The 140,536-nt window shown below is 41.2% G+C and overlaps 2 protein-coding genes and 1 non-coding gene across 6 annotated transcripts; all 3 read left to right on the forward strand.

Annotated features, from left to right (window-relative positions):
• Positions 1 to 870: 870 nt before the first annotated feature.
• LOC138758915 (E3 SUMO-protein ligase PIAS4-like) lies at positions 871 to 96,641 on the forward strand. Of its 3 annotated transcripts, none has more exons than XM_069928524.1 (12): positions 871 to 1,008; positions 8,057 to 8,579; positions 41,549 to 41,918; positions 46,654 to 46,735; positions 47,419 to 47,460; positions 53,239 to 53,329; positions 60,519 to 60,653; positions 60,779 to 60,884; positions 61,068 to 61,141; positions 62,115 to 62,275; positions 70,903 to 71,042; positions 94,678 to 96,641. In XM_069928524.1, exons 2-12 carry the CDS (start codon positions 8,070 to 8,072, stop codon positions 94,755 to 94,757), a joined length of 1,791 nt encoding a protein of 596 aa, XP_069784625.1. In that variant the 5' UTR covers positions 871 to 1,008; positions 8,057 to 8,069; the 3' UTR covers positions 94,758 to 96,641. The 3 variants fall into 3 exon arrangements, with proteins under 3 accessions (XP_069784625.1, XP_069784626.1, XP_069784627.1); XM_069928525.1 differs by lacking the exon at positions 94,678 to 96,641 and adding an exon at positions 62,462 to 62,534 and having other exon boundaries at positions 70,903 to 71,016; XM_069928526.1 differs by lacking the exons at positions 871 to 1,008; positions 8,057 to 8,579 and adding an exon at positions 36,551 to 36,794.
• Positions 96,642 to 107,890: 11,249 nt separating this feature from the next.
• Positions 107,891 to 120,392, forward strand: LOC138758916 (elongation factor 2). 2 transcript variants are annotated; one of them, XM_069928527.1, is made up of 15 exons: positions 107,891 to 108,034; positions 109,114 to 109,328; positions 109,634 to 109,815; positions 110,031 to 110,242; positions 112,809 to 112,987; positions 115,693 to 115,798; positions 116,050 to 116,163; positions 116,425 to 116,563; positions 117,425 to 117,620; positions 117,948 to 118,206; positions 118,281 to 118,388; positions 118,470 to 118,823; positions 119,028 to 119,210; positions 119,535 to 119,667; positions 120,013 to 120,392. In XM_069928527.1, exons 1-15 carry the CDS (start codon positions 107,906 to 107,908, stop codon positions 120,204 to 120,206), a joined length of 2,703 nt encoding a protein of 900 aa, XP_069784628.1. In that variant the 5' UTR covers positions 107,891 to 107,905; the 3' UTR covers positions 120,207 to 120,392. The 2 variants fall into 2 exon arrangements, with proteins under 2 accessions (XP_069784628.1, XP_069784629.1); XM_069928528.1 differs by lacking the exon at positions 107,891 to 108,034 and adding an exon at positions 108,561 to 108,774.
• LOC138759735 (small nucleolar RNA SNORD37) lies at positions 115,844 to 115,914 on the forward strand. Its single transcript, XR_011355064.1, has one exon. It is a non-coding gene; the product is annotated as a small nucleolar RNA SNORD37 (small nucleolar RNA).
• Positions 120,393 to 140,536: the final 20,144 nt, after the last annotated feature.

Raw genomic sequence — 140,536 nt, forward strand, 5'->3', positions numbered from 1 at the left:
AATGGATATAGATTACATTGGGCAACGTGCATCGCCTCAATTGGAAGGTCAGTTTTTGGCCCTGGATGGAAGTGAGGGAAATGTAAGAAATTCAAGTTTTGCAGTTACAGTGGGAACCATTCAAGAGGATATTGGAAGGAAGATCAAGCAATGAACTCGGTTCTGCCCTTCCTATTTGAAACAACGAAGCCACGATGACAAAAGGTGATCCTGGGAATACCTCCTGTCTGTGGGACTGTGCTCTTTCCCCTCCACCCCACCATTTTATTCAGGTGCCAGCTCACATTTTGCTCCTTACTCAATAAAAGGCTCAAGCCTGAAATGTTGGTTATGTCTCTTTATCTTTGCTATATAAAATACACTGTTTGACCTGCTGCATTACTCCAGAATTATGTTTTTAACAAATCTATATATATTCCCTGGTCATCTCCACCGGGGAATGCATGATTCTTTCTGCTCGCTGCTCTCTCCTCTGTTCGCCCTTAGCATTGTCTTGTCACCTTTGGTGGACTGGTAAAGGAATTCAGATTCGGATTCATTGCCACAGCACATATATCACATCCAACCCTGAGATTTCTTTTTTTCCCTCTGCGGGCGTGCCAGAGTTACCACTGATTTGTAGTGCAGAAAAGAAACTGTACACAGTGTCAACAAGAGAACTGTGTACAGATAGGAACCCTGAACCATCCTGTACCCTACAGCATGTTGCCAGCTCTCCTGACAGTCAGAGCACGACCAGTCCCTTCCCCTTCCAGTGCCATTCACTCCCTATCGTGCAGCTCGGAATAGACACGCGAGTGGGTAGGGAGCACCGTTTAAGGAGCCCAAGCTGAAATCCTCCGGCCCGATGTCAACAGCAGCTGCAGTTGCGGGCCTCCGGCCGCTCGGGGGCGCTGCGGAGGCGGCCTCGGTTGCCAGGCGGCGCTGCCGAGCTCGGCCGGCCGCGGAAAGGCTCCCAATCTCTTCCCTGGGCACAGCGGTTGGCTGGTAACCTGCAGATGAGAAACCGTAAGAAAATAATTTCACATTTAAACCCGGTCTCGCTCATCAGCCCAGTGCCCGAAACCTCGAAAGGGAACCCCGCGTCCCGTAGACGTTCGGACTGGCCCCGGGGGAGGGGGAGGAGGGTTGGGGGCCGAAGCCTCTCCTGAGTGTCGGATCTCCGACAGCCCGGTGGCTTTGGCCGCTCGGTGCAAATACTGCCCCGCTTCCGGTCTACACCATTTCGAGGGCCAGCAGTCCGACCCTGGAGCACGGCCTGCCAAACCCAGATCTACTTCCGGCAGCCAGTGCCTTGGCCTCCGGGAAATAACGAAACCAAAGAGCGCCCGCCCGCCCCGCTCTCAGTGTCAATCAAACCAAAGGTCGCTCGACCGCCCTGCTCTCAGCATCAGCTCAACCAAAAGTCGCCCGCCCGCTTCCCGCTTGGTGTCGGCCAAACCAAGTCTCCTCTCTTGGCGTCATTCAGACCAGAGGATTCCCGCCCGCCCCGTTTCCGACAATAATAAAAAGTGGCTTGCTCTTTTCGGACCCCCACCCACTTTACATTATTTATTGAATATTTCCTATCTTACAATCTCCTTTTATGAGGGTCATTGGAATTTTGGTTCCATTCCACAATTCCCCCGTTAATAGATTTTGCAGAACAGACATAAGGATGAAAGTAGGCACATTTCACTCTCTTGATCCTGGAAATACAGGCGATGCATAACTGGACAAAATCAAATCAATCGAGAGGTGAAACAAGAAAGTTTGCAGTCGCTCTGATTGTAGTTTAACAGGCAAAAGTGCTGGAGAGCCCCAGTAGGTCATGCAGCGTCCAATGGGTTGCCAAGTCAAAGGGGTAGCCATCCATACCAGCATGGGCCCAAGCTCGCCTGCCTTTTTGTTGGCTATGCTACAAGACCACACAGATTAGGATCCACATCTCTTCCTCCACCACATTAACAACTACATTGGTGCTGTCTCAATCTCTTTCCTGTACTTATGATTGCTGGTAAGGCCAAAGTCTTGCCTCTTTCCCAAGGCTGGACTAGTTCATTGAAATTATCACTCTATGAATTAGCCAGGATACGTGTAATAGTGTTTCCACTCTTAAAGTAGTCTTGAACGAGAAGAGGGAGGGGTAGTTTCCATTATATATCTTGTTTTAAAAAAAAGCATATTTTCTGTCATTAAAACTGGTCACAAATATTTCTGCTGAGAACACAGTTTTAGTTTCAAAGCCTGAAATCTTAATTTTTGGATGCAACTAAAGTTAGTTAATTTTAATATCTCTATTATTAAACCACAAATAAATAAATTAGTTCTGATTAAGTTGCTGATTATAATTGTGTTCGTTTATTTAAGCAGGTAAAATTATGACATTTGGATAACAAGGGTTAGGGGTTAGGGTTAGGGTTAGGATATGGATCAAATGCAAACAAATGGGACTAGCCCAGAATGGTTGGCATGGATGAGTTGGCTGAAGGGCCTGTTCCATGTTGTATGACTCTCTGATTCCATAATTAAATGCTTAGATTAAAGTGCAGCTTTAAATATTGATTAAATTGAAACTCAAATTTGTAGGATTAAATGACATTCACAGCTAGGAATTCCAGCATAAAGCATGTAGATATATCTTTGAAAATAGGGTGTTGATCTCGTGAAACTGCAGCACAAGATGAATTGCATGGCAAACAGAAAAACTTAGCTGTTAAACAATCCAGCAACCAATTGATCTGCAGGCAATGAGAGAGGTAGGTCCTTCAAACAACTCGAAATTCAATGATGGAGAACCCAGTGGTAGACTACAAAACAAATATAATGTGTTTCAACTAAGTTCAGTAGAAGAGCTGAGTAATTTATCCTTCTTGGCCTTTATTGTTATAAACCCATTTGCTTGATTTTGTGTAACATCAGAAATAAGTAATGCACTGCACATTTCCAACATAAAGCAAGAACAGTTCTATGTGACGTGCAACAACATTGATAAGGCCCCAAATCAACTCTTGAAGTGTCACCAAAGACCAAAGTGATTATCAACATAAAAATAATCTGACAAATGATGGAAATCTAAAATAGACGCAGAATATTTTGAAGGACAGACAGCATCTGTGGACAGATAAACAGCAGTCAATGCTTCTGGATTACATGAGAACTGGGGAAAAATTAGAAATTAAACTTAGTTTTCAATGGCAGAAATAGTAATAACTACTGTAACATATTGGTGAATATTTTTCACTCAGATTCCCAATCTTCCACAAGGCATACTTAATGTGTGACAGAATTCTCTCTGGATTAATATAACTGGAAAAACACACAAGAAGATCAGGACAATGCTGTCTCCTTGTTTGACACTTCATAAATTTAGCCACCTGCATAGTTGCATTGTGCTCCACCTGAAGGTTACTTGCAGCAATTTACCAAGACAGTTTGGCACCATCTTAAAAAAGTGTTCTTCATGTTCAATGGCAAGAGAAACTTGTGTCATCTCTTCCATGTTCTCCTTCAAGTTACACACCATCACAACTTTGCCTCAACATTTCTTCAACTTTAAGACCAGTCATGAAACTCACCCCCAAACACTATTGTTGGAGCAGCAAAAAGAGAATAAACTAATAAATATCAGTCTTGGCAGCAATGATCACATTCCCAAGAATGAACTCAAATAAAGCTTACTCATGATTATTGTCTATTCAGGTGTATTGGTGATGAACCACCACATAGTCTAGGAACTCAAACCAGTTTATTGAAATTAATCTGTCTGAGGATCAATGTAATTGATGTTAATTCTATGTTAATTAACCATTTTACGGTTACAATGAACATTATATGCAAAATGTTCCAGGTCACTTTATAATACAAGAATGAGAGGAAATAGAAGTACCAAAATGTAAGAAGAGTTCAGTGCAACACAAGACTCAGAGAAAGGAAGATGTAAGGAGTTATATAAAGGATAAGAATAAAAATAACATGGTGGAAAATTTTTGAAAGAGACTTCCAGACAGCATGATGTCTGTAAAGTTTTGTGGATAGATAAACAGATCAGTGGCCTTCAAGGTCAGCACTTGAAACATCAGATGATGTAGTTGGGATGGAATATCTAGAAGACATTGCAGATCAAACCATTGAAAGGACTGAAGACAGGGACAAGGATTTTGAATTTGAATTTAATACATTGGAAAAATATCAAAGAGAATGATGTATGAGACTTGCATGTATTCTAGGAGGTAACCACATACTCTTAAATAGAATGTATGACATCATAACAACCCAAGAAAAGTGGTAACGATGAATCTGGAAATTAATATTTTAGAAATGGAAGAGCGACTATTAGATAGAGAAGGAATCAAGTGGCCTTGGTGATAGAGATAATACAGGAATTGAAACACAGCTTAGGGATACAGTAAGATATCTGAATGATGCACAGTTTTTTAAAAATCGGAATAAAACAGAAAAGGAAAACCGCTTAGATGAAGGTGGTATGATTTGTGGTAATTTTGATAACTTATGTAAGTTCACCAGGAAGATGTGACATATAATCTCTATTTAATGTCAGGAAGAGATTCAACAACATTTTCTTTCCTTCTCTTATCATACACTAGAATGAACCTCCCATCAATATGATTCTGTGCAGTGTTTAACATTACATTGTGCATTTTTCTCTTTGTGACAATATACCCTGCACATTTGTTTTATTGTAACACTATGTTTTTAATCTCACACTACAAGCCGCATTACGTGGAAGTTGACATGCCTGGCTCATATGTAAAACACAGCTTTTCACTCTGTCTCGCTACACATAACAATAAACAATTCAACCCTGTTCAATACAATGCGATCAATTCAAGGCGGTGTTCAGAATTACATAGGACATTGATAGACTACATGATTGTCGTACATGTTGTTCAGTAACTAGAAGACTCAGAAGAAAAATAATTCTCAAAATAATTAGATGAGAGTTATTTTTATATACCCTGTACTGAGATTTTGAATGCTCCGCCAGTAATAGTGATGAACTAAGAGTTAGAATTAAAATTAGTCGTTGAAAAGGAAAAACTTGTAGGTCAACAGGGAAGTGAGTCTAGTTGGATTGCTCTCTCTGGCACAAGCATAATGGGCAGAATGGTCACATTCCTAATTCTTCATGTAGTTTCAACCTTTAAAATAGAGCTTTTACAATAGTAGGATTTATATAAAGAAAGTAAAATAACTAATAAAGTGGGGAAATTTTGAGAGGCAGTTCCAGAGAGCAGGGTCAAAGGTGGTTGACAGTAAATTGTCAACTAACTTCTGATACTTGTGGTAACTAAACTTACCACAAGTATTATTCTATTATTTTCTATTTTAAAAGACAAAGTATTGACGAATATCTAGATTTTTCAAATGACATTTAACTGCTATTTTGACAATAGCAGATATTTATAATCCCTTTGGATACTTGCACTAACCTTTCTGCTATTTTCTCGTGTCTATTTTTATTATCTTTGTTCCTGGACTGCATTTAGTACTTTCCATTATCTTATTTAAACTGAACTTAAAATTTCATAGCATTTAAGAGGCCATTTTAACTCATAACAATTTTGCTGACAATCTTTATGACAGGTTAAATTCCCTACCATACTTTTAAATTGTTACTTTGAAAAAAAATCTGTCATTTTAAAAGTTTTAATAGATTCTGCATTCATCATTAGTCTGTGCTTTTAGAAATCCCTGACTAAAAATAATGATGATAAATTTATATCCTTTAAGTAGACTCTATTTATATCATAAATCTTCATAATTTTGAAAAAAACTTAATCAGTCTTCCAGCCCATTGATGTATAAAAGAAGAATTACACTTTATTTTGTATCTTCTGAAACTTACCTCAATTTTTTATTGATTGTTTCAACTTCCCTAATGTTCACTCTAAAGCAGGGAGTCCTAATTAGATGTGATATTCAAATTGTTATTTGTTGAGATTCAGCATTATATAAGATTTAGGAGGAGTTAGCCATGTGGTCAAGGCGAAAAGATCATGAAAATCCTCCAATTTTCTTGCCCAATTCCATAATCTTTGATTCTACTGTTGTTCAAAAATCTATCCCTGCTTTCAATATATTTAATGACTCTACAAAAAGTGGTCTTTTGGGCACAGGATTTGAAAGAATCAGAATCTGCTGCTTAGCTTTGTTGTAAATAGTTAAAACTTCATGCTGTAACTAAGCCATGTAGTTCTACACCCTCTCACAAGAAAAAAAGTTATATTCACAACATCCTGCCAGCCCCTGAGAATCTGACAGTTTTAATACAAGATCTCTCATTCCTCTAGTGTCTAAAGAGTTAAAGATCCATTATACATAGCCTTTCCACCAAAGACAACCCCTTCATCCCTTGAATCAATCTACTGAACCTTTATATCCTCCAAGACAAGAATATTGTTCCTTAAATAAGCAAAGCAGAACTGTACACAGTACTTTGGATGTTCTTTCACTCAAGCTCTTTTCATCACTTGCCCCTTGCAATAGAGACCAACATGCTTTTTTTAATTACTTGATTTACGTGTGTACTAACCTGGTTTCTTGCAAAGGAAGACCCAAATTGTGTGAACATCAACATTACATAATCTTTGCAACATTTTAATAAATATAATCTTGCCTTTGTAGTTGATTTACTAAATTATTAAAGATAATATTCCATCTATTTGTCTCTTACTTTACCTATTTTTAAACAATTTAACTGAATCTCAAAGCTTTTGTGTCTATCCACCTCTTTGTTGAATAACCCATTATTCTTCCAAAAACTTTTTCTGTATTCTGAAATCATTGTCCTGGTCATAATGTGTTTGCTAAATCTGTTACGCAAATTTGATATAATCTTTTTATACCAATGCCCAACTCTAAAACCTAAAGGATACTAGTTTATATCTTCATGTCAAAATGTACATTTATCATTGTTCTGCTTTCCACCCTTTAATTAACATTCTATTAATAGTGTCATATTTTGTTTTAATCCTATTGCTTAATTTTACCCCCTAAGAACTTAATGATGTCTTATAAAGCACTTTTCAAACATTACATGGAGGAAACCATAATTTTATTATTGATTCATTTAACTTAGTATGTCAGATCATTCATGCTGTGTATTCTTCCCTGCTAGCTTGTCAAAGTTCTGTTTCTTGCTTTTAAAATGATTTTCCTTTTCATTACTAATAACTTCCTGGGAGATTAATAATATTTTATGGTCCAAAATAACTAAAACATTCTGAAAAACACTAGATCCATTTACTTGCCAGATATCTCAACTTGCTCATATTAACTGTATTTACCATGCTCTGATCTTTGAATCTCCATTTCTATTTTACCCTTTTTATTACAAAGATCTGAGTGAACTTTGTATAATGGTAAAAATCTTAATGCAAAAAATGCATTTGGTTTTCACTGTAGGGAATTCCACAGTTACTTGGTGCAAAAGTTTGAAATGGAAATTGAGTGGATGGATGGATCTAACAACAATCCTCAAAATAAAATTGAATCTCTAGATGCTCTCAGGCCCTGGTCTGAAAAGTCAATATATGTAAAGTTGCACACAATTTTCAAAAGCCCAGTTCCTGAAACTAAAGAAAAATAACTTAATCTCCAGCCCTACTCTGATCTGGTTTGAATATTAAAAGAGAGCTAGCTTTTACATTTGGTTATGCTTTCCTTCAATGTAATTCTTACTTATAATTGCTTTGCTCTGGTTTGTTGTTAGGTCTACAACTGTCACTTTTTCTGATTACATTTTCAAATTACTAAATTTTTCATGGCCTAGAGAATACCATTAAACATATATTTAAAAATTGTACTTCTCTGGCTCTTTCTCGAACCCAATCTACCCGCTGAACCTCAGTAAATTTGGAACATTTACTGACACAAAGCCAACTCTGCTTCAAGGCTGCCTGCTGCTGCTGTCCACTGACTAACATCAGCGAGAAAACTTTTAGTTTGACTTTTAGTCAGCAAAAACCAATCCACTTTCGTATGAGATATGGCAAAAGTTTCCCGGTTCTTGATTTTGTTGCTCCCAGATCCTAATATCTCTTTCAATAAACAGTTATTTTTTCAGAATGGATGCATCAGTGTCTTCTGATCAAGAGATTTTGTCTGGTCTGGAAGAACACGTGGAAGTCGAAGTATCTGTTTTCCAAATAGAAAGGGAGGAACCTGAAGATGCAATCATACGAATAAGACTGGGTAATCGTTTACGGCAACGAAGGCGACGTCAGCGTCTTCGTGCTGCTAGAAGCGAAGCAGAGAGAATGGAACCATTACAAAATGAATGTGCAGTACAAGTCACTGGACATGAAAATGAGCAAACTGAAACTGATTCAGAGAATTTGCAGTTGAACCAAGAAGGACAGCTTGAAAGCCTTGCCATTGGTAATAATGCTGAGTCTTCCACTGTGGAGGATACTGCTGATCAACTGGAAGAAAATAGAGAGACTATCGATTTACAAGATTTTGAACGAATTCTGAGACGTCGAGAGAGTATACGGTTGAGCCAGCGAAGGCGGCGAGAACGTCTGCGTAACTTGAGCCGTAGCCTTGAATCTTCCGATCCGCTTGCAAGATGTCGAGTGAGTGTAAAGTTATGTGAACATTGGTACAGAAATCTTAAATCTGTAAATACTCTTTATTATCTGCATGCATTGCTATTTTAGAGAGAGAGTGTGTGTGTGTGTGTGTGTGTGTGTGTGTGTGTGTGTGTGTGTGTGTGTGTGTGAGTGAGACGAATACATATAAAAAAAAAACACTGCCGGCACATCTCGGGTGACTTTGGCTTTGGGTGATGGTTGGAAGGAATGCACAATGGACAGCTCAATGGACATGCATTGTACCCTGTTACTCAATCACATTTATTCTTTTCCATAAAGGTGATCAAAATTTTGTTTCATATTTTGTCACGATAATTTTCCCTTTTGATTTTTATTATTGGCCTGATCTATGAATGTCATACAAACAAAAAAATCTGAACTTCATCTGCCACTGGATTTCCAGTTCTTTCAGGAGTGTTCTAAATTATTTTCCCAATTTACATTATCTAAAATATTGATTAAAACAAAATATTAAGATTTACATACTGAACAACAATGATTAAAGGATCCCATGTTCAAATATTGACTGCAAATTTCTCCCCATGGATACTGCCTGGACCGCAGAGTCTCTCCAGGTTCTCTTTGAATAATGATGGGTTTCGTTTTAATCTTCTTCCAACATCTTCATTTAAACTTTTATATGGAGTTCACAGCACCTTCCAAATGGCTGGACCTTTCCTCAACTTTAAGCTGAATTTGGATTGTGTCTAAACAAATCGGGCCAGGTGATGCAAACCTAGATGCTCATCCTGGAATTGTCAACCACAGTTTGCCCTCTTCTACACTTAACTGGCCCAAAGATAACTGGCATTTTGCTTGCTAAAATGTGGTCTGGATAACAATGAAGAGATACCAGCCCCAAGAAACCTTGAATGATGATGACAAACCAGTATGTCAGAGCTCAGAGCCCTTCTAGCCCACAAACCCACGCCACCCAAATACACACATGTAAACAATGTAACCTGTATGTCTTTGGAATGTGAGAGGAAACTGGAGCACCCAGAGGAAACCCATGCAGTCATGGGAAGAACATACAAACTTCCATACAGTGGCATATTCAAAACAGGGTCACTGTCACTGTAAAAGCATTTTACTAACTACAACACTAACCATGCTGTACCTTGGAGTTCATTTGAATAGTTCTTGAGTATCTGTGATTTTTAAAGAAATTTTAAAAAGTAATAAAATTTAAAAATGTAAAAATATTTAAGAAACATATACATACCAACATTCAAGTAACCCAAATTATATCTTTAAATCCTAAATCTTTGACCTACAAACTGTTTTGGAAGTAAAGGCCTTTCATATCAGAGATGCATTATACTTGGGAATTCCAGCAAGATTAGGTTTAATTGTTGGATTCTCAGATTGAGTCTAGCAGCAGAATGGGTTTCCAAATGAAAAAAGTGAAAAGAATGAATCTTAAATACTAAAATAGTAGTTCCATAATTTTCTAAAATAATATGTTGATGTGTGTCTGTAAGAATAGAAAAAAAGTGTTGGCTCTGATTTCACTTTGTATTGTTTTTGGTTCTTTGAAAGAAGATAAAGAAAGACAGATTAAAGCTGGAGCAGTCAGACTGAGAGGAAAAAAAGAATCCATGAAAATTCTTAAAGTAATGGTATTTCAGTGTAAAACTAGATAAGTAACGAACTTGTTTCCTGACAATTGGAAAAGATCATGTTAGTGTTTTGTAATAGTTTGATAGATGTTTTCATTTCTATTACTGGTGAGGGAAAAGAGGAAAAAAGGAACTTGTTTGTTCCTCAAACAAGGGAAAAAATAGAAAAGCTGCAGCTGCTGGACTTTTCAGCAGGCAATGTCTGAAGGACTCAGCAATCGATAGAAATGGTCAGTCAATGTCTTGGGTCTGACCCTTTATCAAGACAACAGGGAAGGGTCAGACCCAAGACATTGACTGACCATTTCTAACATTTGTACTGTATATAAAGGGGGAAAGAAGCTGGAGGAGGGTCCAGAGGTGGAGGTGTGAGTGATGAAGAGGCAGATAAAGGGGAGAGACTACTCAGGGAGGAAAGAAATGTTAGAAATATTGGGGAAAAATTAAGTACAGAGAAGATAAAGAGATGAAATAGTGGAATCATCTGGTAAATAAAAAGTAATTATTGAATTTTTTTTTAATTGCTGTGGAGAAATCCATGCTGCAAGCCTACAAAGGCAAGACCCCTCACTCTTCCTCCACTTTGCTGCCATATGTACCTGTGATGAGCTCATTAACTTAATTCACTTTGCTACCGTCTTCCGCCCGACCTCAAATTCTCTTGGTCCATCTTCGGCAACACTCTCACTTTTCTTGATCACTCTGTCTCCATCTTGAGAGACATACTTTCCACTGACATATTTTACAAACCCACTAACTCCTACAATGACCTCAACTACACTTCTTCACACTCAACCTCCTGCAAGGATTCTTTTCCTTTCTCCCAATTTCTCCATTGTATGTGTTTCCAAGATGAGACCTGCCAGTCCAGAGCATCCGAAATGTCCTCCTTCTTCCAAAAACGTGCTTCCCCTTACCTGCGTCTCCTCCATTTGTCGCTCATCTGCCCTGGCCCCCTCTGCCCCCAGACATAAACACAGATTCCCCCTTGTCCTCACGTATCACCCTACCAGACACAGCATCAAACACATTAACCTCCATAATTTCCGCCACCTACAACGATCCACCAGACACATCTTCCCCTCTATTCCCCTCTCTGCCTTCCATAAGGACCACTCCTTTCATGACTTCCACTTCCACTCATTCTTCCCAATTATTACCCCTTTGGCACATTCTCCTGCAACCACAGAAAGTACTACACTTGCATGCACACCTTCTCCCTCACCACTATTTGGAGTCCAAAACAATGCTTTCAGTTGAAATAGCACCTCACTTGTGTATCCATGGGAGTCATCTACTACATCTGGTGCTCCTGTTGTGGCTTCTCTACATTGGAGAGACTGGACCGAAATTGCTTTGCTGAGCAGTTTTGCTCTGTCCGCATCAGTGATAGGGACCTCCCAACAGCCAGCCATTTCACTTCTGCACTCCACTCCCATCTTGACATGTTTGTCCATGGCTTCATACTGTCCAACCAAGACCACCCATAAATTGGAGGAGCAACACTTAATTTTCCGTCTGGGCACTCTCCAACCAGATGGCATTAAGATCAGCTTCTCCAGTTTCTGCTAGCCTATTCTCTGTCTCCCTCACTTTTCATTCCCTTAGTCTTCTTTCCTCCAGCTCTCCAATTCCTTCCCTCTCCGTTCACAGAACCATACATGCCTCCTTCCCCTGCTTGCTGGTGTGCCCTCCCTCCCTTATCCACCTTTTGCCTCCTGCCTTTGGGGTTGTGCTCCTCCCCTTGTCCCTCCCCTTCTACAATTTTGTTTCGGCGCCTGCTTACATTGTCATATACCTTGACGAAGGGCTCAATCCTGAAAAGTTGGTTATATATCTTTATCTTTGCTCTATAAAGTACACAGCTTGACCTGCTGAGGTTCTCTAATTTTGTGTTTTTACTTCAGCCACAGTGTCTGCAGACTTTCATGTCTTAGTATTGAATTTGACAACTTAACTAAGCCTGTCCTGGTCCAATCACATCCTAACCTCTGACCACATTTATCTAAATATTGCACATGACTTTAACACTGGTCTCCAATTCCAGGGGAGATTATGAAATAATTAATTAAAAATTTTGCCAATTGTTTTTGTTCTCAATATTTTCCATTGAAAAATACTTCTGAAATGACACCCTACAGATACCACTACAAATGTGTCAGTGTAATAGAATGAGAAAATTACTTGGTTGGTACATTTTGAACTTTGGAATTTGCCATGAAAAATAGTCAAAATATGTGATTTTAAATTTGTATGATTTGATCCGATTAGTTCCTGAGCTCAAATTTTTTTCTACTGACTAGGGTTGACTATCTTGAAAAGAATGAGAGATCTCCATATGTTAAAATCCGCATTCATTTCACTCCAATTTAGCCCATGCTAACTTTATATTGCCTGTTCACTTCCGGAATAGTAGTGTCCAGTTGGCGCTGACCATGTTCAAGGTTATTGTCACATGTATCAATAATACAGTGATAGAGGTTGTTTTGCTAACAGATTAATAGATGTCATATATAGTACCACAAGCAAGACACAACATAAGAGTGCAAAGTTACAGCAAAAGATTAATTTGATACTGAACTTGACCTATCAGTTTGGAGTCAATTTAGTGAAAGCTAAAATTCTGTGGAAGTTACTCTGCATTCATTGAAGAAGGAGAGGCATATTATGGCTGGAGTAGATTCTGGCTGCCATTCAACAAAATGACCTTGGCATCAATGAATGCCACATGACAGAAGAAAGCCCAAGATCTTCAATTGCAGCAGAAGATGTCAGTATGGAATGAGGAGGTCTTCCAGGTACGATCTGAGAAAGAATTAAAAGATCTGGAAGATAACACTTGACATTAATTCTTGGACAAGCCTCAAGGACCAAGATGCATTACCACAAGAAGTTCAATTACATCTCACTTGTCAAGGTCTGTGATTTTCAAATGTAATATCTTTACCACTTGGTCATAGACAATAATTATTTGCCAAGAGATTTGTTCAATTAAGATTCATTCATAATATTTATTTGCTGTACTAATACCTTGCATTGCTGTTGCATGTTTCACCCTGGTACCTCACGGCCAACACACACTGTCAATTATCATCTCTAATACCCACATTAGTTCAACAAATAAATAGCACAACACTGAATTATCTGCTTCTCCCTCTCTCTTGCAGGACAAGATGGTGCATAATGAGATGCAAAAGAAACTAACAGAAGCAGGCAAGTATGCCTGTATATTGTGGTCACCATGAAGGAAACAGCACTGGTCATTATTAGGATGTCGATTACAAAGGCCATGACTCAAAGATGATGGTTATTTTCATTCTTAATTCTTCTTGCATTAAACCCAGAAAATTAATTTATGCAAAATTCTTTTGTGATTTACAAAGGTAATATAAGAAAACTTTCCCTCTCCTTGCAGGTCCTTACTATTGTCACTTTTTCATTTCAGATACACAAGAACTGGAATCAGGCCAAATAGGAGGATGTACTGCCTCTGAGCCTCCAGCTTGGATAATGACAAACCACATAATTTTGAGCATAGTGTAGAGGCAGAATCAGCACACACTGATACATCAAGAACTTGTATGCTGCTGCCAGGCAATAGGAAGGATATGCAAAATAATAAAGACTTCCATTCAAATGTTGACAAGCATGAAGGTGAACAGACCAAAGCTTTGTACAAAGCTTAAAACCCATCCTTTCCATCATGAAATGACTGGCCAACTCTGGTCACACATCTGTGTCCTAAACTATGGTGCTACGTAGGAAGGCCATTTTTGTAGCATGAACAACCTTTGCCAAGTTGAGTGAAAGTTTAGACTGTTTACCAGGTCAGTTTTCATCCATGCACAGTCTGACTACTGTCAATCTGGCTGAAAATTATTGTGCAAGGGATAACCTTGTGGTCCAGCAATTAATCAGATTACAAGGATTTCCAAGATGCTGCTCTGGGTAGAGGTGGAGGCTCCATGTAGCACGTTTCTCTCATCCTCTCTCTCTGCCAGTATCCTTGCTGTTCATCAACCAGCCAACCTTGACAACTGCTACATGCGGCGTATCTGCATTTTGGGCTTTCTTGATCAGGAGCTATTTCATGCTATTTTCCAATGTCATCTACAATTCTTGCAGTAAAAGGCATCTATCATTTACCTGCCATGCTAGCTACTGGAGTGATGCTGGATTAGAGCATTAGGACATGCAAAAGCATTCCTAAGATGTTCCTTATTTTGTTTTGCCTTTTACTTTCGTGATCAAGAATACAAGGATTGTGGGTTGTGACCATGCTAATGAACTGAGCAGAAGTGTTTTGAAAGAGCTCTACACAGAAAATGTATTAAAAAGATGGTTTAAAACCTCAAAAATCTGAATTTTATTGTCAAAAATGGATAAAACTAGTGCTAAACAACCAAGGCAACCAAAAACAAAAACTGAAGAAGTAACAGCTCAGCCAGGAACATCGAGTGGAAACCTGATGAGGAGTAACTCAGGAGAGGCCTTGGGACTGGCTGAAGCCAGCAGAGCTGGGGAGTCAGCCCAAGATATAGCCTCCATCCTGAACATGATAGAAACTTTGTGCAGTAGTTTTACGTGTGGAATCAGCAATTAGAGACATATCAGAGAAGGTAATGGAGATTAAAGAAGTTGTGGAAGACTTAAATGAACGAATGACTCAGAGGCTGAGCTGGACAGGCTGAAGGCACTGGAAGAAAAAGCAAAAATATGGCATACAGAAAAGAAAGGAGTGATGGACAAGATTGACCATATGGAAAATTTCAGCTGACGTAAAAATGTAAGAATAATTGGACTGAGAGAAGGAATAGAGGGAAAAGACGCGGTGAGCTTCTTTGAAACATGAATCCCATAAATGCTGGGACAAGATAAGTTAAATGCAAAGCTGCAAATTGAAAGGGTTCATTGGACCCTCGGACCCAGAAGATCTGGCAAACAGTGATCACGACCAGTCCCGGTAAGACTTTTAATTTACCATGAGAGAGATGCGATCTTGGAAGCAGCATATGAATATTCAAAAAATAATAATGGCCCTTTAGTGATGGACAATGCAAAAGTAATGTTTTTCCAAGACTTCAGCCCTTGGTCAAACAAAGAAAGGAATTTGATGAGGTAAAGAGACAACTACAAACTAAAAACTTTAAATATTCAATGATTTATCCAGCAACGCTGAAGGTGGATGTCTCAGAAGGTAATCGATGAATTTTCAAGAATAAAGAAGTGGAAGAATTTTTAAGAAAGTCATGAAAAGATTAAAGTCACCAGCTGAAAACACTGAAAAGATCATTTCAAAATGGGACTAACTGAAAGATGTATCTTTTTATTTATACTAATACTACTGAGCTGTCTTGTTTTCACTGTCTAAAGAAAAAAAAATTGGTTTATTTGGAAAGTTTTGAAAAGATAGAAAGGTGGTAAGGAAAGCAGAAAGGTGGGAATTCCAACTTGGGGAGGAAGATGGTGCTGGGAAAGGAGCAATTATAAAAGATGGCGCCAAATGGGCTTTTTTGCGGCCTTCCGGGTACTATTGTCAAAGTCACCGTCAGAGCTAGGGATGTGTGTGTATTTCTTAAAGGGGAAATGTATGTGTTGGAAATGTATTTTAATAGGGAAATGTTATGACAGTATTTAGAGAATTTGGAACATATTATTGTTATACAATATTTGTGTGAAAAACAGCATGGATAAAACACTAAAGTTTATTAGTCAATATTAACGGGATAAATGAAATGGTGAAGAGGAAAATGATCTTGGCATACTTAAAGAAATTAAAAATAGATACAATCTTTTTGCAGGAAACACATCTTACCAAATTGGAACATGATAAATTAAAAAGAGCATAGGTGGGACAAATAATATAATCTTTCTCTGATTCTAAGGCAAGAGGGGTGGCTATTCTAATTAATGAAAATACATCAATGTTAATAGAAGGTACCTCGATTGATCAAGCTGGAAGGTATGTAATGGCATACTAAAATTTTTGGAGAAGCATGGACATTTATGAATATTTATGACCCAAATTATGACAATGAAGGACATCTTTTTTAAAAACAGCAGAAGGAAGACAAAATATATTAGTTAGAGGAAACTTTAATTTCTACTTGGAATCGGAAAGAACAACAATAAGGGCAAAAGCAAGTAAAACCACAATTTCAAATATGAAAGATCTAAATCTTATCAATGTATGGAGGCAATTAAAACTACTCTTTTTAGTCAGGGTGCACGACTCACATACAAGGATTGACCTATTTTTAATGTTGGCCCAGTAAAAACAGATAAAAACAGAATATCTAACGAGGCTTCTATCAGATCATTCTCCATTAATATTAACTATAGCGATAATGGAAAAACAAGAGACGATACAAATGGCATCTCAATACTACATTGCTTAAAAGAACAGATTTCTGCAAATTTATAAAGAAACAGATAGAAATATTTTGTGAAACAAATCTGCCATCTACTCATAATAGTTTTCTGATATGGGATATGCTTAAAGGGGACAAATATTTTATGTGAAGAATCTTAAGAGAGAACCTATGGCAGAAATAAACAGTTTGAAGAGGGATATTAAAGAATTTTTTTTAATTAAAGAACAGGAAGACAAGAAGAATAAAAACCTAAGATATAATACAATACAAACATATAGGACAGAAAAAGCTATATTAAAAACTAAACAACAATACTATAAGTTGGGTGAACGGGCGCGCCAAAGTTTTAGTTGGGCAGATTAAAACAGAGGAGTCATCAAGAAGGACCTCATGTCCTTTGAACAATTAAAACACAAATATGAACCTTCTTCTGTTTTCTCCAGCTTAGATCATTCTTAATAGAAAGATGGGGACCAATGTTAGTTGAAATTAGTGAAACTGAACGAACGGTTTGGATATGGAATACACCCAAATTTATAACAAAAATGTACTATGCACTCCAGAGCAAAAGTGCAAAACCAGGGAAAGATGGGAGTTGGACTTGGGTGTGGTGATTTCAGGAAGAAGCTGTTCGGATTGGTGCAAGGATAGCATGACATCATTTATAAATGCAAGATAGGGACTGGTTCAGTATAATTTTTTACACTAATTATATCTTACCCCACAAAAGTTACACAATCAAAAGCAATAATTGCAGAGATAAGTTTCAGAAGTGGGACTGAGACAGGAACTTTTCTACTTACCAAATGGTTATACATGAAAGTGAGACCACTTTGGCAAGAAATAGCAGTAAAATTAACCAGGAGAACAGGAATGGTATTCATGGGCGACCTGGAGCAAAATCTATTCGGTAATATGGAAATAAGCGAAAAATTGACCAAATATTAAATCTCATAAAAATAGCACTGGCTGTACCAAAAAAATGTATCTTGATCACTTGGAAGTCCGACTCCCCTCTACTCATAGTACAATGGACTGCGGAAATGGACAGTTGTATACCTATGGAAAAAAAATCACATATAACTTAAAGAATAAATATGACACTTTTGTAAAGGTTGAGCAGCCATACCTGGACCACATAGGGGTTTCCCCAACTGTACTCTATAGACTTCAAATATATGTAAGCTCTGACGGTGAACAGATCTGTATGCATGGGGGTGGGGGGAGGAGGGAGGGATTGTTTTATTTTTGATTTTGTTTGTTGTGTTTGTGAGAAAAAATTTAATGTGTTGTATATTTAAAATGTTACAATGTATACTTAAAAAAACCAAATAAAATATTCAAAAAAATTGCAATGATCACTGTCAGATGAAAGCTGTATGAGATGTTAGCAAATAAGGACTGTCTTATTTCCATACTTGAACAAGATTTTTATGGCAGCCCATGTAGGATGGGACTGCACGTCACTACCTTCTAGCTTCTTTTCCTTGCCATGGCCTTGGCAAGGGTTGAATGCTCACAAAAGCATCTAAAATTTTACACCTATCATGCATGTGATGCAAACTTGTCCAGAGCAAACCAAACAGCTTCAGGTGGTTATTGGTTTGCTCTTGTGCATTTTTTATTGCAGCGTGTATACACATTTCCTATTTATTGCAAATACTATTACTGGAGTCATCCAAAAATGCAAATTTTATGCAAGTTCAATTTGCCGTACTTGTTTAATTATCATCGACTTCTATAGAATGTTGACACTGTAGTCGGGAAAATACTTGAAGCTGTCATTAAGGATGAAATAGCGAGACATTTAGAATGATGGGGTTCCATCAGGCAGACTCAACAGGGATTCAGAAAGGGCAGGTCTTGTTTGACAAACTTGAGGATATATGGGTGCAATAGATTTCTAGAAGGCGTTTGATAAGGTGCTGCACAAGAGACTTATCAATAAGAAACAGATGAATGGAGTCAGGGGAAGTATATTGGCATGGATTGAGGATTGGTTAACTGACAAGGCAGAGTTGGGATAAATGGATATTTTTCTGATTGGCAGACAGTGGTAAGTGGGGAGCCACAGGGTCAGTGCTGGGCCCACAGGTGTTCACCATTTACAATGATGATTTGGAAGAGGGGACACAGTGTAGTGTAGCCAAGTTTGCGGATGTGGAAAAGCAAATTGTACAGAGGATGTGGAGAGGCTGAAGAAGGATATAGTTAAGTTAGGTGAGTGTGCAAACGTCTGGTAGATGGAATACAATGTTAGTAAATGAGAGGTCATCCACTTTAGTAGGAAAAATAGAAGAGCAGATTATTATCTAAATGGTGAAAAACTGCACCATGCTATAGTGCAGAAGGACTTGTGCATTAATTGTTGCAGGTACAACAGGTTATTAAGAAGGCAAATGGGATGATGGCCTTCATCACTAGAGGAATTGAATTCAAGAGCAGGGAGGTCATGCTGCAACTGTACAAGGTACTGGTGAGGCCGTATTGGGGTATTGTGTACAGTCTGGTCTCCACACCTGGGGAAAAATAAACTGGCCCTGGAGGAAGTCTAGAAGAGGTTCACCAGGTTGATCCCGGAGATGAGGGGGTTGACCTACGAGGAGAGACTAAATTGTCTGGGAATATACTCACTTTAATTCAGAAGAATGAGAGGAGATCTTATAGAAACATGTAAAATTATGAAAGGGATAGATAAGATAGAGGCAGGAAAATTGTTTTCACTGGTAGGTGAGACCAGAACTATGGGTCACAGCCTCAAATTTCAGGGGAGTAGATTTAAGATGGAGATGAGGAAAAACCAGTTTTTCCCAGAGAGAGGTGAATCTGTGAAATTCTCTATCCAGGGAAGCAGTTGAGGCTACTTCATTAAACATATTTAAGGTTCAGTAGATAGATTTTTACATTTTAAAAAAAATTAAGGGATATGGGGAAAAAGCAGGTAGGTGGAGTTGAGTCAATGATCAGATCAGCCATGATCTCATTGAATGGTGGAGCACGCTCAATAGGCCAGATGGCCTACTCCTATTCCTATTTCTTATGTGACTCCCTTCTGCCAGCAAGCTTTTGAGAAAATAGTATTTCTTCTGGTTCCTATAAAGGATATAGTTGACAAATTACATTCTCAAACTTTTATAGCATCTAGCATGAGGAGAAACAAAGTAGAACAAAGTCTAGATAGATTTTTTTGAATAGAGAGCCTCACTGCAGGTGGCAAATTCCAAGGTACTGCAAATATGGTCAGCTTCAGAATGGATGGAACTTGATGGTTATTGCTGCACTTTTGCGGACTCTGGCAACCCAGTAACCATATTTCTCTGAGCTTGTGTAGCAGATGCAGATTTCAATAGGAACATGCTAATTGATATCATGTATGTTGTTCATTGTTCAGATCTAAATGAGCAAATTGCTTTGTGAATATTTTAGCAAATTGCTTTGTGAACAATGTAGATAGATGTAATTTACTTTTGAGATCTCTCTCTCCTGCTTTATGTGACCTTGGCTATCTACCCAGTCATGCTGTATTTCAGGGATAGTGTCTCCCAATGCATCCTTGCCTGGAAGTGCCTTGTTTGTGTTGAACCTTGAGTACTCACTACACCATTCCCTTTAGACAATTGAAACAATCATGGAAAGTACAGATACATATGGAATTGTCCGAACATCAGAAGAAATCAATCAGTAACTAGATACCTATTGATCCCTTTTAAATGACAACAATGAGATATTGTTCTTAATGCTGAATTTTCATTTGTATGCAGTTTAGAGAGGGTGTGACTGAAGTGCAAAATGTTAAATCAGTATTGTATTCTTCACAGCCTGCCAGGAGGATGTATTAATTGCATACACCTTCATTACTATGACATCCAATTTGATTTGAAGACTTACTTTATCTAAAAGATGGAAAATTTGAAACTTGCATGACTCCCTCAGTGCTGCACTGCTGTGTTAACCTAGAATTTTCTCCTTGGGTTTCTAGAGTATAACTTAAACCCCGAACCTCATAAGTTGCCTTAGTCAGTATATATAAATAGCACCGTTCAAAATATTTTGAAGTGCTATCTGAGCTACAGTTGAAACGTGAGAGGGGAAAATAGCTTCCTGTAATACGTACTGACATAGCTCACTCGCAATTAGCTAATCACCCTCAGCTACTGGGTCCATCTGTACCAACAAATGTGGTTGCAAAATATCCATGTTCCAAACCACCATTAGTAATTCAACCACAAGGCTTGGGTAATGGTGAATATAAAATGAACACTCTATATTAAATGGTTTTTATAAGTATGAGTATAAAACTTCCTGCATCCTTCATTTTCCTCAAATTTTGTGTTGAACCACAAATATTTACTTTCTCACATCCAACTAAATAGCTGTTCAGATCTCTTTCAAAAAAATGAACTCTTCCAAGTGTTCTTCTTTGGCTTGGCTTCGTGGATGAAGATTTATGGAGGGGTAATGAGCTGCAGGCTCATTTGTGGCTGACAAGTCCGATGCGGAACAGGTAGACACGGTTGCAGCGGTTGCAAGGGAAAATTGGTTGGTTGGGGTTGGGTGTTGGGTTTTTCCTCCTTTGTCTTTTGTTAGTGAGGTGGACTCTGTGGTCTTCTTCAAAGGAGGTTGCTGCCCGCCAAACTGTGAGGCGCCAAGATGCACGGTTTGAGGCAATATCAGCCCACTGGCGGTGGTCAATGTGGCAGGCACCAAGAGATTTCTTTAGGCAGTCCTTGTGCCTCTTCTTTGGTGCACCTCTGTCACGGTGGCCAGTGGAGAGCTTGCCATATAACACGATCTTCCAAGTGTAAAAATAACTTAAATGACATATTTTAAAAATAATAGAATGTACATAATTTGAAAACAAAAGCCCTAAATGGGAAATGGGTAAATGAGAAATAGGGCTTGTTTTCATCCCTCACACATCTACTGTGCTCAACATTCATCAGGTCTTAAATAATAGTTGTTGAATTGTACAGCATGGAATCAGGCCACAGGTCTAGTCTGTCTGCTAAATAACATCCTCTAATTTTGTACCACTTGCCTGCATTAGGCCAGTACCCCTCCAATCTTCTTCCTTCCATATAGTTATCCCATGATTTTCTAAAGGAAAGCTAACGTCCCTGCCTCCACCAATTTGTCTTGCAGCTAATTTCATGTGTCTATCGTTCCTTCTAAATCCTACCCCCTCACCTTATGGTTGTGCCCTCTCATCTTGGATTCTCCTACTCTAAGACTGTCGCTATTCACCTTATCTATGCTTTTCATGATTTTATAGACCTAATAATATCACCTTTTAGCTTCCTACGCCTTTAGGAAAACAGACTTCGTTTATCCTGTCTCTTGTGATAGCTCAACTTCCATAATCCTGGCAACAACTTTGTAAACCTCCTCTGTACCCTTTCCACTTTTATAATATCCTTCCGATAGCTAGGCGACGAAGCTGCACACCATATTCCAAGTATGGCCTCATCAATGTCTTGTCTGGCTTGAACATGACATCCCAGCATTTGTATTCAAATACCATGACCGATGAAGGCAGATGTTCCAACACTCTTTTAAACCAGCACTGCACAGATATCCTCCCTGTTTATCTCTCTGTGTTTAACTCTTTTTCAGTGCATTGACTGCATTGGATAACTAAGGTACAATTTCCCTACATTTTCTCATAAATTGCCCAAATTGAAACACTCAAAACTTTAGGTCACCATGATGCAATAAATATATCTCAAATATGTGTTAGTTGCACCTTTATGATCCCAAAATTGGATAAAGACCTGAAAATTGTTAGCTGGTGATTTAATTAAATATATTTTAGTATATTCTGAGGTACTTAAACTTGTAACCTATGCAAATGGATTGCTGTGTAGTGTCTTAACACAAATTGCATTGTACTTTGTGTATTTTTTAATTCATTGTTCAAGATTGGAGCATAACTAGCAATGCCAGCCTTTAGTGCCTGTCCTTAAGTGCCCCAGTGAAGTTGGTGATGAGCCTCTGCCTTGAACTGCCACGTTCCTTCCAGTGAAATTGCTCTCACAATGTTGTTTGGTGGGGAATACCAACATTTAGAGCTCGCGATGATTAAGAATCAGATTCTGTTTCCCAATGAGGATAGTGTGAAATTTGGGGTGTTGGTAATGTTACCATGCACTTGAAGTTTTGTTCTTTTTGCATAGACATGCAAATGTAAATCCTTGCAAGTTAGGCAGATGCCTTTGGTCTAGCTGAGGCAAGTAAGTATATTTTACAATGCATTTTGTAGATTATATACACTGCAGCCACTTTGCACGGGTGGAGGAAAGAATTAACGTTTAGGTTGGTGGAATGGACATTAATAGGTCGGATGCTTTGTCCTGAATAGTGTCAGGATGCTTGAGTGGGTGCTGCGTGGATTTATCAGTGGGCTGTAGCGGCAGCTACTCTGCTCCTGCAATAACACTCGCAACCAGACGGGTTGAGCTCAGTGAGCAGGACTAGTTTATTGCAGGCTGCTGGGCTGCACTTGTACTCCCAGCCCGGACCTGGCTGAGAACCGCGCTGGAGGGCGCTGATGTCACCCAGGTGTCACGTAGTCCCCCAGCGCAGGCTTCTGAGCCCCGTGCCGGGAGGAAGGGAAAACCCCTGACGGCGCCATTTTGGTGTGGCTTACAAGCAGGGCCAGTTTGCCTGCCTAGTGGTGAACAGCCACAGGGCTGTATTTTGTCATATTTTTTTTAATTTTTAAAATTTCTCACACTGTAAGCCATATCAACCAAAATATGTACAAACGTTTCTCATTAAATATACACAGTGTCATTTTCCCCCCTTTTTTATCCCCCCTCCCTCCCTCCCTCCCTCCCTCCCCATAATCCCCTCCAAAACTTATAAATATTCAACATATACAAAACAATAAAACAATGTCTTCCCACAAGGGAAAAACAAACAAGAAATATGTGTCATCTACATAAATCAAATCGTTTTATCTTCTTATCATTGCTGGAGTTCTGAGGCAAACTCTCTCTGTTGTGTTCCATGTACGGTTCCCAAATTTGTTCAAATAATGCAACTTTATTTTTTAAATTATGTTATTTTTTCCAGTGGAATACATTTACTCATTTCCCTGTACCATTGCTGTATTCTCAGATTCTCTTCCATTTTCCAAGTTCACATTATACATTTTTTTGCTACTGCTAAGTAATGAATCTTTTTTGTACTTTATCCAATTTGAGGCCTAATTCTTCTTATGTTATTTAAAAGAAAGCTCTCTGGGTATTTTGGTATGTTATTATTTGTGATTTTATTTAGTATCTGATTTAGTTCTTCCCAAAATGTATTCACTTTTGTACATGCTCAAATTGCATGTATTGTTGTTCCCATTTCATTTTTACAGTGGAAACACCTATCTGATATTGTTGGATCCCATTCTTTTAATTTTTGAGGAGTAATTTTCTTTTGTCACACTCTTGATGGCATTTTAGATGGAAAGGCTTTACGATGTCAGGAGGTGAGGTACTAACAGGAGGACAACCAATTTCTGTGATTTCTGAGCTCCATTATTTCTGTTGATGGTCCTGTTGAATTTCATGCCATTGGTAAACCCACAGGATATTAATGGTGAGAGATTTGTTGATCTAAATGTATTCCAAGAGTAGATTGTCTTGATGAAGAAAGTTACTACCTAGCACATCTGTGACACAAATGTCATTTGCCAGTTATCAGCCTTTGTCTGAATACATGCTGACCAGAACCACATTGAGGCAGATTTCTGCAACTGATTAGCACAGTGGAATGTACCTACTTTGGCTACATTTTAAAAGAGGGAAGTACTATATTCAGTATGGAAGCTGGACTCCTGGTAAAATGATTTATTAATCCAAGCTCATGAAGGGTAGGTTTAAGACTTGTAGGAATTTACCACTTGATAAATAGAGAGAATATTATCCAGTCACAAAATGGAAATTGTATAACCTTGAGATGGTTCTGAAGCAGCTTTCAGGGGATGCTTAAGCTCTTACATTGTAATGCGCGTCGAAAGAACCAAGGCTTTTATTAACTAAAAGACTGGAGCATATCACAAGTAGGTCGACCAGTCCAGAATGACCTGGTCTGGCTAGGAGCAATCCTTTAAGACCTGCCAGTAGGTGTGGCTACACTCTCAGCCAATCACAGTCATCCTGCACTACCATCTGTACATATACACATTGATGATAGAATCTGTACTATCACATACATGTAACTGGCTTTCTCCAAGGGTGAATATTTGCAAACTCATAACCTGGGGTCTTAAAAGATTTGGTTACCATGAAGCACTAATAACTACAGTATGTTCTCAAAGCTCACCTTTGAAAGGAAGAGCCAACACTTATTTTTTTGTTTGAAATCTTTGGTAGCATAATTTGGCCAGCTGAGCTGCATAGCTTATATGGAGATTGATCAATTGAAGTAGTAATTGTGAATCATATCACATGCATCTGCTTAACCAAGAAGACCATTGCTACCTGGGGTAACTACCTAGAGCAATAGTCGTTGGTCTCATCAGCAACAACGATGAGTCACACTACAGAGAAGTGGAAAATCTCGTGAAATGGTGGAAGAGTAACAACCTGAGTCTCAATGTGGACAAGACAAAGGAGATGATCGTGGACTTCAGGAGGACCAGAAATGACCGCCCTCCATTACACATCAGCATCTCTATAGTAGAGAATGTGAAGAGCACCAGGTTCCTTGGAGTTCACTTAACTAATGACCTATTGTGGACACTCTCCTTACGTGCCAGCAAGGCGCAACACTTCCAGAGACGACTGAAGCTGGCAACTTTCTACTGTATAGGAGCTTTATTGAGAGTGTACTTGCTGGCTGCAATACAGTGTGGTACAGTTGCTACAGAGAAATGGATTGGAGGTCAATCCACAGCACAATAAGAGAGCCAGAGAGGATCACTGGAGTCACCCTTCCCCCACCCCCAATCAACATGTTCTACCGGGATTGATGTCTGAAGAGGGTGTGAAAAATCATTGAGGGTGCCTGCCTGCTTTTTGTTAATACCTCGATGAAGGGCTCAGGTCCAAAACATTGGTTATATATTTTTCATTTCTATGGCAAAATCATTGAGGACCCCTTCAATCCTGCACTCAGCATCTTTCAGCTGCTCCCATTGCGGAAGAAAAACAGGAGGATCAGAGCCAGGATCTCCAGGCTGAGGAACAGCTTCTTCCCACAGGCAGTGAGAATGGTAAATGACCAAAGGAACTGGTCACACTAACGATTTGAGACTCTCAAATGCACAACAACATTTATTTATTTGTATAGATGAAATACTTGTCCTGCATATGTATTGTTTAACTGTATCTGTGTTTATGTCTGGTTGTGTGTCTGCATATTTTGCACCGAGGACCAGAGAATGCATTTTCATTGGGTTGTCCTTGTACAATCAGATGACAATAAACTTAACTTGAGAGTTAGTCTAGTGAAGCTCCAGATAGACTGATGTTATATGTAGTTGTGTCTGAATTGCTCTGACCAATGTATAGTCAAGTAAGAAAGAAGAGAAACACAAAATCTGCAGATGCTGGAAGATCTCAGTGGGCCAGGTAACATCTGTGGGTAGAATGTTTCATGTTGGATTCTTTTTTATTGAGTCTAAAATAGGAAGGGGTGAAATCAAGTATATTATGAAGAAAAAGCAGAGAGGAAGAAGTTGCCTTCGTTTTAAAATATAAATGCAAAATAATTCAGAGGGTTTTTAAGCTTATTAATCAGATTTTGATTGTCAATATCCTTACTTGAATGTTAAAAATGTAAGCAAATTATCTAAAAAATTGTGGTCCAATGATCATTGATTGAAATGTTCTTTGTACTGATCACACAGAATTTGGTTGATTTCAAAAATTGGTGATAATTTTTCTTTGACTACAAGGAACTTTCATTGGTTTGAATTTGTACATCAAAATCTGATTTGTATTTTTTTCTTTGTTTCATCAAGTGTGGTGATAAAACATTGATAATATCAATATATAAATGTTCAAAAATATTCTTACATGTATTGTATAAAAATGTACGAGGATCCTAACAACTGTGTTGAACTACAACTCCACTCTCTTTGTAATATCTGAAAATGAAAGATTGGCCAAGGTGTGCAAAACAACACAATTGGTGGGGTGGAAAAAACCCACAAATTGAAGCACACCAGCAGCCCTCGATTAAATTTTATACAAGTCCTTGATATCCATGAGGATATCCATGATATCCATGAGTGTTGCCACATACGGCTGTCATTAGGTTGACTTAAGACAGAGGTTGATATTTTAGGGTGTCAAAGGATTATGGGGAAAAGGCAGAAGAATGGAGTTGAAAGGAAAAATACATTAGCCACCATTTGAATGGATGCTCAGGCTGAATGGCCTAATACTGCTCCCAGGTCTTATGGGATGGGGCAGAATTTTCCACAGGTCACAAAAAAATGTGGTCCCTCTTCTTTATATTAATACACTCCCTAATGGACAGAATTTTGACTCACAAGGTTCTAAAAGCATGAATATGCATTAATAAATTCACTGCAGTTTAAATTCCTAAAAAAAATTGTATTGTATTGGTTAACAAATACTTTCATTGAAATTTCCAAGCAGTAACAGATTTTTTAAATCACAAAGTATTGCTGTGTAAACAAAGATGGCTCCATGAGAAGAGTGCACAATGAGGAGCTATTTGTAGTCTGGAAACTGATCATATTTATCCAAGTAATGAATGGTTCTTCAAAGTTTACATGAATATGTGTAGAGCTCGTCGAAAGAACCAAAGACTTGTTGATCCAAACCAAGGCTTTTATTAGCAAAAGACGGGAGCTCTTCACAGGTGGCCGACCAGTCCGGAATGATCCGACCTGGCTAGGGACACAACCCTTTAAGGCCCAGACAGTAGGCGTGGCTTAGCTCTCAGCCAATCGCTGTAAGCACAGTCGGATACAGTAACTATATACACTATGTACATTGATGATAGATCTGTACTATCACAATATGGATATATTTATTCAATAAAAATTAGACATGGACCCTTTTGCTGATCTCGAGAATATATGGATAGGAAATCAGTGGGTAACAAACACGAGGTGTAAAAATATTTTTTAGTTGAATTCATTGTATGCTTTGCTACTTTTGATGATGAAGAAGTGGACATTCTTTGGCAGGGGTTCATCACGGATGATGACCCACTTTGTAGGGAATTTACTGTGTTATAGCTGGCACTGGATATATCTGCAAATAAAAGTTTTCCTTTCCACAGTCATAGCAAGTACAGTACAGCCAAGAAAGAAAGGGCAAGTAATGCATCACATGCCTTTGGAAGGGAAAATGCCATAAGAAGATTGATTGGTGAGAACAAAAGAGTAGGCCAGAGAGTTAAGAACAGAAAAGTCCCTGCAAAATGCTGAAAGGGTCGAAGGGAAGATGTGTGTGATGGTGGAATGGAAAATGTAACTTTTAGAAAAAAGATACATTTTATCTCTAATAAATTGAAAATCAAAGTAATGCAGATGATGAATATATGAAATAAAAACAGAAAAGGTTTGAAACACTCAGGTTAGCACCTGTGGAGAAAGAGGCACAGTTGGTAGACTTTTTTTCTCACCAGCCATGCTGCCTGTGGAGAGTATTTTCAGCATCTTTTGTATTCTCCAGCAGATTTCTGGGATTTAAAGGATTTTACTCCTTGATTACCTGTTGTGGATGAGATGATGCAATCTCAACTCCATACCCTCGATCAGTATTGCATAGATTCGTTTTCAATAGGAAAGAAAGGACCACAGACCTCTGGAGAATGTGGTAGAGACCTAGAGGATGTTGTAGAATAGGGAGAACTAGAGGTGCAGGTACAAATTTCCATGGAAGTAGTGTCACAAGTAGTCAGGGTGGTGAAGGTGGCGTTTAGCACACTTGCCTTGATCAGTCAGGGGATTGAGAACAGGACATAGGACATGTGCATTGGTGAGACCACTCTTTTGGTATTGTGTACAATTCTGGTCATCTTGTTAGAGGACAGATAACACTAGCTGGAAAGAATACAGGAAAATATTTATTAGAATGTTATCGAGATTGAGGGGTTTGAGTTACAAGGAGAGGCTAAACAGTCTAGGACTTTTCTTACTGGAGTTTCAGAGACTGAAGGGGGACTATATAGAACCATGAAGGGCACAGATAAGTTGAATAGTGAGTCTTCACAGGAAAAGGGGAATGTAAAATGAGAGAGTATAGGTTTAAGATGAGAGAGGAAATATATAAAAGAGACCTGAGGGGGCACCTTCTTCATAAAAGACAGTGGGTATAAGGAACATGCTGCCAGATAAGTTTTAGAGATGGGTAGAGTTGTGACATTTAAAACACATTTGGACAAATTGGAGGATCCACACCTAATATTCCATCAGGGCACTTTCCAACCAAATGGCATTAATGTGGACTTCCCTGGTTTCTGCTACATCACTCTCCATTATCCCTCTCTTCCCTATCCCCATCTCCTTTCTTCCACCTCCACACCCTTCCCTCTACATTCACAGAGCCATTCCCCCCCCTCACCCTCCCTGTTTGCTGGTATGCCCTCTCCCTTATCCACCTATTACTTCCTGCCTGCGAGATTGTTCTTCTCCTCCTACCATTTTGTTCAGTCGCCCGGATTAGTTTGGTCATACCATGATGGAAGGATTCAATTCCTAAAGTTATGTATTTTATAGCTTTGCTTTAATCCAAATGTACCAGGATTGTAGGTCAATTTGGTGTGAATGGCGGCATGGGCTTGTGGGCCGCAAGGGCCTGTTTCCGGGCTCGACGTCTAAATTTTTTTAAAAGTACACCGTTTGATTTGCTGAGTTTTTCCAGCATTGTGTCCTTACTTCATTCACACTGTCTGCAGATTTCTGTGTTTGACTACAGGATAATGGTTTAGAGCAGTGGTTTTCAAATTGCCCCCTACAAACTGAGATTCCACCTTAACCAATCCTTATAGCCCCTGTGATTAGTGTGAGAAACAGAAGTACCTTCACAGAATTTGCTCGAGACAAAAATTGAGAACAAAGAACTTTATTATACTATTACAACAATGCAAAGTTGGGTGCTTCCCCTTACCCTGGGAATACACACAGATGCTGAGGCAGACCCAACTTTTATACATTTCATTTCAGTACAGAGATACCTTCCCCCTAACATTCTTCTGCCTCCTGGATTGATTTAGCATTAGGTAATTCTGCCCACGTGGATTCTAACTTCTTATCAGTTTATGTGCCTTCCTGCAAACTTGTTAGCCAGGAAATATCATGTCTTTGTTCTTTACTCATTAATCAATCCCCAAGACTTGCTAAAGCTATCTACTTGCTATCCTGTTTTGAAGATCCTTATTTTATTATACTTTTATAACCCTTCCTCCCATTCCAGCATCCCTTCACCCTGATTTAACCCATAATACTTCATTTCTAATGAGCACTTGCTTGACTCCTCACATTCCAGTATCCCTTACAATCCACCCTTTTTCTTTAGCTACGCTTAGTAAATCCCCATTCGGTAGTGTTCTGTTAAGCTTGGTCCCTTTCCCAGCGAGTGAATAAACGAACTGCGGCCTCAGCATCATCAGACGGAGTTTGGGAAGCATACATCATTTGGGTTGTAGTGACCTGCCGAAGGGCCCGTTGAATTAAACACTGCACACAAGTCTTTAGGCAGGGGAGCACCATAATGGCCAGAATAGTGAGTCCAGCTGCTATAAGGGCTATGGGTATCAGACTCCAGTTACCAATAAAAAGTCTAGTTCATCCCACACCGGACCAAGGTTGCCCCGTCTGAACCTGGGCATGGGAAGATTTTCGAACTCCTGAAGAAGTGTCTTTAACCGCCTGACCGTTGTGAGCATTGTCCTTAACCAGTCTTTCACAAACGCTGCCTTCAGCAGCCAACGAGTAATCGAGAGCCAGGCGGTTTTGTTGAAATGTGGCTCGTATCTGTCGTTTTTCTTCAGCCCCTAAATTCAGGGCCATTGCTATCTGTTCGGTGATGATCTCCAAGGCTGCCTGGAGTCTGATTAAACGATTTAAATGCCAAGCAGCTTTAGTATTCTGGAGCAGCTTACTTCGTTTACAGCTGGAACTCCCCTTACAGTGGTGGTTTTTTTTTAACATTCCGAATGTCTGTGTGACCCAAAGGATGCTTTACAGGAGACCAAGTTGGGGAGGGGTGTTTCTTGTCACTTAACCTGTGAGTTGCAGCTTGTCTGCGAACATTAGCATAAGTATCACTGAGCCTGTGAGTTGCAGCCTGTCTGTGAACATTAGCATATGTATTAACTCTATCTCTGCCACATGTACAATCCTGACTACCATTCTGTCTGTCTTTGTCCCACCATCTCCTTTGTGCTATCCCTTTAAAACTCCTCTCTTTAATACCTGTAGAGGCCAAAATACAAATCAAATCTACTCCTCTAGAGCCGTTCTGTTTCCCTGGTCCATTTTGGGATCCTATATTAACCCATATCCCACAATGACTATACTTTATATCTATGCCCTGTCTACAATCTAAAGGTAAATAATTGTCACCTCTGCTGCCCCTATTCCAGGAGGACTTAATACATTGTGAGTAATTTAGGGATGTCCCAAAAATGGGGAACCAACAAGTAAACAATACAGTAAATGGTAAAAACATTACAGCACTTTTTCCCGGCGTAGTGTAACTTTCAGATCAGAAGGATGAAGGACAGCACGTCCAGTGGAGGGTAGATTATCAATGTCTTTAGTCCATGTATCAGCAGCTTGTTTAATTCGTTGTATTTGAGTCCACCCCTTTTCTTTCGTTCGCACTGCAGTGTCTGTAGTCAAAAGTACACAATAGGGGCCATCCCAGACAGGTTTTAGTTGGTGATCTTGCCATGCTTTTACATATACCCAATCACCAGGTTTAATAGAATGAATAGGATACTCCAGGGGTGGGCAGTAATAGCTGCTTGTCTATTTTCTCCGTGAGCGCAGCCTGTTTGGCAGCTGCATCTGCCTGTCTGTTCCCCTTTGCTTCAGGACTGTCACCACTTTGATGGCTCTGTACATGAACTACAGCTATTTCCTCAGGTAATGTAAGAGCATCTAGAGATTGGACAATTAAGTTTTCATGGATCAACTTTTGTCCTTTTCCAGTTATCATTCCCCGCTCTTTCCAGATCTCCCCAAAGGTGTGCACTACACCAAAAGCATACTCTGAGTCTGTGTAGATCGTGCCCACCTTGTTCTCTAGACCCTGGAGAGCTCTACAGAGGGCATACAATTCACAAGATTGTGCTGACCAATGACCGGGAAGGTGACCGGCTTCAATCACCACTCCTTCTTTCCCATCCACTACACTATACCCGCTATAGCGAGTGCCATCAATGCAACAAGAAGATCCATCAATAAACCACCTTTCACCCTCCTGTAAAGGCTCATCACTTAAATCCTCTCTAATTTTGGTCTGTAAATCTATTACCTCTAAACATACATGCTCTAACTCATTTATGGTATTGTCAGAATTTGGAGAAACCAAGAAAGCTGCTGGATTGTGTTCTTTATTCGTAATCAGGGTCAAATCATCCCTATCCATTAGGATCGCTTCATATTTTAAAATTCTAGAGTCTGTGAGTCACCTTCCAGCACGTTGTAAGAGAATATTGCGGACTGTGTGAGGGGTGTGAACTATCATCAGGGGACCAAACATAATCTTTCATCCTTCCTCATCTAAAATAGCAGTGGCTGCGATGGTTTGCACACACTCAGGCCAACCACGACAAACAGGGTATAAAACTTTTGACAGAAAAGCAACTGGCTGTCTACAGCCTGCCCTCTCTTGTGTTAGTACTCCGGTGGCTACACCTCCTTTCGCATTGGTATATAGGTCAAATGGCTTATTTAGGTTGGGTAAAGCCAACACTGGGGCACTAATAAGGCACTGTTTCACCAAGTTAAAATCTTTAATCTCTTCCTCTGTCCAGACAACAGCTTCGCCCCCTAGAATCGTGAGAAATCATAGAGAAATCTGACCAGGCTAGAATAATTTTCAATCCAGATTCTACAGTATCCCACTAAACCAAGGAATTTCCTAAGTTCTTGGGCATTCTTGGGAGGGGGGATCTGTAGAATACCACGTATCCTCTCTGGACTTATTTTCCTAGTTCCCTGACTTACCAGATGACCTAAGTATTTAACTTCTGATTGAACAAATTGTAATTTGGATTCGCCCACCCTGAGACCCTTATTCTCCAGAAAATTCAAAAGTTCAACAGTATACTGTTTAGCTAATTCATACGTTTTTCCCGTAATTAACAAATCATCAACATATTGTATCAACTGACAATTCTCTCTCTGAAGAGCGTTATCTAGTATTTGTTCTAAGACCTGACCGAATAAATTTGGTGATTCTGTAAAGCCCTGGGGAAGGACCATCCACCGATATTGATTCTTGCGTCCAGTAAAAGGATTTTCCCATTCAAAAGCAAACATGTCTCTGCTCTCTGTTGCTAACGGACAGGTCCAGAAAGCATCTTTGAGGTCAATCACACTAAACCATTTACTATGTGGATCGATTTTACCCATTATTGTATAGGGATTAGGTACAACCAGGTGACGGGTGAGAATAATTTTGTTCAGCTCCCTCAAGTCCTGCACTAATCGATAGGTACCATCTGGTTTTTGGACAGGTAAAATTGGGGTATTAAAAGGTGACATACAAGGTTCGAGTATACCATCTTTCACCAACTGGTCAATTACTGGCTGCAGCCCCTTTCGGCCAGCCATAGGAATTGGATACTGTTTTCGTTTAATTACTTGTTCAGAATCTTTTAAAGTAACTTGCAGGGGAGTAATATCTATTGCCTCTTTCTGCCCATACTCCAGGATTTATTAGTTCTCGATCTTCTTCGCTTAATACATACAATTGAACCCTGATACTTGATTCCTGTGGTCTGGTGCCAATAGCCAATTGGTCCTGTAAATCTCGTCCTAACAAACAAACTCCAGCTTGGGGAACTAGTAAAATATCCTCTGTTATTATCTTTTCTCCCATTTGTATTCTTACATCTCTTAATACAGGGACTGTAAAGTCTCTTCCTCCTACTCCCGAAATCATCACTGTCCCCTCTATCTTAACACCCTCGAGTGGTTGTAAGGTACTAGACCGGGCTGCCCCAGAATCTACTAAAAAGGTAATCTTGTCTCTGTGGGGTCCTATGCTTAAATTTACCAATGGTTCTCCGTGCAGCCCCACGGTGTGTATTGACTGAGAACCGTGACTCCCCCTATTCATAATCTGCTTCCATCTGTCTGACTCTGGCTTTACCCTACCCTTAATTTAGTCTATGTGTCGTCTGAGTCCAGCGTGTTCGTTAAATGAAGTGATAGGAGAATCAGTTTATTACACAGCATAAGAATAAAGCTTAACAGAGCTCTGGTTCAGTCATTAGTTCATAGGTCACCTGCACAGTGAGCTATTCCCCAAGACTGACCTCTACTGTCCAGTCTCTACAGTTTATATAGCTCAACCTTATCATACAGAACAAAAGTTGGCTTCCTTTGCTAGATTTCTTGTATAAGATTTATCACAAGTAATTTCCTGCTCTGCAGTTATCTGGGGTGTAGAGCTCCCATCTTTTTTAATCCTCAAAAGGTCAGAATATCCTGTTGTTTTGATCAGAAATCAATTCATACCCCAGATATTTCTAATTATTTCTTTGTTCTCATCTGGCCATATTCTTCTGTTCTACTAAACACCTCCTTCTGTCTTAGCTTCTTACTGATTCCATTCTCTTTGTTTCTGACAGTCTCTGTCAAATCAACACCTCCTTTTGCCTTAACATTCCTACTAAATTGTTTCATACATATCCTTTCTTTTGTATTTTGGGAGCAGGTAATTCTAAACCAACTGTAATCAGCCAACTTTGCTACATACTGTGGCTGCCCCTTACTTACATTACTCTTTCCCTTCACCATGAGGTAAATATTAAATTGTTACATAGTACTGAATTCATGTATACAAACTGAATAGTACATAAGCATATATTCTACATATTTTCTATGATTAATTAACCCCTATATTCCAACACATCAGTGCGTAAGGTCACGTCTCCCTGGCTTGCATTGGGCATTCTCTCTTAAAATTACGCACCTCCGGACTAGTCAGGGGCACATTTACAAAACCGAGACCCCCTCCCATGGGAACTTCCCATAAAGGTCTCATCCAGTTAGTTTCTGGCTTATCCTCTCCTTTATAATGTCTAGATTCCTGCTCTCTGGGAAATGAATCAAAGGGTTCTGCCCTTTCTTCCCGGAGGGTCTCACACTGCTCTGAATTAAAGTCGCCTCTCTCTCTTGTCAATAGAGGTGGTAATCGAGTACTTTGTGAAGGGTCATCATACCACCCCTACTTTCTTCTCCTTTCTTTAGCTGTGGGGGAGGAGGGGAAGGTGCAGAAGGGTAGAGCATAGGAGGGGGGGAAAGATAGGAGCCGGCATAGGAGGATCATAAGGTGGAAGAAGGGAATGTAACACATCCCATCCTTGTGTTTCAGGGACCAAAGGTTCCTTATCATTCTTGTCCTTGCATTCCTTTTCATTCAAAACCAGTTGATCAAACGATACCCTGAACCAGCAGGCTGCATATTCTCTGCTCTCAATATTATCTCTTTGGTTTTGATAGAGCCAGATGTTCAATGCCTGACACATTCAGTCCTCATTGGATCCGAACTTTGGCCAATATACCGAATTCCCTTTTATCGGTTTTTTTAACCCATTCCAGACAGCAATACCTGACCACGGTCTGTTTGTCTTTCCCACGGGTTTTCCCCGCACCCCAATCAGATAGCATTAATCCTAACAGACTTTGCTTAGTTATCTGATCGTCCCATCCTTCCTTAGGACTATTTCCCTTGCTACTCACACCTCCCATACTAACAGGTAAGTAAAATTCCTCTTACCGGGATCCAGTAGCTATTCCTAGCACGCTTCCTTAACATCCTCCCGTCGTTTGTTCTCAATGCCTCTTCTCGGATATCACTCCCTTCGTCCACTGACAAGTCACCCACCGTCCGTGAGTCCAGCTGAATCAGCCGGGGTGCACCTACCCTCGTCGTCGGGCACTCTGTCAGTGGAGGGAGTGGGATCCCGGACGAGCCCCCATTTGTGAGAAACAGAAGTACCTTCACAGAATTTGCTCAAGACAAAAATTGAGAACAAAGAACTTTATTATACTATTACAACAATGCAAAGTTGGGTGCTTCCCCTTACCCTGGGAATACACATAGATACTGAGGCTGACCCATCTTTTATACATTTCATTTCAGTACAGAGATACCTTCCCCCTAACATTCTTCTGCCTCCTGGATTGGTTTAGCATTAGGTAATTCCGCCCACGTGGATTCTAACTTCTTATCAGTTTATGTGCCTTCCTGCAAACTTGTTAGCCAGGAAATATCATGTCTTGTTCTTTACTCATTAATCAATCCCCAAGACTTGCTAAAGCTATCTACTTGCTATCCTGTTTTGAAGATCCTTATTTTATTATACTTTTATAACCTTTCCTCCCATTCCAGCATCCCTTCACCTTAAGTTAACCCATAATACTTCATTTCTAATGAACACTTGCTTGACTCCTCACATTCCAGCATCCCTTACATTAGTAAGGGATTTGTATGTGAGTGGGAAGGGAATCACTTGCTCTAGACCCAATTGTTACTGAAATCGTTTGCTTGAGAAAAATTTTCATTGGCACGTTTCCTCTGGAGTTCTGAAACCGTACACATAATGAGTCAATGAGGTACAATTCAAACAGTGGTGTTCAAACCTTTTTCTTGCTCCCCACATCCCACCTGAAGCAATCCCTTACTAATCACAGGGCACCAATGGCATAGGGTTTACTTGAGGAGGAATGTGAGTCTGGGTGAACAAAGCAAATGTGACTGGACTGGTCAGCATGGACTGAAGCCCTGGAGGGACTGGGGGGGTTAATGTCTCTAACTGCTTGCTCTAGTTTTGCCACGAAGTCCCCACGAGGGTCTCCCTTGCGCCGGCGCCACCCGTCCCCTTTGAACGGCCGCGACCGTTGGCGGCCCCGCGACCGAGCGGCGCCGCCTGATTGGCCTGTTGGTGGCAGCGGAGTGATTCTGCGCGGGGCTCGCCACGAGAGCCGGTCTCAGGGAAGAGACAGGGGCAACAAAAACATGGCGGAACAAAGCGCGGCCAAGGTAGGCGGCTGGCGGGTCAGCTGCGTGCCCGTGCAAGTTGGTGGGGCCCGGGGCAGAGCTGGTGGGCTGGCCAGGGTTGTGAGTGCTGCGGTTGTGATGTTTTCTTTCCTTCCCGAAGGTGTTTCGGGGCGAGCGGCTCGCTTCCTGTTACTGCGCATGCTTGGGTCCGGTCTTTTGGCGTTGCTAAATTTCCCGCCAAATAATTCCCCAGGTTATTTGGGATTGGGAGGGAAAGGAAGAAGGTTGACCTTGTCGCGAATGCCAGATGAGTTGTTGTGCCAGTCCAATGGGTGATGTGCTTTGTAAGGTTGAAAGGCCGATAACGGATGATCAATGCCAACCCTCCAGTGATCCGGCTCCCCGGGCCGGTGCCGGATCAGCCATTCTCCCTGACAACTGGGTGACTGACCCCTCCTTTCCCCCCCCCCCCCCCCCCACCAAATGTTTTAAATTCTATATCACGACTGAAATGAATTTCGAACAAGTCACTCAGGTTAAGAAAGAATTGAAGGGAAGTGTGGAAATCAAGCCCTTAACTTGATTCCAAATATTGTGTATGAATTTCCCTTACTGTTTAATAGTTCTAAGTGCTCTTGCACTTTGGTGACTTAGTTTAAGCAAGAAGTCTGGAGATGTTGGGAAACTAGTGAAATATACAAAAGTGCTGGACGATCTTGGCAGGTCAGCTCAGGCCTGTGTTTTTTTAAAATTTTTGCTTTCCATGATTGCTGTATGACCTGCTGGTTTCCTCCTTTATTGTCTGGTTTTAAATTTAAAGTTTGTTTAATTTTATTTTGAGACAGGTTCTTCTGCAGCTAGGCTAACAGGTCAACTTTAACATGAGTGATGGGTGAGAGCACCTTTGAAAAGTGTAGGTTACAATGGGGAAATAAATTGATTAGTGCAAAGTAAGGTCACCACGAGGGCTCTGTTGTGGGGTTCATTCAGGGGCCTCACAGAAGTCTACAGATCCTGGAAACTGGAGCAGCAGATAATTTGATGGAGGAACTCAATGCACCAGTGGGAGAAAAAGAATTGTCAACATTGCAGTCTCATTGTTCTATGATTCCCTGTGGTGTCGTCAAATTTGAAGGTGGAGTTGGAATGGCTTTTGGCTGTATGGTGTGTGCGATTGTGAAAATGTAGCTGCCCGTCTTCATTGATTGTGGTCTCAAATTCAGTGTGGACTGCACATTCTGGGAATAGCTGTGGAGGCCACTTGTGGAAAGATTGACCAAATGTACAATGCTGTGACTATGGTTACTTTGAATTCTTGATATCATTTGAAAATATTTATTGCATAAATCAAAAGGTTTTTTTCTAATACTTTATTTTTGAGACTGCATCCTGTAGATTTAGCAAAAGCATTATCAAATGGATATTTTTAAGCCAACTAATTATCTCAATATTTTTAGAAATACCTGTACTTCCACTAATGAGCTGAATTTCCTGGGTGATAAGAATGTTTGGTTACTTATGGAATTTGCTCCAATTACCTCCAAGATTCAATTTATTGTCACGTAATAAAGACAGTTCATAACACAAAATTTGTTTTCGTCTGCCATAAGGCAAACAGATTTGCTGTCAGCAGAAATTTCCTGAAGTGCCTCCTACAGTCAGAAACAAGCAAAAAAAGAGTGTCCCCTCAGAGTTGTTGTGTACCCATGGATTTGCCTCCAGTGCTCCCACAGCCTTTGCAGCCACACAAGAGCGCAGTCCAAACCATCAGTCAAGTTTCCTGATGACATTAAATTGAAAGGATATATTGCGATGAGGATAGATTATAGATAGGTTGAGTGAATGAGCAAAATCTTGGCAGATGGAGCTTAATGTAAGAAATTGAGGTTATGCACTTCAGTAAGAACCAAAAGGAATTAAATTGTAATCTAAATGGAGAGGACCTATGAATTTGTGGAATACAAAGTGTTACCTGTACATAAATCAAATAAGTTTCCAGTTAGGAAACTAAATGTATTGGCTTTAATGCAAAGGTGTTGTATTGAAACAATGTGCATTATTGAGGCCACATGTGGAATGTCGTTCAAGTTTAGGTTCCCTTATTTAGGAAAGGATATTCTAGCATTGGCTGCAAATATACACATTGTTCCTATACCACCTCCTTCCAGATCCACAAATTGACATTCCAGGTGAGGCAGCATTTTATGTGCACATTGTTCAAACTAATGTACTGCTTTGGGTGTACTCGATACAACCTTCTCTACATGTGAAACCAAAAACTAGCTTCACTGAACACCTACACTCTGTGGTTCTAAACTTGAGCTTCCTGCAGCCAAACATTTTGACATCCCTAACCATTTCCACAACTATGTTCTGGGCCTTGTTCGTTATCAGGCCAAAAGTAAACCTGAGGAACAGTACATTCTATTCCTCCAGGATAGCTTTAAATATGCTGATATGACATTGATTTTTTTCAAATTTTAGATTTCCCCCATCTGGTTCCACAGTTTCTATCTCTTTATCCACTCTTATACTCATTCTTTCCATCCCCTCTCTCAAACCTTCTTCCTCCCCTCCCCTTCCTAGTGGCTTCTCCCTCTGCCTATCTCTTTTTCTTACTTTCTGTTCTATACCTTTTCACCTCTGGGCACCATCCCTCGGTTTCTTTCACCCATTTATATGTGAGGCCAGGCCTGAAATGATAAATGTTCATTTCTACGTTTGAATGTTGCCTTTCCTGATGAGTTCCTGTGGTTTGTTTGCTGTAGATTTGGTATGTTCCTGCCAGGGGATAGTTGATAAGCAAATTGTTGTAATATAATTTCAATAATAGTGCAGGCACAAAACTTAATTAGAAGGGCATAGAGAGTCAAGGACAGTAAACAAAGATTTATTAAAGTTATATAGGTCTTAACCTGGATTGCACTTGCAGAAAGTCTTAAAAAGTAAAAGGCTATGGGATCTTGGGAATAATAAATTGGATCCAAAATTGCTTTAACAGCATGTTTTTGTGACTGGAAAGTTGTAACCTGTGGAGTTCCACAGGGCTCAGTATTTGGTTCCTTGATTTTGTGAAATCAATTTTTTTTAGCATAAATGTAGAAAAAATTATGGATGAATCAAAAATAGCCTTGTGGTTGATGCAGGAATGCTTTGGATTCCAGGAAAATGTAGATTTAGACCACCTCTCGTGGTCAGTCTCCAATCCTACTGTTTTCTGGTTCTGCCTCCAGATAAGCTTGCTATTCATGCTTAGCCTGACCTGCCAGGCATGTCTTCCGGCTTTGCAACTCCCACATTCTTTGTCTATTTTCTCACTTTCTAATTGCTCCCGTTCACTCATTGAACAAATGACCTTGTTTACAGATGATCCCCTTGTCATTCCGGAGTTATCCAGACAGAGGACGACCCCCCCCCCCCCCCTCCAACCAAACCATGTTGCTTTTGGCCTTCTCAATATTGATAAAGGAATATTTCAACCTGAATAGTTTAACTTCCCACCTGTCCTGCTGTGTGGTTCTAATATTTCTGTTTTTTATTTTCTGAGCAAAAAGGTGGAAATGAAGTTTATCCATAGAAATTGGGTAATACATGTGTTTTTTTTTAATTTTTTATTTTTCACACCATAAATCACATTAACCATGGTACACACTTTTTCCTTTTCACACATATACAGTGCCATTTTCTCCCCCCCCCTCCTCCCATCCCACCCTCCCTACCTCCCCCCTCCCGTCCATTTAAGGTATAAAATCTAGGATACATTAAACCAGTCAGACAATGTTGTCATTCAATAAAAATACACCAGAAATTCTACTGAGTCCATTCTTTTCATTTCCTTTTCCTTCCGTTAACTTAGGTAATGATTGTCCCCGGTAGGTTTTCGCTATTGTATTTAATGTAAGGCTCCCATATTTGTTCGAATATTTCAATATTATTTCTTAAACTATATGTTATTTTTTCTAATGGAATACATTTATTTATTTCTATATACCATTGTTGTAGGGTAATACATATGTGATGGTGAAGAGCATGTATAATAAATATTGGGTGGTATGAATGAATACATTGGATTTGTATGTCTTTAGATCCTTAAAATAGCAGTGTGTTAAAATGGTGTGTGAGATGCTTTCATTCATTAGCTTAGATGCTATATAGGAGCTGACATGGAATCAATAGGCTGAATATAAACACAGTCTACTGCAGGAACTCAGAGGGACCAAATGAAGAGTTTTGGCTCAATACATCAACCATTCTTCTCCCAACTGCTGCTTGATCCACTGAGTTCCTTCAGCAGGTTGTTTGGCTTCAGAATCTGCACTCGTGTGCCTTCCCAGTAGGATGAATGGCCTCCTTCATGCCATATAAATTTATGGGAGTTTTATACTAGAGCAGCGTACAGCACTGATTAGATTACAGCTCGAGTGCAAAGTAACATTCTGATTATTACCTCCTAGGAAGGGTGTAACAAAACTTGACAAGATACTGAAGAGATTTATGAGATGTTGCCAATATAAACTTAATTGAAGTATATAAAATTATGAAAGACCTTGATGGAGTAAAAACAACTGCCCCAAAATCAAGAGTGCCTTGTTACATTTTTGATCCCTATTTACAAACCATTGGATATTTGGCTGATTTTTGTTTCAATGTTATCTAAATCTCTGATCAATTGAATCATGGTTTCATTCTCTACCTATGTATGCATGTTCAATTTTGTGATTTCAGTATGCTAACAACCAGAATTATTTAATTAATAATATTCTTGGTTCTTTTTGCCCCCCTGGTTCCCAAAAAAGAGCATGATCCTGGGCTTTAGGATATCTGAGCTTCAAGCACTTTTGAGATTTGCTGGACGTAGCAAAAGTGGGTCGAAACATGAATTGGTGTCACGAGCACTGCAACTGGTAAGGACCAACTGCTCATCAGAGATTTTAAAGAAGATCCAAGACTTGCACGCTCAGCGCAACGGTGCAACAACAAATACACAGAGTCAACAGCTTCTGCCGACGCCAACGTTTCCTTTGCATTCTTCAGAAGCAGCCTTGAATGCAAGAACATCAGTTCCAATTTGTCACACAGGAAAAGATGATACAAAATCTAAAGTGAGATTAACAAAATTGCCTTTCTACACAATATTAGATGATCTCATGAAACCTACAGAACTAGGTAGGTTAATATTTTGTTAGATTTGAATAGGTTCAAATATGACTATCTGCATTGCCAACTCACTTTTGATTAAAAATAAATTGCCCCAAAATCAGGAGTGTCTTGGGTTTTTAAACCTTTTATTTTTAAATCTTATCTAAATTTTTTTTGGTTAGGTTAGTTGCAAATTATTTGTCTTTTTGGTTAGGATAAGTTTTTAAAATTTCAAAATCCTCTTGTTTTCAAACTGTAGAAGTAGTGGCTTAATAAATGTTCTTTTTTTTTAAAAAAAGTCTGCAATTATCCCCATTCTTTCTCCATACTGAAGGCAGTGACTCCTATCAGAAATTTGAGATTTTTTGCTTTAACTTTTTAAATTTACAATTACTTGCAAATTATTTGTCTTCAATGCTCCAATTAGTCAAGTCCATAGATGGTGTGGTCCTCTGTTAACAATTTTTTTCTACTTCCAACCAGATTTTGTCAGTTATATCTTTTATTGATTGAAGAAAGTACAATAAGTAGTGACTGAGCAGTTGCTGGTAATGACTCAGTTTTCCAAGCTCAAAGTTCTCAAAGGAAAATATTCCTCCTTGCCACAGACTTTAAATTTGCAACCACGACTGAGGTAGTAATGCTTTCTTGTGGATTCTCCCACCAGAGGAAACCTTCTGTATGAATCACATTATTGGAGTAATTCCAGCATAGTTTATATGAATTTTGAGATTGATTCTCACTGACTGTTGGGAATCCCTGGTCCAAAACCATTCAAAGTGGGGAAGGAGAATTTCAGATGGTACTGAGTCCATGCAAAAGTACATAGAAACCCAGTGTAAGTGTAAGTAGTTTGTAAGATTGCGTACTTATCTGCCTAACCCACCAGACACCACAATCTATAAACCTGTTTGCCGTTTTCCCCATTGGTGGTATCAGAGTCCAGAAAATTGGAGTAAGACAAGTTATCCAAGATACCAAGGAACAGCCCTAGAAATGTATAATTTCTGTTCAACCCTTCCCCCGAGTCTCTTTCCTATCCCTCTGTCTCCTTTGCTTCAGCTCCCCACCCCCTTCCCTCTGATCAGTGAGCTTTTTTCTCTTCTACCCTCCCACCTGTATCCACACATGACCTCTTGCCTGATGGCCTTTGGTCCTCACCCTGTTCTTTCTTCCCTCCTGCCTCTTCCCCTCCCTTCCACCTTTTTATTTCGATGCCTGCCTATTTTTTGTGGTCATACTTTGACAAAGGCTCAGGCCTAAATCGTTGGTTACCCTTAGCTTCCCATTTGCATTTCTCCAGAAGAATGTGCATTTAGGACAAAGCTTTGATGAAAGAATTGAACTGCCAAATTGCAGTTGTGAACTCAAATAACAATAATTATTTTTCATAAAGTATTTTTAAATGTAATATGTTAAGAATAACAATATAATCAATGTCTATTTCAGTAAACAATTAGAATGACCAATTTAGTGTTTTGTAGATATATGGCATGCAACCACTTTACAAGGATTACCAAAGCACTTCTGACAATCAATTCATGCGAGACATTGTTTAGTCATATTTACCCACCTGCTGTGGACTTTGCTGCTACCTGGCTGACTCTCAGTGCTTTCTTTCACCTAATCAATGACCTCAACATCATCCTAAAATATTCTGGAAATACTCAGAATATCAAGCAGCAAATAATGTTAATGTTGATAGCTGCTTGTCTCTTTCCAGGATTCTCATCGACTTTGGTATTATCAGAATGTTCTCGCTTATTTCAGATTTCTAGGATTAGAGGGCTTTTTATTTCAATGGTTTGACAAAAAGTCATTGATCACTTGGATCTTGAGGTTAAAGTCAATTATACATTTGGAGGTAAACATGAAAGGCAACATTCCAAGCTGTTCAGAAGAAGATTTTTTAAAAAAGTCATTCCCTTAAACGGAAAGCTTTATGTATTCCCTTCCTGGTCAACGTTAATAATCGTTATTTCATATTCAACTCCATCTGGGAATCTAAAATTTATTTTAATTTTGAGAAAAACATTCATGCCTGTAGCACAGTTCTTACTGGGTTGTCTTGGTGAGGAATGAACTCCATCTGCACTTTCCTGTAATACCTTCTGGATTGGGAGTTGCATGGTCATTATTGATCTTATTGCAGACAAACTCCAATTCTAACTCAACCAGGGCTCCCAAAACCAACTTAGAATCTGAGTCCTTGCAGGGGTTTGATACCGATTTTAAACAATACCCCAAAACTAAACTGACTGTCAAATTTCATGTCAACATCAACAACATTTTAGAGATAATACATATATTAAAGGATTGTCAATAACTTAATCATATTTGGTGAAATACATTTTAAAAATTAAATTTTAAAATATTAAGCAACTTAATGTGCTTGAAAATGCTTAAAATAATTAAATATATTGAAATACATAGAAGCTATAAACAGGAGTAAGCCATTCAGACTTTCAAGCCTGCTCCACCATTCAATAAGATTGTGACTGATGGTAAACTCAGCTCTACATTCTCATTTACCTCTGGTGATCTTACATGTTTATTAAGTATTTTGTCTACCTCAGATTTATAATATGCACACATTTTCTTCCTCAGAGAATAATGAAAGCATTGCTTCAATTATTCAATATCTTCTGAGAGATGCCTTTGGTCTCTGACTTAAAAGGTCTCCCAAAAGCAGAAATGTACTTTCCACATTAACCCCTCAGGATCTTGTGTATAAATTAAGTTGTCCTCATTTGTCTGAATTCCAGCAAATAAAGCTGTACATGTCTATAACCTTCATGAGAGAACCTGCACATTCCAGGTGTTAGTCTAGTAAACTTTCCTTAACTATTGCTGATTTAGTAACAGCCCTCATTAAATATAAAGGATTATGATAATTTGTTGTCCTATGCATTGTAAGATATACGTGTGCAAAAAGTGACAGCAGTAGTGCAGATGGTCCTTCTGTGGTGTCTGAGCCGTCTCTGATGAGTGTAACAAGGGGGACGTTAAAGAGCCTGATAGCTGTTGGTAAGAAAATGTTCTTGAACCTGGAGGTACTGGTCTTCAGGCTACTGTACCTTCTGCCCAAAGATAGCAGTGTTAGAGTTGTGACCAGGGTGATGAGGGTCCTTTGTGATGTTGGCTGCCTTCTTGAGGCTGTGCCTCACATTTATACATTCAATGGATGGGAGATCAATGTAGAGCTTGTCGAAAGAACCAAAGACTTGTTGATCCAAACCAAGGCTTTTATTAGCAAAAGACAGGAGCTCTTCACAGGTGGCCGACCAGTCCGGAATGATCCGACCTGGCTAGGGACACAACCCTTTAAGGCCCAGACAGTAGGCGTGGCTTAGCTCTCAGCCAATCGCTGTAAGCACAGTCTAGATACAGTACCTATATACACTATATACATTGGTGATAGATCTGTACTATCACAATCAGAACCTTGAATGGGCCTGGCTGTGTTTATTAGTTTCTAGAGACCAATACAATGCAGAATGCAGGGGATCCTCTGGTTGCACATGATCTGACTTGTACACATCTAACTTTATACATTATTCCATACATTTTAAAAACATTTTTTCAGCTGGTAATACTAAAATATTTTGTCTTATTGTGAGATCACCCATTTTGACTGGGCATGAATGTGTGTGTCTGGTCTTCATTAATTGGGGAATTGAGCTCAAGAGACATGAGGTAACATTTCAGGTCTATAAAACTTTGGTTAGACCAAATGTGGAGTATTGTGTTCAGTTCTTTATAAGAAGGATGTCAAAGCTTTAGAAAGGGTGCCCAGGAGATTTACCAGGATGCTACCTAGATTCGGAAGTATGTCTTATGAGGAAAGATTGAGCAATCTAGGACTTTTCCCTTCACAGCGATAGATGACTGGTGACTTAATAGAGGAGAACTTGATTATGAGAGGCATAGACAGAATGAACGTCCAGAGAAGATGTCAGAGGTAGATATTTTACAGATGGTGGTGGGTACATTGCCAAGGGTGGTGAGAGAGGCTGGTACAATTGGACATTTCAAAGACTCTTGGAGGAGTACATAAAATGTAAGCAAAATGAAGGTTTTATGGCCTGTTGCGAAGGAAAGGGTTAGATTGATTGTGGAGTAGTTTTTTTTTGTTTGGCACAATATTGTGGGCCAAAGGGCCTGTATGTAATTATAACAAGTGTATAGACAATATGATATGGATTGCTTAAGAAACGGACATTTGAGTTCTGGAGAAATTGGCTTGTGGATAGCTCTTGGGGACAGAACCCTTTGTGTAATTTGTAACATGGGAACTGCCTGTATGCCAGATGTCTCATCGATGACCTACATGTCTAAGGTATTACCTTTTGCAAACAGTTCCTCCAGAAAGAAATCATGGCATTCTACTTTTCTAATTGCATGCGTAGATCATCGGAGTTGGTGCAAATTAAAATTTCTAAGTCTAGTCCTGTGACAAATTATTTTGTATTATTCAACATCCATTAGCTTCCGGTATATCCAGACCATGTCGGAAATACTTTAAAAACTTGCATTTGGGTTGTTGATTTTTTTTAAAAATGGAGATGTGGCCTCCATTTTTTAGATTTGTTGGTCTTTGGAATTTGCTTCCTCAAAGAGCAATGGAAGCAGTCTTCAAATATTTGTGAGGCTGGTGAAGATAGATTGTTGTCTGAAAAAGGAAGAAATAGTTCATGCATGCTCAGTGTTTTTTTTGGTTTTATGTATGAAATAATTTAATGATTTGTATTTTTTTCACAAGTCCCGACCAACAGCGAGAGGATTCAGGAGAATCAGTTCACTTTTACGTTAACAGAGAAACAGAGAAACCAAATTATCGCTGGGTATGTAGAAAAATTTCTAGATTTATATTTTTCAAATTGGCTATTGTTTCAATGTAGAGTAAGTTTTCAAAAATTAATCCTCTGTCTGACCTGTCCCTGTGAGTGTTTCTCTCGTCATTGAAAAGGAATGTGGAAATTAATCAGATTATGCTGGCACTTTTACGAAGTAATGAACCTTCATTGAAATAGTTAAAAATAATTGGCTACTTTTATTTTTTTTAAAAATTAAGCACTGTCTGTGAGCTATCTGCCCCTACTTGGGATGCATTTTTATTTACAAATGTTGCTTTTAATGAGCAAGTTTAATTTTTACAAAGAAACAGCATCACTTTCTTTGGAGTGTAACAAGTAATTTCTGTTGCATTCAAGGTAAAATAGTGAACTCTGTAGCTGTGGACAAGATATTTTAAAGTATTGCTTTGCTTTTTATCTGAACTGGTTTAGTCATAATGTCAAGCTTGTCTGCTCTGGCAACATCCAAATGAGAGTGTGCTGTGCCAGTTGCTAATTATTACTAGTTGAGTAAAATATGCCTGTGATTGATGCAAGTTTGGTCACCTAGCCTAACCATCATGTATACTGTTTGCTGCTTTGCAATGAACTGTGTATACAGCAATAAATGAGCTTTTTGCCTACGTGCATTTCTTTTATTTTTACTATGAAATAGTTTCCATTTTTTCCAGGTGCTCCAATAACGGTGTGCATTCAGTTCAAGTTCAGTTAAGGTAAGTAATATACTATTTGTGGAAGAACATAGCTTGGATTTGAAAGAATATGTGAAATATTTTGGAAATAATCCTGGGCATAGGAGCAAATGATGTTCCTATTTTGTAAAATGGTCTGTTTGCAATATGTGAAAACGATATTAAATTAAATCCTGGTTGTTTATTATAGATTAGATTTAAGGAAACTATATGAATGTTGAGCATTTAATGGGCAGATTTCCAACTTTTTCTGCACTAGCTATTTTTGTCTCCTTTGTCCGCACCTTGTAAATGGAAAAACTGCAGTGAGAAATTGAGTGTCCCTCAAAAAAAACACCAGGTTATTTTGATTCCCCCCACCTCACCCCCACTCCCGGAATAACAGGTGGAAGGGTATTGGCTTGTTAAGCAAAACTTTGCTTTCAGGTTTGCTTTTAACGAGTAAATTCCTCTTGTTGATTGTGACACTGGACACAGCTGCTCAGCATTATAACACAAAATCAGAAGATATGGAATCCTTGTGAGTAGAATTAAGAAACAGCAAGGGTAAAAAAGAACCTGATGGGACTTGTATGCAGGCCTCGAAACAGTAGCCAGAATGTGGTGTGCAAACTACAGAGGGAAATGGAGAAGGCATACAAAAAGGGCAATGTTATGATAGCCATGGGGGATTTCAATGTGCAGGCCTTTTGGGGAAAACCAGGTTGAAGAAAGAAGGAATTTATCTAATGCCGTCAATATGGCTTCATAGAACAGCTTGTGTCTGAGCCAACCAGGGGAATGGTAATTCTGGATTGGGTATTGTGTAATGAACTACATTTCATAAGGGAGTTTCAGGTTAGGTGGGGGGGGGGGATTTAGTTAATTTTTAATTTGTGATTTTTTTTTTTTCTCCTGCAGGGCCTATATACGTTGATTTGAGTTTTTATATAAAGATATTATTGGTATTTGATAATAATAGTAGATGTGTCAAAGTTGAGGTTTGCTACTTTTAATGTTCGAGGATTAAACAGTCCGATTAAGCGTAAGCGAGTCTTGCCGTATATTAAGAAAATGAAAATTGATATTGCTTTTTTACAAGAAACACATTTGAATGTAAAGGAAAGTATGAAATTAAAGAGGGACTGGGTTGGGCATGTATATTCTTCTTCATTTAATTCTAGAGCTAAAGGTGTAGCAATTTTGATACATAAAAATTTATCTTTTGAATTACAATCAATGGAGGAAAAGGCAGGATGTATTCTTAAATTGAATTGTAAGATTTTGGACTTTACTTAATATTTATGCCCCAAATGCAGATGATGAAATATTTATTTCAGATGCATTTTTATGTTTGGGTCAGGCTAATGATAATATTTTAGTTGGTGGTGATTTTAATTGTGTTTTGGAACCTTTACTAGATAAATCTCCAAAGAAAGTTAAGAAATTCAAGATGGCAATTCAGGTTCAAGTGTTGATGAAAGATCTTAATTTAGTAGCTATTTGGAGACATCTTAATCTGACAGAGAAAGTTTTCTCCTTTTATTCATCTAGACATGAATAATTTTCGAGGATTGACTTCTTTTTAGTATCGGCACATTTACAAGGGAAAATACAGCAAGCGGAATATAAAAGTAGGGTGATTTCAGATCATTACTTATATTTTACATATGCAACTTCTGAGAAAATCCAAGTGGCCTATCGTTGGAGGTTTAATACAATGTTATTAAAAAATATGGAATTTATTGATTTTTTTGAAAAAAAACAATTTTTTTTGAAAGAAAATTCTAATTCTGTTCAAAGTAAGTTTGTATTATGGGATGCTATGAAAACCTATTTGAGAGGACAAATAATTAGTTACACTTTTAAAATAAAAAAGAATCGATTAAATCAGAGTTTTGAATTAGAGAAACAGATTGATGAGTTAGAAAAGATTTCAGAAAGCTGAAAATAGAATTATCTAGGTTGAAATTGGAATATAATACTTTGCAATCTTATCAATTTGAGTGTGTGATTAATAGGACTAAACAACAGTATTACGAATGGGGAGAGAAAGCACATAAGGTACTGGCGGGGCATTTAAAGAAAGTACAGATTTCAAGGTCTATTAATGCTGTTAGATGGAATTCCCTTATTACATAAACCTCGTGAGATTAATGATGAATTTTATTCATTTTATAAAAAGTTACATACATCTGAAGGAAAACAAGAAACTGGATCGATTGATCTTTTTTTATCACAGTTGAATTTACCGATATTAGAGGATGCAGATATACAGGAGTTAGAAGAACCATTTACTTATTTGGAAATTAAAATGACCATGCTGGAAATGCCGAACGGTAAATCGCCTGGTGATGATGGATTTTCGGATGAATTTTAGAAAATGTTTTATGATGATTTATCTACAGTGTTTGGGGATGTATTACGTCAAGTTGGAGAACATTATGAATTACCTGAGTCTTGTTCTAGTGCTTTAATTACAGTAATTCCAAAAAAAAGATAGCGGTCCTTTGAAGGTATCTTCATATAGACCAATTTTGTTGTTAAATGTAGATTATAAAATAATAACTAAAATATTAGCGAATAGATTGGCAAAATTTTTACCTAAGTTGATTCTATGGATCAAACAAGTTTTATAAAGAATAGATATGCTTCAGATAACATTTTGCGCATGATTAGTTTGGTTAATAGATTTCGACAATCTTCAGATCACCCGATGGTGATATCTCTAGATGCAGAAAAGGCATTTGATAGAGTTAAATGGAACTTTTTGTTTAAAGTTTTGGAGAAGTTCAAGTTTGGTCCTTTTTTTTTATATTGGTTGGATTAGGGCTCTATATAGTAAACCGGTAGCTAGAGTATTGACGAATGGTTTGATTTCAGAACCCTTTAAGTTAACTCGATCGACTCGTCAAGGTTGTCCTTTATCATCGGCTTTGCTTGCGTTAGTGATTGAACCTTTAGCACAGTTGATAAGACAAAATACACAGATACAAGGTATGAAAATTTTAGATGAGGAGTATAAAATTAATTTATTTGCTGATGATGTATTGGTGTATTTAATAAACCCAGCTCAGTCATTTTTGCATTTGAAGGAATGTTTAATACAATATGGATGCCTTTCTGGATATAAGTTAATTGGGGAAAAAAGTGAAATATTACCAGTAAGTGAAGGAGAATATTCAGTTTATAAGAATATTATTAATTTGAAATGGACTAATCAAATTAAATATTTGGGTATAATTTTGAATGTTAATTATCAATCTTTATATAAATTAAATTATGTTCCGTTAATGAAAAAAATTAAAACTGATTTGATCAAATGGAAAGATTTACCTATTAATTTAATGGGTAGGATAAATACAATTGAGATGAATATCTTTCCACGTATACAATATTTGTTTCAATCTATTCCGTATTTACTTGATAATTTTTTTTTCGAGACTTGAATAAAATGGTTGGGAGTTTTTATGGAGAGGTAAATTTTCGAGAGTAGCTTTGAATAAATTAACTTGGAAATATGAGTTAGGGGGATTACGTTTACCACATTTTCAAAATTATTATGAAGCAGCCCAATTTAAATTTATTAGTTCATTGATGGATTTGGTACGGCCTCCTAGTTGGGCCAAAATTGAGATGGCAAATATTTCTGAATTTGAAATACATAAATTTTTGTTTAGATGGAATATAAATTTGTTGCAACAATATAATGTGCCTATACTAAAACATTTAATGAAGTTATGGATAAAGAATAAAATGACAGGCTCTGGGGGTAAATTATCGGCTTTGACTCCATTGTATAATAATCAACTTATTCCTTTTTCAATACATAATCGAAGTTTATTGCATTGGAGATTTAAAGGTGTGAAAAATTTGGGAGATTGTTTTAAAGAGGGTAAATTTTTATCTTTTAATCAGATGAGGGAAAGTTTTGGTATTGATAAGAACTCTGTTTCATTATTATCAAATTCGATCTTTGGTAAAATGTATGTTTGGTAGAGATATGATTTTACCTTAAATGACTAAATTTGAGACTTATGAAGGTACCAGAGAAGTGTTATATTTCATCTATGTATCAAATATTACAGGATGGTATGGATAAAAAGGGTTGGGATAGATCTAAAAGTAAATGGGAAGCGGATACTGGTTTTATTTTTTCCGAAGATGATTGGTTTGATATCTGTTGTGATAGTGTAACTAGATTGATAAATGCTCATTTTTTACAATTTTTTACATCAATTATACTTAATACCTGAAAAATTTAAAAAATATGGTTTTCATGAATCAGATTTGTTTTAGATGTGGTGATATGGTTGGAACTTTTTTTCATGCCGTTTGGTCATGTATACATATGCTATCTTTTTGGAAGAAAATTCAATCGTTTTTAGAATATCTGTACAAGATTAAAATAGTTTTAAAAAAACATAGAAGATAGGAGCAGGAGTAGGTCATTCGACCCTTCGAGCCTGCTCCGCCATTCAACGAGATCATGGCTGATCTTAAAGTTCAGTACCCCGTCCCCGCCTTCTCTCCGTAACCTTTAATACCCTTATACTGAAGAAATATATCTAATTCCCTCTTAAATATATTTAATGAACCTGCCTCTACTGCCCTCTGTGGCAATGAATTCCACAGATTCACCACCCTCTGGGTAAAGAAATTCCTCCTCATCTCGGTCCTAAATGGTTTGCCTATTTTCCTCAAACCCTGGCCCCGGTTTCTGGATTTTCCCATCATTGGAAACATCCCATCTGCATCCACTCTGTCCAGTCCTGCCAGAATTTTATATGTCTCTGAGATCCCCTCTCAATCTTCTAAACTCCAGCGAGTACAATCCGAATTTGCGCAATCTTTCCTCATCAGTCATTTAGATCCAACAGTATTTTTATTGGGTAGTTTGCAACCTTTGAAAGGCTTGGGATTAGATAAGTTTCAGCTTGCTTTTGCATATTTAGCTTTATCTGTAGCGGAAAAAATGTATTGCTAGTACGTGGAAAGATACAAATATGATTGATATTAATAGATGGCATAATGAGATGAAATATTGTTTAATAATGGAAAAAATTACGTATGTTTCGCGTGATAATTATAATTTTTTATTAATAAGTGGTTGTTATATTCAGATTATTTACATTTCAATTTAAATTGATTAGATCTTAATATGTATATTTAATTTTTCTTTATTTTTTCTTTTTTCTTTATGGTTCTCCTTAGGAGAGTTGGCTGAAGGGGGGGGGTCTTTTCTCTTTTTTCTTTTATATATTAAAAAATAACGTTCATGTTTATGGTTAATTGTTGTATATGTCATATTATTTTTTGAATGAATAAATAGTCTTTAAAAAAAAAAAATATTCCTGGAATGAAAGGATAAGCATACAAGAAACTTTTGACATCTCCTGGACTGTACTCCTTGGAGTTCAAAAGAATGAAGGGAATGTTAAAAGTCCTGAACAGAGTAGCTGTGGCAAAGTTGTTTCGCATGATAGGGGTGTCAAGGACAAGAGGGCACAATTTCAGGATTGAAGAGTGCCCAGGTAAAATAGAGATACAGGGAAATTTCTTTCACCAAAGAGTGGTGAACCTGTAGAACTTGCTACCACGTGCAGAGAATTGATCCACTCATGATGGAATGGTGGAGCAGACTCACTGAACCGATTTCGCCTACTTCTGCTCGTATATATCTTATTGTCTTAAAATTAGGATCCTAGCAAAAAAAGAACGAATATTGAAACAACTTCGTATCTCATCCGACAGCAGTTTAAGAGGATCTGTACAGTTAATGCACTTTTTAAAAAATATCCATGTTATTTTGTGTTTTAGGATTTGTCACACGAATACAGAATTTATTCAGGAAGACCAGTATCCTCCCTACTTTTCAATAAAAGTAAACTCGAGAGTGTGTCCTTTCACGGTAAGCTATTGCCATCTTGTATGGAGAAAGGAGAATTTCACAACTGGTAGTGGAATTTTAATTAAAGTAACATCTCTTGATATTGTAAGTTTTATTTACTTTACAGATACTTGATTAAAAGTTGTGGAATTAACAGACTATTAGCAACGGTGGATTGAAACTGTTGCAGTTAATGCAATGCCATTACAGCACCAGTGACCTGGGTTCAGATCTGGCACTGTATGTAAGGAGTTTGTCCTCCCTGTGTACATGTGGGCTTCCTCTGGGCACTGCGGTTTCCTCCCACCTTTCAAAATGTACGGGGATTGTAGGTTAATTGGTGTATTTATAGGCAGCATGGGCTCGTGGGCCAGAAGGGCCTGCTATCATGCTTAATGTCCAAATTTAAAAAAGTTTTAAGCCCTGGCTAGTTTATAACTGGCTTGTGCTGCTATTTCATATATATTTTTAAGTTCATAATTATTTCCCAATTCTCCTGACCCCATCTTGGCTTCTTCTCTCAATTGCAATTATCAAAAAAAAGTTGGACCCGGGCTTGATGTCTGTCTGCCTCTGAAAAGTTTTGGATAAATGAGGATATCTAAAACTATCAGAAATCTTTAGTTGTCCGGAAAAAAAAAAAAAAAAAAAAAATTTAAAAATAAATTTTTTGGAGCCAAGCTGACCTCACAGGTTTTTTAAAAAAAAAATTCACCCAACAGGAAATTAGAAGATGATTGCTCTGGTTTCAGGTAACTCCCTCCCCTCTTTCTTTCCATTTCTTCTTTACCTACCCCTAGTGAATTTTCTCTCCAACTAATCCTCGCAAACTGCGTGCTGCTATCTCCCAGCTGCAAGCAGTCGGAAGAATCCCTTGTCCCAGCGTCATCAAGGAAGGAGTGGGGGACCTCTACACTAACCATGTATTAGTATTTTTACATTGCAAGATGTAAATGTTGTTGCATTTTTAATTGTCCTTGAAAAGATAGAGGCCTTCTATCTTTAACTACTGCAGTCTTTGTGGTGGCAGTAAATTTTTAAATTTAGACATGCAGCACAGTAACAGGCCATTTCAGCCATGTTGCCCAATTTACACCCAATTAACCTACACGCCTGGTATGTTTCGAACAGTGGGAGGAAACTGGAGCCCCCAGGGAAAACCCTCGTAGATACGGGGAGAATGGACAAACTCTTTACGGATCGTGCAGGATTTCAACCACAGTTCTGATCGCTGGAGCTGTAAAGGCATTACGCCAACTGTGTTGCCCCTCCTTGCTCTACTCTTAACGGTGTTAGACTTCCAAGAATTTTGACCCTGTAAGGATAAAGGAATGGAAGCAAAGTGCAGCCTGGCTCTAGTTTAGTGGCTAGTGCAACTTTTGCAGCACCAGCAGTAACTGGGTTCTAATCAAACGCTGAAAGGAGTTTATATGTTCTCCCTGTGACCTGTGTAGGTTTCCTGTGTAGGTTGTACTCAGAATAGTTCAACAGGTTCAAAAAGAATCAAGACTGGGCATGTTATGAACAAACACTGGTCTTTATTGACACGGGGGAATTCACAAAATGGACCAACTTGCGCAGCACACATGCACAGTATACCAAGAAATGAGGGTTTAACTTCTTCAGCACTCATCACCCACAATCATAGTATATCGCGTAACTAAACTAGTACATACACATGAACCTGATCTCCCGAGTTTCTGTTGCTCAGGATCTGGGACGGGGCTCATTGCAGTCAGCCCTCCGGAGCTGTCCGTGGCTCATAGCCTGGAGTTCAGCAGTGGTCCCAACTAGTGAACATATATACAGCAATTTAAAAAATACACAAATAATTACACATCTGGCAGAAATAAATCACAACCAAACATTCTCAACTCCCTATTGGGAACACAAGTACCCACCAACCCTCTCTATCCTTAGAAGGCACAGTCCACTAATAAACAATAAATTAATTATAACTAACAAGTGTATGAAATGAGATATGTCTCCATTATCTCCCATGGCTCAGAATCCAGGATGCGTCAGTTGCATTCAGCCCTCTGGAATTGCCCATGGCCTGCAGCATGGAGTTTAGTGATGGTCTCCATGCAGCAGGGTGGTCTCCATGCAGCAGGAAGAACGGGGAGAGAAGGAGACTGCACATGCTACTTTTTCAATGCAGGACCCGTCCACATCAGTTGCCAGGGCCAAACATGCATCAGCCCCACGGGTGGGCAAGTCTAACCCTTGATTGGCAGGTGAGTTGACTTCAGACTAGGCTGTAGCTGGAGAGATTGCATGACCCCCAATTTGCACCTCCATCAGGTTCTAAGCAGATAGGCCACATGACCCTCCACAATCCACAAAACACCTCCCACTCTCCAAAAACATACATCTTTGTAGATTAAAATGTGTATTTGGGTAGCACGGGCTCATGTTTAAGTGCTGTAACTTTTTTAATCCTGGAGAAATTCAGCAGATGAGACAGTATCCATGGTAGCAATGATCAGTCAACATTTTGAGTCAGAGCACTTCATCAAGACTAAGAATAAAGGGTGAAATTACATATATTAAAAAGCTGGAGAGGGGAAGAAGGGTTAGAGAGGAAAAAGGAAGTAAGAGAGAAGAATTGTAAATGGTGGAATCAGGGGTGGAGATTACCTAAAACTGTAAAAGTACATGCCCATGCCATTAGGTTTAAGGCTATCTAGGATGTTGCTGGTATTACTATTTCCATACATCTGCTTTGTCATTCTGCACATTGGAGGTTGTGCACTTGGAAAGTGCTCTGAAGAATATTTGACATGCTGCTATAGAGTGTCCTTCAGATGGTTTGCAAAGCAGCCACGTCCACAGGAGGCAAGTTGGATGACAGTCGGTTGGGATGTGCTATCCTTGCTGCTGTCATGCCTTTGAGATTTGTTGTAGGGGAGATCAAGAGAATTCCTAAACAATGAAAACTATATCCAAGCAGGTATCGGTTTTTAAAGTTTTTTTTAAAAATTAGGAAAGAGTTTCAAAAATCTGTGGTACTTTATTTAAAATCATGTTGTAGCAAGTTATTGAACATGCAGTGAAATGAAGGCCAACCAATGAAGAAGAGATTTTCACATGTATAAACAATGTACAGTTGCACCAAAATTCTTACCTGCTGTAGCCTAAATGGTATGGAACATACATGAACTACAATAGTATATTAAAATAGATTATGTCAAGAAATAAGAGATAAATAAATATTCACAGTTGCAGTCACATTTTTTTTTAAAAAAAAGGCCTTTCAGAAGTGCTTGCGTATCTTTTGGTGGTCCCAGAGTAATTTGTGTTTAGGAGGGGTATGGACTGGGTACAGGTCATGGGACTAAGCAGAAAAATAGTTTGGCACAGTCTAGAAGGGCCAAAGGGCTTGTTTCTGTGCTGTAATCTTCTATGGTTATAGTATGGGGAGATTCAAGGACCTGAAAGCAATGGGGTTTAATGGGGGGTGCAGGGGGAGGGAGAAGAACTGTTGTTGAACCTAGAGGAGCTGGAAAGTTGACAAGATGGTAGCCAGTAGTCTTGCCCATCTCGGTCTTCTCAGGAAGTACTGTTGTACCTTACTAACAAGTGAGGTTATGTTGTTTGTCCAGGATAGGTCATGTTTAATGGACTCAGGAATTTGGTGCTTTCTGCTTTCTCCACTACTAAGTTATTAACATGTAGCGAGGGGTGGTCATTCCTGATCCTCCTGAAGTACGCAATTATCTCCTTTGTCTTGTTCAAATCGAGTTATTATTGCACCACATCATGAGATTTTCCACCTCTTCTGTAGTGTGCCATGTTTTTGCTGATGAGGCCAATGACTGTTGTGCCATCTGCAAACTTAATGAGCTGGATCTGTTGTTGCAGCCATGGGTCAGTAACTTGAGCAGGAGCAGGTTGAACACTGCCCTGAGGTGCTCCAGTGATCAGTGACGGTGCTTGATGTTCTGCTGCTGACCTTGTCGGACTGCGGTTCTTTTCCTCCATTAGGAAGTTCAGAATCCAGTTACAAAGATGGGTGTTGAGTCCCTTCAAGGACAACTTCTCCACAGCCTCTGAGGAGTGATTGCATTAAACGCCAAGCTGAAGTCCATGAACAGCAACCTGGCATTTGAGGTGTCATTCTCCAGGTGTGTCAGGATAGAGTGGAGAGACAAGGCTAAAGCATCAAGAGTGGAATAATTTCATCTATGGGGTGAAATGAAATGATTCCAGTGTTTCTGAGGTACACTTTGATTCGTTCCATCACCATACACTTGAAGGTGGAGTTCAGTGACATGGGGAAGTAGTAATTGAGGCCTATTACTGTTGCCCTCTTTGGTACCAGGATGATGGTGGCTGTCTTGAAACCAATGGGAACGATGGACTGTTGCAATGACTTGTTGAAGGTATCCATAAGGTCCTCCGATATTTGTTCCGCAGTCCTCAATACCCAACCAGGTATATGGTCTTGTCCGGCTACCTTGTGTGGGTTCACCTTGGAACGAGTTTTCACCTCTGCTACGGCTATGCAGAGGGCCTATACAGAGAGCTTTCTTCAGCTTCAGCTGGTTCTCATCAAATCATGTGCAATCTGTCCAGAAGGGAGGAGTCGTCTTTAACTCGCAAGGTTGTCTTGTGATGTGTTTATGATCTTGATCTCTTGCCACATGCACTTGGTGTTGCTGGTGTTACACTGGGTATTGATCTGTGCATGCAAGTTTTGACTTCCAGATTGCATGGGAGAATTTAGCCCTGGCTGATCTTCATGCCATCTTGTCTCCTGTCCTGAGGACAGCATCACAAGCTCTGAGAAGTGACCATCCATGCTGCATCCAACCATGGTTTCTGGTTAGCCCTGGTTGTGAAGTATTTGATCTCTGACCTTGATACATTTGTTGAGGTTGCCAATCACTGAGCTCGAGTACTCTGTGGTCTCAAAGTAGTCCTGCAGCACTGCTGTGCATCCCCCATTCCCCTTCCTGGCCACATGCTGATCTCCCTGTGAACTGGCTTAGTTCATTTTTCCGGCCGTCTGTATGCAAGGGTTAACAGAATGGAAATGTGATCTACGTATCCAAGGTTGGAGTGAGGAGTACTCTTGTACGTTCCAGGGATGTTGGTGTACACCCTATCGAGGGTGTTTTATCCTCTTGTGGTGAAGTGGACATGCTGTTGAAGCCGTGGAAAGACTTTTCAGGTTGGTGTGGTTGAAGTCGCCAGCTACAATCACGGTACTGTCGGGGTAGGATGTCTGGGCTTCACAGATGGCACCTAAAGCTCCTTCAGGGATTTGCCCTCAGTAGCCGAAGGCAGAATGTTAACTGCAGCAATCAGTGTGGTCAAGAAATCCATGGGCAGGTAGAAGGGTCTGCATTTCACCATCAATAATATTTCTGCTGAGCAGAAGGTCTTTACAGCGGAGATATTTGTGTTAGTACCCTTCCACTTCCTACATAAGTTTGAGAGTCTTTGATGTGCCAAATCTCAGAAAATAAGAGGAAATTTGTGTGCCTTCTTTAGTTGTCTTGTGCTGGCTTCAGAAGTGGTTCTCCAATATATGGACTCCCAGGAACTTGAAGAAAGTTATTCCCTTCAGCACCGTTCCATCAGTGAAGACAGGTGTGTGGTCCATAACAAGCTCTTTGGTCTTGCTGACATTGAGAGCAAGATTGTTCTTGCACCACACTGATTCTCTATCTCCAGCCTAAATTTTGAATTGACTTTTCCCATTATTCAGTCAACATCACTGTTGTTCAGTGAAATTATAGATTGTGTTGGAGGTAAACTTGTGCAATTATGAAAGTATGGTGATTAGAGAAAAGAACTAAACACACAGCTCCCATATTGATGGTCAGCAAGGAGGAGATGTTGCCAGTCTGCATTGATTACTAGTTTTGCTGGTATGATGGTGTTAAACAATTGACAACAGTCTGAAGTGGGTATTCTTGTGGTCCAGGTGATCTAATGCAGAGTGGAGGGCAAGTGAGATGGCATCCACTGTTGACCTGTGGGATGGTAGTGGAAATGGCTTGGGTCAATGTCTTTCATGAGGCAGGAGTTGATTGCTACATAACTAACCTCACAAAGTACTTCAGGTCAGCACATATGCCACTGATCAATAGTCATTGGGACAGATTACCCTTGCTCTTGGGCGTCAGTATGATGGATGTCCTTTTGAAGTTGGCGGGGATTTCCGACCACAGCAGTGAGAGGTTGAAAATGTCTACAAAAACTAGCAGTTGGTATGTGCAAGTTTTAAGGATGCAGCCAGCTTTACCACCTGAGCCAAATGCTTTGAATGTTTACCCTCCTAAAAAAAATTTTCACATCAGCTTCAGAAACAAGAAGCACAGAGTTGCTGGGGTTGTGGGGGCCCATGAGAGGGCATTATTGATTTTTCCCCTTTGAAGTAAGCATTGCAGGTATTGAGCTCATGTGGAAGATAAGTTTTGGTTAATGATACTATCTTTTGCTCTAGGGGCTATGATGGTACAAGCGCTGCCACAGGTGCTGAACATCCTTCTTAATCTCCAACTTGGAATATTTCTCTATCGGATGAGACTCGTGCTTTATTTATCAGAAAGTTTAAACTTCTCATTATTATGCTTTGACCAATGAAATGGTCAAGTAGGAGGACAAATGTATAATTGCAGGAAATGATGAGAAAGATGATGATGTATCTTTGAGAACAGGATTATATTTGATGGGTTTGCATACAGATGCTGTTTGATGTCCTATGGATATGAATTGTGGACAAGAAAGGGAAAGTATTTTCTCTGGTGACAAATAAGGTTTATGTAGATGCAGCAAAGAAGAATCCTCGCTCTTGCTAGATTTCTCACTTGCAAGTGATTACAGTATTCAATTTGTCTTGCAGCTTCTCAGAAAAGGAAAGACATTGCAGTCAGACAAAATTCATTTTTATCATGTTATACCTCCTCTTTCACTAGTGTGATCATTCATGACCTCTACTTTGGAAGGTTTTTTTTTCATGGAATGTTTATTTATACTGTTGAGTGAGTGTCGTCCATTTGTGTTTTAGATTTTTTTTCCCATCCTTTACTTTTCTTCTTGGGAGAAGATTGTATCTCAACTTTAGAAAATGTTGTTTCAGATACTTGTCTGAAGGTTTGGATCTTTGAAGTATCTTGAATGTTAATTGCTTTGATAATGTTTACTGGCTTTAAAAAAATTTTCTAGATATTTTAATTGTCTATATTTTTCATTTTAGAGTTACTTTTCATCAAATAAGCCTGGAGTTGAACCAAAAAGACCTTGTCGACCCATTGATGTTACACCACTACTCAATTTGACCACTACTCGTGGAGCTAACTACTTAGGTATATTTTGGGGGCATTTTGCTAAGGTATGATTACATACAATGTGATAATTTAGTGCTTTGGTTATAGTATCACCAGCCACTTAATGTTGTCAGTGATACTTTAAGGTAGTTCAGGAAATGTAATTGTTCTCTTTGATTCTTTCTTTTAGCGATATTCTGTGGTATTGTATCTGGTAAAGCAGCACAGAGTAGCAGAATTACTGCACAAACTTAAAGTAAATGAAACCAGAGCCTCTGAAATTTCCAGGGAATTAAGTAAGTACTTAGTCCCAATATATTATATTTGTGTAAAAGTTGAATTGAGATATTGAAATTGTATCTTGATGTAAGGGATTATTGTTGTAGAAATACTGATGGAAACCCCCCACCACTTTCTCAGTTTAAACTACAGTATGTTTTTGTCAAACAGATTTGTTAAACAATCCTTTTCTTTTAAAGTTCGCAAAAAACTTCAACTGGAACCTGATAATGACGTTACCACAACCGGCCTTCGCGTCTCTCTTATGTGTAGCGTAAGTATTCCTGCTTGTGGCAGCATCTCTTGAAATGAGTAAAAGATTTCGAAGTACTAAAGGCATTCTTGCAGTTTTAATCACATGAGAAAGATATTAATCATATTTGGTTGCTGTTAGAGAAATAGATTTTATTTTTTTAAACTTTGTAACTGCTTAGATTGGGAGCAAATATTTTCTTTCAATTTGAACTCCTTTGTAAAGAAGGAATTCAGTGTTATTAAAATATACACTTCTTTGGAACTCATTGAAACAATGGGGGAAATCCAGGTCTTTATATGTTCTTAAGGCAGAGGGATTGAGATTCTTAATTAGCAAGGGGAGGGATAGGCTACCATGGTAGACTGGAATAATCAGATCATCCACAGTCCTATTAAACAACACTTCAGGTTCAAGGACCCAAGGGACCTGCCTGTGCCTGTTCTGAATTCGTATGCGTTTGGTTGATAAAAATCACATGCCACCCTACCTCCAAGCCCCTCATAATTTTGTGTGCTTCCATAAGGTCCTGCTGATCTGCTTCCACTCCAAGGAAAAATATTCAGGCTACCTTGTGCAAGGAATGGCTGGAGAAACTGAGTAGGTCAGACAGCATCCATAGGTAGAAATAAATGGTCAGTCGTTGTTTCATTGACTGACCATTTCTACCCATGGATGCTGTCTGACTTGCTTGAGTTCCTCCAGCAATTCTTTGTGTGCTCAAATTTCCAGCATCTGCAGCTTTTGTGTTTCAGCCTTACCTAGTCTTTGCTCTCAACTGAAACCTTTTGTGCCAGACCTTAAATGATTATCTATGCTGCATATACTGAAAATGCATAGTGCAGTCAGTCGTTGTAGGGATTGGGCAACACTAGATATATTCCTGGGAAATGAAGCCAGCCAAGTGGACGAAGAGATTCAAAAATGTGTTTTGCTGAATCTTGCTAGAAATAGGAAATGCACTTCTGATCTTTCTAATTTTATTGCTTAACAGCTTGGTAAGATGCGCCTTTCGGTGCCCTGTCGTGGTATTACCTGCACGCATTTACAGTGTTTTGATGCAGCCCTTTATATTCAGATGAATGAAAAAAAGCCTACGTGGATGTGTCCTGTGTGTGACAAGCCAGCTCCTTATGAACTGTTGTTTGTAGATCAGTGAGTATTGTTTGCAAATTTACAGTGCTGTTTTTAACACTATTCGTGATGTGACTATGGTTTCACACTGGTTGTTTGATTGGACTATCTGATGAAATGGATAAACCAAGTTTTCCCTCCACCTCCCCTCTGCAAAAAGAAGAATATGTTAACACTTGTATGTGCATCTTCTCATTGTCCAAACAGACTGTACCTCTTGCGTGACCAGCTTCAGGTCGGGAGGCAGTTGGACAAAGCATCTCTAACCCAACAGCATCAGGTGGGACTTTTGTGGCTTTATTTTCCACAGACACTGATTAAGTGGGGGCTGTCAGAAAGAACGGATCAGTGGAAGGCTGGGAAGCAGTAGTTCAGCCTGGTTACATTTGATTCCGTATGGTCATCCATTCATCGTAAGCCATTTCACTGCAGCCTCATAGATTACCCCACAGAGAAATACTAGGTTCTATAAACAAAACAAAATTTGATTCATTTGTCTAAGGTATCCAGTTTGTTTACTCCCAACCTTTTTAGCTCTTAGTTGAGCTTGTATCTTGTGCAGCATTTCTGTGCATTTAATTTACCTACTTGTAGTTCATGGGGTACAAGGCACAATTAAAAGTAAATCCATTAATTATGTCATTTATTTTTCCTTTCTTGCACTTGTGGTTTATTCATCTATAGAGATTGGTCTTTTTACCATGCTTTTTGCTGGTTTTATAAACGGTCAGTGAGTGAAAAATATTTTGTTCTTTATTCTCTAGTGTACAACCTGAAATCATTATGGGTCATCTACAAGCTTCCTGGTGTTTATCTTTGGTGGATATACTGAGAAAGTTATTTTAGATTCCCATACTTCTTGATTTGTTCACACAATGTTTCTATGGCTGACAGAATTTCCTAACCATAAAGTGATTGCTCCTGAGAAACTGATGGTGATTCATCTCTACTTCTGTGTCAGAGATGCTCTCCCAATGCTGTTTACTAGCGAAACAAAGGACTTCCAAGATTTTGAACTTGTGACTAGAAGTTAGGGAAGTGTGCAGTTTGGTAGTTTGTTCCAGAAGTCCACCTTAATCTGCAAAGAACCACTTCTAAGTTCCATGAGAAACTGAACTTCAGTCAGATTCCTGAATCCTCATGGCACATAAAATTGCTTCTAAAGTTGGGCATTTCCAGGGTTTTGACCCACAAAGAAGCAGAACTATATCTTGAGACACGAAGGATGAGAAATGAACTTGCACTAACTTTGCTAAACTTTAGATTTGGTCCCTGATTTCTGGAGCTGCTTTAGTTGCAGAAGATATTTGTTTTTTTTTGTTGCAACATTTTAAGAAAATTAGTAACAATATTGTGTCTAAATGAGTACTATCCATCCAGAAACTAATGAATGCTGTATTTTATCTGAAAGTAGTTGTAATCTGAAAATATTTGAAAAACTCCCTCAAAGTGATGCAAGACAGAATCATGGTAACTTGGAAGAATAAACTAATAAGAAATCGACATAAATGGTGGAATAAACAATCATTCATCACATAAATGGGCATTTCTATATTTGGGTGGATTCACATTCCTTTTCTTTCTACTTTTCAGCACTTGATCTGTAGCCTTCAATATAAATGACTGCCCTTGAGGTTGTGGCTATGGAATAAATGTGAACATTTACAGTATATATGTTCAGAGGAATAAAATTTGGAGCAAGAGAAGGCTATTTGGCTACCAAAGGCTACTCTACCATTACATAAAACCACTGCTGATTTCAACCACAGTAACCTTTTGCCCATTTGCTTTTCAAGAATCTGTATTCCTTAAACTTTAAGTTAGTCATTGAAGACTCCAGTGACTAAAGGTAGAATAAAGAACAGTTGTACCTTGTAAATAATGGAAAAATTTTGGGTAGTGTTAGGTCTGCTTTGTTCGAGAATGAGTGAGTCAGACACCAGACTGAGTCGAAATCAAGGTTCTTTATTACCGGATTGTAACACTTGCAACTAACAGTGTTAGTTGGAGAAGGCGCATTCTAACGATATCAGCAAGTGGTGTTTTTTTTTATACCCCAGGACAAGCACTTAGTAAATTATCATACCATTACATTGTCCAATGAATAAGCTGTTGCTACCCTTCTCTGTTAGTCTGCTGCACATCATCTTGTTAGTGCCACGCTTATCTTGAGTGTACAAGGTCACACCTACATCCTGTTACTCCTTAGTACTGGGTGACTCCTTCTCCGGTCCCAACTCATGATGTTTTTACCTTACAGTAGTTAGGAGGTGAGTCGTTTATCATGGAATATTAAACCACTGATTTGTTTTAACTACATCCAGATAGATCTGCACTCGTGTTGACTCTTTGAACAGGATGTGTATAATGGGGATTTAGTGATAATGTTGTTGAATATTATGGCCTTCAGTTAGGCACTCTTGTGTTGGAGTAGGTAGTGTATGACCCTGCCACTTTGTCTAGACTTTGCTGCATGTGGACATTGGCTGCACCATTATTTGAGGGGGCTATAAATGGAACCTTGCCAAGTACTCCACTTCTCACCTAATTTTGGAGCAGTGATTTTTGATTTAGCAGCAGATTGCTGTGACGAATATCCTGGGGCTAGGATGATTAGCTTCCAATTGTGAAGGGCAGCACAGTTAGCGTAGTGATTAGTGCAACGCTGTTCCAGTGCAAGCGATCGGAACTGGGGTTTGAATCCACACTGCCTGTAAGAAGTTTCTACATTCTCCCCATGTCTACGTGGGTTTTTCCTGGAGGCTCCAGTTTCCTCCTACCCTTCAAAAACATACCAGGGATTTTGGGCCAATTGGGTGTAACTGGGCAGCATGGGCTAGTGGACCGAAAGGGCCTGTTACCATGCTGTATGCCTAAATTTAATAAAAAAGACCTGCCATGCTTAATTCTAGAATTCAATTTTTTGGCCCTGTTTGAATTTGAATAGTCCCTTTGGTAGATAACAGGCAAGCTTCTGCCTTTGCCCATCATGCTTCACCTACACTGGTTCACCAATCCCACATGGGCCCCTGATCTACTCTTTCTGCCCTGACCCCTCTATACTGGTTTGTCCGCTCTATAACCCCAGTCTTGGTGGGGGGGGGTTTGACCTGGGACATTGACCTTTTTTTTCCCCCTCTGTTGTTGGTTGACCTGAGTTCCTCCAGCAGATTGTGTTTGGCTTCAGATTCTGGCGTCAGCTGTGTCTTATGCAACTCTGATCTATTGGTTTGGACCAGTAGTTTTATTGTATTCTTTGTGTATTAAGCCTGCAGATGAAGCTGTTGCTGCATTGCCCTATCAATAGGCTTGTTAAATTTTTGCAATCTTATGTGGGCTTTATTTTGTCATTTAAGAAAAAATTGGATAGGTAAATAATGGAAGGGTTATGGAAGGCTATGGCCTGGGTGCAGGTGAATGGAAGTAGGCAGAATAATAGTGTTCTGCACAGACGACATGGGCTGAAGGGACTTTTTGTGCTGCAATATTCTGTTTCTCTGACGTTTCATCTTGATGCACTCGCTGAACCTCTTCAATTAAAGAAGTGAACAGATTGTTGAGTAAATGCTACGTGTTGCACCATCGAACAACTTTCATCATATTGAGGTATTTGTTGGATTGGATTTGTTTTAATTTTATTGGCAATTTTACACTCTCAAATTGAGCATCTGTTACAGTTTTATGGGGTAATTTGGCTAGGAGCCTGCATGGTTCTGGAACTTCAATTTTCAACAATATAGTTAAGATGATTTAAAGATCCATAGTTTGGTGGTATCTCATGCTTTCAGCCATTCCTGTTAATTCGTAGAAGATTAACCAAATTGGCAAAAATAAGCTTTTGTGATGTTCCAGTTTAAAGGAAGAAGCCAAGAGTGATCATCTGTTTTATACATCCGATTGAAGATTTAATAGTTTATCATGAATGTACTTTTATAGGTTGACACCTATTTGTAGGTACACTCAGTGTAGCTCCTTGCATATTTTTATATACTCCTTTTTAAAATTTAATTGATTTTTGATAATGGGGTATAATTGTGGGATTCTAATGGAATGTAACTTGACTGCTACTGAAAACCTCAAGGATGTGAGTTTTAAAGTTCTAAATTCAGATTACCTTGCACAGCAGCAGCCCACAATATGCATTGGAGGGTTTCCTCAATAAAATGGACTTTATCTAAATGCAGGCAGATAACGAGTAGCAAGAGTGAGAGTGGTCAGGAATGAAATCAGTTTATTTTTCTACTTGCATTGGTTGAGCAGGTAGAGGTTTTGATTCTTGGACAGGACACGAGTGATTCCATCAAGCTTCTGATCATGGATATTTTGTAATGCACAGTCTGTGCCTTCGCTTCTCTCGTTGCTTCTATAATTAGGAGTTCAGCATTTGATTGAACAAGGCCAGTTAGATTTCCTTATCCATGTTTCCTCTGATCCCATGAGTTATGAGGCTCTGAGGTTATCATTAATATATACAAATAGGAGTGGAAGCCTGTCCTTTTGATCCTGCTCCATCATTCACAAAGCTTTTTCCCCCCAAACACTATCCCCATATTCCACAATTCCCTTCATGTCCAGAAAAATTTCATCTTTATTTTTAATGAGTGTATGATTGAGCAACATCATGTCTGAGGTAGAGTACTCCAAAGATTTGGAAGCTTTGAGGAGATCGAATCACATTTCTAAACGGTACTTATTCTGAAACTGCTCTCGTGGCCGAGATTCCTAATTCACAATATCCTTTCTGTATATTCCCCTCAAGCTTTTGAAACATATAGTAAGTCTCATCTCATTCTTCTAAACTGGAGAAAATAGTCTCATTCTCTTATTGTATGACAAATCTCTACTCCTGGAAACAGTTCAGTGAATCTTCCCTGCACAAAAATTGAAACTGGCTAAAAGAAAGCATTTACAGGCTGCGATACGTGCCAAAGGGGTATTACTAAGTACTGGCCATGCAGGGTACCCATACTTTTGCTTCGGACTTTTTTTTGTTATTTTAAACTGTAAAAGATAGAAATTTTAAAAATCTTGCTCAAAATATTAAACAAATGTCATCTTTAACTTTATGCCTTTTGGAAATCAAGTCATCTTTTACTTGCTCAGCTATTCACAGTAAAAGAAGCTACCCTCTTTTCATCAACTTTTTTTTTTACAGACTGTGATGTTTGGATCGAGAATTTACTGATATTTAATTGAATTCATTCTTCCCTTTACCAATAAAATATTCCCTGTACCACTGGCTGCAACACAAGCCCAAAGCATGATCAATCCACCCCTATGCTTAACAGTTGGAGAGGTGTTGTTTTCCTGAAATTCTGCACCCTTTTTGTTTCTCCAATCACACCTTTGTTGTTTGCTGCCAAAAAGTTCTATTTTAACTTCACTCCACAGGACTTGTTTCCAAAATGCATGAGGATTGTTTAGTGTTCCTTTGCATAACTTCTGACACTGAATTTGTGGTGGGGGTACAGAAAAGGTTTCCTTCTGATCACCCTTCCATGAAGGCAGTGAGGAGTGTGGAGGAACAAAGAGATCTGGGAATACAGATACATAATTCCCTGAAAGTGGCACCCCAGGTAGACAAGGTTGTGAAGAATGCTTTTGACAGCTTGGCTTTCATAAATTAAAGAATTGAATATGTTATAGTGAGGTTATACAAGACAGAGGCCAAATTTGGAGTATTGTGTACAGTTCTGGTCACCAAACTACAGAAAGGATATCAGTAAGATTGAACGTGTGGAGAGAAGATTTACTAGGATGTTGCTGAGCCTTCAGGAGTTGAGTTACAGGGAAGGATAAAACAGGTTAGAACTTTATTCCTTGAAGCATATAAAAATGAGGGAAGATTTGATAGCTTGACAAAATTGAGGGGTATGGCCAGAGTAAATGTGAGTAGGCTCTTTCCAATTAGATTAGGAGAGAAATACAAGCGAACATGGCTGCAGGGAGAAAGGGCAAAACTTTAGAAGTTCTTCACTCAGTGGCGGGAGTGTGGAACGAGCTGCCACCTGACATGGTAAATGCAGGCTCATTCTTTTTTCTTTTTTTTTTTAATTTTTTATTTTTCACACCATAAATCACAATAGCCATGATATACACTTTTTCTTTTCCACACATTTACAGTGACTTTTTCTCCCTCCCCCCTCCCTCCTCCCAAGTGCAGGCTCATTCTTAAGAATAAATTGGATAGATACATGGATGGGAGAGGTCAAGAGTTATGGATGGGTGCAGGTCATTGGGACAGAGGAATGATGATTTGGCACAAATGTGAAGGGCAGAATGGCCTGTTTTCTGTGCTGTAGTATTCTGTGGTTCTACGGTCATATTTGTACAGGTATCACTGCACAGTAGCAGAGTGGACCACTACTCCAGAGTCTGCAAAATTTTCCTGAAGGTCTTTTGCAGTCAAATGGAGGTTTTGATTTTCCTTTCTTGCAATCCTACGAGAAGTTCTCTCAAAAGACCCTTTCACACTTGCAAGTGGTCTCAGGAACTAACAGCCAGTCAGCCTAAAAAGGGTCTACCGTGAAAGGAAAATCTTCTCAATGCCAGTGTGAGATGACGTCATCTCACACTGGGGATAGACTGCCTCGATCCCTAGTACAATCCCTGGTGTCTGCAGATGCTGGTGTTGCAATCAGGCAAGTGTAGTATGGGAAATTGCATTCTGGGATAGAAATAACCCATATTTTTGCACGAGTCCAGGAACATGAAGGAAGAAAAGATTAAAATGAAGGTACAAACTTTTCTGTGGGAAAGGTCTTAGCGGGAGAGAGGAAATAAATAGCAATAGCGGACAATTTTTAAAAGGCTTGGGAAAGTTGGTAGCGGTATAGCACACAATTTATAAAGACAGTGGGAAAAGCCGAATGCGGACCAAACTTCCCAGAAAGCTGTGCGGCAGAGAAACCCCTCCATGAGTGTTCCATGCATGAAGCCACGTACACAGCCCTTTGTCTGCCACGGAATTCTGGGAGGGCAGATCTGCCATCGCTTTTCCCCCCAGTCTTTATAAATTGTACACAATAGCGTTACCAACTTTCCCACACTGTATAAATTGATTGCGATATTGCTACCAACTTTCCCACGCTGTTTAAAAATTGTCTACTATTGCTATTTATTTCACACTGTCCCTTTATAAGGCTTTATGTATGGCACAATAATAAGGGCTGAAGGACTCCTATTGCGCTGTATATAAGGCTTAATTATGTTATAATTAATTTTGTTCAAATATAAGATCATAATACATTGATCAGGATTTAGGGCAGGTTCACCATCACTTGATTCATCATGACATCGGTAGAAGGTAGAACAATCCTAACCCCCGGGAATGGCTCCTTGCAAGTGTGAACGCATGCAGTGTCCCATTTAAGAGTGGTCAAGTGTAGACAGCAAAAATGCCATTCCTATCCTGGGACACTGAACGGCCAATTTAGGGGGATGCAAGTGTAAAAGGGTCTTGGTCTTCCAGACCTCAACTTGACCTCCACTGTTCCTGTTAACTGCCATTCATTACATTACGAACTGAGGAAATGGCCACCTGAAAACGCTTTCTATCTTCTGCTTTGTGGGCATCATTTATTTTAACTTTTAGAGCGCTGGGCAGCTGCTTAGAGGAGCCCATCCATGGTTGCTGATTGTTGGGACAAGGTTTGAGGAGTCAGGGTATTTATAAAGCTTTGAAATTTGCATCACCTGACCTTTCCCAACAATGACTGAACAAACTAACAAACCCCAGCCAGCTAATTAAGGTCTGAGACCTTGATAAAAGTTATCTGAGAGCTCAAATCTCTTGGGGTGCCCAAACCTTTGCATGGTGCTCCTTTCTTTTTTGCACTCTAAAATTGTACGAAAAAATACACTAATCTTGCTTAAAATGTTGAAAAGAAAGTCATCTTTAACTTTGACTTTTGGAGATCAATTCATCTTCTACTCACCTAACTATTCATAGCAACAGAAATTTTGATATGGGGTGGGCAAACCTTTGCATACCACTTCAGGAAGAAATTTTTTAAAAAAAATAGTTAAATGAAGCCCAATTCTGATGCTGGGGTGGATAAAGTAGGTGAATTATTATTGACCCATTATGAATTAACTCCCAGTGATCTAATTTTGTCTCTGGATTGATTGTCCAGGCTTCTAGGTTGCTAGTTCAATAACTTGACCACTGTTACAAATATATTTAATAATTGTTGTGTCATCTTTATTCTAATTGACAATAATGATTGTTTCATTTGACTTTGGCTCACATCTGATCATTTTAAAAGTTGAAAGTTGATGGAAGTGGTAATGGTCATTTACAATTTGATGTCATTGAGGCAAAGCACAAAGAACAAAACTAGTAATTGAGTGAAATCCTAGAATTTGAAAATTCTGGTTGAATTTGTGTAAATCTCATAATTTCATTTGATCTCCCCTGTCTAAGGTGTGGAGTGATCTCTGTCAAAAGAGTGCACCTGCATTTTATTTCTGATGTGATCTTCAAGAATGGCTGCATCCTTACCTGGGATAATTCTAAATGTCATGTGTACCTTGCCAAGATTTTAAGAACTAATAGAACTTTATCTTCTCTAAGTAGAATTGGGAAGATGGTGATCATTGGAGAAGATTATTTCTGGAAGAATTAACATGTTTTTATTTTTTCTTAGCCTGTTTTTAGATATATTGAAGGAGTGTGAAGATTCCACAGAGGTTCAGTTTAAGGATGATGGCAGCTGGACTCCGATAAAGCCAGATAAGCAGTCACAGAAGAATTTTGGACCCAAGTGTTCAATAGTGGAATTAGAAGGTTTGTTTCTTTCCCTTTCAGTTCCATAAATGCGAGAATGGGTGAAATGTAATTAAAACATTACAAACCAGCACAGACTATGAGCATATTTGGGTAATATATTTCAGTTATTTTGTAAAGGGAAAATAATTTGTTCCTGTAAATATGTTAGAAATTGTGTTAGACCTTTATATTCCAAGATTTTTTTAAAAAGTTATTTTGCCACAAAAAAGCCAATCATTAATCTTTGTCTTTCTCACATCAAACCAAAGTTTCTTTTGTTTTCCCATTTCAAATGCCATGAGTTTAGTTTTGACCATGGTGCAGAATTAACTGATTCAGAAAAAACTCAATAGAAAGGGATTTCAGCATTTGATGGTCAGTTTTTATTATATTAAAAAAAAAGATAGGCATTAAAACATAATAGCTGTACGCCACCTTTGTTATTTGAAAATTTTGCAAAGCAATTGACACGAGCAATATGAAATTTGATTAAGAGGTTTGTATGGAATATTAGTTTAAAATGCCCAAAAGCTTTGTCAAATGCATAGATTTTAAACAGTGTCTTAAATGAGGGAGGAGAGGAGAGGAATTCTACTAGACATATAATCACATCTTCCAGTTGGTGCACAGATAGCTGAAGATTTTGGGGGGAAATGGTGCAAGTTGGATTTAGCTCCACACTGTCAGATGACTTTAAATTAATGGGCAGAAGATAACGAAGGTGTTGAAGCTTTCAGCAGCCAATGAATCTGCTGGAAGCAGTGATGCAGAGGAAGTGAATATTTAATCCAAATCTTGTGTTAAGATTGGAAAAGATATCAAGGTTGAGGAAGACCTGATTGTGTCACACAGCCTATAATGAGAAGCATGTAGTTGGTGAAGAGGTAACTGAGGATTGTATGAGAAACACAGGAGTGGGGATAAGAGATCTGGTGCAGTGGCTGACCCCTTGGCTTAGAATGTAAGAGCTATGGGGACTCATTTGTTAGGAGAGCAGATAGGAGGTTTGGCAAATGAGATCGAGGCTCCCAGACGGTATGTGCCTCCCAGGTGTCAGGGATGCCTCTGATTGAGTTCATATTTCTGGAAGTGGAGGGTGAGCAGCCAGATGTCATGGTCCGAGTGGCATATGACATAAATAGCAGTAGGGAGTTGGGAAAGAAAAGTAGGACCTCAAGGGTAATGATCTTGGGATTGCTGCCCATGCCATGCGCCTGAGAGGGTAGGATCAGGAGGTTGTGGCAAATGAACGCGAGGCTGAAGAGTTGGTGCGGGGCTTCAGATATGTGGATCATTGGGGTCTCTTCCAGTGAAAGTCTGACCTGTACATAAAGGGCCAATATCCTGGCAGGCATGTTTGCTAGAGCAGTAGTTTGGCAGGGGTGAAAATCAAAATATGAGTGCAGCAATTAGGGTAGAAGGACAAAAGTGTAATGCTATGTGTTCTGAGTTGGTGAAGGACAGGCCATGAATGTAGCCAGTTGAGGGGCTAAATGTGTCTATTTCAACTCTAGGAGTGTTGGGAATAAAGAGGATGAACAGAGTCTGGAACAGTGTGTAGAATTACAATGTTGTGACTATTACTGAAACTTGGTTGGAGGATGGGTAGAATTGGCTGATGCAGATACTGAGGTTTAGGAGTTTTAAAAATAATAGAAAGCGGGGGGTGGTGGGGAGTAGCATTACTGGTCAGGTATATATCATGGCCTGCTTTGCGGAAACTGCCAAAATGTTTGGCCTGGAAGTCAGCCTGAAGAAAACTGAGGTCCTCCATCAGCCAGCTCCCCACCATGACTACCAGCCCCCCCACATCTCCATCGGGCACACAAAACTCAAAACGGTCAACCAGTTTACCTATCTCGGCTGCACCATTTCATCAGATGCAAGGATCGGCAATGAGATAGACAACAGACTCGCCAAGGCAAATAGCGCCTTTGGAAGACTACACAAAAGAGTCTGGAAAAACAACCAACTGAAAAACCTCACAAAGATAAGCGTATACAGAGCCGTTGTCATACCCACACTCCTGTTCGGCTCCGAATCATGGGTCCTCTACCGGCACCACCTACGGCTCCTAGAACGCTTCCACCAGCGTTGTCTCCGCTCCATCCTCAACATCCATTGGAGCGCTTTCATCCCTAACGTCGAAGTACTCGAGATGGCAGAGGTCGACAGCATCGAGTCCACGCTGCTGAAGATCCAGCTGCGCTGGATGGGTCACGTCTCCAGAATGGAGGACCATCGCCTTCCCAAGATCGTGTTATATGGCGAGCTCTCCACTGGCCACCGTGACAGAGGTGCACCAAAGAAAAGGTACAAGGACTGCCTAAAGAAATCTCTTGGTGCCTGCCACATTGACCACCGCCAGTGGGCTGATATCGCCTCAAACTGTGCATCTTGGCGCCTCACAGTTTGGCGGGCAGCAACCTCCTTTGAAGAAGACCGCAGAGCCCACCTCACTGACAAAAGGCAAAGGAGGAAAAACCCAACACCCAACCAACCAATTTTCCCCTGCAGCCGCTGCAACCGTGTCTGCCTGTCCCGCATCGGACTTGTCAGCCACAAACGAGCCTGCAGCTGACGTGGACTTTTACCCCCTCCATAAATCTTCGTCCGCGAAGCCAAGCCAAAGAAAAGAAAGAAGAGAAAGAGAGGACGCTGGAGAGGGAGTGTCCAGTGAGTTGGTGTGGGTGGAAGTCAGAAATAGGAAGGGAGCTATCACTTTGCTGGGAGTAGTCTATATGCCCCCCAATAGCCCTTGGGACACCGAGGAGCAGAAAAGCAGGCAGATTTTGGAATGATGCAGGGTTGTAGTTATAGGTGACTTCAACGTCCCTAATATTGACTGGCACCTCCTGACTGTAAGAGGGCTAGATGGGACTGAATTGGTCAGGCATGTTCAAGAAGGATTCCTGACACGGTGTGTGGACCAGCCGACAAGAGGAGAAGCCATACCACATCTTGTTCTGATTAATGAATACGGTTAGGTGGCAACCTCCCGGTAGGGGAGCATTTTGGTGAGAGTGACTACAACTGCTTTGGGTTCAACATAGCTCTGGAAAAGGATTAAAAACAGACAATGGGAGGAGTCACGTGTGAGTAGTGGCTGGTCAGGGAATTCCAGCCCTCTCCGGAAAAGTTAAAAACAAAACGCACAAAACACAAAGGTACCAGATTAAAATTTAAAACAAAGTAAAAATAAAGGTGAGAAGAAAATGGCAGTGAAGAGAGAAAAGTCGTAAACAACGGGAAGAAGAGAAGAGGAAAGAACGTCGGAAGAAGAAGGTGAAGGCCTTACCTGTCCGAGGAGGCCTGCCGCGGAGAGAGAAGCCCGCTCCCTCAGGTCAGTGGAAGTCCCGGGCTCGGGACTACAAAAATGGCTCATAGAGCCGAGTAAAAGTGCGCAACCGCGCATGCGCATTAAAAAAAAACACACTGACGGGAGGGGGGAACAGCTGTGGAGTCTATCTCCGCAGCTGAGAGAGACACCTGCAACACAGCAGCAGGTGCAGAACACAGAAAATAATGACAACAAGAAAGAAGAGGGTAAAAAGAAAACAAGGAAACAACAGATGGTCAACCCAGAGGAAGAAGAAGAACAGAAAGAAATGGAAGAAGAGAAAGGCAAGACAATGGATGTATCTTTTTTTAAAGAATATATGGAATCAGTGAAAGAATGGCAATTACAAGAATTTAATGAGATAAAAAGAAGGATTAAGAGTGCAGAAGAAAAAATGAATAAAATAGAAATGGTCATATTAGAGATAGGAAAAAGAGTGGATAATTTGGAAAAACGAGAAATAATCGTAGAAATGGAAGTAGAGGACTTAAAAGAAAAATTAGAAGAATCTAATAAAAAAGTTAGAGGCACATGAGCTGTTAGCTCAGAAGATAGATATAATAGAAAACTATAATAGAATAAATAATATAAGGATAGTGGGCCTTGAGGAAGATGAAGAAGGCAAGAATATGAGAGAATTTATAAAAGATTGGATCCCCAGGGTCCTAGGAAGACCAGAATTACAGGAAGAAATGGAACATAGAACATTAGCCCCGAAACCACAACTGCAGCAAAAACCAAGATCCATTTTAGTCAAATTCTTAAGATATACAACAAGAGAAAATATATTGGAGAAAGCAATGAAGAAAATAAGAGAAGACAAAAAGCCACTGGAATACAAAGGTCAAAAAAATTTTTTCTATCCAGACATAAGTTTTGAACTCCTGAAGAAGAGGAAGGAGTTCAATACAGCAAAAACGATCTTATGTAAAAAAGGATATAAATTTATGTTAAGGTACCTAAAATAGTTATTCCAGGGCAACAAAACAGACTATTCTCGGATCCAGAGGAAGCACGAAAATTTGCAGAACAACTACAAAACAAGAAGAGAGATGAAGACATGTCTTCTTCTTTGGCTTGGCTTCGCGGATGAAGATTTATGGAGGGGGTAAATGTCCACGTCAGCTGCAGGCTCGTTTGTGGCTGACAAGTCTGATGCGGAACAGGCAGACGCGGTTGCAGGGGAAAATTGGTTGGTTGGGGTTGGGTGTTGGGTTTTTCCTCCTTTACCTTTTGTCAGTGAGGTGGGTTCTGCGGTCTTCTTCAAAGGAGGTTGCAGCCCGCCGAACTGTGAGGCGCCAAGATGCACGGTTTGAGGCGTTATCAGCCCACTGGCGGTGGTCAATGTGGCAGGCACCAAGAGATTTCTTTAGGCAGTCCTTGTACCTTTTCTTTGGTGCACCTCTGTCACGGTGGCCAGTGGAGAGCTCGCCATAGAACACGATCTTGGGAAGGCGATGGTCCTCCATTCTGGAGATGTGACCCACCCAGCGCAGCTGGATCTTCAGCAGCGTGGACTCGATGCTGTCGGCCTCTGCCATCTCGAGTACTTCGACGTTAGGGATGAAAGTTTACATCCGGTACCGCACGGATGGCAGTCTCTTCAATCTGAGGCGCCTGCAAGCTCACACCAAGACACAAGAGAAACTTGTCCGTGAACTACTCTTTGCAGATGATGTCGCTTTAGTTGCCCATTCAGAGCCAGCTCTTCAGCGCTTGACGTCCTGTTTTGCGGAAACTGCCAAAATGTTTGGCCTGGAAGTCAGCCTGAAGAAAACTGAGGTCCTCCATCAGCCAGCTCCCCACCATGACTACCAGCCCCCTCACATCTCCATCGGGCACACAAAACTCAAAACGGTCATGCAGTTTACCTATCTTGGCTGCACCATTTCATCAGATGCAAGGATCGACAACGAGATAGACAACAGACTCGCCAAGGCAAATAGCACCTTTGGAAGACTACACAAAAGAGTCTGGAAAAACAACCAACTGAAAAACCTCACAAAGTTAAGCGTATACAGAGCCGTTGTCATACCCACACTCCTGTTCGGCTCCGAATCATGGGTCCTCTACCGGCATCACCTACGGCTCCTAGAACGCTTCCACCAGCGTGAAGACATGTTTCTTTGGCTTGGCTTCGCGGACGAAGATTTATGGAGGGGGTAAAAAGTCCACGTCAGCTGTAGGCTCGTTTGTGGCTGACAAGTCCGATGCGGGACAGGCAGACACGATTGCAGCGGTTGCAGGGGAAAATTGGTTGGTTGGGGTTGGGTGTTGGGTTTTTCCTCCTTTGCCTTTTGTCAGTGAGGTGGGCTCTGCGGTCTTCTTCAAAGGAGGTTGCTGCCCCCCAAACTGTGAGGCGCCAAGATGCACGGTTTGAGGCGTTATCAGCCCACTGGCGGTGGTCAATGTGGCAGGCACCAAGAGATTTTTTAGGCAGTCCTTGTACCTTTTCTTTGGTGCACCTCTGTCACGGTGGCCAGTGGAGAGCTCGCCATATAACACGATCTTGGGAAGGCGATGGTCCTCCATTCTGGAGACGTGACCCATCCAGCGCAGCTGGATCTTCAGCAGCGTGGACTCGATGCTGTCGACCTCTGCCATCTCGAGTACTTCGACGTTAGGGATGTAAGCGCTCCAATGGATGTTGAGGATGGAGCGGAGACAACGCTGGTGGAAGCGTTCTAGGAGCCGTAGGTGGTGCCGGTAGAGGACCCATGATTTGGAGCCGAACAGGAGTGTGCGTATGACAACGGCTCTGTATACGCTTATCTTTGTGAGGTTTTTCAGTTGGTTGTTTTTCCAGACTCTTTTGTGTAGTCTTCCAAAGGCGCTATTTGCCTTGGCGAGTCTGTTGTCTATCTCATTGTCGATCCTTGCATCTGATGAAATGGTGCAGCCGAGATAGGTAAACTGGTTGACCGTTTTGAGTTTTGTGTGCCCGATGGAGATGTGGGGGGGCTGGTAATCATGGTGGGGAGCTGGCTGATGGAGGACCTCAGTTTTCTTCAGGCTGACTTCCAGGCCAAACATTTTGGCAGTTTCCGCAAAGCAGGACGTCAAGCGCTGAAGAGCTGGCTCTGAATGGGCAACTAAAGCGGCATCGTCTGCAAAGAGTAGTTCACGGACAAGTTTCTCTTGTGTCTTGGTGTGAGCTTGCAGGCGCCTCAGATTGAAGAGACTGCCATCCGTGCGGTACCGGATGTAAACAGCGTCTTCATTGTTGGGGTCTTTCATGGCTTGGTTCAGCATTATGCTGAAGAAGATTGAAAAGAGGGTTGGTGCGAGAACACAGCCTTGCTTCACGCCATTGTTAATGGAGAAGGGTTCAGAGAGCTCATTGCTGTATCTGACCCAACCTTGTTGGTTTTCGTGCAGTTGGATAATCATGTTGAGGAACTTTGGGGGACATCCGATGCGCTCTAATATTTGCCAAAGCCCTTTCCTGCTCACGGTGTCGAAGGCTTTGGTGAGGTCAACAAAGGTGATGTAGAGTCCTTTGTTTTGTTCTCTGCACTTTTCTTGGAGCTGTCTGAGGGCAAAGACCATGTCAGTAGTTCCTCTGTTTGCGCGAAAGCCGCACTGTGATTCTGGGAGAATATTCTCGGCGACACTAGGTATTATTCTATTTAGTAGAATCCTAGCGAAGATTTTGCCTGCAATGGAGAGCAACGTGATTCCCCTATAGTTTGAGCAGTCTGATTTCTCGCCTTTGTTTTTGTACAGGGTGATGATGGTGGCATCACGAAGATCCTGAGGCAGTTTACCTTGGTCCCAACAAAGCTTGAAAAACTCATGCAGTTTGGCATGCAGAGTTTTGCCGCCAGCCTTCCAGACTTCTGGGGGGATTCCATCCATACCTGCTGCTTTGCCACTTTTCAGTTGTTCGATTGCCTTATATGTCTCATCCAGGGTGGGAACCTCATCCAGTTCTAGCCTTAGGGGCTGTTGAGGGAGCTGGAGCAGGGCGGAATCTTGGACTGAGCGGTTGGCACTGAAAAGAGATTGGAAGTGTTCTGACCATCGGTTGAGGATGGAGATCTTGTCGCTGAGGAGGACTTTGCCGTCTGAGCTGCGCAGCGGGCTTTGGACTTGGGGTGAGGGGCCGTACACAGCCTTTAGAGCCTCGTAGAAACCCCTGAAGTCGCCAATGTCCGCGCTGAGCTGGGTTCGTTTGGCGAGGCTAGTCCACCACTCATTTTGGATCTCCCAGAGTTTGCGCTGAAGATGGCTGCATGCGCGACGGAAGGCTTGTTTCTTTTCTGGACAGGACGGCTTTGTAAGGTGAGCCTGGTGGGCAGCTCGCTTCTTTGCCAGCAGCACCTGGATTTCCTGGCTGTTTTCGTCAAACCAGTCCTTGTTTTTCCTGGAGGAGAAGCCCAGTATCTCTTCAGTGGATTGCAGTATGGTAGTCTTCAACTGATCCCAGAGGGTTTCAGGGGACGGGTCCGTGAGGTGGGTTGCATCGTCGAGCTTTGCTTTGAGGTTTGCCTGGAAGTTTCCTCTCACTTCGTCTGACTGCAGGTTTCCAACATTGAACCTCTTTCTGGGGGCTTTATTGTTCCTGGGCTTTGGCTTGAAGTGAAGGTTGAGCTTGCAGCGAACCAGCCGGTGGTCAGTGTGGCATTCCGCGCTAGGCATGACCCTGGTGTGGAGCACATCTCGTTTGTCACTTTCTCGCACCAGGATGTAGTCCAGGAGGTGCCAGTGTTTGGATCGGGGATGCATCCAGGTGGTCTTGAGGCTGTCCCTCTGCTGAAAAAGGGTGTTTGTAATGACAAGCCGCTGTTCTGCGCAGAGCTCCAACAGGAGGCGCCCATTGTCGTTGCACTTGCCGACGCCATGCTTGCCCAGGATTCCTGGCCAGGTTTCTGAGTCTTTGCCGACACGAGCGTTGAAGTCGCCCAGGATGACAACCTTGTCGGCTGTAGGGGTACGTTGGATGAGGTTGCGCAGGTCGGTGTAGAACTTGTCCTTTTCTGCTGGTTCCGCCTGGAGGGTTGGAGCATAGACACTGATGAGGGTGATGTGACGCTTGTTTTGAAGGGGGAGTCGCATGGACATGATTCGGTCCGAGAGGCCTGTCGGAAGGTTTTTGAGTTTGGAGGCAATGAAGCTCTTGTCCATGAAGCCTACACCAGATAGGCGTCGTTCATCCGAAGGCTTGCCAGACCAGTAGAGTGTGTAGCCCGCGCCGCGTTCTTGGAGGCTGCCTACATCTGCCAGGCGGACTTCACTGAGAGCGGCTATGTCGATGTCAAGTCTGAGGAGTTCATGTGCAATGAGGGCAGACCGACGTTCAGGTCGGTGGCTGTCTGCCTTGTCTAGCATGGTTCTGATGTTCCAGCATGCTAGCTTGAGTTTGTGAGCATCTTTTGAGGGGCAGGAGCAAGGGGGAGACGGCGGCCCCAGCCTCGGTCGAGTGAGGTAGGCGGAGGCCCCGATACGGGCAGAGAGTTGGAGGCGGCGGCCCCAGTCCAGGCACAGGGAGAGCAGCAGCGGCCCCGGCCCCAGTCCGGGCGAAGGGTAGACTGCGGCGGCCCCGATACGGGCAGGAGCAAGGGGGAGACGGCGGCCCCGGCCTCGGTCGAGAGAGGCAGGCGGAGGCCCCGGTCCGGACAGGGAGTGGCAGGCGGCGGCCCCAGTCCAGGCACAGGGAGAGCAGCAGCGGCCCCGGCCCCGGTCCGGGCGAAAGGGTAGACGGCGGCGGCCTCGATCCGGGCAGGAGCAAGGGGGAGACGGCGGCCCCGGCCTCGGTCGAGTGGGGCAGGCGGAGGCCCCGATCCGGGCAGAGAGTGGGAGGCGGCGGCCTCAGTCCAGGCACAGGGTGAGCTGCGGCGGCCTCGGCCCCGGTCCGGGCAGTATGGACCGACCTAGGAGGGGAGGCAGACCTCTCCAGCCCGGGTAAGAAACCTGCATAGGAGAAGGCCACTCCGATATAAAACCTACGACCCAAGGACCTCGCTGCCACGTCCCAGCTTGCTTGGCCACGGCACACGAACCATGGGTGTAAAGGGTGGGGCCAGTACTGCGCGCACTGCACTCCACCTAAAAGCTCCTTTGCGCAGGCCCGAGGACAGGTCCACGTCCTCCCCCTCCACGTCCTCCCCCTCCACGTCCTCCCCCTCCACGTCCTCCCCCTCCACGTCCTCCCCCTCCACGTCCTCCCCCTCCACGTCCTCCCCCTCCACGTCCTCCCCCTCCACGTCCTCCCCCTCCACGTCCTCCCCCTCCACGTCCTCCCCCTCCACGTCCTCCCCCTCCACGTCCTCCCCCTCCACGTCCTCCCCCTCCACGTCCTCCCCCTCCACGTCCTCCCCCTCCACGTCCTCCCCCTCCACGTCCTCCCCCTCCACGTCCTCCCCCTCCACGTCCTCCCCCTCCACGTCCTCCCCCTCCACGTCCTCCCCCTCCACGTCCTCCCCCTCCACGTCCTCCCCCTCCACGTCCTCCCCCTCCACGTCCTCCCCCTCCACGTCCTCCCCCTCCACGTCCTCCCCCTCCACGTCCTCCCCCTCCACGTCCTCCCCCTCCACGTCCTCCCCCTCCACGTCCTCCCCCCCCACGTCCTCCCCCCCCACGTCCTCCCCCCCCACGTCCTCCCCCCCCACGTCCTCCCCCTCCACGTCCTCCCCCCCCACGTCCTCCCCCCCCACGTCCTCCCCCCCCACGTCCTCCCCCCCCACGTCCTCCCCCCCACGTCCTCCCCCCCCACGTCCTCCCCCCCCACGTCCTCCCCCCCCACGTCCTCCCCCCCACGTCCTCCCCCCCACGTCCTCCCCCCCACGTCCTCCCCCCCACGTCCTCCCCCCCACGTCCTCCCCCCCCACGTCCTCCCCCCCCACGTCCTCCCCCCCCACGTCCTCCCCCCCCACGTCCTCCCCCCCCACGTCCTCCCCCCCCACGTCCTCCCCCCCCACGTCCTCCCCCCCCACGTCCTCCCCCCCCACGTCCTCCCCCCCCACGTCCTCCCCCCCACGTCCTCCCCCCCCACGTCCTCCCCCCCCACGTCCTCCCCCCCCACGTCCTCCCCCCCCACGTCCTCCCCCCCCACGTCCTCCCCCCCCACGTCCTCCCCCCCCACGTCCTCCCCCCCCACGTCCTCCCCCCCCCCACGTCCTCCCCCCCCCCACGTCCTCCCCCCCCCACGTCCTCCCCCCCCCACGTCCTCCCCCCCCACGTCCTCCCCCCCACGTCCTCCCCCCCACGTCCTCCCCCCCACGTCCTCCCCCCCACGTCCTCCCCCCCCACGTCCTCCCCCCCCACGTCCTCCCCCCCCACGTCCTCCCCCCCCACGTCCTCCCCCCCCACGTCCTCCCCCCCCACGTCCTCCCCCCCCACGTCCTCCCCCCCCACGTCCTCCCCCCCCCACGTCCTCCCCCCCCACGTCCTCCCCCCCCACGTCCTCCCCCCCCACGTCCTCCCCCCCCACGTCCTCCCCCCCCACGTCCTCCCCCCCCACGTCCTCCCCCCCCACGTCCTCCCCCCCCACGTCCTCCCCCCCCCACGTCCTCCCCCCCCACGTCCTCCCCCCCCACGTCCTCCCCCCCCACGTCCTCCCCCCCCACGTCCTCCCCCCCCACGTCCTCCCCCCCCACGTCCTCCCCCCCCACGTCCTCCCCCCCCACGTCCTCCCCCCCCACGTCCTCCCCCCCCACGTCCTCCCCCCCCACGTCCTCCCCCCCCACGTCCTCCCCCCCCACGTCCTCCCCCCCCACGTCCTCCCCCCCCACGTCCTCCCCCCCCACGTCCTCCCCCCCCACGTCCTCCCCCCCCACGTCCTCCCCCCCCACGTCCTCCCCCCCCACGTCCTCCCCCCCCACGTCCTCCCCCCCCACGTCCTCCCCCCCCACGTCCTCCCCCCCCACGTCCTCCCCCCCCACGTCCTCCCCCCCACGTCCTCCCCCCCCACGTCCTCCCCCCCCACGTCCTCCCCCCCCACGTCCTCCCCCCCCACGTCCTCCCCCCCCACGTCCTCCCCCCCCACGTCCTCCCCCCCCACGTCCTCCCCCCCCACGTCCTCCCCCCCACGTCCTCCCCCCCCACGTCCTCCCCCCCCACGTCCTCCCCCCCCACGTCCTCACCCCCCACGTCCTCCCCCCCCACGTCCTCCCCCCCCACGTCCTCCCCCCCCACGTCCTCCCCCCCCACGTCCTCCCCCCCCCACGTCCTCCCCCCCCACGTCCTCCCCCTCAAAAGATGTGAAGACATGTAATGAGAGTAAAAATGACCACAAACTATATGTATGTGTGTATATGGGTATATATAGCTGTGTATGTATATGTGTGTATACTTGAATGTATCTGTATTTAGAGGAAAATATATAGAATATAGATAAGAATTAATAAGGGAATGAAAGGGAATAAGGAGGGAATTTAAAGAGTGACCTTTGTTACATATGAAAATTGAAATCTTTTCCAGGGGAGGGCTGGGTGGGGAGGAGTTACGGTCACTGCAAAATCAGTTGATGTTTGCGAGTGAATTCGCAAATCCAAATGGAGAGGCGAGATGTGGTTGCCCGACAAGGGATAAAGGGCAACTCAGGAGGGGGAGGGGAGAATGGGGTTAAAGAAGTTTTAAATAGGAGAATAAGGAAAATGTTTGATGTTTTAGAAATGTTGTCTTATAAAGTGTTCAAAACAAGAAAGCAGAAATGGATAAGAAGGAAAGGTGATGATGGAGAAATGAAAAGGGAAGATAAACAAAGTATGAAATGGCTACGTTGAACTATATGACTTTAAATATTAACGGAATACATAACCAAATCAAAAGGAAGAAACTGCTAAATTTACTGAGAAAATAAAAAATTGATTTAGCATTTGTGCAAGAAACACATTTAACTGAATTGGAGCACAAGAAATTAAAGAGAGATTGGGTAGGACATGTAACAGCAGCGTCGTATAATTCAAAAGCAAGAGGAGTAGCTATATTAAATATAGCTAAAAATGTACCAATTAAAATAGAAGGAGAAATAATAGATCCAGCAGGGAGATATGTAATGATAAAATGTCAGATATATTTGGAGTTTTGGAATCTACTCGATGGATATTCACCTAACGAAGATGATCAAAAGTTTATGCAAGATTTTTTTGAAGATAGCAGATACGGAAGGGAACATATTAATAGGAGGGGATTTCAACCTTAATTTGGATTCAAATATGGATAAAACTGGGAAAAAAATTAACAGAAAGAACAAAGTAACCAAATTTATAATTAAATCGATGCAAGAAATGCAACTTTTGGATATATGGAGGAAACAACAGCCAAAGGAAAATGAATATTCATATTATTCGGGTAGACATAAAACATACTCAAGAATAGACCTATTTCTGTTATCAGCTCGTATGCAAGATAGAGTAAGAAAATCAGAATATAAAGCTAGAATATTATCGGACCATTCACCCTTGATATTGACAATAGAGTTAGAGGACATCCCTCCAAGAATGTATCGATGGAGATTAAACTCCATGCTACTTAAAAGGCAGGATTTTAGAGAATTCATTGAAAGACAAATTAAAATGTACTTTGAAATAAATACGGAATCAGTGAAAGATAAGTTTATACTATGGGATGCAATGAAAGCGTTCATTAGAGGGCAAATAATAAGTTATGTAACCAAGATGAAGAAGGACTATAATCAGGAAACAGAGCAGTTGGAAAGGGAAATAGTAAATATAGAAAAAGAATTAGCAATGAAGGAAGATACAACTAAAAGAAGAGAATTGGCAGATAAAACAATAAAATATGAAACACTACAAACATATAAGGTGGAGAAGAACATAATGAAGACAAAACAGAAATATTATGAACTAGGGGAAAAAACGCACAAAATTCTAGCATGGCAGCTTAAGACAGAACAACCTAAGAAAATGGTATTGGCATCAAGGAAAAAAGACAAACAAATCACATATACTCCAACGGAGATCAATGAAAACTTTAGAGAATTCTATGAACAATTATACCAAACTGAAAACGAAGGGAAAGAAGGCAAAATAGATGAATTTTTAACTAAAATTGAACTACCAAAATTACAAATAGAGGAACAAAATAAATTAACAGAACCATTTGAAATAGTAGAAATACAAGAGATAATAAAAAAAACTACCAAATAATAAAACACCAGGAGAGGATGGATTCCCAGTAGAATTCTATAAAACATTTAAAGATTTATTAATTCCTCCCCTCCTGGAAGTAATCAACCAGATTGACAAAACACAAAGCTTACCAGATTCATGTAAAACAGCAATAATTACAGTAATACCAAAGCAAGGGAAAGATCCACTCGCACCAGTGTCATATTGACCAATATCATTACTTAACACAGATTATAAGATAATAGCTAAACTATTAGCAAACAGATTAGCCGATTATGTACCTAAAATGGTAAATCTAGACCAAACTTGATTTATTAAAAAAAGACGCACAACAGACAATATTTGTAAATTTATTAACTTAATTCATGCAGTAGAAGGGAGTAAAGCGCCAACAGTAGCAGTTGCTTTAGACGCAGAGAAGACCTTTGACAGAGTAGAATGGAATTATTTATTCAAAGTATTGCAAAAATTCAGTTTACCAGAGAAGTATATTAATTGGATTAAAGCATTATATAAGGGGCCATTGGCGAAAGTGACAATAAATGGATATATATCAAAGCAATTTAATTTAAGCAGATCAACAAGGCAGGGATGCCCACTATCACCCTTATTGTTCGTGTTAGCTATAGAACCACTAGCAGAATTGATAAGAACAGAAAATAATATAAAAGGGATAAAAATAAAAGACAAGGAATATAAAATCAGTTTATTTGCGGATGATGTTATAGTATACTTAACAGAACCAGAACTATCAATAAAAGAATTATATAAGAAATTGAAGGAATATGGAGAAGTGTCAGGTTACAAGATTAACGTAAATAAAAGTGAAGCAATGTCAATGAATAATGCGGATTTCTCAAAATTTAAGAAGGAATCACCATTCAGATGGCAAATGCAAGCAATAAGATACCTAGGTATACAAATAAATAAAAATCTCGGCCATCTATATAAACTCAATTATTATCCACTAATGAAAAAATTACAGGGTGATTTAGAGCATTGGAAAGATTTACCATTAACACTAATAGGAAGGATAAACTGTATTAAAATGAACATTTTCCCAAGGATATTATACCTATTTCAGGCATTGCCAATACACTTGACAGAGAAATTCTTCAAGGAGTTAAAGAAAATAATAAGGCAATTTTTATGGAAAGGGGGATAGCACTAGATAAATTAACAGAATGGTATAAACAAGGAGGCTTACAACTGCCAAACTTTAAAAATTATTATAGAGCTGCACAATTAAGATACCTATCAGATTTTTACCAAACAAGGGAAAAGCCAGATTGGACTAGATTAGAACTAGATAAGATAGGGGAAAAGATACCTGAACACGTATTATATAAATTGGATGAAAAATTGGTGCAACGTAGGAGTTCTCCAGTATTACATCATCTGCTCAATATTTAGAAGAAGATTCATGTAGAAAGGAATAAAACAAATTACCAATTACCAAAACTAATAATGACTCAAAATCAGTTACTCCCTTTTACAATAGATAACCTTTCCTTTAGAGAATGGGAGAAAAAAGGGATCAAAAGAATAGAAAATTGTTTTTCAGGAAATAGATTATTATCCTTTGAACAAATGAAAGATAAATACAATATAACTCAAAATACAGTGCTGGTATATTACCAATTGAGATCCTATTTGAAGGACAAATTAGGAAGCAGTCTGAGGTTACCAGAGGGAAGTAACTTTGAATACAGATACAATGATAATCAAAAGATTTATTACAAATATGTATATTAAACTGCAAGAAAAGGAGAATGAGGAAACAAATGGTAAAACTAAACAAAAATGGGAACAAGATTTAAATATAAAGATAAAAAAGGAAACATGGGAGAAGTTATGTTCTGGAATGATGAGAAATACAATAAATACGAGGTTACGTATGATACAATATAACTGGATACACAGACTATACATTACACCTCAAAAGTTAAATAAATGGGACCCAACAGTATCTGACATATGTTTTCGTTGTCAAAAAGAAATGGGAACAACAATTCATGCAATCTGGACATGTGAGAAAGTAGAAAAATTTTGGGAAGATCTAAACCAGATATTAAATAAAATTACAGAAAACAATACACCAAAAAACCCAGAGATCTTCCTCCTAAGTAACATAAAAAAACAAAGAATTTGGACTTGATTTGGATGGTGCACAAAAAAGATTTGTTAAGATAGCTCTAGCCTTAGCAAAAAAATGCATTATGTCAACCTGGAAATTGGAAGATAATTTGAGAATACAACAATGGTATATAGAAATGAATACATGTATTCCATTAGAAAAAATAACATATAGTTTAAGAAATAATATTGAAATATTTGAACAAATATGGGAGCCAGACATGAAACACAATAGAGAAAACCTACCGGGGACATTTACCACCTAAATTAACGAAAGGAGAAGGAAATGAAAAGAATTGTCTCAGTGGAATTTCTTGTTTATTTTTATTGAATGACAACATTGTTTGACTGGTTTAATGTATCTTAGATTTTGTACTTTAAATGGATGGGGGGAAGGTGGGGAGGGTGGGATGGGAGGAGGGAGGGGGGAGGAGAAAATGACACTGTATATATTTGAAAAGGAAAATGTATGTATCATGGTCAATGTGGTTTATGGTGTAAAAAATAAAAAAAATTTAAAAAAAAGCAGACAATGGGAAAGTGCTTAACTGGGGAAGGGCTAATTATGAAGGGATGAGGCAGGAACTAGCGAGAGTAAATTGGAAACAGATGTTCAAGGGTGAAAGCACTGAAGTAATGTGCAGAAAGTTTAGGGATAGATTTTGCCCACTGGAACTGTGGGCTGATGAAACAGGTGAGGCAACTAGTCATGAGGAAGTATACATTCGATATAGGAAACAGAAGGGCTCATGAGAAGTATATGGTAGCCAGGATGGAACAAGAAAGGACTTGGGAGAGCTCGAAGGGAGCATGAGAAGGCCTTGGTGTGTAGAATTACGGAGAATCCTTAGGTGTTTTATGCGTATGTGAAGAACAGAAGGATGAAGAGAATGAAGGTGGTGCCGCTAAAGGATAAAAGAGAAAGTATGGCTAGAGACGGAGGAGGTTGGGAGGTCCTAAATGGATACTTTGCTTCAGTATTCACAAGAGAAAAGAAGCTTGATCAGGGTGAGGTTGAAATAGAACTGGCCTATGAGCTGGTCAATGTGGAGATTAAAGAACAGGAAATGTCGATCTTTTTAAAAACATAGAGATTGATAAGTCCCCGGGGCAGAATGCGATATACCCCAGGTTGCTGTGGGAAATGAGAGAAGAGATAGCTGGGGCAGAAGCTATGATCTTTTGAATGTTCTTTGGCTACAGGGGAGGTGCTGGAGTATTGGAGAATGGCAAATGTAGTCCCCTTGTTTTTAAAACAAAGTAATGGGGAAAATCCTGGGAATTATAGACGGGTGAGTCTTGTGAGAACAAAATGATACTGGATTAGTAATTTCAATTTTTAACTGGAGGAGAGTCTCGACAGTACTGTAAGCGGACAAATGGGCTGAAAATGTAGGGGATCAAGGAAACTATGATGTCCTGGAGTGTTGTGGATGATGGTATGTGTAGAGTTCTATAAATTGAAATCAAAAACTACCTTTTTAATCTGTGTGCTAAATTTGAGAAAAAAATTGAAAATGAGGCCAATTAAAATTGCAGTGGACAAAACAGATTTTTTTGCAACTAACTTTTTTTTATTGTTGCCAGTAATCCATAATTCTAATCGAACACTTTGAAAGTACTCGTAAATTGTTTTAGTCTTTGCTCCCATTCAAATAAGTATCAAGGGAATGAGTCATTAATCACTGAACAGATTTGCAAAGAATTGCCATTCATACTCAACTATTTCATTTTTTAAAAAATTTTAATGTTTATCCACTGATCACACTCCCTTTCATCTCTCCATGTTGAATTTAAAAATTATACACCTCTTTGAACATGTTTAACTACCATCTGTCCTTCAACGTTCTGCGGTTATTTTATGCAGCCTTCTATTGGCAATGTGATCCTTTCCTGTAGCATTATTTTTTTTTAAGTAAAGGTTTTTTTTCCTGTGGACAAAAGACCTTAACCTGAAATGGAAACATGTGTTTTCTGTTTTCAAAAATGATATTTCTGTTTTATTTCATATATCCATGGTTTTGTCTTTTTCTATTTCTATTTATGCCTGTTTGATATCTGTGTTGAGCAGTAGAATGCAGCTTGAGATACTCTGTAATTGCTTTAGTTTAATGTTAAAGTTTAATTGGAATAAATGCACTCCTCGCCATTGTATGTTTCCACAGGGTGGCGAATAACTTTCCCAGCCGCAAACGCACATTTCCCTTTAGAAAGTTTCATTTACCTCTGACTCTAACAACATGGTTCAGGGTTTAATTTTGGAAATGGATCTCTGGAGAGCAAATATTAAAAGTAGATTTTAGTGAGCTTGTAATGATTGAATGCTTAAGTGTAAGATTAACAATTTGGACAAGCATGGACTGGTAAAGGGGCTAGTGCATTTGTTTATGGCAAATGGTGTTTGACTTTAATTATGAATTTGGGTTGCAGTGAGTAGATGTGGATACAGTAAAACTCCATTAACCCAGCATGTTATTGGTCGTGTGGTACTGGTGTATTTGCTGGTCTATTGTCTGTTTTCCCAATTGATTACATTTTTTTAAGATGTTACAATATTAAAATATTATAAAAAACCCAACACCCAACCCCACCCAACCAATGTTCCCCTGCAGCCTCTGCAACCGTGTCTGCCTGTCCCGCATCGGACTTGTCAGCCACAAACGAGCCTGCAGCTGACGTGGACTTTTACCCCCTCCATAAATCTTCGTCCGCGAAGCCAAGCCAAAGAAGAATAAATTTCCCAGTAAACTTGAAGGAAGCACAGTGAATGAAACCCTCATGAGTGTTTTGGGAGTATGGGATACAGTCGAGTGAGTTCAAAAGAAGTGGGGGGAAAAATAGCACTCCCATCAGGATTTCTGAACAAGCAGAAAGCAGATTATCATTGTGCTTTATTTCACTTGTATATTCAGTCTTTCAAAGGCATTTGTTGGCTTATTAGTAATGTTGTCAGCAAAAGTGTACCTGACTGATTCAAATTGGTCATTGTATGGAAGAGAGTTGTGCTGTTTTTAGACTAATGGAACTCCCATCAACTTCCCAACCACTGATGTCAGGCTAATAGGTTGATAATTCCCTTTCTGCTGCCTCACTCCTTTCTTAAATAGCGGAGTGACATTCATGATCCTCCAGCTTATCGGAACCATGCCAGACGCCATTGATTCCTGGAAGATCATTATCAATGCCTCCACAATCTACAGCTACCTCCTTCAGATCCTGAGGGTGCATTCCATCCAGTTTAGGAGACTTGTCTCCTTTAGACCATTTAGCTTCCCAAGTACGTTCTCCCTCCTGTTCTTGACGGCACTCACTTCCAAGAGAGCCATGAGAGTCCGGTATGCTATACTAATGTCTTCCACAGTGAAAACTGATCCAAAATATTCATTCAATTCCTCTCCCATCTCTTTCCTCCCATTACAGTTTCTCCAGCATTATTTTCTATTGATCCTATATTTACTTTGGTCACTCTTTTATTCTTTACACATTTAAAAAAAAAGCTTTTAGTAACCTCTTTAATATTATTTGCTAACCTGCTTTCATAATTCATCTTTTTCTTCCTAATCACCTTGGTTGTCTTCTCTAATTTTATAAAAGTTTCCCAGTCCTCTACCTTCCCACGCACTTTTGCTTCCTCTTTGCTTTTACTTTTGTGGCCTTCCGTTCACAATTTTTCTTTTTGGTACATACCTGTCATGCACTTTCCTAATTTCTCAGAAACTCTAACCATTGCTGATCTGCTGGTCTTCATTCGTGTACTTTTTCAATCTACTTTAGCCACTTTCTTTCTCGTGGCTTAATTCAAAACAGCATGTAGATTGTGAGTGGGTATTTGGATGGCCAAGTTTTGGTTATGTTCATACAGCATTCTTTACCTGAATTGAAATTAAATCATTGTTGTAGAATTAGTTATTGACCCTGCGGGGGAAAAGGTTAATGAATGAATGTTGATGCTTAAGATTATCTGGAGTGACAAAATTACAAATCCATTGAGGTTTGTGTAAATCAATTAATATCAGATTTATGAATTTTACAACATATTTAAACTTAAGATGGACCGGAGAATCAAGATACCTCACAGAAGGGACACTATTTGCTGGTCAAGTTGTGTCTGTTTCCCCCAAGAACAATAGTGGAACAGTGATTAAAATTATTAGATTACTAATCCAGAGATTTGGACTAACAATTCAGAGACCAAAATTCAAATCCATCATAACAGCTGTGGATTTTAAATTCCGTTAATCTGGAATTTGAAAATGCAATAATGATTAACTTGTTTGTGAAATCCTTCAAGGGAAGAAAATTGCCATTTTTACCTGGTATGCATTTCCAGATCCACCACAAATTGTTTACCCTGATAAGCCCAGCAATCCACTAACTTTTTTTTGTAATCTAGTCTCGTGCAATTCCCCCCCCCCAAAAAAACTTCTTGACCTCTCCCTATATTTTGTACTAACTCTTTACAATAGCAAACAATTAAAGCTAGTAAAATTCTAAAATAAAACAGAAAATAATAAAAATATTTGAATTGCATGCATTTACTGCCTGAGTTCAGTTATCATGCCTCTACTGCTTCACTTCTGAAGAATAATTGACCTTGAAAGATTAATTCTTCCTCTTTCAAAAGGTTGTGCCTGACCTTCTAAATACTTCGTGTTTTCTGTTTTCATCTTTTGATTATTTGTTTGGTTAACAGACCTAAAATATCTCAAGACTTAAACTTAATCTGACAATAAGCGACTTAATGTATTGATTACAGCATGAAGAACTACTAAGTACTTCATAAAGTACTAAAATATTTCATTGGGGTAATGGTGGAGGCTGGTTCAATAGGAATATTTAAAAGGCTCTTGGGTACATGGATGCAAGAAAAATTGAGGATTTGGGTGTGAGGTGAAGATTTGGATCTTTGAATGGATTTAGATTTATTGTCAGAGTGCATACATGACATCACATACAACCCTGAGATTTTTTTTCCCTGCAGACATGAGTGTAATCCCCTAATTGTGTTGCAAAAAAAAATAATTGCACACAGTGTAAACATGTAAACAAAGAACTGTAAACAGATAACAAATATAAACAAACTATGCAATAGAGAGAACAAAAATAAAACCATAGAGTGCACAAGTAAATTAGTCTCTGAGTTTGTCGTTGAGTCTGATGGTGGAGGTGTGGCAGCTATTGTTGAACCTGGTGGTGCAAGTCTTGTGGCACCTATACCTCTTTTCTGATGGCAGCAGCGAGAATAGAGCATATTCTGGGTAGTGAGGATCTTTGATTGCTGCTGCCCTTCAATGGTAGTATTCTCTGTAGATTCACTCAGTAGTGGAGAGGGTTTTACTTGTGATGTCCTGGGCTGTGCCCATTACCTTTTGTAGGGCTTTATGCTTGGAGATATTGGTGTTCCCATACCAACCACTTTCCACCACACCTCTATACAAATTTGCCAGGGTTTCTGGTGTCATACCAAACCTTTGCAAACTCCTGAAGAAGTGGGTTTCTTCACAATGCCGTTGGTGTGTTGGGTCCAGGAAAGATCCACCGTTTATAGGTTGACATAATATTGTGGATGCAGTAATATTTTGTGTTCCATTCTATTTTAAGTATATTGAAATGGCTGTATAAATTTGGTTGAAATAGTTTTTTTTTAAGTAGCAAATGGGTTTAGTTTCAAAGGGTAAGACTAGGAAAAGAAGAAAAGTAGCAGGTCCATAAAAATCAGAGGATCGGCAACTTGGCCATTTGCAGAAATAATTTCTGCCCTCTTTCCTAGAATAATTATGCAAGTTCTAGGAAATTGCCTAAGATGTACTTAAAGTTCTTTCAGTATCGTTAGGACCATGTGGCAAAGCTCAAGAAAAGGTGAACACCCTGATAGTTACACAATAATGAAAATCCACCTGAAGGCTATGCATTAAAATTAAAAGCAGTGTTTTGTATTTTTTGGGACTGCAGCAGACTAGTTAAATGATGACAACTCAAAACTATAACATTTTGGTAGGACTTTTATTTAAAAATTTTTTAATCAGGCTATGTAACATTATAGGGAGGTAGGAGCCAAAGAAAACTTGCATGTGCACATCTTTGAAAAAAGTAGGGCTTGTTGAGAGCTTGGTACTGAAGTTTGTAACTTATACAAACAATGATTGTATGGCTAACCAGAGGAAAACTCTGGTTAATTTGGCAGCAGTATAGCAAATGGAATTTAACGCAGAGAAAATGCTACGGGGTGACATCTGCAAACACTGATTGTAATAAAAACACTGAAATGCTGGAGAAACTCAGCAGATCTCGGCATTTATAGCAAGTAAAGTTATATAATCGATGTTTTGGGCCTGAGCCTTTCTTCAAGGTATGAGTTTAAAAAAAACAGGTAGGCATTTGAATTAAAAGAAAGGAAGAATGGGCAGGGGAGGAAGACAACAACAAAGGGTGTTAATTGGGTATGGATGGGTCACAGGAGAGAGAAACGTGAGATTTGACTGAGGAAGGAGGGGATTGTTTGGAGTTTAGGAAAGGTGATGGTGGGAAAAGGGAAGAGAAAGAGACCAAGCAGGAGGAAAGGAAAGATGGGGGTGGGGGAAGGTTAAAGAAAACCAGAGAAGTCTATGTTAATGCCATCTAGTTGGAGGGTGTCCAGATAGAATGTGAGGTGTTTTTCCTCCAATTTGCAAGTGGTCTCAATCTGGCAGTGCATGAGATGTGTCAGCAAGGGAATGGGGGAGGGAATTGAAATGGATGGCCATTGGGAGATCCCCGCGATTGTGGTGTGCAAAGCTGAGGTGCTCAATAAAGCAATTTCCAAGTCTATGTCCAGTCTTCGATGTTAGAGGAGATGCAGATTAACAAGTGAAGTGGCACTTGGGCGGATTGGAGAGAATGTCCACAGATCCTGAAAGGTAGCAGAGCAAGGTAAGGTGATGAAGTGGGCCAAGGCCATGCTCATCTTAATGGGCCACGGCACAGAATATAAAGGAGTGAAGTTGTATTCAAAGTGTATAAAGTGCTACTGAGACCAGAGCTTGAATATTGAATGATGTTTTGGTGACAGTACACAGGAGATGTGATGACAGGAAAGAATGCAGAGAGATTTGCAAGTTGCTGCTGGAACTGAAAAGAAACCGTCAAAAGTATTGAATGCTAACTTTTGAGCTTCACCCTCAATGGACTGTTTGAAATTGAGAATCTTTGATAAATGCCTGTTTCCTACTGCATACTGAAGACTAGGTCAAACATTTACTTCAATTAGTAGAAGGACTAAAGGCGAGATGGAGAATTTCTGTTTCTACCCATAGGCAAGAGGATAACTCAGACAAGGAGCTAGTGGACAGGATATTTGGATAGGATTATGCCCATTGGGACAGGCATAGTCAGATTAGGGCTAGTCAGCATGGCATTGTGAGGGCCAGGTCATATGAGGGTCTGAGTATCCTCTCCATCATTAACAGCTGCAACTGTGGTCTATTTATAATGTCTTGATCTGTTTTTCTGTAAATAGTTGTACTAGTTTTGTTTGATTGCCTTGGTTTGTACAGCACTTTGGTCAATGCAAGTTGGTGAAAAATGTGCTATACAAATAAAGAACTTGGAACTTTTTAAACTTTATTTTAAATTTTGCAAAATACATATAATAATCCTCTATAAATGCAAACTATTAACTACAACCCTACCCCCCACCCTCCACTAAACTTTAAAAAAATATACCCTCCCCCCTTCAGAGCTTAAAAGAAAATTACATTAAATACTATGTTTGGAGTGCCATTTGCAGGCAAATGGGAATGAACATCTTGGGTAGACAGTTTGATTGGCAGAGACAAGTTGGACTAAGTGGCCTGTTTCACAAGAAATCAAGGGGGTTCACTCTGATGTCTTGCATAATATTTAACTTCAACCAACATTGCAAAAAGAACAGATTATCTGTATTGCCCAACTGCTCTAATTAGTTGCTGGGTTTCCCACATTCAAAAAGTATCAATTTTTTGCCAATAACTTTGGGAAGACACTGGGTTGAAAAAAAGTATATGGAAATCTTTGTTCACAGAATTTTTGTATCTGGCTGACCACTTTTCAATTTTGAATTTTACAGACTCCAGCAGCAATCAGTTTAGTAATCCAGAGAACGGCAAGAGTGAAGTGGACATTATTGACCTAACTGTAGACTGTTAATGGGATTGGATTTTTAAAAACTAACATTGCTGTGAATACCGGAGAAAATTCACTAAGTGTGCAGGACGCATCGTGGAAAGACCCCTTGAAAGAAGTCTACCTCTTGCATCGTAGGCTTTAATTCCTCCAAGGCCCTTCAGCCGCGTCTACCTCTTGAATGGGTTGGTACAGTAAAAGATAACAAATAATCTCCTTGGAGAAATGCTGCTCTTGAAGAGTGCATACTTGTAGATGTAAAGGACCAGTGGGTAATTCATGAACTGTTTGGAAAAATAAGGACAGCACCTCATAGTCAGATTGATTTTGACTTCTGAACGAAAATCATATCCTTGTTCTCAAAAGCAGCATATTGAAACAAATCAAAGCAAATTTAACTGGCCTCGCTTGTTTATTGCTTTTCACTTTTTGTTTCCAAAGCAAGTGCCCATGTTGAGCTAAATTTAGGATGTAAAACATCTTGGGGTTAGTGATGTACATTCTAGCCCTTCTCCATCTCACTGTTTAATTCTTAAGTACCATGCAAGTATATTGATAGTATTGTCAAAAATCTGTTGAAGTAACTGTAGGCAAGCAGTGATCACAATTTTTTTTTATGCGCTTCAGTTTAAACAGGTAGCTTAGAAAAGTATGTTGGCTGATTGAGTCGCTTACTTCCCTACTACTTCATTTCTTTCCCCCCCCCCACTTTTCCAAGTATAGTAAGGCTCCAAAAAAAGCAGGAAGCGGGTCTTCTCAAGATGGGAAGAATCTTGCGAGAGGGAGAGATTTACATTTTTAAATCTTTTGGTTAACTCCATGGAAAGACGATGGAAGTGGTGTCCTTCAGCTGTCATCAATGCCAGGCAAGTAGTAATTAAAAAATAAAAACTACAAAGAATATCCAAATAAAAGATCAGCAATTCAATCAATGTAATAATATTTCCCTGAAATGGTTGTGAATGTGGCGTTTTCTTTTGTAGTTGTAGTATTCCTTGGTGATGATACTGTGCCCATATTTATTTTGTTTCCTTTTTCCTCCTATTTTCTTTTCTAAACACAGTGGTCACTCCTTTAAAAACTGAGTATAAGCAGATCAATGATTGGATTTTGCCATTCCTTTTCCTTTACCCTTCTCTAAGGTTTATGCAGTAAAGCTGCCTTGGTCTGTAAAATTTGCTGATGAGGAATTGAAATATAAAGTTCAGTTCAAGTTTGGCTTGAACCAAATTGACCTTGGTGCTCTATCTACTGATATAACCACATGATTGATGGTTATTTCTTTACATTAATTTGAATTTATTACTGTACAAAATTGTACATATTACATGGTTTATTTAGTTTATTTTTAATGCTGAAGTTAGTCATTGTGTCATAATTCAGGATTTCAGATGACCCAAACCAGATGTGTTTGAGCACTTGGCAGATATTTAGGATCTATCTTTCAGACACATCACTGATTCCAACAGTTTGCAATGACTATAATATGAAAAGGTTGAATGTTTTAACGATGAATAAAGTTCCCTATGTTGCTGAAAAATTGTCCTGGAAAATTTAGATTTGCTGCATAAATATTCTGAAAAGAAATTAGAGCAGTTAATATCAACTTTCATGTGAAAGTGATAAACTGAGATGGTTTATGCTTTCAACTGAAAAAATGTGTACAATCTGAGACAGACAAAAGTTAAATGCCCTAGATTCTGCATATTGAGGCTTTTTTCCTCTGTTGGAAGCATAAATCACCTCCGACATGTGGTATTATTTTTAAAGTTTTTTTTTCCATTTATCTGATTATTAAAATGAAAATAGTCAAATTTGGAATTACAATGGTTTTGTGCCATGATTTTCATGTCGATATCACTGTTTCTGCTATGCTCACTGACATTAAATTAAAGATTTGGATCACCAGCATTTCTGGCTAAAGCTCTTTGTTTGGAAAATTGCACTATTTGGAAAGTAGGCTGGATTAATAAATATAATGAATTTTTATTGAAGGCTTGTGAATGTTCAAATTAGACTTTTTAATTAGCCATTGTACTTTTACTAAAATCCTTAATTTATTTTTGAGCAGTTCTTCAAAAGTAAATGTAAAATACACATAAAAACCAAGGTTCATAATGAACGTTTCCTAGAAATGACCACGTACTGTAAATGTTGAAACTTGGGAAGAATAATAATGGGATTGGGAAAAAAATTCTAGAAGATTTTGATCACCTCTTGCATGTAACTTTAAATTGAATATTGCACAATGAGACTAAATAATATTGTAAAACCTGAAGATCTTTTGCTGATTTTGTGGGTAATTTAACATGCTGCTCAAATAGTTGTCTGGGGAAAAACTACAGTAAAACTCTGATAATCTGCTATTTGATTGTTTAGAAAGTTGAAGATCTTGTTTCCTCAAGCCCTGATTCGCATACTTCCTTTCACACCCTGCCGCCCTGGTTCCTGTGCTCACTTTCAATTTATACTACCAATGCAACTTTTTTAAAAGTGAATTCAAAATGTTGGAATAACAGTCTCAAAAAAACTGCCAGTTCATCTGATTGTTTCGAGAGGGTTTTTTAAAAATTAAATGAATATTGTGCACTTTTTAATGGATTGTATCATCCAAATTAAAATGTCTTCATAAAGATGCTACAACTTGGATGTCATGTTGGATACCACAAACAATATAAAGTAAAATAGGTTGTGCTACTATGTTAAAATTGATTCATGGTTGTTTACTAAAATTTAAACCTGAGCCCAAGGTGGTTGTTAGCATAGATTACTACTGGTCTTTAAGATAGAAGGAATTTCATTAAGCATTTTGTGTAAGTCAGTTTAATTTTTATTAAATGGCTTGTAGAGATACTTCAACTAAGACAAATAATTTAAGTAAATATTTAAGTTTTCTGTTCCTTGAAATTAGGTTAAACTGTCCCTTTCATTCTCATACAAATCTGAACCAAACCACACAGTCAAACAATTCCCTCGTTGACCCAACCCTTTTTAGGTACAACTGAAAAGGTACATCAAAGTCCAGAGGTTTAATGAAAACACTGGACTGTTATGAAAACCTTTCTTCTTCCCCATAAAGATCATTTGTCTTCCTGCACATTCAGCCCAATAGGTGACTGTAGATTCACTCGTGTGGTTGACTCTTAACCTTGAAATAGCCAAATAAGCCACTTTAGTTCCCAGAATATTTATGGATGGACAATAGACTGGATCATGCTTGGCCCAGACTGCTGCTCAAGTTCACCCACTAAGTATTCTTGAAGACCAGAGGCCATCCTGGTGAAATAAGCAGTCCGTGACGTACAGTATGACCAGGGTTTGGATGGATCCTAAAACATTAATGCATTTCAAATGACTTGAAGCATTTGAATTATTTTTTTTATTTCAAATTCAAAGTGATAATCATTTTTTTTTAATTGTGAAATGAGGGCCTTTACAACCCAGATCAGTGACCTGTTCAAATGAATACATTGAGAGGGCTATCCAGCCACTCACCTCTACACAACTGAGCTTCTCTACGTGATTTGGTGCAGAGTCTCTCAGCAGAGCAGGAGGTCAAGTGATCCAGCATCAGACCTCCAGGATGTTCCTGACTTCTGTGTTGCAGCACAGGTGTGAGCCTCTGGTAAAAGGTAAGTTCATTCCACTGCATTAAATGTCAGATTTAACACCAAAACTGATGTTATAGAAACCCTACAAGATAATCAGTGGGTTTTTGTTGTAATGCTATAGCCATGCCCTAACTTGCGTCATGGGCCTGGATATTAGATGCATAGCAGTATTTGCGTTTGAAAATGTACTTGCTGATGAGTGGAATGTGAGGAAGTTGATTCCTTCATCAGGCCCGTATCAAATTACACTATAGTCATGCCAGTAGCTTTCAACCTGTGGGTTGTTTGAGAAGTTTCATGTAGCATCTTCTACACAAAACTTCTCTCACAAAGACAAATATTCCTGATTATAATAAACAAGTGATGTGAAAAAGTAGGTTGTAAATTTGATGGGGGTGGGGGGGTGGAAGAGAAGCAAATTCTCAGATGATGTTCCTACTAAAAGAACGTGAAATGTTTTTGATTCCATTTCTGAAAAGGTTCTCAAACCAGCAGAAAGTTGATTCAGCACACGTCCTTCAAACTTGAATACTTCTACTTTGCAGTTAAAGTCAATTTGATACATATAGTAGAAAAATATGCATTGCATCCTGATTTATATCAAGTGGAGACCATTCCATTCCAACAATAATCAGAATTTATTCCCAGAAACAAGTCATGAAATTCATTCTTGGTTCTTGATCCTCAAAAATATTCTGGATGGAATTTAAACTGGAGGTGGGGGAGGGTGTACTGCAGCACACAGTGCAAACATTTATATAAACCACCTTACAAAGTAAGGCATTGTCTGTGGTTCATTGTTCATTCCAGAATCTGATGGCAGAGGGGAAGAAGCTGTTCCTTGTGCCACTGAGTGCTCATCTTCAGGCTAGTGTACCTTTTCCCCAATGGTGGCAGAGTAAAGAGCCCCTCCTGGGTGGAGGGGCTCTTTGAGGAGGGAGGCTGTTTTCTTAAGACACTGCCTCATAGGTGTCCTTTTTGCAGTCCTAATAAGGCACAGGTTGTGGAAGTTGAGAGGATCTGTTGTAAGCAGATCATAACAAACTCCATTGTACAGAAAATCCTGGGAGAAGCTCAAGCTAAACTCTCATTGTGCTGTTGGCATTAAGTAAATAATTGTTTTTTAAAAAGTGAATGAATACAATGCTGGATTTCAGTGGTCCAGCTAAAATGGAAAGTAAAGGTGGTATGCAAAATGGTAGTGGGTCAGTACCTGGCTTTAAGAAGATTTAGGTATTGTTGAGGGGCAAAGGACATAAAGCAGGGTTCTGACCTGAAGCGTTGACTGTTCCCTCCTTTGAGGGAACAGTCCAGCATTTTGATATTTGCTCCAGAATTCAGCATCTGCAGTCTTTTTGTACTTCCATCTTTATAACACTGCTGTTAGTAGATGGAGGGCAGCAAGAGTGAAAATATAAGTGTGTGATGCAAACACTGGTTGCTGGAAGTGAATATGGGTCCAGTGCATCTGACAGTATCTATGGTGAGAGGAAAATAAAGTTGGGGTGAATGACCTTTCATGACAACTGGCCAGTCCTGGCACAAACAGGAAACGCTGATTATCTGAAACATTCTAATTTGTCTAGTGGGAAAATAAGATGATATTCCTCAACCTTACAATCCTAATGCAGAAAAATTAGTGTCGATTGGCGAGAAGGTCAGTATATCATGGAGGGATAAAAGGCCTGTTTCTGTGCTGCAGAGTGCTTTAACTCTGATGCAATTTTTCCTGATTCTGGAAGCCCAGTGCTGTATGGAGTAATTGGCATGTCTCCTCTTCACTGATTATCAACACAGACGCACCGCAAGGATGCAGCTTAGCCCACTGCTCTACTCATGATGCACCCATGACTGTGGCCAGGCACAATTCCAATGCCACCTCCAAGTCTGCCAGTGACAGTTGTCAGCAGAATCATAAATGGCAATGAGGAAGCATGCAGGAGGGAGATCGATCACCTCGTTGAATAGTGTAATGACGACAATCCTGCGGTCAACGTCAGCAAAACCAAAGAGATGATTGTGGACTTCAGAAGGGAGTCAGGGGAACATGACCCAATCTTCATTGAGGGCTCAGTAGTGGAACTTATAATTCCTGGGTGTCAATCTATCCGAGGATCTGTCCTGGAGCCTCCACGTTGATGCAATCACAAAGGTTTGCCAGCAGCTTTGTGAGGTGTCTAAGGAGATTCAGAATGTCACCGAAGACTCTCCTAAACTTCTACAGGTGGAGAGCATTCTTACTAGTTGCATCATTGCTTTGTATGGAGGTGCCAACTCGCAGGACAAGAATGAACTCCAGAGGGTTGTTGACTTGGACTGTGGCGTCACAGGCACCAGACTTCATCAAGGTGTCTTAAAAAAGCAGCCTCTTCACTCTGCTACCATCACGAAAAGGTACAGGAGCCTAAAGACGAGCACTCAATGGCACAAGGACAGCTTCTTCGCCGCTGCCATCAGATTCCTGAATAATCAATGAACCATGGACACTGCCTTATTTTTTATGCACTATTATTTTTGCTTTTTAAAATCGTCATGTCATAAGATGGTTATAATATGAACGTCTGCAACTGTGACGCTACCACAAAACACTGAATTTCATGACAATAAATTCTGATCTTGATGTAAGAATTCTCAGTGAACATTTTAACACCAGAAAGTACTGTAAATAACAAGGAATTGTGGCAGCTCACCACAAGGCAGGCGAACCGGCCCCGCTTGTAAGCCATACGGTGGAGCAGCCGGCCAAAATGGCGCTGTCGGGGGTTTCCCTTCCAGCACGAGGCTCAGAAACCTGCGCTGGGGGACCACGTGACGCCCGGGTGACGTCAGCGCCCTCCAGCGCGGTTCTCAGCCAGGTCTGGGCTGGGAGTATAAGTGCAGCCCAGCAGCCTGCAATAAACTAGTCTGCTCACTGAGCTCAACCCGTCTGGTTGCATGTGTTATTGCAGGACCATTGTGGCCGCTGCTACAATTGGTCTGTCCCTGACTGGTTCAAACGTCTTTGAACCCATGAACGAGCCTGGGATCAGTGCTATAGCCGTGAAACTGCCTGAATTCTGGGTTCAGGAGCCGGAGACCTGGTTCAGCCACGTGGACGCCCAGTTACACCTCTGTCAGATTTCATCCGACACGACCAAATTCTACCATGTGGTCGCTGCCACCCACCCGCCGAGGACAAGTATGAGACCATCAAGCGAGTGCTTACCGGGTCCCTCAGACTATCCAGACACCAGCGTGCCGCTTGGGTGCTGCACCTCGATGCCCTTGGGGACAGGTCCCTGATGGAACTGATGGACGAGATGCCTGGGGACATCCGACCGCTGCTGGTTCAGGAGAGTTTCACTGACCTGAGGAAGGTCGCCCAGAAGGCCCAAGAGCTATGGCTCATGTGTTTCTCGGAAGGCTCAGTGGTCCAGCAGGTCACGAGGCACAGGCATGACCACGCCAAGCCCGCCCCTAGCGCTGCGGTAGAGCACCCAGTCTCTGCAGGGGCCCCCAAGAGCATAACCAAGGCCACAGCATCCGCTTCAGGCCTCTGCTTCTACAAGCAGTGCTGGGGAGCCAAGGCTCAGAAGTGTCATCATCCCTGCTCATTCCAGGGAAATGACCAGACTGGCCGCTGTTGATGGCTGCGGCGGCTGGCCAAGGACACAGCCTTCTCTACCTGCAGGACTCAGTCAGTGGCCGGTGGTTCCTCATTGACATTGGAGCCCAGATCAGCATCATCCCGGCCATCGAATCCAGGCACCGACCTCGTGGACCTCCCCTCCGTGCGGCCATCACAATGGCAATCCGGACGTATGGAGACAAGATAGTGCACTTCCAGATCTGCCAACGGAATTTCACGTGGAGGTTCATCGTCTCATCCCACCCGACTGCCATCCTGGATGCAGACTTCCTCCTCACACACAGGCTTCTGGTGGATATTCGAGGTAGGCGCCTGGTGGACGCCCGTACCTTCCAGGCCGTTTGCCTCGACGCCTCCTGGTCGGAGCAACTGCAGATGGCCATGATCAGCACGCCCAGAGACGAGTTCCCGACACTCCTCAAGCCACAGTTCTCTGCTGTCTCACCGCGCTATGGGATGTTCCACCACATCCCCACCAAGGCCCGCCAGTTCATGCCAAGGCATGCCGGCTCCTATCTGACAAGCTCTAGGTAGTGAAGGAGGAGTTTTCGCACCTATTGGAGCTTGGGATCATTTGGCAGTCCGACAGCCAGTGGGCCTCACCGCCTCCACCTGGTCCTGAAAGCCTTCGATGGCTGGCGTCCCTGCGGAGATTATCGACGGCTCAACAAGGCAACCGTTCCTGACTGTTACCCTATCCCTCACATCCAGGATATTACGGCCAACCTGCACGACGCGAGGGTCTTCTCCAAGATTTTGACCTGGTGCGCGGATACCACCAGATCCCGGTGAATCCTGAGGACATACCCAAGACTGCCATCATCACCCCCTTTGACTTGATCGAATTCCTGCGCATGCCATTCGGGCTCAAGAAGGCTTGCGTCTTTATTTATTTGGACGACAACCTCATCGCCAGCAAGACCAACCTACATGCCCATTTCTCCTGGCCAACTTTGGCCTTACCATCAACCCGGCCAAGTGCCAGTTCGGGAAAGAGTCCATACAGTTCCTGGACCATACCATCATGGCTGAAGGAGCCACGCCCACCGCTGCAAAGGTCACCACTATCAAGGAGTTCCCACACCTGGACAGCCTCAAGGGGCTGCAGGAGTTCGCGGGTTTGGTCAACTTTTACAACCACTTCATCCCGGGAGCTGCACGCATCATGCAGCCGCTGTTTATCCTCAAGCAGCCAAGCACAAGACGCTCACTTCAAACCCAAAAGCCTGCACCGCATTAGAGGACACCAAGGACGCACTGGCGAAGGCCGCCCGCACACCGACCTGCATAAAGCACTCTGTCGATGCCTCTGCCACAGCCGTCGATGCCGTCCTGGAGCAGCAGGTGAATGGACATTAGAAGCTGCTGGCAATCTTCAGCCGCCTGCTTCGCCTGCCGGAACGCAAGTATAGTGCCTTCAACTGCGAATCACTGGGCATGTACCTGGCAGTGCGCCATTTCCGCTTTTTTTTGGAGGGGAGGACTTTTACCATTTTCACAGTCCACAAACCCATCACCCAGGCGCTTGTGATGGCAAAGGATCCCTGGTCGGCCCACCAGCAGCATCACCTCTCCTTCGTGTCAGAGTTTACCACCAACATTCAGCACAAGGCGGGGAAGAACAATGTGGTTGCACTCTCGCGACCGGCCATCTGCGCGCTGACGCTTGGCCTCTACTTCGACCAGCGCGTCCGGGACCAGGAAGCTGATGAGGAGATGAGGGCCTTCAAGACCACCATCACCGGCCTGCAGTTCTGAGATCTCCCGACTCCGAGCAGCGAAGGCACCATCCTGTGTGATATCTCCTTGGGCACCCCACAGCCAGTGGTTCCCCAGCAGTGGCATAGGCAGGTCTTCCATCACATCCACGACCTTTCACATCCGTCCATCAGGTCCACGGTCCGGATGGTGGTAGAACGGTTCGTATGGCATGGGCTGCGGAATCGGATCGCGGGCTGGGTCAAAACATGCACCCATTGCTAGACATCCAAGGTGCACAGGCACACCAGGGCGCCTGTACAAGAGTTCGAGCACGACCGGGAATGGTTCAGCCATATTCATGTGGACATAGTCAGGCCCTTACCCATTTCCCAGGGCAATCGTTACCTGTTTACGGTGGTGGACCACACCACTCGCTGACAAGGCAATCCCGATGCCAGACGCCTCCACTGACTCCTGCTCCCGAGCACCATTGCATGGTTGGGTCACCTGGTTTGGTATCCCAGCTCACCACCAGTGATCAGGGCGCCCAGTTCACATCTGCGCTCTGGGCACAACTCGCCAACAGGTTGGGGATCCAGCTACACCACACCACGGCCTACCACCCACAGGCCAATGGACTGGTCGAACATCTGCACCACCACCTTAAGTCGGCGTTCATGGCCCGCCTCTCCTGTCCCAACTGGACGGACAAACTGCCTTGGGTGCTCCTGGGCATTCACTCCACTCCCAAGGAAGATCTGCAGGTGTCATCAGCTGAACTGGTCTATGGTGCGCCGTTGGGACTATCTCGTGGGTTCGTCAACGCACCTCAATCCCCAACGGTTGCCGCACGAACTACTTCCTCACCTCAGGGCATGCTTGGACTCCTTCGAACCCCCACCGCCACCCAGGCATGGCACCCACCCGTCTCACGTTCCCGGCGAACTGCTTTCCGCGGAGTAAGTTTTTGTTCGGCGGTGCCTGATTGCACCACCTCTGCAGCGACCATACGAGAGGCCATTTAGGGTTGTACAGCGTTCCAGCTCGATGTTCACGCTGGACATAGGTGGCAGGCGGAAGCTGTTTACCATGGTCAGGTTGAAGCCAGCGCACCTTGATCCCACCGAGCCCGTGGTCTTTACCCAGCTCAAGAAGCGAGGCTGCCCGGCAAAAAAGGACTGGCGCCGGTTCTGGGTGGGGGGGGGGTGCTGTGGGGCGGCTCACCACAAGGCAGGCGAACTAGCCCCGCTTGTAAGCAATGCGGCGGGGCAACCGGCCAAAATGGTGCTGTCAGGGGTTTCCCTTCCTTCCAGCACAGGTCTCAGAAACCCACACTGGGGGACCACGTGATGCCCAGGTGACGTCAGTGCCCTCCAGCATGGTTCTCAGCCAGGTCCGGGCTGGGAGTATAAGTGCACCCCAGTAGCCTGTAATAAACTAGTCTCCTCACTGAGCTCAACCCGTCTAGTTGTGTGTGTTATTGCAGGAGCAGAGTAGCTGCCGCTATAGAATATCCATTTAATCATCTCAAACATGGATGTAAATACTTAACTGGGTCATTTATGGTATATGGAATAATTCCTGCCAAGAATTCACATTAATGAATACAAGGTATTACAGTATCTAATTCACCAATCAACTCCATCCCTCAAATTATGGCAGAGTTCCAGTAGCTGTTATCACACCCATTTAATTAAACACCAACACAAGAACTGGAGATGTGGGAGAAACTTAGCATATCAAGCAGTATCCATGGGAGAAATGCCAGTCAACATTTTGGTTTGTAACTGTTTTTCAAAACCAGGATGGGAGGGAGAGATGACAAGTATAAAATGTGGGTGGGGTGATCAGATACTGGACAAACAAAGGAGAGATGGGTAAGCAAAAAGACCTGGGTGGAGGGTACTTATTTAATAAAAAAGTAAAGGAGAAATGGAAAGTGGATTTGGATGGGGGTCGTTATGGCTATCCTTTGTAGTTGAGGATGATGGCCGTTGATCCCACCGAGTGAAGACACCTGTGCGTGTATTTGTTTAACATACTTGATGTTGCACTTCAAGATGCACATGATAATTCACAAATCAATCGACTAAATCCAACAACATGAAAATCATGATTGGAGATTATGGATTTATTGCAGCCTTTGTCCGCCTTCACAGTCGTTGAGTTCTGAGCAACTTTGTCTTCCTGTTCCATTGTCAAGGACTTGGTTAGATTGTTCTTTGACCTTACTGCTAAAGGTGACCCTACCAGGAGCAAATTTCTGGGCAGTGTCACTCTCGGGATCATAGGACCACACAAGCTTCACCACGACAAGGTGACAATTCCCGGAAAAGAAATGAGGGTGCAGGTTAACTGAAATAGGAAAATTGAATGTTCGCAACATTGGGTTTTGGGTTACTGACGAGGATTGTGATGTGTTGTTCCACCGGATTGTGTTTAGCCTTGCCTTGACAGTTTATGCCACCACTAATCTCGTGGCAGGGCTGTGCTCTCTTCTCCCATTACTTACTTCACCTGGTTTCTACTTTTAATTTTTACCTGTTCTGGGAAAAATGGCAATTTATTCAGCAATTGCTCCAATTTTGTTGTATACTGTACTGTATTCACTGCTCAGTGTGTTAACCTCTACACTTGGTGTGGGGTCAGAACTAACTATAACAGTTTATGGCATGGAAACAGGACATTTCGGTCCTTCAAGTCCACACCGGTTCACTCAAACAACTCTGCTAGATCCCCCCCCCCCTGCCTATTCTCCGCCCATAACTCTCCAACCCCCTCTTATCCATGTATATATCCAGCCTCCTCTTAATTGAAAGGATTGACTCTGCCTCAACTATTTCCTCCAGAAGATTATTCCATTCAGCCACCACTCTGAGTGAAGAAGCATCCTCTTTCTCCTAAAAGCCTGATTTTAAAAAAAATCCAGTCCCAGTCATCTTAGACTATTTCTTAGCATCCACCATAGATTTTTCCATAGACCTTCCCCTTTGTTCTCTCCTCCCTTAACTCTTGAATCATTACATCTCCCTCCAACAAAGGTTTATTGACCTTCCACAGATCTGTCTGACATGCTGAAAATATACTGGACTTCAATTTGATTACCCCTGAAAGAAAAAGTTGTTGATTCCAAAATGCTGAAGTTACCAGACAAGCTGCTATTTAAAGCAGAAGTGCTCAGGAATTTTCTAACAATGGAGAGTTAAAGACAGAGTCCAACTGTGTAGGGGAAACAGGCCTGACGGCCTGTGCTGGACAACCACCTACACTAATCCTGCTTCATTCTCTGAACATTCCTATCAACTTTCCCAGCTTCTCCAGTGTGGGGCAATTTACTAGAAGCCAATAAGGGAGAAAACTGAAGTACCAGAGCCCCCCCCCCCCTCCCCAAATCAGAATTGAATGTTGGTTTTTAGAATTGAAGCAGCAGCTCTCTGTTGGCACTCTGCCATCTTCTGCCTTGGAGAGGCTACATTATTGAAGGTAGTTAAAAAAGGAAATTTGAGGGCACCAGTCCAGAGGAGAAGATCACTTATAAACAGAGTGGTAGGACAGGCATGAGGGGACAACTGGCTTACTGCCAGTTTTTTTTGGTGCTCTTATAAATTGGAAGTTGTCAGTAAAAGTTTTGACTTTATTTAGACTTATCTAGCATTTCTGAAGTTCAGTCATTTATGTCCCTTAAGGTTGACTTTCTTAGCTACAAAGGAAGTTTGGGAAATACCCCTTAACCCAACTACTTCTACAGGTTCACCATTGAGAACACACTTGTTTCATGCAAGCTGCTCTGCTCAAAATCAGGGGCTACAAGTGGGTAGTGAATGCAGCTCAGAACATAATGAAAACTTTCCTCCCTTCTGTGAGCGCCAACTGCATCCCTGCTGCCCAGGAAAGGCCGCCAACATACCGAAAGACGTGTCACACCCCAGCAACACCATCTTATCCATCCTCCCAGAAGGGAGAAGGCAAAAGAGTGTGAAAGTGCGCAACTGTGGGCTAAAAGACAAGTTTGTTTTTCCTACAGCCATCAGGCTCTTGAATGAACCCCACAGCAGGACTCTCAAGCTGTCCTTGCTCTGTGCTAATTGATCTCTCTAAATCGTGCTATACGAAATGCTGGAGATAACAAATCAATTCGCAGAACTTTTCCTCATTGAGATACAAGATGCAGCATCCTTCCCTCGCCGACAGTGGGCGATAGATCCGGGAGGACTGCGTCAGGGGCAGATCACATGACACGGCTGCGGCTGGTAAAAAGCCGGAAGTCGTCATTTGCGGTCCTTTCTTCATCCGCTCGTCCAGCGAGGCGGATAGAAGCCGGAGTCTCAGCGCCAAACAATCCACCTCAATCCGGCAAGATGGTGAGTGGGCTCCCGGCGCACCGACCCCGACGAACTCGGGGCGTCGCCTTCATGGTTTTGAGCGCGGTATTGACGGCGGATGCCATCGGCCCGAGCTTGGACGCTGACGCGGGGACGCAGGACAATGGAGCCGCCCGCCATGACGGCTCGAGCTCTCTGCAGTGTCGGCGGCCTCCTTATCGGGCGGGGGGAGGGGGCACCGCCAGCGACCTCCTTATTGGCGGGGGGAGGGGGGCCGGCGTCCGCCTTATGGGGGGGGGGGGGTGAGGCGGTGCGTCACCGCGGCCTCTTTACCCCGGCCACTGTCGCAGCCGTCCTCTCTCCCCGATATTGGTGGGGCGCGGGAGAGAGGGCGTCGGTAACGCGCTCGGTAGCCGCGCCACGTGGAGCGCGCCCCCGTGCCGCATCGGTCAGCGTTCGCTCTCTTTGTGACGCCGGGTGGCCGTCACGTCCTACCCCTTTTCCCCTTCTCCGGACCCGCACTGCAGGCACCGGCCAGGACGCGGCCTCCTCTCCCCGGACCCGCACTGCAGGCACCGGCCAGGACGCGGCCCCCCCCTCCTTTTCCCGGCTGCGACACCACCTCCTGCCTTCGTTGCCAGTCTGAGTCATCACCCCGCCCGGAACAAAAATAGTCTTCATGGGAACGCTCCAGGGTTTTCGCCTGATCGCCTTCTTTTAACTTGCGGTCGACTTCTCGTGCAAAATAGCCCTGGGTCTGCACCTGAGGCTAAGTCATGGTGTGTCTTGCTTTGAGCCTGTCGGGATTATTGTTGTCCATGGGGCAGGTGGAATCCTGCGCTCGACATTGTGGTAACGTGGCGTTTTTAGCCAATCTGCGCCAGGGTCAGGTCAAAATCCAGATGGGACAAGGTGTTGGGGAGATTAGTGCAGAATCAGGATCTTGATTTGGCAGCTGGGCTGCTGTTCAATGACGTTGGAGGCTGATGAGAAGCGATGTGCGCTCCAAATGTCATCCCTTGGCTTTGAGCACGAAGCAATTATCTTTGCCAGATTTCTTCTGCTGGGGAATGCAGTTAGGACAGTTTTCAATGTTTAATTTTCTCTCACCCCTTTAGGTGAACTTCACAGTAGACCAGATCCGTGCGATCATGGACAAGAAGTCCAACATCCGTAACATGTCTGTGATTGCGCACGTTGACCACGGCAAATCCACTCTCACTGACTCTCTGGTATCGAAGGCCGGAATCATTGCCTCATCTCGGGCTGGGGAAACCAGATTCACTGACACCCGCAAAGACGAACAAGAAAGATGCATCACCATCAAATCCACGTAAGTAATTTGGATATTTGAATGTTGAGTCTTGCGGTTCGACATCAAAAACTTTCAAGTTGATGCCGTTCTTCGATTGTATCCCCTTTTCTGTGTTTGGTATGTCCTGGAAACAGGACCTACTCTGGTCATTCTCTCACCAGAATGTTGTTAACTTGCTAATTCCACTCCTTACCACAGCATGTGACATTGATTGTGTATCAAGCCAGATACCTATTTGTCTCCATTTTGATGCTGTAATTTTGCACCTTAGTTTTACTTTTGTGTTAATAGAGAATCTAATACTTTGACTTGTTCCTGAACAGGGCTATCTCCTTGTATTACGAGCTCAAAGGTGAAGATTTGGCTTTCATTAAGCAATGCAAGGATGGCAGTGGCTTTCTTATTAATCTAATTGATTCACCTGGACACGTTGATTTCTCCTCTGAAGTGACAGCTGCTCTGCGTGTAACGGACGGTGCGCTGGTTGTGGTGGATTGTGTCTCTGGTAAGAACTTTGCATTCGTCTTCCAGGACCATAAGATGCATTTTGACCATAAGATGCTTCTACAAGTTTTCTGGTTGCTGCGTGCAACCTTTGCAGAGTTCTATCACTTGATGGAATAGCTTCAACCTCACAATAGTAAGGATGATTGCTGCACCTTAAATTCAGTGGATGCAAATTTGAGCCTTTGATTAAGTTGGTATCCTTTCTTGTTTCAGGGGTTTGTGTGCAAACTGAAACGGTGCTCCGTCAGGCCATTGCTGAACGCATCAAACCTGTGTTAATGATGAACAAAATGGACCGTGCCTTGCTGGAGCTTCAACTTGTTCCTGAAGAGCTTTACCAGACCTTCCAGCGCATTGTGGAAAATGTCAATGTCATCATCTCCACGTATGGTGAAGATGAGGGTGGACCCATGGGTAACATCATGGTAAGGGGTAATTTGAATGATTGTGATATTTTTGCTGTAATCCATAATGACTGCCATTTTTGAATACTAAGTGCCAGACTGCACTGTTTTAGTTCGGCAGCTTGAAAATGGGGTATAAAGACTGTCACTTCTATAATGTCCTTCACACCCTTTTTGAAATCCAGTTTTTTGAGAGCAATTATTAAATTTAAATATACCGTTCGCAAACCCGTTCCACCCAATTGACCTGCAACCCCAGTACATTGTTATCCTTCAATTATTAGGGCCAATGGAATGTTCTGACTTGTCAACTGAATTAATAGTTTAAAGATTTGTAAAATGCTTCCTCTATGCCTGTTCTCTGAAGTTATTTTATCTCCTTTGTAAGGAACATAACTGCAACAATTTTCTTTTTCATTGGCTTTAGTGCAGTAGGTTATAAATTGAGCTGCCTTTTGCATTGATCTTCCACTTGTTCTTGCTACTTATATAATTGTAAATTTTCCAAGTATTTGAGGAGCTCAGCTGCAGAATATTACAGCCAGTAAGGGAAAATAAATTGTAGCGTTGATGTGTACTGGGAGCTTTGCCAGGTGTACGTTAATTCTTAACCCTGATAACTTTCCCAATGTATGGCTTGTGGGTAAATATTTTCTATTAATTCTATCTGGGAACAGCTGACTGCATGATCAGTTTGTCTTTGCATCTTTGTTTATTTCGCACTGCATAGGTTGCATGCTACAAATAAGCCTTTTGGCCCATGTTACAAACCAAAGGACCCCAAAACCCAGCAGCAATAGACATTCACCAAGACAAGTAGTTACTGAAACAAAAGTTGTTTTTAATTATCTTTAAACATGAAAACAGAATCAAACTTTAACTTATCTCTAGTAACTTAACTAACCCAACTTAACCCCCTTCTAATTCTAAGCGTGCATGTATGTAATATCTGTAAATTTAAGAAAAATTCTTTGGTTCACAGTTCAAGCTCACTTCTTCCAAGTTCACTGGTTGCAGGCAATTCTTGTACTGTGCACAGAATTTAACATGTATAAAGCTCACCCAGCTTTGGTGCTCAAAAGGTAAATGTTTACTGCTCAGGTTCTTCGTAGGTTTGCAGAGAGAGATTTGTTGTTCCAGGATTTCCACAACTGAGATACCACCATTAGTCACCTCACTGCCTTGGTGATGAAACTTCCCCTATCAGGGTTCTCTAGATGATAATCTCTTTCTTTCAGGCTGTCGCAGAGTTCTTTTCTGTTCCACTTATTCCAAGAGAAACATCAGACAGATGGCACTTCCAGCCATCCGCCACTCTGGAGTTTTTTTTTCAGTTCCAACGAGCTTCTCCTGCTTGTTTCAGCTGTGACTGTTCAGTTTCTCTCTCTTTCCTTCTGAGATTCCAACTGCCAGCCACATGTCCTTCTCTCTCTCTCTCTCTCTCTCTCTCTCTCTCTCTCTCTCTTTCTCTCTCTCTAGTTAGTCTTCTACTATTGATTTTAGGTAAACAGACCCAGGAGTGATATCTTTGAGTGAGCATTTTGCAGAAAGGTCAGAAGTCTCATAAAAATGTTCAACACAGACAACCTGTCTCCAGACCATTAATTTCGTGACATAATTTCAATTAGCACCTACTTGTGAAATGTGCATAGCATTCTCCATAGTTTCTGTAAAGTCACTGAATATGAATTCTTCACAATTTCAAATAAGATCTGTTTTAAAATGTGTGTATGTATGTAACCTACTCTAATTTTACCAATTTATCTCCCAAATACATCTACAAATATTACATCATACCCTTGCAACCATTTTGCTTATCCACACTGTCCTATATGTTGGCATATAGGACAAGCCTCAAAATTTAAAAATGTTGCCTCAAAATACGGGGTTGTTTTATATACTGGCTTTAAAATGACAGCAAAGTTTCAACACCACTGCCATCTTAACCCCCTCCCCATATCCTAGACCCATCCCTTCAAAATTTTTGTATGGGACCATATTTACAGTCGCACACTGTGGAGCATTGCCCATTCAGCAGGGCAAACCTGCGCATGTCCTGTTACCAACGAAGTCTCAGTGCTCTCTTGCCAGGTCAATCCGTCCAGTCCGACTGCTGTTGGCTTGTATAGAGTTTAAACAGCTTTAAACTGGAGCTGACAGTGGTTTATTTTTAAATATGCTAAGAAAATTAAAACCTTTACAGCGTAATTTGGTTTTACAACATCCACTCTCGTGTTAAGTGCCAGACCTTTGGGGGGGGGGGGGTGGCGAGGGTCATCCTATACAAAGGTTATAGCTCAAACCCTACATTTTAGGTTGAAAATATGGGGGTTGTCTTATACACCAGCATGTATGGTAATCATTGTTGCCAGGATTGTCTTTTATTACCTGCCCATTTTAAGTGCCTACCAAATTCTGACTCCACCTCCTATTGCAGGGTGTTCCATCTATCAGGGAATTACATTTAGAACCTCTTCCTCAAACCTGTGCCCTCGTTAACGCACTTCCCACATGGAAAAGATTCCAACTCTCCGTCCTATCTGCTTCATCTCACTCGTCTGATATTTTCATTGTCTTGTTTTCCTAGGTGGATCCAATTTATGGAACCGTTGGATTTGGTTCTGGACTTCATGGGTGGGCCTTCACCCTGAAGCAGTTTGCAGAGATGTATGTGGCCAAATTTTCTGCCAAGGGGGAAGCTACCCTTACTCCAGATGAGCGTGCCAAGAAAGTAGAAGATATGATGAAAAAACTATGGGGTGACAGGTGAGCTGCTGCAACTTCAATGGACAAGCCACTCGGCTCTTGTTTCCTCTTGTCAAAACCTTACTTCAGAATCTGGACAGCCCCTCTTGTTTAACTGTGATTGCAGTAAAAACATAAATGCTGGAAGAACTCGGATGATCTTGCAGCATCCATAGGAAATGAAGGGCAATCGCCATTTTGGTGAGTCCATAGGGGTCATTTACTGCGTCCTGTGCTCCTGGTGTAGTCTGCTCTATATCAGGGATACTGGATGCAAAGTGGGAGATAATTTTGTTGAGCACCTTCACTCTTTCTCCTACAACAGCAAGGACCCCCCCCCCCCCTTGGCCAACCATTTCAGTGCCACACTGAGATGTCCATGACCTCATATGCTGCCATATCTTTTTGTTCCATCTCAGGAGTCTCAATATTGACCTCTAATTTTCATTAATCTTTCTCTGCCCTCTTCCCCCATTTCTCAGCTTTCTCCTACCCTCTCACCTATTACGTCTTGCCTGTTAGCCTGTGCTCCTTCATCTCCACCTTTCTATTCCGGCATCTGCCTGTTTCCACATTCCTATGGAAAGGCTCGGGTTCAAAATGTTGATTTCTTTTGATTTCCTATGGATGCTGTGTAATTTGCAGTTTGTCTGGCATTTCCATGTATTGCACTGAACCCCAGCATATGCAGTCTTGCTAACCTTTGTTGAATATTTGAGTACCTTTTTTAATATTTTATGTAAAGTTTTTATATACATGTAGTTAATAAACAATATATAATAATAGAAATGTTTTAAAAGTTGTAATCACTATATTATGGTTATAATCCCTTCCCCCTAACCCTCCTCTCTAAACCTACCCCCAAAGAAATAGATATATAAGAAAAATAGTAATCTAAAAAAAAGCTTCAAAGATGGCTCAGAGAAACATCATCCAGTTCACAGAATTCCTACAGAATTTCTATAAACTAATTTAGAGAAGATTAACAGGTCTTGATGAATAGGAAGAACACTACTACATATTTATATCAAATTTGCAAAAATATATCTTATTTATTTCTCATTATATGTAATTTTCTCCAAGGGAATACACCTTTGAATTTCTGCATTCAATCTTCCCATAACCAAATATGAACCAGATTTCCAAGGAATTTCAGTATATTTCCTAAGTCCACCCAAAAGGTCTTGCCTTGCGATATGACCAAGTTGAATGCAAGAAAGTTCTCACCTCCTCACCACACCTAAAACATTGATCTGATACGTCTGATTTCATTCTATTCAATATGTTGTGGGTGTAAAAAAAAAAAAAATTATTGATCTAATCTATAATCTATAGTATTGGTCATATAATCTCGGCGGAGACCTGACCATCTTTGCTCATCTTTGCTCATCTTTGGAATTTAATAAATACGTAAGGAAATTCCTTTGGAAAGGTAAGATGTCAAGAGTCTCAAGTCTCTATAGAAAGGTTGGCTTGAAAATATGAATTGGGTGACCTACAGCTTCCTAATTTTAAGTATCACTATCAAGTGGCTCAAATGAGCCATTTTTAGGAGAAAAAAAACGGTGTGGGCTAAAATAGAATTGGATAAAATAAGAGAGAGATTAGCAGAGGAATTGTATATAAATAGGATTCAAAATTATTAGTTGGTGTTAAAGAAACATTGATTAATGTTTGGAATAAGATAAATGACGAAATTGGAACAAGAGGAGGTTTATTACCCAAGACGCCTCTGATTCAAGACTAACTTTTTCAAAGGATAATCAATTTTTAAATACTTCGTAAAGGGAGTCAGTGATGTCGTTTGAACAATTAAGGAATAAATGTGGAATAACTAGTAACACTTCAGTTATTTTTAATTGAGAGGATATTTAAGGGAAAAATTAGGTCCAGCTATGTCGTTACCTACTTGTTACTTTGGCTTGGCTTCGTGGACGAAGATTTATGGAGGGGTAATGTCCACGTCAGCTGCAGGCTCGTTTGTGGCTGACAAGTCTGATGCGGGACAGGCAGACATGGTTGCAAGGGAAAACTGGTTGGTTGGGGTTGGGTGTTGGGTTTTTCCTCCTTTGTCTTTTGTCAGTGAGGTGGGCTCTGCGGTCGTCTTCAAAGGAGGTTGCTACCCGCCGAACTGTGAGGCGGGTGGCAGGCACCAAGAGATTTCTTTAGGCAGTCCTTGTACCTCTCCTTTGGTGCACCTCTGTCTCGGTGGCCAGTGGAGAGCTCGCCATATAACACGATCTTGGGAAGGCGATGGTCCTCCATTCTGGAGATGTGACCTACCCAGAGCAGTTTGATCTTCAGCTTGCAGTGAGGTGGAAACTCTCATTAGGAGGGGAAATATTAAGAAATTTACTTCTGCAATGTATTATTACAAACAGGAACTCCTAAACATGGAGTTCATAAATTTAGACAGAGGTGGGAGTTAGATTTGAATGTTGGGATTGTTTTTCTGTGATCTTAAATGTTTACAGCAGGACATTCAAGTCCTACTCCAACCTTATGTTGTCAGGTTATCCTGCAGTTTCAGGGCAATCTTTATTTAGTCAAGATCATGCATTAGGGAGACTTCGACAACAGCTGCTGCCTGGTCATATTGATAAAACTATAGGGGATAAAATTGTTAGCTGTCTAAAACTTTCTTTTGAAACTGTTTCCAAAAGCTGAAAGAACATTTGATGTGATCTGGCTGTAGAATGATGGATTCTATATTTGTCCTATTCCAGGCATTTTGATCCTGCTGTAGGTAAATTTTGCAAGTCATCTACTAATACTGATGGCAAGAAGTTGCCCAGAACTTTCTGTCAACTTGTCTTGGATCCCATCTTCAAGGTGAGATTGCAAATCGGCATGGGAACAAAGAGGGTTTGCACTGAGCTTTGTGATGACTCATTTGCATTTTCTTCACTTTGACCTGACTGTTTAGTGATGATAACAAATGTCTGAAGCTCAAAATTTAATTATTGATTGGCAGTCTTTGTCCCCAATCCAATGAGATCAAATTTAATGAATATGAACATTGCACTGGTATTTTGTTGGAGCATAAAGTGGGTTTCAAGTAACATTGGGTGTTTTCTTCCCAGGTCTTTGACGCAATTATGAATTTCAGGAAAGAAGAAACTGACAAATTGATTCAGAAGCTTGACATTAAGTTGGACAATGAAGACAAGTCCAAGGAAGGAAAACCTCTCTTAAAGGTGAGTAGCTATTTCTTCAGAAGGCGGATAGAAATGGGCAATTTTTTCCCCCCTTTTCAACATTGGTCTATGCTGAGATTTGTTGTGATTTTTACAGTTCTCTGTGGGAGGAACATTCCTAGCTTTGGTGGGGGAGGGGAGGAGGTTGACAGCTTTTATGATTGATAGCTTCTTTTCTTCAAGATTTGTTTTTCTTTTTGGTCAGTACAGTTGATTGTTTCTTGTATCTGTAACATGGGTTGAAATGTGCATGTTCTGCAGGCTGTGATGCGGCGCTGGTTGCCCGCAGGGGATGCTCTTCTGCAGATGATTACCATTCACCTTCCATCACCAGTCACTGCTCAGAAATATCGCTGTGACCTTCTTTATGAGGGTCCTCCTGACGATGAGGCTGCCATGGGTAAGTTAAAGCTGTCCCAAGGCTATTGAGTACCAAATGGTCTACGTGAATTAAGTGACAGTAACTGTAGGTGATGCGGACAGTGGAAAAAAATCTTCCAGCAGTGTGCTAGTCAAGTCTGGTGCATGCTGCGAGGAAACTCAATTGTCCTATTCCAGAGTAGAGGCATACTCTATCCAGTATCCATCTGCTTTGGGGGTTGATTGCTTTTGTGGTTTTAGATTTAAAGGGGATTTTCACTTGCCAGTTTGAATATTTTCTTTAACGAATTTGAGCAGGAAAGATTTGCCTTGGACAAAAGATGAAATATTGTCCATCTTCTTGTGAACCATTTCCAAGCTCCCTTTAACTTTTAATCCACTGAATAAATCTGTGTGTACACCTCTTAATTTGGGTTTTAGTTTTATTTCACAATTAAATGCAATCCGTTAATTCCTTGTCGTCTCTGAACTTTGACAGCAGTGTCCTGGCTTATTCCACGCCTTTCATTATCTGAATTTAAATATTGCACAGCTGCTCTGGTTCAGATTTGTTTCCCCTGGATTTTAACTCTGTTCCCAGCTTTCAAGAAATATCCTGTATCTTTTGGCTCTTGATATTTCTCTTCCTAATTATGGTTTTATTAACAGGTAAATCTTCAAAGATCTTTCTCCTCACTCCTAAATCCTATCTATTGGTCTCTTACTCTTGGCTTGGTTCAAATTGTGTAAGCTTTGATATGTCAAAAGGTGGTCCCACAATTGTAAGACCTCGGTCTGCAGTAGTTACCCAGAAGGAAACTAGTTGCATTTTTTTTGGGTTTTTTTTGGCGGGGGGGTGGGGAAATGACTGAAAAAGTTGAACTTTTGTTCCTCTTGCAAGGCATCAAGAACTGTGACTCAAAGGGTCCCTTGATGATGTACATCTCCAAGATGGTTCCCACAACTGACAAGGGTAGATTTTATGCTTTTGGCCGTGTCTTCTCTGGTATTGTCTCTACTGGTCTCAAGGTCCGAATCATGGGACCCAACTACACTCCAGGCAAGAAGGAAGACCTGTACCTAAAGCCTATCCAAAGGTTGGTGCTTTAGATTCTTTTTGTGCTGCTTTAAGTATTGAAACTTGGGTTACACAATCTTGTGCCTTCAAAAGCTGCCTTATATTCATTAGTAGAAGCAACTGACACTCCTATCTTTACATTAAATGTAACAAAATCAACTGGAGCATACATTGCCTAAACCTTGACTGGAACAGGTTTTAATCAAGGATTTTTTTTTTAAAAAAACATTTGAGCTGATGTAACTATTCCAGTATTTGATCCACTACAAAGAATATTCTTGGGTTTGTACTTTAATTGTTTTGAGGGGAAAATAACTTGTTGCCATGACTTCCTTTTGAAACCCAGAACCATTCTGATGATGGGTCGTTATGTGGAGCCTATTGAGGATGTACCTTGTGGAAACATCGTAGGGCTTGTTGGTGTTGATCAATACCTAGTGAAGACTGGTACCATTACAACTTATGACCAAGCTCACAACTTGAGAGTGATGAAATTCAGTGTCAGCCCCGTTGTGCGTGTTGCTGTTGAAGCTAAGAACCCAGCAGACTTGCCCAAATTGGTTGAAGGGTTGAAACGTCTTGCCAAGTCTGACCCAATGGTGCAGGTAGGTTCTTCGTGTGGTTTTTTTTTTTGGTTGTTGATGGTTTTAGTGTGCTAAATCTTTCCTTGTCTGTTCAGTGTATTATTGAAGAATCTGGTGAACATATCATTGCTGGTGCCGGTGAACTTCATTTGGAGATCTGTCTGAAAGATCTTGAAGAAGACCATGCATGCATTCCCATCAAGGTAAGGCCCATCAGTTAATGTAGCATTTGATCTTGTTTGGAAACTTCGTCCGCTTTGTAACGGTACATCTCTTTTGTATAGAAATCTGATCCAGTTGTTTCTTACCGTGAGACGGTTGATGAGGAATCCAATGTCATGTGCTTGTCCAAGTCTCCCAACAAACATAATCGGCTGTATATGAAAGCACGGCCATTGACTGAAGGCCTACCAGAAGATATAGACAAGGGTGAGGTCGCTGCCCGCCAGGAGCTTAAACAGCGAGCCAGGTATCTCGTTGAGAAATACGAGTGGGATGTCACTGAGGCTCGTAAGATCTGGTGCTTCGGTCCTGATGGCACTGGTCCAAATATGCTGGTGGATGTGACAAAAGGAGTCCAGTATCTAAATGAAATCAAGGACAGTGTTGTTGCTGGATTTCAGTGGGCAACCAAAGAGGTGAGCTTATTTTGGACTATGTCCAAATAAATGGTCAAAACTTTGCTACAATTTGGGGTGGAGAGGGAGGGGTGGAGTTCCTCAACTTGCCAGTATGCAATGTCATTAACAACCAAATGTCGGGGTGAGTCGTAAGTCTGTTCAATTAACTGGATGTCTGATTGAAGCTGCAAAGTAATGTTTTCCATTTTTCCCCCTCTTCAGGGTGCACTGTGTGATGAGAACATGCGTGGGGTGCGATTTGATATTCATGATGTAACCCTACATGCTGATGCAATCCATCGTGGTGGTGGTCAGATCATTCCCACTGCCAGAAGGTGTCTGTATGCCTGCGTACTGTCCGCCAAGCCCAGACTAATGGAACCTGTCTATCTGGTTGAGATTCAGGTGTGTGACTTTGGTGAACCCAGTATAGTGATGCAGTTGTTAGCGCTTTGTCAAAATATTTTTAATATGAAACTGTGCATGTTAGTGTGATTTTTCGTTCATTCACCATAATTGCAAGTGGGTTGGTTTGAGATCACTAAAGGGACAGTGTATTTAACTCACTAACAGATGTTAATATCATTATCTAGTCAAATCCCTTGTGCTACTTTAAAAAAAAACTTGCATGTTCCTTGTCTGGCTATTAAATTACCTGGATTAACATTTTCACATATTCACTTCCAGTATACCATTAGTCTTGAGTCACCTTACTTTTTTTTATTGCAGTGTCCTGAGCAAGTGGTTGGTGGAATCTATAGTGTACTGAACAAGAAGCGTGGTCATGTGTTTGAAGAATCCCATGTTGCTGGCACACCCATGTTTGTTGTTAAGGCCTATCTTCCTGTAAATGAATCATTTGGTAAGTTCCTCTTTGTCCACCTGCAGATAGTGCGAAATTGCTTAAGTTGTTACATTGTGCTTTGGGATAAACTTGGAAAATTCCCTCCCATGGTCAGTTTTGATTTCTAGCTGCTACAATTTATCCTTTGGCCCTCTTCTATCATTAATTGAAGTTTGCACTGATCTCAGGAGCTGTCTAATAGATGATTGCATAACATTCTGCATTAAATTTGAACCTCTGAGTAGAATGTTTGTTAAAAGTAATTGAACCGGACTTGCTGTAATTGGTTTCTGTTCTAAAAATGGATGTAATATTTATGCAGATTTTGACTAAGAAACAAACTGATATTTGTTTCTTGTGCAGGTTTCACTGCAGACCTACGGTCCAATACAGGGGGGCAGGCATTTCCACAATGTGTCTTTGACCACTGGCAGATCCTAGCTGGAGATCCCTTTGATTCAACCAGTCGTCCATCCCAGGTTGTGGCTGAAACACGCAAGCGTAAGGGTTTGAAAGAAGGCATCCCAGCTCTAGAAAACTTCTTGGATAAATTGTAATGTTGAGTCACACATCATTGGATATCTGACCAACACGCCATTGGGTGGCTTTTTGAACTAATTAGTGAAGTTAACATTGCCAGATTAGATATGGTGGTGTATTGTATTATTGTCCCTTTGCAATGAGATTCACTTTAAACAAAAATGGACATCATAATGGCATAAATTAAAATAATGTTTACTTCATTTTTGGGTTCTTCATTGCATTGCTGTGTCAACATCATCTCATGCCATGCTAGCTAGATACACACTCATTTCTATCAAGTAACAACTGGTTACCTGTATTGATATTTATTCAGTGCTTGAATATTAAGCTCAGTGCTTTGAGTTGGGACAGTCCAATCAGGATCTGCGTTCCGAATATGAAACATGATGCCAGAATGGTATGCACAGCAAGTTTGTACAGCAGTGGGCTTTGCAAAATTGAAGGTCATTCTCACCAAGTTACAGACTGAAGGCTAATGATGTATGTAGTACTTTGGAAGTGAGTTTGTCATTAACATTGTGAAAAATGAAATGCAGTAAGTCATATTGGTGGCACGTAAACAATAAACTTTATAATTTCAGTAGTGTACTTGGTCAGCTTGGCCTAACTTTCCTTTTTGCATTGCCCAGTTTTTCTATCTCGTGACCCCATTGAGCTTGTGAACCATTTAACTGTACTGTTAATATTAATATAGTATTAACATAATGTTTGTCACTGTTCCGTTCCTTCCCCCAAGTTCACCCCGAAGTTTATTATTTTGGATTAAATGGTAACTTTCAGCATAAATTGTACACATTTTTCCCAATGTATGATATTTGAGGTTAATTTTACAAAGTGGGGTGTTTCAGATTTTTTTCCCCCCAATATCACTATTCAAGTGAATTCAAGTTGAGTTCAAGATGTAAGCCAAGAACGCATCCAAGTGCTTAGCAGATCAAAGTAAGTAGAGGCCTGCTGTGCTGTGGGATAGGAAATAAGTGAGTGGTACTGTGAAGATCAGGGAATTCTCTTACTCTCATTAATTGCCACATCACTGTTACTGGGAACTTGCTGTGTGTAAATTGGCTGCTGTGTTTCCTAAGTTAATGAGACTATATTTGAAAGTGTTTCATTGGCAAAAAACTTGAGCCGATGTGGAGATGAGAAATGATATAAATGGAAGTTTAAAGAAAATTAAACATTTGTGGCATTCATACTTATGGAAAGTCAATTTCTTTCAAAGTGGTTGATTTATGGGGTGGATTTTTGCTGTGAACCAGGTCTTGTATGGTTTAGACTTTTTAAGGTGGACCCTTAACAAGATCCCAGTCACAGTAATTGGAAGGTGGTCACGATCACTTAACTTCGCAAAATACCACAAAATTAATGGGGGAAAAAAACACTGCTGTGTGTTGCAAGTGGGGGAAACAAGACCCATTGGTTAGAAATTCCAGGTGTCTGATCATTTTCACTTAATTCTGTGCATTAGATATCTTTGTGCAGGAAGTCCACAATTACAGATTTCATTCGGACCTTGACCGAAATGTTGTGATTCAACACGAGCCTGCTTTCAGCTGATAAAATAAATCCAGGTTTTTCACAACTCCTGCCAAATGTTCAATGATTGGATATGTATACATTATGAAGAAAGGGTATGACAGTTGAAGCCATGCTCTAATGGAGGAATTGTTGGGAAATGCAAGAGGGCAGAATTAAAGAACGTTCTTTGGAGTGTTAATAGGGGTGAAAGATGAGGGAAGTACAAGGCCACTTTTAAGATAAGGTCTCAGTAATACCAAATGTAATTCTGTTTTGCCTTTTCCTGTGGCCTTTAACAGATCTGGTCCCATAATGCTGCTTTTGATCTTATCACTTTATTTCAAACTGGTTTCCCCACCAAAATTAATAAAGCCCTTGGCTGTCTTATTTTTTCCCCCCTTCTGTTTTTTACAGAATAATGAGGTTCTCCTTTCCATGCTTCTTGGTGCAATACCACCATCCTTGCACCTTTTCACTATTGTAGAAATTTCCATCTGAGATGCTCTGATTTATTTCAACGCAACTGCACATCACTGCCCTGTGACTTAGCAGGAACTGTTTTTGACTTTTTTTGTGCAACTTTTAAGATGAAGCACAGGTTAACAATTTTGAAAGTAGCGGCTGCAGTGCACTGTAACTGTGACTGGGGAAAACAATTGCTGATTGCCTGTTCAGTTCACAAGCAAGACCAGATTTCCTGTTGCTGGTCGCCTCAGTTCTCCAATCCATTCCCATTGTCTTGCACCATTCCAAAAAAGCTTGGTGCAGACTTCTTACTACATCTATTATACCCTGAAAATAAAAGAACTCGAGTGCTGGAATTACTCACCATCTCGGGCTCTCACCATTTCCAATTCACGTCGTTCCCATCTGGACTCGAGTTGGAATTGCTGAACACTTTCTATCTGTAGGTTTTTTTCTTTGCCTTTCCTGGTGGTACATTCTTGTTTGTACTATTCAAATTGCCTCCTCATTTGCTCCCTCCTTGAGCAGCTTCACCCTTTTGTAATTCCTATACATTTTCCTTTTATTTTTAGAATCAGGTTATCACAAAATTCATGTTTCTCAATAGCATTGCAAATGTTTCTATAGATTACATTAATAAAAATAAATTGGCACCAAAAAAATAAGGTGGTGTGTGGTGCATTGTCCAGTCAGGAATCTGATGGTAGAGGGGGTGAAGCTGTTTTTGTGCTGCTGGGTGTTTGTCTTCAACCTCCTTCCTGATGATAGCCTGTGAAGAGAGCACGGCCTGGCTGGTACGAAGATAGAGGCTGCTTTCTAGAGACATCGCCTCTTGTAGATGTCCTTAATGGATTGAAGATGTGTCCGTGATGGAGCTGGTGGGTTCACAACTTTCTGTATCCTCTTCATGTCCTATTCATTGGCTCCTCCACACCAGGCAGGGAGTGATAGAACCAGTCAGAATGCTCTCTGCAATTAAGTCTTTGGTGACATGCCTGACAAAAGTATAGCCACTAGTGAGCCTTCTTCATGTTTGCATGGACATGGAGGCCCCAGGGCATATCTTCAGATATGTTAATACCCAGGAATTTGACCATCTTAACTGCTGCTGTTCCCTCGATGAGGACTGGTCCGTGTTCTGATTTCCCCCCCCCTCCTGAGTCCACAATCGGCTCTTTTGCTAACTCATTCGTAGGTTTCCTCATTGCCGTCTGATTCTGCCAAATGACTGGTGTAATTGGCAAATTTTTAGATGGTATTTGTGTGCCTAGCCACAAATGGGGTAGACCAATGGGCTAAGCATGCATCCTTGAGGGGCACATATGTGGATTGACTTTACCCATTCTTGATAAAAGGTCAAGTGAAGAGTTTTCCATCGACTTAATAGTGGCATGGCTTTGGTAAGTCAGATTGGTTGATCACTACAGAATATTCTACAGCCACTGTTGTGCTTAGTTTTCAGAGTGGTACACAATATATAAGCATGTTTAAATGTTGCAGATGGCTGTGCCAATTACAGCTTCAGTGGTGGACTGAATGTAATCATAGACGACAATCTGACACAATGTAGAGGCATCAGTGAACTTCTTTAACATTTAGATATGCAGTACAGCAACAGGCCATTTGGCCCACCAGCTCCCAATTGATCAACTCCTGCTATGTTTTTAACAGTGGGAGGAAGCCCACACAGACACAGGAAGGATGTACAAGCTACTTATAGACAGCATGGGATTTGAAACCTAGTCCCAGTAACTGGCACTGTAATAGCATTGTGCTAACTGCCACCAGCTGAAGTTGACCAAATCTTGCATGTTGCCCTGAGACCATCTGGAAACAAATGTGCTGGGGTGAAAGTGATTGACCTCCAATAATCTCATAATTGGAAGGTAGCAAGAGATAAGTCGAACTTATTTTAAAGAAGTGAATGTATCATTTTTTTGTGAAGGAGAAATCTTCCAAGAGTGGTGAACCAAGGCAAAGTTTGGGGCGGAAATTGTTTCTCATAAGATGACTAATAGATTTGGAGAGTTTTAAGGCATTTCCATTTAAAAGTTCAAAATTGGTAATGCAAGGAAGGAAATTTGTTTGTGGGAAGTTGCAACATGGTGCAGGTATTTCTGCATGAGAAGTAAAAGAATTGTGAGAGGAATTTGAGTTGGTGGCTTGTGGGTGAATCAAACCAATCATGTCAACATTTTAAAATGTTGGTGGTTGAAGAGAAAGGTAATGCACAGATGAAAAGCAGTGGTTAAGAATAAACAGATTGACTGAGATTAACAGCTCATTTCAGTAAGTTCTATTTTAATACACGTAATCGGCATGTGAAAGAGGCGGAATAAGAGACCACACCTGAAAAGTTCATTCTCTCCATAGAATAATACTGCAAAGGAACAGACCCTTTGGTTCAAGATACGTGTGCCAAACATGATACCAATTTACATTAAGTTTCTTCTGCCTCCCCAAAAGTTGGTGAAATTGTGATTAGGTTGGCAAAGGATATAGTGGAGAAATGGCAGATTGCATTTGTTATGGACAAATGTGTGTGTGGGGGTGGGGGAGGGTGGGAAGTGTACAGAAGCGTTGATGTGCAGTGAGATTGGGGATGCAAGTCCACAGCACCCTGAAAGTGGCGACAAAGTAGAATAGTGAAGTCACACTGGCCTTCATCAGTCAGGGTGTCGAGTATAACATTGGGGAAGACGTAGCAGTTATAAAACAGCTGTTGACGCAGTACAATACAGGAAGGACGTGGAGGTTCTGGAAGGGGTGTGGCTGTTGTTTAGAAGGTACAAGTTACAGGGAGAGGTTGGACAAACTTGGATTGTTTTCTGTGGAGTCTTGGGAGGCTGAGGGGAGACCTGACATTCAGGAGATTGTGCAAATATGGTCACCCTGTTACAAAAAGGGTGTGGAGATTTATGAGGAGAAAATCAAGAGATGGCGGACCATTGGAATGTTTTCCCCAGGGCAAAAGGATTAGGGAACGGTGAGGGGGAGGAAGTTTAAGGGAGATGTGCGGGGCGAATGTTTTGCACAGTGTAATGGATGCCTGGAGTAGGCTGGCAAGGGGTAATGGTGGAAGCAGGCATAAGGGTAACATTTCAGAGGCTTTTAGAGAGACACATGAATATGAAGGGGATCTGGAAAATTTATTGGGTACAAGCAGCAGAGATTTGGACATGTTCAGCACAGACGCACGGTCTGTTCCTCTGCTGCATTGGTTTGTATTCTGTAAATCTCCCCATACCCTTATTCAAACTTTCCTGTATCCAAAGCCTCCACATCCTTCTTGGAATGGGGTGACCAGAATTGTACACCAATGCTGTTTGATTTGCTGAATGTTTTCAGTTCTATTCCGGTATCCCTGAATCTACATACCCTGCAGGAGCTGCAGTTGCCAATTAAACCGTCATGCATGTTGTTGGAAATGCAAAGTTGATGGAAAAGTTGAGGCAAAAGATACATTTGAACCTTGTTGACAAAAAGAACAATGTGTGGTGGCTCACCACTAGGCAGGCGAACCGGCCCCACTTGTAAGCCACACGGCGGGGCAGCTGGCCAAAATGGCGCCATCAGGGGTTTTCTCTTCCTCCCAGCACGGGGCACAGAAGCCCCGTGCTGGGAGACCACGTGATATCCGGGTGACCTCAGCGCCCTCCAGCGCGGTTCTCAGCCAGGTCCAGGCTGGGAGTATAAGTACAGCCCAGCAGCCTGCAATAAACCAGTCTGCTCGCTGAGTTCAACCTATCTGCCGCTACAAATGAAAGATATTAAAACAAATAGAGCTGCAAAAAGGTAAAATAAGATTAATGCAAAATAATTTCCTTTTCCCCTTAATGTCATTAATAAGATTTTTTTAAATATATATTCATTTTTGTTAGCAAAATGTGGGTGGTCAGGAATGATAACAGCCCTTAAAATGAATAATGGTCATTTGATAAATGTAAGAAAATGAATGGTTGGTAACAATGAAGTGCTATACTCCAGACATCCAGGACAAACCATATTGAACCAGGGATATAATAAAATGGAGTCAAACAGAAAACAGTATCTGGACAAATAAGAAACAAACCATTGGTCCAGATGGGTTTCCTCCCAGATTCTTAAAGTAAGTGATACACTATCAATGACCAGGAGTTATGATTAATAGGCTTTAATCACCATAAACTGCAAGCATGTCTCACAAGTGGCTGGCCTAGTTCCAAGGCAGGTACTGAGGGAAGGGTTTGGGCGTGACCACCTTTTTGGGAATTCTTAAGGGGAGGAGTCAGGTACAGGGGCAGGCCAGCCCATACAATATGTTCATATCAGACAGCACTAACAGTCACACAGTGGTTCCACCACAGCAAGCAGATGAGCACCTTGAAGCCCAACTTCCCAAAAGACTTCTCATTCAGGAACTGCAGCCAGGTGAAAAATGAAATTAAGTAGTACTCCTCAGTTTTTAAAAGAAAATTAGAAGAGAACAACATATTAGCCTTCATAAATCAAAGTTTTGAGTACAGGAGTTGGGATGTTATAATAAAGTTGTGTAAATCATTGGTGAGGCCAAATTTAGAGTATTGTGTACAATTTTGGTCACCTAATTACTGGTAAGATATCAATAAGATTTCAGGAAGTGAGTTACAGGGAAAGGTTAAACAGGTTAGGATTTTATTCCCTGGAACGTAGAAGAATGAGGGGATATTTGAGCGAGGTATTTAAAATTATGAGGGGGACAGACAGAGTAAATGTAGATTGGCTTTTTTCCACCGAGGTGAGATACAAACCAGAGGACATGGGTTAAGAGTGAAAGGGGAAAAGTTTAGGGGGAACATGAGGGGAAAATCCTTCATTCAGAGTGGTGACGGTGTGCAATGAGCTGCCAGCTGAGGTGGTGAATGCGGGCTCAATTTAAACATTTAAGAAGAATTTGGACAGGTACATGGATGGGAAAGGTAGGGAAAGTGAGTGGGACTAGGCCAAAAAAAAATGGTTGGGCAGCAGAAATTAATTATTTCCTGGGAATTAGAATGTTGGACATGATTTGATTGACTAAGGAAATTTGCAGCGTAGAGAGTAATTGCTCCTGGTAGTTGGAAATCCAGGATCAAAAGTTTAAGACGAGACTTAGCAGGAGATAAATTAGGAAAGGTTTATATGTGTAGAGGGTGGTATAAGTTTGGAATGGTTTGACTGGTGGATAAACTATTGTTGTGGGCCTCTGGAACTGGATCTTCGACTTCTTGATTGAAAGGTCATGGTCTGTCCGTCTTGGCAAGAAAACTTCAAGGCCCATCACACTGAGCACTAGCTCACCTCAGCCACTATGATTTGCGTGGCTAATTCACGATCAAACTGCCATGTTCAGCTCCTACAGAATAATGAAGTTTGCATGTGACACAACAGTATCAGCAATAATGATGAGTTGGCTCACAGAGAGGAGGCTGAAAGACTTGTATGGTGTTGCAAGAGCTACAGTCTGAATCCCAGTGTGGGGACAAGACAAAGGAGGTGATTGTGAACGTTCAGATTTATTGTCAGAGTACATACATTCTAGTGAACCGGTGCAGACTTGAAAGGCCGACATGGCCTGTTTCCGCTCCGTAAATGGTTAGATGGTTATATGACATCACCCAGCCCTGAGATTCCTTTTTCTTCTGGGTACGACAGAATTGCCTCTAATTGGTAGTGCAAAAAAAAACTCTACACAGTGTAAATAGACAAAGAATGTAAACAGATAACAAATGTCAACAAACTGCAATACAGAGACAACAAAAAGAAAATTAATGAAGTGCACAAGTAAGAGTCCTTAAATGAGTTTCTGATTTGACATTGAGGAGTCTGATGGTGGAGGGGTAGCAGCTGGGGGTGCGAGTCTTGCGGCACCTCTCCCTCTTTCCTTATGGCAGCACCGAGAACAGAGTGTGTGCTGGGTGGTATGGGTCTTTGATAATTGCTGCTGCAGCGTTTCCTGTAGATGTGCTCAATAGTGGGGAGGGTTTTGGCTGTGATGCCCTGGGTTGTGTCCACTACCTTTTGGAGGGCTTTACGCACAGGGGTATTGGTGTTTTCGTACCAGGTCATGATGCAGGCGGTTAGCACACTCTCCACCACACCTCTGTAGAAATTTTACAGGGTTCCTGAGGAAATAGAGGAACTGACGGGCTTTCTTCACGAGGCCATTGGCATGTTTGGTCCAGGAAAGATCCTCTTAAAAAGTGACTACCAAGAACTTAAATTTGTTCACCCTTTCTACCCCTGATCCCACACTGATCACTGGATTGTATACCTCTGGCTTTCCTTTCCAGAAGTCAACAATCAGCTCTTTCATTTTAGTGACATTGAGTGCAAGGTGATTGTTGGAATTTTTTCTTCAAGAGGATGAAGAACCACTCCCTAGTTCATATCAATGACTGTCGTGGAGAGTGCGGAGTTCAAAGTTCCTTGGCATCCATTTAAAGGAGAACCTATCCTGGACCTACAACACCTTCCCATTGGTCTGGAAGGCACAGCAATGCCTACACTTCCAAGGAAGTTTGAGGAGCACAAGGATACTGGCCACCATCCTGACAACATTCTACAGGAGCACAATAGAGAATGCCCATGGTGTGGTATGATAGCTGCAAAGCATCAGATAGGAGGTCAGTACAGAGGGTGATTAAAGCTGATGAGAAATCTCTGAGGTCTCGCTCCCCTCTATGGGTAATATCTACAGGGAGTGGTGCTTAAAGAAAACTCAGAGAATCATTGAGGACCCTTACCACCCAACCTGCAGTATCTTTGGGACCCAGGACTGCCAGGCCGGGAAACAGCTTCTTCCCACAGGCTGGGAGACTTGAACAATCCTAGAAACCCGTAATTTATTTTTAAATACAGAGCCCTCCAAATAATCTTGAATAAAATCTGGAATGTGAACTTTAATCACATGTGAATTTTTTGATTACAAATTTAAAACTGAAGCATGGGGGAAAATAAAGGAAAAAAAGTGTCGTTGTCCCAAACATTATGGAGGTGCTGTATCTTTATTTTGGATCACTATTTTTATACACATCATTTGTGTGTAGGGTGCACTGTGTCTGTGTGTGCATACCATAGACAGGAGATATGCTGTTTTTAAACCTCCTTTGTGCAGGCTCGAGGACAGGTCCACGTCCTCCCCCTCAAAAGATGCACACAAACTCAAGCTATGATGTTGGAACATCAGAACCATGCTAGACAAGGCTGACAGCCACCGACCTGAACGTCGGTCTGCTCTCAACGCACATGAACTCCTCAGACTCGACATCAACATAGCCGCTCTCAGCGAAGTCCGCCTTGCAGATGTAGGCAGCCTCCAAGAACACGACGCGGGCTTCACACTCTACTGGTCTGGCAAGCCTCAGGTTGAACGACGCCTATCTGGTGTTGGCTTCATGGTAAAGAACTCCATTGCCTCCAAACTCGAAATCCTCCCAACAGGCCACTTTGACCGGATCATGTCCATGCGACTCCCCCTTCAAAACAACGACGCATCACCCTCATCAGTGTCTATGCTCCAACCCTTCAGGCAGAACCAGCAGAAAAAGACAAGTTCTACTCTGATCTGCGTAACCTCATCCAACGCACCCCTACAGCCGACAAGGTTGTCATCCTTGGCGAAATCAATGCTTGCGTCAGCAAAGACCCAGAAACCTGGCCAGGAATCCTTGGCAAGCATGGTGTCGGCAAGTGTAATGACAATGGGCGCTCTTGTTGGAACTCTGCGCAGAACAGTGGCTTGTCATTACTAACACCCTTTTCCAGCAGAGAGACAGCCTGAAGACTACCTGGATGCATCCCCGATCCAAACACTGGCACCTCCTGGACTACGTTCTGGTGCGAGGAAGAGACAAACGAGATGTGCTCCACACCAGGGTCATGCCCAGTGTGGAATGCCACACTGACCACCAGCTTGTTCTTTGCAAGCTCAACCTTCACTTCAAGTCAAAGTTCAAGAACAGTAGAGCCCCAAGAAAGAGGTTCAATTTTGGAAACTTGCAGTCAAACATAGTGAGAGGAAACTTCCAGGCAAACCTCCAAGCAAAGCTCGAGGATGCAAGCTACCTCACGGACACGTCTCCTGAAACCCTCTGGGATCAGCTGAAAACGGCCATACTGCAATCCACTGAAGAGGTACTGGGCTTCTCTTCCAGGAAAAACAAGGACTGGTTTGATAAAAACAACCAGGAAATCCAGGAGCTGCTGGCAAAGAAGTGATCTGCCCACCAGGCTCACCTTGCAAAGTCTTCCTGGCCAGAGAAAAAATGAGCCTTCCGTCTCGCATGCAGCCACCTTCAGCACAAACTCCGGGAGATCCAAAATGAGTGGTGGACTAGCCTCGCCAAATGAACCCAGTTTAGCGTCGACATTGGCGACTTCAGGGGTTTTTATGAGACACTAAAGGCTGTGTACGGCCCCTCACCCCAAGTCCAAAGCCCTCTGCGCAGCTCAGACAGCGAAGTCCTCATCAGCGACAAGATCTCCATCCTCAATTGATGGTCAGAACACTTCCAATCTCTTTTCAGTGCCAACCGCTCAGTCCAAGAATCCGCCCTGCTCCAGCTCCCTCAACAGCCCTTAAGGCTAGAGCTGGATGAGGTCCTTAACTGGGAAGAGACATATAAGGCAATTGAACAACTGAAAAGTGGCAAAGCAGCAGGTATGGATGGAATCCCCCCAGAGGTCTGGAAGGCTGGCGGCAAAGCTCTGCATACCAAATTGCATAAGTTTTTCATGCTCTGCTGGGACCAAGAAAAGCTGCCTCAGGACCTTCGTGATGCCATCATCATCACCCTGTACAAAAACAAAGGCAAGAAATCAGATTGCTCAAACTACAGGGGAATCATGCTGCTCTCCATTGCAGGCAAAATCTTTGCTAGGATTCTCCTTAATAGACTAATACCTAGTGTCGCCGAAAATGTCCTGCTAGAATCACAGTGTGGTTTTCGCGCAAACAGAGGAACTACTGACATGGTTTTTGCCCTCAGACAGCTCCAAGAAAAGTGCAGAGAACAAAACAAAGGACTCTATATCACCTTTGTTGACCTCACCAAAGCCTTTGACACCGTGAGCAGGAAAGGGCTTTGACAAATACTAGAGCGCCTCGGATGCCCTCCCAAGTTCCGCAACATGGTTATCCAACTGCACGAAAACCAACAAGGTCGGGTCAGATACAGCAATGAGCTCTCCGAACCGTTCTCCATTGACAACGGCGTGAAGCAAGGCGGCGTGAAGCAAGGCTGCGTCCTCGCACCAACCCTCTTTTCAATCTTCTTCAGCATGATGCTGAAACAAGCCAATAAAGATCTCAACAATAAAGACCTCAACAATGAAGACAGTGTTTACATCCGGTACCGCACGGATGGCAGTCTGTTCAATCTGAGGCGCCTGCAAGCTCACACCAAGACACAAGAGCAATGTCCGTGAACTACTCTTTACAGACGATGCCACTTTAGTTGCCCATTCAGAGCCAGCTCTCCAGCGCATGACGTCCTGTTTTGCGGAAACTTCCAAAATGTTTGGACTGGAAGTCAGCCTGAAGAAAACTGAGGTCCTCCATCAGCCAGCTCCCCACCATGACCACCAGCCCCCCAACATCTCCATCGGGCACACTGAACTCAAAACGGTCAACCAGTTTACCTACCTCGGCTGCACCATTTCATCTGATACAAGGATCGACAAAGAGATAGACAACAGACTCGCCAAGGCAAATAGTGCCTTTGGAAGACTACACAAAAGAGTCTGGAAAAACAACCACCTGAAGAAACACACAAAGATCAGCGTGTACAGAGCCGTTGTCATACCCACGCTCTTGTTCGGCTCTGAATCATGGGTCCTCTACCAGCATCACCTATGGCTCCTAGAACGCTTTCATCAGCACTGCCTCCGCTCCATCCTCAACATTCATTGGAATTTCTTCATCACCAACATTGAAGTACTCGAGCTGGCAGAGTCCGCAAGCATTGAATCCATGCTGCTGAAGACCCAACTGCGCTGGGTAGGTCACATCTCCAGAATGGAGGACCATCGCCTTCCCAAGATCATGTTCTATGGCGAGCTCTCCACTGGCCACCGAAACAGAGGTGCACCAAAGAAGAGGTACAAGGACTGTTTAAGAAATCTCTTGGTGCCTACCACATTGACCACTGCCAGTGGGCTGATATCGCCTCCAACTGTGCATCTTGGCGCCTCACAGTTCGGTGGGCAGCAACCTCCTTTTTTAAAAATTTTTTTATTTTTCACACTATAAACCATATTGACCAAGATACATAGAGACATTTTTCTTCTTAAATATATAGTGTCATTTTCTCCCCCTTTTTGCCCCCTCCCTTCCCTCCCTCCCTCACTCCCTTCCCCATTTATTTGAAGTTCAATCTATAAGATACATTAAACCCGTTAAACAATGTTGTCACTTAATAAAAATAAACAAGAAATTCCACTGAGTCAGTTCTTTTCATTCTCTTCTCCTTCTGTCTTTTTTGGTGGTGGAAGTCCATGGTAGGATTTCTCTGTTGTGTTTCATGTATGGCTCCCATATTTGTTCGAATATTGTAATGTTATTTCTTAAATTATATGTTATTTTTTCTAATGGAATACATTTATTCATTTCTATGTACCATTGTTGTATTCTCAAGTTGTCTTCTAATTTCCAGGTTGACATAATACATTTTTTTTAGGGCTATCATAACAAATCTTTTTTGTGCTCCATCCAAATCAAGTCCAAATTCTTTATTTCTTATATTACTTAGAAGGAAGATCTCTGGGTTTTTTGGTATATTGCTTTTTGTGATTTTATTTAATATCTGGTTTAGATCTTCCCAAAATTTTTCCACTTTCTCACATGTCCAAATTGCATGAATTGTTGTTCCCATTTCCTTTTTACAGCGAAAACATCTGTCTGATACTGTTGGGTCCCATTTATTTAACTTTTGAGGTGTGATGTATAGCCTGTGTATCCAGTTATATTGCATCATGCGTAACCTCGTGTTTATTGTATTTCTCATAGTTCCGGAGCATAGCTTCTCCCATGTTTCATTCTTTATCTTTATGTTTAGATCTTGTTCCCATTTTTGTTTAGGTTTACCGTTTGTTTCCTCGTTCTCCTTTTCTTGAAGTTTGATGTACATGTTTGTTACAAATTTTTTAATTATCATTGTGACTGTAATCACATATTCAAAATTGCTTCCTTCTGGTAACCTCAGACTGCTTCCCAATTTGTCCTTCAAGTAGGTTTTCAGTTGGTGGTATGCAAACATTGTATCGTGAGTTATATTATATTTATCCTTCATTTGTTCAAAGGATAATAATTTATTTCCCGAAAACTAATTTTCTATTCTTTTGATCCCTTTTCTCTCCCATTCTCTGAAGGAAAGGTTATCTATTGTGAAAGGGATTAGCTGATTTTGCGTCAACATTAGTTTTGGTAGTTGGTAATTTGTTTTATTCCTTTCTACATGAATCTTTTTCCAAATGTTGAGCAAATGATGCAATACTGGTGAATTCCTACGTTGCACCAATTTTTTCATCCCATTTATATAGTATATGTTCAGGTATCTTCTCCCCTATTTTATCTAGTTTTAATCTGGTCCAATCTGGTTTTTCCCTTGTTTGATAAAAATCTGATAGGTATCTTAATTGTGTGGCTCTATAATAATTCTTAAAGTTTGGTAGTTGTAAGCCTCCTTGTTTGTACCATTCTGTTACTTTATCTAGTGCTATCCTCGGTTTCCCCCCTTTCCATAAAAATTTCCTTATTATTTTCTTTAATTCCTTGAAGAATTTCTCTGTTAGGTGTATTGATAATGACTGAAATAGGTATTGTATCCTTGGGAAAATATTCATTTTAATACAGTTTATCCTTCCTATCAGTGTTAGTGGTAAGTCTTTCCAATGCTCTAATTCGTCTTGTAATTTTTTCATTAATGGATGGTAATTGAGATTATATAGATGGCCGAGGTTTTTATTTAGTTGTATACCTAGGTATCGCATTGCTTGTGTTTGCCATCTAAATGGCGATTCTTTCTTAAACTTTGTGAAATCCGCATTATTCATTGGCATTGCTTCACTTTTATTTGCGTTGATCTTGTACCCCAAAACTTCTCCATATTCCTTCAATTTCCTATGTAATTCTTTTATTGATATTTCTAGTTCTGTTAAGTATATTATAACGTCATCTACAAATAGACTGATTTTATATTCCTTCTCTTTTATTTTTATCACTTTTATTTTATTTTCTGTTCTTATCAGTTCTGCTAGTGGTTCTATAGCTAACGCGAACAGTGAGGGAGATAGTGGACATCCCTGCCTTGTTGATCTGCTTAAGTTAAATTGTTTTGATATATATCCATTTACTGTCACTTTCGCCAATGGCCCCTTATAAAATGCTTTAATCCAATTAATATATTTCTCTGGTAGGCTGAATTTTTGAATAAATAATTCCATTCTACTCTGTCAAAGGCCTTCTCTGCGTCTAAAGCAACCGCTACTGTTGGAGCTTTATTTCCTTCTACTGCATGAATTAAGTTAATAAATTTACAGATATTGTCTGTTGTTTGTCTTTTTTTAATAAATCCAGTTTGGTCTAGATTTACTATTTTTGGTACATAGTCGGCTAATCTGTTTGCTAATAGTTTAGCTATTATCTTGTAATCTGTAAAGATATTGGTATATATGACGCTGGTGCGAGTGGATCTTTCCCTGTCTTTGGTATTACTGTAATTATTGCTGTTTTGCATGAATCTGGTATGCTTTGTCTTTTATCAATCTGGTTGATTACTTCCAGAAGGGGAGGAATTAATAAGTCTTTAAATATTTTATAGAATTCTATTGGGAATCCATCCTCTCCTGGTGTTTTATTGTTCGGTAGTTTTTTTAATATCTCCTGTAATTCTTCTATTTCAAATGGTTTTATTAATTTGTTTTGCTCCTCTGTTTGTAATTTCGGTAGTTCAATTTTAGTTAGAAATTCATCTATTTTGTCTTCTTTCCTTTCATTTTCAATTTGATATAATTGCTCGTATAATTCCCTGAAGTTTTCATTGATCTCCGTTGGATTATATGTAATTTGTTTGTCCTTTTTCCTTAATGCCAATACCATTCTTTTAGTTTGTTCTGTCTTAAGCTCCCACGCTAGAATTTTGTGCATTTTTTCTCCTAGTTCATAATATTTCTGTTTTGTCTTCATTATATTCTTCTCCACCTTGTATGTTTTTAGTGTTTCATATTTTATTTTTTTTAACTGCCAATTCTCTTCTTTTAGTTGTATCTTCCTTTATTGCTAATTCTTTTTCTATATTTGTTATTTCCCTTTCCAACTGTTCTGTTTCCCTATTGTGGTCCTTCTTCATCTTAGTTACATAACTTATTATTTGCTCTCTGATGAACACTTTCATTGCATCCCATAGTATAAACTTATCTTTCACTGATTCCGTATTTATTTCAAAGTACATTTTAATTTGTTGTTCAATGAATTCTCTAAAATCCTGTCTTTTAAGTAGCATGGGGTTTAATCTCCATCTATACATTCTTGGTGGGATGCCCTCTAGCTCTATTGCCAATAACAGGGGTGAGTGGTCCGATAATAGTCTAGCTTTATATTCCGTTTTCCTAACTCTCCCTTGAATGTGGGCTGATAACAGGAATAGGTCTATCCTTGAGTATGTTTTATGTCTACCCGAATAGTAGAATATTCCTTTTCCTTTGGCTGTTGTTTCCTCCATATATCCAAAAGTTGCATTTCTTGCATCGATTTAATTATAAATTTGGTTACTTTGTTCTTTCTGTTAGATTTTTTTTCAGTTTTATCCATGTTTGAGTCCAAATTAAGGTTAAAATCCCCTCCTATTAGTATGTTCCCTTGTGTATCTGCTATCTTCAAAAAGATATCTTGCATAAATTTTTGATCTTCTTCGTTAGGTGAATATACATTGAGTAAATTCCAAAATTCTGAATATATCTGACATTTTATCATTATATATCTCCCTACTGGATCTATTATTTCCTCTTCTATTTTGATTGGTACATTTTTATTGATTAAAATAGCTACTCCTCTGGCTTTTAAATTATATGATGCTGCTGTTACATGTCCTATCCAATCTCTCTTTAACTTCTTGTGTTCCACTTCAGTTAGATGTGTTTCTTGTACGAATGCTATATCAATTTTTTCTTTTTTCAGTAAATTTAACAGTTTCTTCCTTTTGATTTGGTTATGTATTCCATTAATATTTAAAGTCATATAGTTCAACATAGCCATTTCATACTTTGTTTATCTTTCCTTTCCATTTCCTCATCACCACCTTCCCTTCTTATCCATTTCTGCTTTCTTTTTTTGAACACATTGTAAGACAACATTTCTAAAACATAAAATATTTCCACTATTCTCATATCTAAAATTCCTTTAACCCCAATAGTCCCTCCCCTTTCTGAGTTGCCCTTTGTCCCTTGTCGGGCAACCACATCTCCCCTCTCCATTTGGATTTGCGAATCCGCTCGCAAGTGTCAACTGATTTCGCAGTGACTGTAATTCTTCCCCACCCAGCCCCCCCCCAGAAAAGATTTTAATCTTCATATATAACAAAGGTTACTCTCTTACTTCCCTCCTTACTTCCTTTCTTCCCTTTCTTTCCCTTCTTAGTTCTTACCTATACTCTATTTTTTATATATACCTACATACATACATACATATAGTTTGTTGTCATTTTTGTTCTTGTTACATCTCTTCATCTCTCTGTCTATTTTGTAGTTGTTCTGCAAATTTTTGTCTTCTTCCGGATCCGAGAATAATTTGTTTTGCTGCCCCGGAATAACTATTTTAAGTACCGCTGGGTATTTTAACATAAATTTATAACCTTTTTTCCATAGGGTCGTTTTTGCTGCTTTGAACTCCTTCCTCTTCTTCACGAGTTCAAAACTTATATCTGGATAGAAAAAAAATTTTTGACCCTTGTATTCCAGTGGTTTTTTGTCTTCTCTTATTTTATTCATTGCCTTCTCCAATATATTTTCTCTTGTTGTACATCTTAGGAATTTTACTAGAATGGATCTTGGTTTTTGTTGTGGTTGTGGTTTAGGGGCTAATGTTATGTGTGCCCTTTCTATTTCCATTTCTTCCTGTAATTCTGGTCTTCCTAGGACCCTGGGGATCCATTCTTTTATAAATTCTTTCATATTTTTGCCTTCTTCATCTTCCTTAAGGCCCACTATCTTTATATTGTTTCTTCTATTATAATTTTCCATTATATCTATCTTCTGAACTAACAGCTCCTGTGTTTCTTTAATTTTTTTTATCAGATTCTTCTAATTTCTTTTTTAAGTCATCTACTTCCATTTCTATGACTGTTTCTCGTTCTTCCACCTTGTCTACTCTTTTTCCTATATCTGTCATGATCACCTCTAATCTATTCATTTTTTCTTCTGTACTTTTTATTCTTCTTTTTATTTCACTGAATTCTTGTGACTGCCATTCTTTTATTGTTTCCATATATTCTTTAAAAAAAAAATATATCCATGTACTTGCCCTTCCCTTCATCTTCCATTTCTCTATGTTCTTCCTCCTCTTCTTCTGAGTCCACTCCAGGATCTGTGTCCTTTACCTCTGTCTCTTCTGGTTTTCTTGTTGGGTTGTTTGTTTTATTTTGTTGGGTATTTTTGGTCTTCTTATTTTTATTAGAAGTGTCTTGGTGTTGGTCTTCTTCCTCTGGTTTGGTCATCTGTTGTTTCTTTGATTTCTTATTTTTATTCTCTTCCTTCTTGTTCTCATTATTTTCTATTTTCCTGTTGAGACTCTGTTTCAGCTGTGGAGATCTACTCCTCAGCTGGTCCCCCCTCTCGTCAGTGTTATTTTTGTCGTGCGTGGTTGCGCACTTTTGTTTGGCTCCATGAGCCATTTTGTAGTCCCAAGTTTGGGGCTTCAACTGACCTCAGGGAGTGGGCTTCTCTCTCCATGGCGGGCCTCCTCGTACAGGTAAGGCCTTCACCTTCTTCTTCCGACATCTTTTCTTTTTCTTTTCTTCCCGTTGTTTTTGGTTTTTCTTTCTTCGCTGCCATTTTCTCCACACTTTTACTTTCACTTTGTTATGTTTGTGCCTTTGTTTTTTCTCTATCTTTTTTTAACTTTTCTGGAGAGGGCTGGAGTTCCCCTACTGGCCACTACTCCATCATGTGACTCCTCCGCAGCAACCTCCTTTGAAGAAGACCGCAGAGCCCACCTCACTGACAAAAGACAAAGGAGGAAAAACCCAACACCCAATCCCAACCAACTAATTTTCCCTTGCAACCGCTGCCACATCGGACTTGTCAGTCACCAACGAGCCTGCAGCAGACGTGGACATACCCCTCCATAAATCTTCATCCGCGAAGCCAAGTCAAAGAAAGAAGAGATGTACAATTACATGACAATAAACTTGAATTTGAATGTTCTTTTATCTGTCGCATTTGGTGCCAGGTCCATTGTTAATTTTCAATCAGAGGCTGTTGGGTTTTTAATAATCAAAGTTAATAATAGATACTATTAAATAATATAAGAGACAAAAAAATTAGGTCTAAAATTAGACAGAGCCCAAAAAAGATTTATGATGATAGAGTGAGCAGCAGCGAAAAAATGTGTTATGACAACTTGGGAAATGGAAGCAAGCCTTAAAATACAACAGTGGTATAGAGAAATGAACAAGTGTATTCCATAAGAAAATATTACATACCACCTGAAAGACAAATATACATTATTTGAACAAATTTGGGAACCAAACATAAAATATGTTAGAGAATGCCAACCACAAGCCTCCATCTCTTAAATCAACATAATTAAGAGCACGATGAGATTTAAATATGTCAAAGTGAATGATACGACTTCTTTGCTTTTTGTTATTTCTTTGCTTTATGTGTTTTATTATTTGTTGGTTTTTGAAGGGGGTGGGGATGGGGAGGGGGGAAAGGGGGGAAAGAGAGGAAATTTTACTGTGTATATATTAGCGATTATCTTTTGTGAATGTTGTTACTGATAGGATTCATGGTGCAAGAAATAAAAAAATAATAATAGATACAGAGAAATGGCAGGGTTTGGTGCCCCGTAGATGAACAAGAAACATGCTGATTCTGGAAATCTGAAGCAAAGGCAGAAATGCTGGAAAATCTCAGCAGGTCAGGCAGTATTTACGTAAAGAAACAGTCAATGCCTTGGGTCTGTCCTGCAGGAGAAAGAATCTGAGGCTTGAATGTGATGTCATGACAATAAACCTGAACTTTGAATGGGGGTGTGGGAGGAGGAGGTAGCAGAAGTGCAGCTCTTCCTGCGGTCACACGGGTAGGTCCCATGAGGGCAATTAATAGGAAAAGGAGTTATAATGGAGCAGTCCCTGCGGAAGATGTGCCTGGTGGTCTTAGCATTATTCTGTGCTGCCCTTCCACCCATATCCACCTATGACCTCTTGCCTGTGCTCCTCCCTTTGTTATGTATCTTTATTTTTGCTACATAAAACACGCTGCCTGATTTGCTGAGTTTCTCCAGTATTTTTGTGTGAACTACATCTGCAGATTTACTTGTTTAACTTGCTACGGATCATTCCTTCCTCTGTTGATCAGTCCAGGGTTCTTTACTGCCAACTCCTAATTCCCTTGACATGGCGACTTCCCATCCAAATGCAAGGAGGTGCAATGATTGCCCTTTCCTGTCATCCAGTTATCCAAACACGCTTCCTGATCGACTTGTACGAATCCAAATTTAGTGCACCGCAAAGATTGTCAGTGAAGTTGTCTGGAATTTTTTTTACTCCAAAATGATATGCTCTATTCAATCATGTTAAATAAGTTTTAAATGAAAAAGCAAAAGGAAAAATTAAAATTTGGCAACAATGTCAACGTTAGCAAAACCAAGGAGATGATTATGGACTTCTGAAGGAAGTCAGGAGAACATGACCCAGATCTCATTAAGTGGAGAGGGTGAAGAACTTCAAATTCCTGGGTCTCAACATTTCTGAGGATCTGTCCTGGAGCCTCCATGTCGATCCAATCATGAAGAAGACTATACCTTGCGAGGTGTTTGAGGAGATTTGGTATGTCACCAAAGACTCTTAAAAACGTTTACAGGTGGACCATTCTGGTTGCATCACTGTCTAGTATTGAGGTGCTAAATCTCAACACAGGAAAAAAACTCTAGAGGGTTGTTAACTCAGCCCGTGACATCATGGGTACCAGACTTCCCTCCATTGATTGAGGACATCTTCAAGAGGCAGTGTCTTAAGAAAGCAGCCTCTATCCTCAAAGACCCCCCACCACACTGGCCTTGCCCTCTTCACTCTGCTCCCATCAGGGAAAAGGTACAGGACAGCTTCATCCCCGCTGCCATCAGATTTCTGAACCAACAATGAAC

The sequence above is a fragment of the Narcine bancroftii genome, chromosome 3 (genome assembly GCF_036971445.1).
Source record: "Narcine bancroftii isolate sNarBan1 chromosome 3, sNarBan1.hap1, whole genome shotgun sequence".
Lineage (NCBI taxonomy): Eukaryota > Metazoa > Chordata > Chondrichthyes > Torpediniformes > Narcinidae > Narcine > Narcine bancroftii.

Excerpts from the sequence above, each read along its gene's own strand:
- LOC138758915 (XM_069928524.1), top strand. The coding sequence starts at position 8,070 with ATGGATGCATCAGTGTCTTCTGATCAAGAGATTTTGTCTGGTCTGGAA. Across the intron at positions 41,919-46,653 it reads CATGAAACCTACAGAACTAG|TCCCGACCAACAGCGAGAGG; the intron begins GTAGGTTAATAT and ends TTTTTTCACAAG. Across the intron at positions 71,043-94,677 it reads TTCAATAGTGGAATTAGAAG|ACTCCAGCAGCAATCAGTTT; the intron begins GTTTGTTTCTTT and ends TGAATTTTACAG.
- LOC138758916 (XM_069928527.1), top strand. The coding sequence starts at position 107,906 with ATGACACGGCTGCGGCTGGTAAAAAGCCGGAAGTCGTCATTTGCGGTC. Across the intron at positions 109,816-110,030 it reads TGTGGTGGATTGTGTCTCTG|GGGTTTGTGTGCAAACTGAA; the intron begins GTAAGAACTTTG and ends TTCTTGTTTCAG. Across the intron at positions 117,621-117,947 it reads TACCTAAAGCCTATCCAAAG|AACCATTCTGATGATGGGTC; the intron begins GTTGGTGCTTTA and ends TTTGAAACCCAG.